At 55.0% G+C, this 136597-nt stretch overlaps 6 protein-coding genes and 2 non-coding genes across 43 annotated transcripts in view; 3 read left to right on the top strand and 5 right to left on the bottom strand.

Moving 5' to 3' along the window:
* The window catches only part of RFX1 (regulatory factor X1), a 48604-nt gene extending 1582 nt beyond the window's left edge, over positions 1-47022 (top strand). The window contains exons 1-23 of one of the 4 annotated variants that reach the window (XM_063599956.1): positions 1-2151; positions 9925-10124; positions 14312-14683; positions 24907-25016; positions 25232-25315; positions 26274-26381; positions 27835-27951; positions 28981-29076; positions 29450-29779; positions 30443-30537; positions 35404-35788; positions 38352-38533; positions 39646-39765; positions 39860-39975; positions 41789-41907; positions 42010-42119; positions 42764-42915; positions 42995-43092; positions 44534-44683; positions 44805-45013; positions 45276-45429; positions 45512-45557; positions 45687-47022. The exon at positions 1-2151 is cut by the window's left edge and continues 1582 nt beyond it. In XM_063599956.1, coding sequence (XP_063456026.1) covers positions 14365-14683; positions 24907-25016; positions 25232-25315; positions 26274-26381; positions 27835-27951; positions 28981-29076; positions 29450-29779; positions 30443-30537; positions 35404-35788; positions 38352-38533; positions 39646-39765; positions 39860-39975; positions 41789-41907; positions 42010-42119; positions 42764-42915; positions 42995-43092; positions 44534-44683; positions 44805-45013; positions 45276-45429; positions 45512-45557; positions 45687-45856 — 3270 coding nt within the window. In that variant the 5' untranslated portion in view covers positions 1-2151; positions 9925-10124; positions 14312-14364 and the 3' untranslated portion in view covers positions 45857-47022. Of the gene's footprint in view, positions 2152-9924; positions 10125-13461; positions 14684-24906; positions 25017-25231; positions 25316-26273; positions 26382-27834; positions 27952-28980; positions 29077-29449; positions 29780-30442; positions 30538-35403; positions 35789-38351; positions 38534-39645; positions 39766-39859; positions 39976-41788; positions 41908-42009; positions 42120-42763; positions 42916-42994; positions 43093-44533; positions 44684-44804; positions 45014-45275; positions 45430-45511; positions 45558-45686 lie in introns of those variants that run through there. The other 3 variants (XM_063599955.1, XM_055103904.2, XM_034945815.3) reach the window with 3 other exon arrangements.
* An 80-nt stretch (positions 47023-47102) lies between these two features.
* On the bottom strand, positions 47103-56111 carry DCAF15 (DDB1 and CUL4 associated factor 15). The gene is made up of 13 exons (XM_003814854.5): positions 55954-56111; positions 54143-54240; positions 53919-54054; positions 52562-52668; positions 52318-52457; positions 52057-52227; positions 49075-49509; positions 48881-48972; positions 48659-48787; positions 48485-48570; positions 48163-48267; positions 47973-48088; positions 47103-47613 (listed from the first exon to the last, which is right to left on the bottom strand). The coding sequence occupies exons 1-13, from the start codon at positions 56083-56085 to the stop codon at positions 47558-47560; spliced, it is 1803 nt and encodes a 600-aa protein (XP_003814902.2). The 5' UTR covers positions 56086-56111; the 3' UTR covers positions 47103-47557.
* A 13229-nt stretch (positions 56112-69340) lies between these two features.
* Positions 69341-77174, top strand: PODNL1 (podocan like 1). Of its 10 annotated transcripts, none has more exons than XM_008967704.5 (10): positions 69341-70451; positions 70624-70845; positions 71921-72014; positions 72338-72402; positions 72552-72661; positions 73951-74107; positions 74368-74483; positions 74906-75563; positions 76249-76397; positions 76474-77174. In XM_008967704.5, exons 1-10 carry the CDS (start codon positions 70428-70430, stop codon positions 76622-76624), a joined length of 1746 nt encoding a protein of 581 aa, XP_008965952.3. In that variant the 5' UTR covers positions 69341-70427; the 3' UTR covers positions 76625-77174. The 10 variants fall into 10 exon arrangements, with proteins under 10 accessions (XP_008965952.3, XP_063456023.1, XP_063456021.1 ...); XM_063599947.1 differs by having other exon boundaries at positions 69955-70451; positions 76483-77174; XM_063599951.1 differs by lacking the exon at positions 76249-76397 and having other exon boundaries at positions 69954-70451.
* Positions 77175-77484: 310 nt separating this feature from the next.
* CC2D1A (coiled-coil and C2 domain containing 1A) lies at positions 77485-102199 on the bottom strand. Of its 13 annotated transcripts, none has more exons than XM_034945819.3 (29): positions 101847-102199; positions 98335-98470; positions 95847-95962; positions 95692-95757; positions 94985-95119; positions 94650-94884; positions 90084-90208; positions 89702-89774; positions 89461-89532; positions 89236-89366; positions 89076-89148; positions 88338-88459; positions 87602-87713; positions 87348-87520; positions 84814-84936; positions 84663-84721; positions 84458-84574; positions 81740-81813; positions 81605-81663; positions 81458-81509; positions 81253-81352; positions 81065-81155; positions 80310-80447; positions 80152-80216; positions 78889-78952; positions 78671-78797; positions 78210-78286; positions 78075-78122; positions 77485-77989 (listed from the first exon to the last, which is right to left on the bottom strand). In XM_034945819.3, the coding sequence occupies exons 1-29, from the start codon at positions 101904-101906 to the stop codon at positions 77969-77971; spliced, it is 2844 nt and encodes a 947-aa protein (XP_034801710.3). In that variant the 5' UTR covers positions 101907-102199; the 3' UTR covers positions 77485-77968. The 13 variants fall into 13 exon arrangements, with proteins under 13 accessions (XP_034801710.3, XP_034801707.3, XP_034801709.3 ...); XM_034945816.3 differs by having other exon boundaries at positions 88326-88459; positions 101847-102154; XM_034945818.4 differs by having other exon boundaries at positions 80152-80213; positions 88326-88459; positions 101847-102154.
* Positions 101919-125975, top strand: BRME1 (break repair meiotic recombinase recruitment factor 1). 12 transcript variants are annotated; one of them, XM_055103899.1, is made up of 11 exons: positions 102257-102289; positions 102580-102633; positions 103428-103479; positions 112783-112957; positions 115110-115191; positions 115443-115547; positions 117869-118160; positions 118803-119143; positions 122270-122364; positions 124930-125022; positions 125378-125975. In XM_055103899.1, the coding sequence occupies exons 3-11, from the start codon at positions 103449-103451 to the stop codon at positions 125526-125528; spliced, it is 1365 nt and encodes a 454-aa protein (XP_054959874.1). In that variant the 5' UTR covers positions 102257-102289; positions 102580-102633; positions 103428-103448; the 3' UTR covers positions 125529-125975. The 12 variants fall into 12 exon arrangements, with proteins under 12 accessions (XP_054959869.2, XP_054959870.2, XP_008965948.4 ...); XM_055103894.2 differs by having other exon boundaries at positions 101919-102289; positions 102537-102633; positions 117869-119143; XM_055103896.2 differs by having other exon boundaries at positions 102237-102289; positions 117869-119143.
* A 1588-nt stretch (positions 125976-127563) lies between these two features.
* Positions 127564-134412, bottom strand: NANOS3 (nanos C2HC-type zinc finger 3). The gene is made up of 2 exons (XM_003814849.6): positions 130556-134412; positions 127564-127884 (listed from the first exon to the last, which is right to left on the bottom strand). Exons 1-2 carry the CDS (start codon positions 131088-131090, stop codon positions 127823-127825), a joined length of 597 nt encoding a protein of 198 aa, XP_003814897.1. The 5' UTR covers positions 131091-134412; the 3' UTR covers positions 127564-127822.
* Positions 133365-133428, bottom strand: MIR181D (microRNA mir-181d). The gene has a single exon (NR_163094.1). It is a non-coding gene; the product is annotated as a microRNA mir-181d (primary transcript).
* On the bottom strand, positions 133530-133639 carry MIR181C (microRNA mir-181c). The gene has a single exon (NR_106572.1). It is a non-coding gene; the product is annotated as a microRNA mir-181c (primary transcript).
* Positions 134413-136597: the final 2185 nt, after the last annotated feature.

Below are 136597 nucleotides of genomic sequence, written 5' to 3'. Positions count from 1 at the left end.
ATTTTTGTAGAGACGGGTGTCTTGCTTTGTTGCCAAGGCTGGTCTTGAACTCCTTGGCTCAAGCAATCCTCCTTGCTTGGCCTCCCAAAGTGCTGGGATTACAGGTGTGAGCCACCATAAATGAAGTCACCTTTCTTCACTTGTATAGCCCAGGGCCTTGCACCGAGGAAATATAATGTTGGTTGAATTAGGAAACAAACTTAGGTGGAGTCACTTTCTGAATGCCACACAGCAGGGCTAGCATTAGACTGTTTTCTTTTCCCCTTGCTGTTCTAGGGCCTACCTGGGATGAGAATGCAAAATTTAAGAGAAGGCCAAAGAGCTCAGTCATAAGATAATTGACATTTAAAACATAAAAAGTAGGCCGGGCGTGGTGGCTCACGCCTGTAACCCCAGCACTTTGGGAGGCCAAGGCGGGCGGATCACGAGGTCAGGAGATCGAGACCATCCTGGCTAACACTGTGAAACCCCGTCTCTACTAAATATACAAAAAATTAGCCGGGCGTGGTGGCGAGCACCTGTAGTCCCAGCTACTTGGGAGGCTGAGGCCGGAGAATGGCGTGAACCTGGGAGGCGGAGCTTGCAGTGAGCCGAGACTGCGCCACTGCACTCCAGCCTCAGCGACAGAGCGAGACTCCCGTCTCAAAAAATAATAATAATAAATTTATTTTAAACACAAGATCTGACCCTGAGCTTGCATAACGCATCTCACCTTAATCCCTGTGTTGGCGGATCCTGTCTTTATTTAAAATTGTGATGTTTTGTTCATCATAGATTTATTTTTTCCCATTAATTTGGATATTTAACAAATATTGAATTAGAAGATTATTTATCTTGATGACTGAATTTTTGCTCCCAAGATGTTCACCCTAGTCCGGGCCCTGTTTCTGTCTCTTCTCGTCCTGCAGCACCCGGACAGTCCCTTGAGGAAACTGAGGCACAGAGGAGCGTATGTGTGGGAGGTGTGTGTGTGTGGCGGGGGTTGTGGTGAGCTCTCCTGGGCGGACTGAGCTCCCTGGGCTGGGCCGGGAGCTGACCTTTGCTTATCCACCGCGGTTGAAGCCGCTAATGAAGTCCCCCGCCTTGCAGAGACCTTTCCCAAGGCGGCCGCACCGCCTGCGGGGCAGAGATAGCCGCGGTCACCCCGGCAGCGGTGACCTTTTCCGGCTGGAGGGGACCGGGAGGCGGGAGAGGGCGCGGCGGCCGCGCTGTCTGGCCGGCTTGGGCGGAGGATGTCACCCCAGCGGGTGGGAGCTGGGATCGAACCCCGCCGCGGCCTCCCGCTTCCACCCAACCCCGACGGGGCCATGGGCAGTGGGGAAGGGGGACGCGCGCCCAGTGACGTCATCGAATCCCGAGTCCGGCCTTCGCCGCTGTCGTCACAGAGGGGCTGCGCTGCGTCACTGCATTCCTCCCCTGACGTCAGCGCAAGAGGCCAGAAACTGGCCCACCGAGCGAGAGAGAAGTCTGGAGCGGAGTCTTCCTTTCTCGCCTTTTTAATTTGGTAAGACATGCAAAGTGTACGCAAGAGCGGACTACAACTCCCAATCGGCCTTGCGTGCCGAGCATGCGCACGGCCTCCAGCCAGAGAGCGCGGCAAACCTTTGGTAGATTGACGTCCCTTTAGTCGAACCAGGAGGCCGGTTTTACATCGGCAAACCAATCCCGTCCTACGAGTCCCACCCCTTTATTCTTAACCAGCTGCTTCCCTGCCGGAGTGACGGGCCCGGCTGCCTTTGAGGGTTCAGTTTCTTTTGATGGACATTCATACTGATAAATCAGATCGCCGGGAAGTCCAGAGGGTGTTGAAAAGCGTGCATCGGAACTAATAGTTTAGCGGCAAGGCCTGGCGCCGTCCAATCACTTCTCCGGCCGCCGCCAATCACCCCGGGCCCCGCCCCCCGCGCGTGACGTAACTAGGGTGGGTAGCAACAGTTGCCCCGGTGAGGGAAACGGAGGCGCCATAGCCACGGTAGTCGTGGCGACCAAGCAACCCGGCAACGCGAGTCAACAACAACAACCGCCCGGCCGACCCCCACCCCCACCCCCCAGGCCCGGCCCGGGGACCCCAGCACGTCCCGTCCCCTTCCCAACATCGATTCCGAGACCTCCGAAAAGCCTTTCCGCAGACAGAAGTGGGGAGAAGCGGAGGTAACCAGGGCGGCCCCGGGGTGGCTGGCCGGGCCGGGGTGGGCGGCGGGGCCGGGGCGGTGGGTGTCTCTGTAATCACAGTCCGGGGGGAAGGGGCGGGCGGTCAAAATGGCGGCGGCGACTGTCTGGACCGTGGGGGAGGGGGCCGGGGCCCGGCTGGAACGACACCACCCGCCCCCGTCCCCGCGGCCCGGCCCCCGCGAGGGGCGGGCGCTCGCAGGCCCGCGGCGAGTGGAGGTCGGCAGGCCGGGGCGGGGGGCTTTTATATGTCGGGAGCGCGAAGGGGCGGGCCTGGGGAGGCTGGGCCAATGGGAGCGAGGGAGGTACGAGGCGGGGCCAAGGTGGGTGGGCGGGACCAGGAGGGAAGGTATGGGCGGGGCCGGCTGGGTCTCCCCAACTTCCACCTCGGGAACCAGGGTGGGCAGCCAACACCCGGTCCGCCTTCCAGATCCTTAAGCGACTCCCTTCTTCCTTAAGAGCCTTGCAGTTGTCCCAGGACTCAGAACTTGGACAAGTGCCTGTCCATTTGAGGCCTCAGTTTTCCATCCTGTAAAATGGGGAGAATCATTGACATCGCCCTTTTCCTGCAGTACGGGGACTCCTCATTCCTTCCAGGAATTTCACTTACGGCTTATCTTTGAACCTTTTCCTCGTATCTACCGTTTCTGAATGTGGTTTGATAAAATAACTGTCAGCTAGTCCTGATTTCAACACTGCAGCCCACTCCTAAACCTGCCACCTTCTCTCTGGGAGGAAGCAAAGAGGAAGCAGAGTTTCATGGAGGAGCTAGGAGTCGATTTGGCTTTAGCGTGGAGGATCTGGTTTGCAGAAATCAAAGTCCATGGTAGGGAGGAGTGATCATGAGGGAATGCTTTAGAGGAACAGAAACCTGAGTGCTTTTCTCTGGGCTGCTGTTTGAGACCTGATGTTTCCTGGTTTGAGGTTGCGGGGGGTTGTTCCTGGAGATGGAACGTTTCTGGGTCCTGCCCATCGAGGTCTCCCCTACTGGGAATGGGAGAGCAAATGAAGCCTGAGGAAATTTCTTAGATTTTTTAAACCCGCTTCTCTTGGCCAGACACATGTTTTTGTGTCAAACGAGTGTCAACCGAGTCACATGTCACTGACAAGGTCCCAGCCTCTAGGGCCACGTGGGCAGGAGCGGTCAGAGGGAAGGGGAAGCTATCCATGTTTGTGAGAGGAGAATCTTTGCCACTGCTTTTTAGGGTGACAATATCCTGCCAGCTCGGGGAGGAATTTTTTTTTTAAGTAGCCAGCCAGGCCAAGTCTAGTTGGCTTATTCTCCGTCTTGCTTTTGAGCTTAGTGTCGGTGTGCAAACTGCAGCCATTTCCTTTTAAATCAGTCAATACATTCCAAGGAAAAGGATCATTTCAGGCTTTTTCCCAAGAGTTTGAGATTGGTCTGGTGGGGGTTGGCGGGTCCTAACTTCTCCAGGTACTTTTTCTAGGCCTGGCCCTTTTTAGAGGAGGCAGGGACTCTTTGAAAGTTAGGACAGGTGGAGATTAATTTTCAGTAAAACAAACAAGCTAGAAATGCCAAGTTGCTAGACGGATCATCAGCACTTTTTTTTTTGGAGACGGAGTCTCACTCTGTGGCCAGGCTGGAGTGCAGTGGCTTGATTTTGGCTCACTGCAGCCTCCGCCTCCCGGGTACAAGTGATTCTCCTGCCTCAGTCTCCTGAGTCGCTGGGACTACAGGCGCACGCCATCATGCCCGGCTGATTTTCGTATTTTTAGTAGAGACGGGGTTTCACCATGTTGGTCAGGATGGTCTTGATCTCTTGACCTCGAGATTTACCTGCCTCGGCCTCCCAAAATGCTGGGATTACAGGCGTGAGCCACCGCGCCCGGCTAGCCCTTCTTAAAAAAGCTAACTGAGCAGGCTGGGCGTGGTGGCTCACACCTGTAATCCCAGCACTTTGGGAGGCCGAGGTGGGCGGATCACCTGAGGTCAGGAGTTTGAGACTAGCCGGGCCAACATGGTGAAACCCTGTTTCTAAAAAAATTAGCCAGGCGTGGTGGCACATGCCTGTAATCCCAGCTACTCGGGAGGCTGAGACACAAGAATTGCTTGAGCCTGGGAGGCGGAGGTTGCAGTAAGCTGAGATCACAGGCCACTGCACTCCAGCCTGGGCAACAGAGTGAGACTTGTCTCAAAAAAAAAAAAAAAAAAAAAGCTAACTGAGCAGAAAGTGATATTACCAATTATCTGGTCATGTTGACTGCCTCAGTCACCAGTTACATTTACAGGTGAAGGGCCTGAGGAGTCATTTGACTAGGAAGAGAACACTAGGGTGATTTGAAGCTGACTTGAAACAGTCAGCTTTTCTAGCTGTGTGCTCTTAGGTGAGTTACTTAAGTTTTCTGGGCCTCAGTTTCCCTTCCTTTCATCTAGGGGCAGTAATCCTTGGTAATCCTTTCAATCTCATGTTTCTGTGCTATGGATCCCAGAAAATAATACCTGTTGAATATCAAATACATAGGAATTGCTGAAACTAACTAAATACAAAGTAATTGCTAATGTAGTTATGTTAGCCTCTGCTGTTACGGTGATTGTCACTTCCTGTTCAACCCTCGGAAATACACCGTTGGCTTTTATTTTTATCATTTTGAATCCAGTGAGAGCCCTCGTGGCTTTAAAGGTTGACTTGCTTCTCGCTTGCTGGGCTGTGTGGGTCGATGACAGGGATCCAGGAAGCTGGATACCAGGAATCCAGTTTGTAGTGGGAAAGTCACTCCCCTGGCTGCTGAATGGCTGTTCTCTGGCTTTAGGAGAGTCACTAGAAAGAAAAATCCTGGCCGGGCACAGTGGCTCAATTTGGGTGCTCACTCCCCCAGCACTTTGGGAGGCCAAGGTGGGTGGATCACTTGAGGTAAAGAGTTCGAGACCAGCCTGGCCAACACGGTGAAACCCTGTCTCTACTAAAAATACAAAAAGTAGCCAGGCGTGGTAGCACATGACTGTAGTAGTCCCAGCTATTTAGGAGGCTGAGGCAGAAGAATCCCGTGAACCGGGGAGATGGAAGTTGCAGTGAGCCAAGATCGTGCCACTGCACTCGAGCCTGGGTGACAGAGCAAGACTGTCTCAAAACACACACACAAAATGCTACTTGGGCTCAGGCCCAGACTCAGTCCCAAGCCTTCCAGGAGGCAGCTGGGTGAGCGGGGATATGGACATTGTGGGAACGGTGGGGAGCTTGGAATGGCGTCTCTGGAGCCGAGGTCCTCACCCTTCTCCTCTGTCATGTACCTGAGCATCTCGGGGAAGGGGATGGCCAGGTTGCCCCCCACAGAGATGCTGCCTTCAATAGCAGCTGTACAGGACGTGGTCTTCCTAGGCGAGAAAGACTTTCTCCCACCTGCTTCCCAGGCCTGTTCTGGACCAGAAGGCATTGCCTGGCTCTGTAGCACCAGCCGGCTTCTGGCAGGAGGAGCTTTCTCACACGGTCTCAGCAGTCGATAGACTGGAACCTGCCTTTGATGCTCACTAGCAGTGTGTTCTGGTGCATCATTTATGCTGCCTGGACAGTAAGAGTCAAAACCCCCACTATTTGCCTGTCAGTTTTCTTTTCTTTCTTTTTTTTTTTTTTTTGTTGAGACAGAGTCCTACTCTGTCCCCAGGATGGAGTGCAGTGGCGTGATCTCAGCTCACCACAACCTCCACCTCCCCAGTTCAAGCAATTCTCCTGCCTCAGCCTCCCAAGTAGCTGGGATTACAGATGCCTGCCACCATTCCTGGCTAATTTTTTTTTTTTTTTTGAGACAGAGTCTCACTCTGTCGTCCAGGCTGGAGTGCAGTGGCACGATCTTGGCTCACTGCAACATCCACCTCCCGGGTTCAAGCAATTCTCTTGCCTCAGCCATCCGAGTACCTGGGAATACAGATGCCCGCCACCATGACCGGCTCATTTTGGTTTTGTTTTGGTTTGGTTTATTTGAGACGGAGTTTCTCTCTTGTTGCCCAGGTTGGAATGCAATGGCGCAATCTTGGCTCACCACAACCTCCACCTCCCAGGTTCAAGAGATTCTCCTGCCTCAGCCTCCCGAGTAGCTGGGATTACAGGCACCCACCACCATGCCTGGCTAATTTTTGTATTTTTAGTAGAGACAGGGTTTCACCATGTTGGCCAGGCTGGTGTCAAACTCCTGACCTCAGGTGATGCACCCGCTTTGGCCTCCCAAAGTGCTGGAACTACAGGTGTGAGCCACTGCAGCAGCCTAATTTCTGTATTTTTAGTAGAGACAGGGTTTCACCATGTTGGCCAGGCTAGACTTGAAATTCTGACTTCAGGCAATCTGCCCGCCTCAGCCTCCCAAAATGTTGGGATTACAGGCGTGAGCCACTGCTCCCGGCCTTGCCTGTCAGTTTTCTAGGAGCTGAGACAGAGACCAGGCCCACCAGGTCTCTGCCTGTGGGGACCTTACCTTTCCAGTCATGGAGGGAAGAGGAACTAGGAGGAAGAAGATAAATCCAGCCAGACTCAGTGGCTTATGCTTGTAATCCCAGCACTTCGGGAGGCTGAGACATGAGGATCACTTAAGCCCAGGAGTTTGAGACCAGCCTGGGCAACATAGCAAGACCCCATCTCTTAAAAAGATTTAAAAATTAGCCAGGTGTTGTGGCACAGGCCTGCGTTCCCATATACTGTGGAGGCTGAGGCCAGAGGATCACTTGAGCCCAGGAATTCAAGGTTACAGTGGGCTGTGATTGTGCCACTGCACTCCAGCCTGGGCAACAGAGCGAAACCTTGTCTCTAAGAAACGAAAAAGAAAGAAAGAAAATAAACTCAACAGGGAAACACAGTGTCAGGAAGCAAATAAAATAGTGGTATGTGCTTGAGGGTACCTTCAGACCCAAGGAAGTGTGTATAAGCTGAGACCTGAATAAGGAGGAGAAGCCAGCCGTGAAGGTGGCGGTGGGGACAGCATGCCAGGTGGGAGGAAGAGGTGGGGCCAAGGCCATGAGAGGCAGGAATGGATCTGCAGCATTTTTTTGTTTTGTTTTGTTTTTTGTTTTTTTTTGTTTTTGCAGAGAGGCTCACTGCAACCTCTGCCTCCTGGGTTCAAGCAATTCTACCTCAGCCTCCCGAGTAGCTGGGATTACAGGCACACGCCATCACGCCCACCTAATTTTTAAAATTTTTTTGTCAAGATGGAGTCTCGGCTATGCTGCTAAGACTGGTCTCAAACTTCTGGCCTCAAGCAGTCTTCCTGCCCTGGGCTCTCAAAGTGCTGAGATTACAGGCGTGAGCCGCCATGCCTGTCCAGGATATATTTTAAAGAGACAGGGTCTTGTTCTGTTGCCCAGACTGGAGTGTGGCGGTGTGATCATAGCTCACTGAAGCCTGGAACTCCTGGGCTCAAGTGATTCTCCCACTCCCGCCTCCCGAGCAGCTGGGACTTCAGGTGTCGGGTACTATGCCTAGCTGATTTTTTCACTTTTTTATAGAGATAAGGCGTCACTTTGTTGCTTAGGCTGGTCTTGAACTCCTGGGCTCAAGTGATCCTCCAATCTTGGCCTCCCAAAGTGGTGGGATTATAGATGTGAGCACTGCGCCCAGTCATTAGGAGATGTGTGCGAGTATGTGTGTGTGTATGTGTATGTGTATGTGTGTGTTTGTATGCATGCAGTGGCACAATCTCAGCTCACTGCAACCTCTGCCCCACCAGACTCAAGCGATCCTCCTGCCTAAGCCTCCTGAGTAGCTGGGATTACAGCCACACACCACCACACCCAGCTAATTTTTGTATTTTTAGTAGAGACGGGGTTTCGCCATGTTGGCTAGACTGGCTTCAAACTCCTGACCTCAAATGATCCGCCCGCCTCAGCCTTCCAAAGTGCTGGGATCACAGGCATAAGCCACCACGCCCGGCCTCTAGGATATATTTTGGAGGAGTAATTGACAAATCTTCTAAATGAATTAGATATAGAGGATGAGAGAAACACACATCATCCCATTTAATTTTGCCATTCTTCTGCAAGTTCATTACTGAAGCCATTCTACAGATGAAGAGAGTGAGTTTTCTTTCTATATCTTTGGGAGGGCCTTGCTGAGGATGTAAACCATTTGATTAGAGAATCTGGCATCCAAAACAGGGGTCAGGCCAGTCGCGGCGGCTCATGCCTGTAATCCCAGCACTTTGGGAGGCCAAGGTGGGAGGATCACCTGAGGTCAGGAGTTCGAGACCAGCCTGGCTAACATGGTGAAACCCCATCTGTACTAAAAATACAAAAGCTAGCCAGGCATGGTGGCGGGCACCTGTAATCCCAGCTCCTCAGGAGGCTGAGACAGGAGAATCACTTGAACCCGGGAGGCAGAGGTTGCAGTGAGCAGAGACTGTGCCATTGCACTCCAGCCTGGGCAACAAAAGAGAAACTTTGCCTCAAAAAAAAAAAAAAAAAAAACCACGGGTCAACAAACTATGGCCTGCTGCCTGTTTTTGGCTGGTGAGCTAAGAATGATTTTTATATTTTTAAATTATTGGAAATATCAACACCGGAATTATATTTCATGATATGTGAAAATTACATGAAGTTCAAATCTCAGTGTCTAGAAATAAAGTTTTATTCGCACACAGCCTGCTCATTTGTTTACCTATTGTGCATGGCCACTTTCACATTACAGTGGCAGAGTTGAACAGCTGCTGCAGAGACTAGCCACAAAACTAATAACGTTTACTGCTTGGCCCTTACAGAACTTTGCCGAGCCCTCATTTAAAGTAATAGATTTAAACAGTCTCCATAAGCAGCTGCTGGCTTTGAAGATAGGTGCAGCCACTAGTGCTTTTCTTGGCAGATTCATTGCCAAGGAACAGTTTGTTAAGTAATTCCCTTGTTTTGTGTGCCAGGCTCCATAAAGAAAGGGTTCTCACGCTCAAATATATGGGCAATACCTCATGCTATGTATGTATATGTGATTTATTTCTCTCTAGGGAACAAACCTGTATAATTGCTTAATGTAGTCTCCTTAAAAGGTAGAAAAGGGCTCTTTGGTCAAATAATTGTAGGAAAAAGATTGACAATCACAGTGCTGAGAAGGCCTCCAATAGAGAAGTTGGTTTAGTTGTTCCTCGATCTCCCACCTCCTCCTTTTGAGCTCAGCCTTTTAGAAATTAATCATTGCCTCCTCTTCTTGCCCCTGAGTGGAAGGGATGAGGCCCATGGGCTTTGTGTCCCTAGGAGGAGAAAGAGCCAGTAAGTGAGGAGCTTTTAAAGCCCTTTCTTTGTGGGAGGGGCCACAAGGGGCCAGGTCTCTTAGGGCTGAGAAAGCCAAGGCCAGCATTTCTCAGAGTGCTATCAGGACTGTCTGCCTCAGAATCATCTAAGGGACCAGCTAAAACAGACTCTGGGGCCATTTCAGACTCACTGGGCAGTAGAGCTCAGGAATCTGCATGATGTTGCTGACGAAAGCTTAGGTTGGATTTCCTCTTGGTGTCCCCTCCCAAGAGCTTGAAGATCCTGTCTCCTTCCTCCTCTGTCCCAACCTGGCTTGGATATTTGTTGAATGAATAATAACACCTGCCACTTATCAGTGTTTATTGGGTGCTGAGCTGATCTCATTGGATTTTTTTTTTTTTCTTGAGACAGAGTCTTGCTCTGTCACCCAGTCACCCAGGCTGGATTGCAGTGGTGTGATCTCTGCTCACTGCACCCTCTGCCTCCTGGGTTCAAGTGATTCTTCTGCCTCAGCCTCCCGAATAGGTGGGGCTACAGGCACACGCCACCATACCTGGCCAATTTTTGTATTTTTATAGAGACGGGGTTTCGCCATGTTGGCCAGACTGGTCTCGAACTCCTGACCTCAGCTGATCCACCTGCCTAGGCCTCACAAAGTGCTGGAATTATAGGTGTGAGCCACCGTGCCCGGCCTGATCTCATTGGATCTTTGCAGCAATTTGATGAATTGGGTGTTCTTGTTATCCCCAGGTGACAGGCAACTGAGGCCCAGAAGAAGGTTGGTAATATGTTAATGAGTTAAGACATAGCGCCAGGGTTCATGTGGGTGAGGGTCTGACACCAGACAGATGAAGGGTCATCGGCTACAGTGACTTGAGTACCCGAGCTGGGCCAGATTTGGACCCGATGGTGTGAGGAACCTCCACCCCTCTAACGCTGGCAGAAAGGAGTTTGGGGAGGGCAGGGGCTGGAGGAGGATGGTCTTCGCCTTGTTCAAGGCAGGCAGCAGCCTTTTCCCTCTCACGGTGGGCAAGTTTCTCTGCTGCCCGAGTCCCTGGGCCTCGGAGCACTAAGGCTGGCCACCTGCTAGGTGGGAAGGCCCCAAACGGCTTCTCATCCTGCCTGCCTCCACTCCTACCAGAATGACCTCACCTGGCAGGGAGGGTGGCCCCAGGGCCCTGTCAGCTCTGTTCCCGCCAGCCAGGAGGGTCCTGGAGTCCCTCCCAAGCCTGCCGCAAGCCCAGAGGGCACACCCAAGAGGCAAGTGTAAGCTCCTGTTTCCTTCATCCTCAGCAGCACAAAGCTCTGGACGCTGGAAGGCAGGCAGGGCCAGAAGGTATTTTCATCTTTCCTGGAACTGCGTTAAAGGGCCCTGGGCAGTGAAGGAGCCAGAGCCATTTCCTGCGTGCTTACAGCATGCCAGGTGCCTGGCCACATGCTGCCCACAGGATCAGCTTGAACCCTCAGCAGCCCCGCCTGGTAGGGCAGCCGTCCTCCCATTTCACAGATGGAGCCGTAGGGGCTCTCCTCAAGTCACACAGCTAGGAGGTAGCCAAATTCAAATCATGGTGCATCCATCCCTGTCCAGGGCTCGTTTCTTACCTCCCTTGCCCCCCTGCTAACTCGGACACCTCTTGAGTTTGGCATCCAAGAGCAGAACCTGGATCCCGGGGGAGGGAGGCACAGGGAGGCGTGAAGGATGGGAACCAGCCTCCTCTGGGCTGCTTGGGCCGGCTTCCCCCTTGCCAGTTCTGCTGCCCTTAACTGCGGCCTTGGGCAGGGGGCGTAACCTTTGCAGGTGACGCTTGGGTCTCCCTGTTGGAAGAACCGGCAAGATGCCGTGTACTTACTTTAAGAAGCAAATGAAGGTTGGGCACGGTGGCTCACGCCTGTAATCCTAGCACTTTGGGAGGCCGAGGTGGGTGGATTACTTGAGGTCAGGAGTTCGAGACCTGCCCAACCAACATGGTGAAACGCTGTCTCCACTAAAAACACAAAAATTAGCTGGGTGTGGTAGTAGGCTCCTGTAGTTGCAGCTACTCGGGAGGCTGAGGCAGGAGAATCGCTTGAACCCGTGGGGGCAGAGGTTGCAGTGAGCCAAGATCGTGCCACTGCACTCCAGCCTGGATGACAGAGTGATACTCCATCTCAAAAAAAAAAAAAAAAAAAAAAAGCAAATGAGCCCTGTGCCTGGCATCCTGAGTAGGGTTGGGGACTGACAGAATGTATCTGGGGGTCAGAGAGACCTGGGTTCAATCCCCCCTCACCAGTTGCTCGAGGCTTTCAGCAGCCTACCCCTCAGCCTCACTCAGCTCATCTGTAAAATGGGCATGATGATGCCTCCCTCACACGACTGCCAGGAGGAGGTGACCTCAGTGGAGGGGTCTGGGGGCTCCTGGTCAACCAACAGCAGTTGTTTTTTACCTCCTCCTTCCTTTGAGGGTCACCCTGCGGCTGGAGGGCCATCTGGGCACATCGTGGCACATGGGTGCTGAGTGTTAGTGCAGAAGAGGCTCTGGTCCAGTTGCTAGCCAGGAGGCAGTACTGCCCGGAGTCATGGCCAGCTGCAGGCAGGGCTCTCAGACCCAAATGCCTTCTGGGGCCAGGCAGGAGCCACAAAAGCACGGATCTGGAGCCTTTCCTCTTAACCACTCGTGCCTCTGTCCCACTGTCCCTCAAATGCTTCGGACCTGGGATAGGGCTTATGAGTACAAGGGTCCCCAAACCATCTGCCGATCCCCTGCTACAGTGGGGCTGAGCCGGAGGGAGGCTATGCCCAGCCCAGCACCTGGGAGAGGAACACACCCTTTAACAGCCAGGCCTGCCCTGTTCTTTCCTTTTGTTTTGTTTTGCTCTGAGACAGGGTGTTGCTGTGTCACTGAGGCTGGAGTGCAGTGGAACAATCTCAGCTCACAGCTCTCTGCAACCTCTACCTCCTGGGTTCAAGCAATTCTCCCACCTCAGCCTCCTGAGTAGCTGGGATTACAGGTGCGCGCCACCACTCCCGTTTAATTTTTTTTTTTTTTTTTTTTTTTTTTTTTGAGACAGAGTGTCACTCTGTTGCCCAAGCTGGAATGCAGTGACAAGATCTCGGCTCATTGCAACCTCCGCCTCCCAGGTTCAAGTGATTCTCCTGCCTCATCCTCCTAAGTAGCTGGGATTACAGGCATGTGCCACCATGCCCAGCTGATTTTTGTACTTTTAGTAGAGACTGGGTTTCGCCATGTTGACCAGGCTGGTCTTGAATGCCTGACTTCAGGTGATCCAGCCACCCCGGTCTCCCAAAGTGTTGGGATTACAGGCGTGAGCCACCGCGCTTGGCCAAGGCCGGCCCTGTTCTGAAGTCAGCCGCAGCTGCCAGGTTCTCAGTGCAGCCTGGGCCTGCTCCCAGCCCTGTCACCCCTGGCCACAGAAGGGCACTGTCCCACTGATGAGCTTACATCTGGTGTCAAGACCCATAACTGCTCCCAGACAGAGGGCCCAAAAAGCCCCTGTGGCCCCATGCAGCTCACAGGGGCTTTTTGGACTCAAACACCTTCCCACTGGGAATGCTACTCAGCCGAGAATCCCAAGTCCAGATGGCAGGCACGTAGGGAACTGGCACGGGTCCCTGGGAGGCAGCTTTCCCCATGACTCTGCTTTCCGGCAATAAACTGACGAGTCAGGAGCATAGAACACCCAGAGTTCAAATGCAGCCCTGCCACCACTTCCCCGCTGTGTGGCCTGGGGCAAGCACCTTAACCTCTCTGAGCCTCAGCTCCCTATCTAGCAGACAGAACCCAAACCCAGACATGGTTGTTGGAAAGTTTAAAATGAAATAGGCCGGGCGTGGTGGCTCACACCTAGAATCCCAGCACTTTTTGGGAGGCTAAGGCAGGAGGATTGCTTGAGCCCAGGAGTTCAAGACCAGACTGGGCATGGTAATGAGACTCCCATCTCTGAAAAAAATGATTATATATATATATATATATATGTGTATATATATATATGTATATTTCAATATACATATACAATATATAAATATACATGTGTACATATATGTATACAGTGTGTGTGTGTATATACTATATATGTATATATATGTACATGTAGATTTCAATATATAAGTAAAAAAATACACACACACACACACACACACACATATATATTTAGACAGAGTCTTGGGTCGCCCAGGCTGGAGTACAGTGGTGCAATCTTGGCTTACTGCCACCTCCGCCTCCCAGGTTCAAGTGATTCTCCTGCCTCAGCCTCCTGAGTAGCTGGGACTACAGGGCATGCACCACCATGCCCAGCAAATTTTGTATTTTTAGTAGAGATGGGGTTTCACCATGTTGGCCAGGCTGGTCTGGAACTCCTGACCTCAAGTGATCCGCTCGCCTCGGCCTCCCAAAATGCTGGAATTGCAGGCATGAGCCACTGTGCCCGGCCTAATATACATTTTAAAAAGATGAACTAACATAGGGAAAGTGCCCAGCCCTGTGCCTGGCCTACAGGAGCCCTCAGGAAGTGCCCACTTGGGGTCCTCAGCTAAGGAGATGGAGGCAAGGGAGGGGCAGCCCCTGGTATTTGAGAGTGACCCAGTGAGAACCGTACCATTTTTCTCTGGGTGAGGGCACAGAGCAACCACACAGGCCCAAGTTCCCCCGCAGTGTGGGGAAATGCGATCCTATGTGGATGTGGGGGTCTCTGGGTACCAGGGACTGGGAAGGCAGGAGTCCTGGCTTGGGGTGAGTCGGGGTGCGGAGTGGGGCTCCAGCCCTGGTCTACAGCTGGTCCCCCTGCAGTGACGGGTTGGATATTTCTGGCCACCAGCCTGGGGATTTAATTAAGTTAGTGATGAACCCAAGCACATCTCCAGGGAACCCAGAGCTGTCCCTGCTTTCTCTGCCTGTGGATTAATTCCTGTTTTTCCTTCTTTTGTTTTGTTTTGTTTTTCTCTCCCCCCTCCCCGTCTTTCTTCCCAAGGAATTAAAAAAAAAAAAAAAGCCTTATTTATTATCATTTTCCCCACCATTGGCATGGCAACACAGGCGTATACTGAGCTACAGGCAGCCCCGCCACCATCCCAGCCGCCACAGGCCCCGCCACAAGCCCAGCCCCAGCCGCCACCGCCACCACCCCCAGCGGCACCCCAGCCCCCGCAGCCACCCACCGCTGCTGCCACCCCTCAGCCCCAATATGTCACCGAGCTGCAGAGCCCCCAGCCCCAGGCACAGCCACCGGGTGGCCAGAAGCAGTACGTGACGGAGCTCCCGGCTGTACCCGCACCCTCACAGCCAACCGGTGCACCCACCCCTTCGCCTGCACCCCAGCAGTACATCGTGGTCACTGTCTCTGGTAAGTGCTGCGCTCGTGTGTCCTGAAAACTCCTCTCAGAGTTGTTCAGATAGCCTAGCCCTTGGGTGTGAAGGCACAGGGCTGCCATGCCCCCCAAGGTTTCTGGATGGGACTTGGGGTATCACTAGGGCAGGGGTGCTTAAGCCATGCAAGGAGGCCTCTGTCCCCCCAAACTCCTTCCCACCAGAGCAGCTCTTAGAGCTTCTTTTTTTGGTTTTATTTTATTTTTTGAGACAGAGTCTCATTCTGTTGCCCAGGCTGGAGTGCAGTGGCACAATCACAGCTCACAGCAGCCTCAACCCTCCAGGCTCAAGCAATCCTTCCACCTCAACCTCCCAAGTGGCTGAGACCACAGGTGCCCACCACCATGCCTGGCTAATTTTTAAAATTTTTTGTAGCTATGGGATCTTCCCATGTTGCTCAGGCAGGTCTCAAACTCCTGGCCTCAAATGATCCTCCCACCTCGGTCTCCCGAGTTGCTGAGACCACAGGTGTGCAGCTGTGCCCAGCTAATTCTTTTGTTTTTTTTTGTATTTTTTGTAGAGATGAGGTCTCGCCATATTGCCTAGGCTGGTCTCAAACTCCTGGGCTCAAGCCATCCTCCTGCCATAGCCTCCCAAAGTGCTGGGAATACAGGCATGAGCCACCATGCTCAGCCTCTTAGAGTTGTTCTGATCTCTCTTTGCAAGTAAGATGTCACTGGAAGAAGGGTTTGGGCAGTGGCATCAAAGTTTGCATGCACCTGTGGGAGACAGAGGCCTGGCCTGGCTACACACCAGTCTTTTGGCCTCCCTGCTCTGGTTTCCTCATTTGTGATGGGATCATCATAGCTCCTCGCTCTCAGGGGACGCATGTGAGGGTCTCATAGCCAGGATGGCGTTGAGTGGTCACTTCAGGGAGGTCAGCTGGGGGTGGGGGCCTGGACATGTCACCTCCCCTTCCTAGAGCAGCCGCCCTGTTGTTTTGGGCAGGATCCAGGGACTGGCCCTTTTCTTTATTTTTGCTTTTCTTTCTCATGACATAAGCTAAGGCACGCAGGACCTGTGTTGAGAGCAGGCCATCTTGGACAGACCTGTTGCCCTCTGAGCATTTCCCACAGTAAACATAGTGACGATGTTTTGACTTGCTTAGGGTCTGCCTGAGGGCTGGGTCTCTGTCTCGACTGACTCAGTGCTCTGATGGGAATGGCAGCACAGCCTGGGCATTAGGCTAGATTCGTGTGTTTTTTTTGGTTTAGAGATGGGGTCTTGCTATGCTGTCCAGACTGACCTCGAACTCCTGGGCTCAAGTGATTCTCCTGCCTCAGCCTCGTAGGTAGCTGGGACTACAGGCGCCTGCCACTGTGCACAGCTAGTGTGTTTTTAATGTGCTCTGTGGTGGACGGAGGCCTCAGTGGGAGCCCGGATCAAAGCTGGCCCTGGTCCTTCTCAGAGTGGGAATGGAAGGGGTGAGACCATCAGGGCATCCTGAGGGGCTGTGGAAGGGGTGGGTCAAGATGGGATTGGGGACCATCAGGTCATAAAGAGTCATCAAAATATGTAGGAATTGGCCGGGTGTGGTGGCTCACACCTATAACCCCAGCACTTTGGGAGGCCGAGGCAGGTGGATCACTTGAGGTCAGGAGTTCGAGACCAGCCTCGCCAACATGGTGAGACCCCATCTATACTAAAAATATAAAAATTAGCTGGGCGTGGTGGCGCGAACCTGTAATGCCAGCTACTCAGGAGGCTGAGGCAGGAAAAATCACTTGAACCCGGGAGGCAGAGGTTGCAGTGAGCTGAGATCGTGCCACTGCACTCCAGCCTGGGTAACGGAGTGAGAATCCATCTCAAAAAAAAAGTAATGAAAAGTGTAGCAATTGGCCCCGTCGTGGAACAGAGCAGATGGGGCTGGGGCCCTGGGCAGTGTCCCAGAGGCTTCTGGCAGTGTCTGCATGGCAGGTCCAGGGTCTCTGGCAGAGGTTTGGGGTGGGAACATGCAGGGACTCAGGGCAGTGACTCTTTACTATATGGATGGAGTGGAGGTGTCTGCATGAGCGCCACACTTAGTGCCCCCCCGCCTGTGTAGACACAGCCCTGCCCTGGTTGAGGTCGGGCTGCAGACATGGGCAGGGTCTTCAGGCCACAAACCTCTGGTGGGTTCTCAGCACCCCTCAGAAATCCTGCAGCATTTCCTTAACAGTGAACTTCATGCTCCAAGAAACCCATTCTCCCTCTGCCCCACCTTCACCTCCATCACCTTTGTCTCATACTATGCTCCTGGTCCCTGACCCTGCAGGCAACCTTACTGGGGACAGAGTACCATCAGGCAGCCACAGGGACCCCTTCTCCTGCCCAGCTCCTGGGGTGCATCTGCACCCACCACCTCTGCCTTCTTGGATTAAGCAGCACCACCCATATCCAGAACACGCTCCTGCCATTGCTCCTTCTAGTTCCTTCTGCATCACTTAATCCCCCTCTTGCAGATCTTCCCATCCACCCATCAAGGTGGAACAGCACCCATTTTGTTTATTTTTTATGTACTTATTTATTTATTTATTTTTATTTTTATTTTTTTTTGAGACAGAGTCTCGCTCTGTCACCCAGGGTGGAGTGCAGTGGCGCGATCTCGGCTCACTGCAAGCTCCACCTCCTGGGTTCACGCCATTCTCCTGCCTCAGCCTCCCAAGTAGCTGGGACTACAGGCGCCCGCCACCACGCCCAGCTAATTTTTTGTATTTTTAGTAGAGACGGGGTTTCACCGTGTTAGCCAGGATGGTCTCGATCTCCTGACCTCGTGATCCACCCGCCTCGGCCTCCCAAAGTGCTGGGATTACAGGCGTGAGCCACCGCGCCTGGCCTGTATTTATTTTTTGAGACAGGGTCTTTCTCTGTCGCCCAGGCTGGAGTGCAATGGTGCAATCATGGCTCACTGTAACCTCCAACTCCTGGGCTCAGTGATACTCTCACAGCCTCCCAAGTAGCTGGGACTATAGGCATGTGCCACCACACCCAGCTAATTTTTTTTTTTTCTTTGAGACAAAGTCTCGCTCTGTCACCCATGCTGGAGTGCAGTGGCAGGATCTCGGCTCACTGCAAGCTCTGCCTTCGGGGTTCACGCCATTCTCCTGCCTCAGCCTCCCAAGTAGCTGGGACTACAGGTGCCCGCCACCACGCCCGGCTAATTTTTTGTATTTTTAGTAGAGACGGGGTTTCACCGTGTTAGCCAGGATGGTCTCGATCTCCTGACCTCGTGATCCACCCGCCTCGGCCTCCCAAAGTGCTGGGATTACAGGCGTGAGCCACCGCGCCCGGCCTAATCTTTTAATTTTTTTGTAGAGACAGAGTCTCACTATGTTGCCCAGGCTGGTCTTGAACTCCTGGCCTCAAACAATCCTCCCACTTCAGCCTCCCAAAGTGCTGGAATTACAAGTGTGAGCCACCGCGCCCGGCCAAGCCCCCGTTTTATCCAGGAACCTCCAGCTGCTGGCCCCCTTTTCCCCAAAGATCCCCTCTTGTGAGGCCTCCAGGAGCCCACACTGCCCTGGTCTCCGCCCACCCCCCGCAGCCCCTCCGTGGTCCTCTCTGCTGCTTCTCCCCATCTCCCTGACCTTGTCAGCAAAGGACGGGGAGCCCCAGACTCAGGCCTGGGAACCTCTCTTAGCTCCTGTAGTTCTCCCTTAACGATGGCCTCATCCTGTGTCCCAGCTCTCAATACCCACACTGAGCTCTCCAGCCTGGGCTGCAACCCTGAACCGCAGGACCCCACATCCAGCCCCTCCTGACTCATCCACTTGGTGTTGAATTTGATGCAGGCCAGTGCAGCCACATTGAATTCTGCATTTTTCCCTCTTCAGATCTCTCCTTCAAGGCTTTCTCATCCTCCCAGGCCCACGGTCAGTCTCGTTTCTGTCCTTCTCCTCCTTGAGTAAGACCTCTTGGCTCCACCTCCTAAACTCTTCAAGAACCCCCCCGCCTCTTCCACTTCTATGACCCCAATCCTGGTCGAGCCTCTGCCCTCACAGTCTGACCCCTCCCAGCAGCCAGAGGGAGCAGGTTCACAACTGTCCATTAGGTCCCGTCACATCCTAGCTCAACCCTGATGGCTCCAAGCCAGGTGGTTCCATGGACACTCTTTGAGAAACCCCAGCCTAGGCTTTCTCAGCTCTGGGAGGGCAGGCTCCTTCCCCTCCCCCGATACCTGACAAAAAAGGACTTTAAAAGCTACACACACAGACACACACTCTCTCTCTCTTTCTGTCTGTCTGTCTGTCTGTCTGTCTGTCTCTCTCTCTCTCTCTAAGTTGGGCATGGTGGCGGGCGCCGTAATCCCAGCTACTTGGGAGGCTGAGGCAGGAGAATCGCTTGAACCCAGGAGGTGGAGGTTGCAGTGAGCCAAGATTGCACCATTGCACTCCAGCCTGGGCAACAAGAGTGAAACTCCGTCTCAAAAAACAAAAAAACAAAAACAAAATGCAAAAACGCTCCACACACCCTGTGCCCCTACTAGCAAATGTCAAGCCCCTTCAACTCTGGCCTGCCAGCCTCCCAGCCTCGCCCACTTCCACCCATCCCCTCACATACCTGGTCCAGCCCCTCTTGCCTTCTTACAGCTCCACAAACCCGCCAGGCTCAGTCCTGCCTCCTGACCTTTGCACTCTCGGTACCCTCTGCCAGGAGCACTCCCTGCCCCAGACCCTCTGGGAGGTTGCCTCTTGTCTCCCTTAGGTCGCTGCTCAGACACTACCTTTCCAACTCCCACATCTCCCTGCCCCTACCCCCATTGCTCACTCTCTGTCTTCTTGTTTGTTTGTTTTTGAGACAAAGTCTCGCTGTGTCACCCAGGCCGGATGCAGTGGTGCGATCTCAGTTCACTGCAACCTCTGCCTCCTGGGTTCAAGCGATTCTCCTGCCTCAGCCTCCCGAGTAGCTGGGATTACAGGGGCGCACCACCACACCAGGCTAATTTTTGTATTTTTTGGTAGAGATGGCGTTTTGCCATGTTGGCCAGGCTGGTCTCAAACTTCTTACCTCAAGTAATCTGCCTGCCTCGGCCTCCCAAAGTGCTGGGATTATAGGTGTGAGCCACTGTGCCCCGCTGGTCTTCTTAACGCTTATCACTACTTGAAGTTACGATAATGGGATGGTGGGGGTGCCCACCTGCAGGCAGAGCTCTGTCAGTGCTGTCTCTGTGGAATGACTGAGGAGCACCAGCCTGACCCAGAACAGCCTAGAGGAGCACCTAGCACAGCCATCATGTCCCATCAGCTCCTGCATGGCTGACTGTTTGCAGGAGGCCTCGCATGTCACCAGTGGATGGCTCTGCTTGGCGCCCAGAGTGTCTGATGGGTCCTGATCCACGCCCTGGGTGTGGGTCTTACCTGCTTCAGGGTCCAGGCTCCCTAGAGCCAGGGTCTGGAGTGGGCACACAGCTCCAGGCTCCACCACTCCCCAAGTCCTTCCACTCTTGACCTTGGCTTCTCCAGCTCTTCCCGTACTCCCTCAGGGGGGCCCTGGTGCTTCAAAGTCAAGACCAAGTCCCCGCACTTTGGGAGGCTGAGGCAGACGGATCACCTGAGGTCAGGAGTTCTAGACCAGCCTGGCCAACATGATGAAACCCCATCTCTAATAAAAATACAAAAATCAGCCGGGCGTGTTGGCGTGTGCCTGTAGCACCAGCTACTGGGGAGGCTGGGGCAGTAGAATCGCTCGAACCTGGGAGGTGGAGGTTGCAGTGAGTCGAGATCGTGTCATTGCGCTCCAGCCTGAGCAACAGAGCAAGACTCTGTCTCAAAAAAAAAAAAAAAAAAAAAAAGAGCAAGAAGTCAAGAGCAAGTCAAGAGCAAGGCATGGTCTTTGGGTCAGACAGAGCTAGGCCGGACTCTAGCTGTGAGGTATGGGGAGGTGGCCTCTGTCTCCCCCATCTTGGTAGTGTTCCCAGGAGGGTACTCTGTACCCACGAGGGCAGGCTACAGCAACCCTGCTGTCCACAGAACTCTCTGGGGCTCATTTTGGTCAGGCGGTGGCTTAGTCGCCTTTCACAGTGGTCCCAGGGAATTTCATTTCCCTGCCACTCCACATTCTGGCAGGTGCCAGCCTATCCCCAGAAGGGTCACTGGGCAATGCTTCCTGGATTTGTTCTGAGGAAGAGGAGGTTGGCTTGTGCCCTGCCAGCTGTCCCTCCCCCACCCCTTGCAGTAACTCCCCAGCCTTCCTCCCTGACCCTCTGCCAGGTTAGCGTCCTTCCTCATCTAAGGGTGGCCGGGGCCACGTGAGCGCCGGGGAAGCGGGAGTAACTGACACCAGTGAAGGCTGCCACAAGGCACCTGGGACTTCTCCCAAGCCAGGAGCAATCGGAGCTGACCAGGGACCCAGGGAGGCGGCAGGGAAGAGGAAGGGAGGGGCCTGGACCCAGACTTGGAGCCTGGGGCTGGACGCCAGCCGACACCAAACCAGACACAGCTCACCCAGCCCCGGTCCCCGCCTGCCCTGCCTAAAGGTGACTTTGGAGGTGGTAGGAAGGAAGATCAAGTTTCCCTGGTCAGGAACAATACTAGATCCATAAATCCCTGTCCTCAGAGGCCATCAGACTCTCCCAGAACCCAAGGCGGAAGGAGAGTGCTGTGGGCTCTGGCAGCCACTCCTGGGAAGGTGAAACCGAGCCGGCCTGCAGGGAACAGGGGCCGCCCCGAAGGAGGGGCCGAGTCCAGCCCTTCTTCCCTGCTTCTCTCTCACTTGGAGTTCTAGGGGGGCCAAGAAGACTTGTGTCCAGACAGAGAAGTGGAAGGTGTTTGTCAGCATTCCCAAGCACAGATGGGGAAACTGAGGTTGGAGCAGACAAGGGATAGAGGACACTGGGGGCAGCAGGGGCCCCTCCAGGAGCCCCTGACTGACATCATCCCAGGGAGCCCAGGGGCAGGAGGCAGAGGGTCAGGTGGCCCCATCTGTCTATGGGGAAGGGGGCCAGGCCCCCAGGGTGGATGCCAGGAGCCCAGCCTCTCGGGCCTCCCCTGGGCTCCCCCAAGTAGCTCATTTAAAGTTTGAGTAGGTCTAGATGGGGAAGTCCGGGGCCCGGGGAGGAGGGGTGCCCACTTGTCAGAGTCATTCCACTGCTCAGAGATGTTAATGTGTCAGATTCAGAGACAGGAAATCGGCCGCCGTTTCCTGAGACAGTGGGGGCCTCCCTGGCCTCCTGCACATGCCCAGAGTGGCGATCTCCGGCAGATAGATGCAGACGCTCGCTCGCAGACTCAGTGCCACCCCCCACTTCCCCTCCTGGCTTCTCCTCCCTGAAACACAGCGAGGGCCAGACCCAGTGGTGGAGGGGCCCTGCCCCGGCCGCAGGCAGACAGGGATGGCTGCACAGGAAGCCCTCATCCGCATGAGTCACTCAGGCTCACCTGTTAGCCTCGTGGCGCATCCCCTGGCGCCCTCCTGGGCTGGCAGGCGGGGTCCCAGCCTTGAGGGCTACCCCAGAGGCAGAAGACGGGCAAGGCTACGTCCTGGAGACAGCCACCTGGTCCCAGCAGGTCCCCAGGCCTCCTCCTGCTGTAGGTCCTGCTCAGCGACCAGCCCCTAAGCCCTGGAGGAGGTGGGGGCCAGCCCCCCACTCCCTGCCCACCTTGAGCTTCCTGGGTGAGACACCATCCCTTAGGCTGGGCCTGAGTCCTTGGGCCCCACGGACCCAGGTGTGCAGGGCCGGTCACATGACTCGGGGCTGTCTCGGGTTTCTCCCAGGAGGGGCCCTCTCAGCAAGGGCCTCCTCCCTTATGGCCCAGGGCTGGGAAGCCTAAAGCAGATGCCAGGGAAGATTCCAGCAAAACACAGGGATTGGGGCCTGTGGAATTGGCTGCACAGGTAGCTGGTCAGGCAGGCATGGGATTGACCAAATGCCCCACAGCCCACATGCGGCTACGCGGAGGCCTCCCGAACACCTCCCACATCTGGCAACCCCTGCCCCCAACACACACTCCTGCGCTCTGCCCTTGACTTGGCCTTTGCATCTGCCCTGGATAGCCCTCCTGCCCTGTCCAGGCCCCTCTCCCTCCTGTGCCCTGCCTGGACAGCCGAGACCCAGTCTGGATGCTTCAGACTTTGAGGGGTCCCTGTAGACCCCCAGCTTACTTTCCTTCCTGTGCCCATATACCCAAGTTCACACATCACTGCCCTTGGGGCGCAGCCCAGGCAGAACCAGTGACTCCGGTTCCATATGTGGTATGAGGTTCGTGTGGGCCCAGAGGGGAACCTGTGTCATGGCCTGCACGGTGGATGGTGCATTTGACCTTGGACAGATCACTTCCTTGCTTCTGGTCTCTGTTGCCTTGTCTGAAAATGGGTAATAAAAGCTCTTACTGTCAGCCAGGTGCAGTGGCTCACGCCTGTAATCCCAGCACTTTGAGAGACCGAGGCGGGCGGATCACTTGAAGCCAGGAGTTCAAGAGCAGCCTGGCCAACATGGCAAAACCCCGTCTCTACTAAAACCACAAAAATTAGCTGGGCGTGGTGGCGGGTGCCTGCAGTCCTAGCTACTCAGTGGGCTGAGGCAGGAGAATCACTTGAACCGGGAGGCGGAGATTTCAGTGAGCCAAGATTGCGCCACTGCACTCCAGCCTGGGCAACTGTGAGACCCTGTCTCAAAAAAAAAAAAAAAAAAAAAAAATCCCAGAAAGCTCTTACTGTCAGCCAGGCACAGTGGCTCACGCCTGTAATTCCGGCACTTCGGGAGATGGAAGCAGGTGGATTGCTTGAGTCCAAGAGTTCGAGACCAGCCTGGGCAATATAGCAAGACCCCAGTCCCTACTAAAAATACAAAAATTAGCTGGACATGGTGGTGCATGCGTGTAGTCCCAGCTACTTGGGAGGCTGAGGCAGGATAATTGCTTGAACCCCAGGGGACAGAGGTTGCAGTGAGCCAAGATCGTGCTACTGCACTCCAGCCTGGGTGACAGAGCGAAACCCTGTCTCAAAAAAACAAAAAAGCTCTATCTCTGGCTGTCCAGAGTCTAACATAACACCTAGTGTGCCAGAGGCAACACTAGTGTCTGCAGTGATAACTCCTTGCCCGTGGCCCTTCAGTCCTGCCGGGGGTCGGATAAACCCCTCTAAATCCCCAAGAAAGGTGGGCCTGGGACCTTGGCTCCTTGATGGTGGAGGAAGGGCAGGTACATGTCCACCCCCAGCCCCACCTCGGCCTCTGGAGCTGCTGGGGGTATGCCAGGTCACATGGAGGGGATGGGATGGATGGTGTCCCAGCTGGGGTGAGGGTCTTCTAGCCAGCGCCTCTTGGGAACACTCGCCTCTACCCCCAGCACCCCTGCTAATCACTCAGCAAGATGTGCATGAAATTTGACCTGTGCCTGCCTGATAGCATCTCCGGGTACCAACCTCCCTCCTCACCCCGCAGCGCTGCCCCAGCCCCGCGAAGGCCCCGCTTTGCTGGGGAGGGGAGTGTTTTTCCAAGAGGGCAGGCAGGCTCTCTGCATCCACCGGGGGGATTAGCGCCCCAAGGTCGTGGGTATAAAGCCACCTGCACACCCTGCTGTTCTGTAGAGGCAGGCAAGGAGCAAAGAGGGCCAGGCAGGCCCCCCTGGACGGACGGACAGGGGGGGTGGTGGCGGGAGGGGTGGGGTAGGGGATGAGCACCATGTTCTATGATTGTCTCTTCTCAGCTGCCTATCAGCGTGAGTACCTGCCTCCCCCACTCCAAGCCCCTTGTGGTCCCCACCCCACTGAGGACAGAGGGGCAGGGAGGGAGGACTTGGCCACAGGCTAGCAAGACCTTCCAGGGACCACTCCTCCGAGCAGCTTCCACTCCCGGGAAGCCAGGGTCACCGCAGAGAAGGTGGCCCCAGCGCCTCGATCCTTCCAGCGCTGCCAGGACCCTGGAGTGGACAGTCAGTTCCCTGCCTGTCCACAAGTCCTGTCTGCTGGGAAGGGTCCAGCCTTCTGGGTTTTGAGCATCATAGCTCTTCAGTCACCCTATCTGGTCTGACTTCAGGATGAGGAAAGCTGATGAGGGCTGCTGCCAGGTATTAAGGATCCTGGGTCCTGCAAGCCTCAGCCCACTCTGCCACGTGGGCCCCTGATGGGTGCAGTCAGGGCTGGCCAGGGGGAAGCAGGACTCGTGGAGGGGCCTGACCTTGCTGGGGGTTGGCTTCAGGCTGCATCTTCCCCTCCAGGTGGGCTCAGGCTTAGGCTGGGGGCAGGGAAAGCAGGAAGAACTGACCTGGTGGCCCCTCCCCACAGAAGGTGCCATGCGGGCCAGCGAGACAGTGTCGGAGGCCAGCCCCGGCTCCACCGCCAGCCAGACCGGCGTTCCTACTCAGGTGGTTCAGCAGGTGCAGGGCACCCAGCAGGTAGGATGTGGCCCTCCCAGGGGGTGGGGGAGGGCCCGGGAGGGGGGCAGTGCAGGCTGCGTCCTCGGGGGCCTCACCTCCCCTCCCCGCTTCCTGCTGGAGCCATCTGCTCACCTGTTCTTATCAAGATGTGCACAGCAGCCACCCGCCACCCAACCGCGCCAGGCCTCCCTGGGGGAAGTGGCAGCTCAGCTCCTCCTGCCTTGTCTCCACAGCGGCTGCTGGTCCAGACGAGCGTGCAGGCCAAGCCAGGCCACGTGTCGCCCCTCCAGCTGACCAACATCCAAGTGCCCCAGCAGGTAATGCTGCTGCACCTGGCCACCACCCTGGAAGGCTCCCTCAGGGTGGAGGACCAACCCCCTGTGGCAAGCCTGGATCTGTCCTCACCAGGATGGAGGGAAGAGTCCCCATCCAGGGGCTGCCCTACCTCCTGGCTCTGGGCAGTCACCTCCCCAGGGTGAGACTACCCGGCAGGGGCCATCAGGGACAGAGGAGCTGCAGGAGCCATCTCAGCAGAAAGAACAAGATGTATAGTTGGGAAGGTGGTTTGCGGGTCCAACCCAGTGTCCCGAAGCAGAGAACCCAAGGCCAGGTTTAGAGTCAGGAGTCCACAGCCAGCACAGGGTGGTCTGTCCCCCAGAAGGCTGCGCATGAGGTGCCGCGCACACCCATTTCCAACTGATCAGCGCAGATCTGGACAAAGTACTGTTGGGTTTTACAATGGCTCGATCTCGGCTCACTGCAACCTCCGCCTCCCAGGTTCAAGTGATTCTCCTGCCTCAGCCTCCTGAGTAGCTGAGACTACAGGTGTGCGCCACCACACCTGGCTAATTTTTGTATTATTAGTAGAAACAAGATTTCACCATGTCGGCCAGGCTGGTCTCGAACTCCTGACCTCAGGTGATCTGCCCGCCTCAGTCTCCCAAAGTGCTGGGATTACAGGTGTGAGCCACCACACCCAGCCTAGTACTATTGGGTTTTAAGGATGACAGCACATTCCACATGGCCTGACAACAACTCCGGCTCTGCCGCTTCCTGGCTCTAGGACCTCAGATAAGTGCCTTTGCCGTCCTGAGCCTTGGTGTCACCCTCTGTGAAGTGGGGGCAGTAGCTGAGCTTCATCAGGGCTGTCAGGGCGATTCTGTGAGCTAACAGGCGTGAAGCACTTAGAATGTCGCCTGGCACTGCGCAGATGCTCGGTGCAACTGCACGGGCTGTCATCAGTGATCTGCCCTCCCTCTCCCTCCCTGGCCCCAGGCTCTTCCCACGCAGCGTCTGGTGGTGCAGAGCGCAGCCCCAGGCAGCAAAGGTGGCCAGGTCTCCCTGACGGTCCATGGTACCCAGCAGGTGCACTCGCCCCCAGAGGTAAGTGGTGGTCCTGTTGGCCGCCCTCCCCCCTGCTGTCTCCCCAGGTCAGCAATGTATCCCCATAGTATATTTGGGGCTCCCTGCCCCGCCCCCCAAGCCCACTTGCTCCTCCAAAGTCCTGCTTCCCTCTTCACTCCCAGTGCAACGCCCTTGTTGACCCCAGGTAGGGTGGCTTAGCTGCCCAATTCCTGGCCCTGCCAGCTCTGAGCTAAGCGGCCGTGGAGCTCTGCTCTGGGAGAAGGAGGTGATTTCCTGGGTTGAGATGGTCCTGGCAGCTCCAGCTCAGGGAACTGCATTCCGAGAAACAAAGTGGGTTCCTCTTCCCCCCGGAGGGTGGGACAGTCTCTTCCAGGAAGCCTCGGACCACAGGGTAGATTCTGGGGACCCACAATACCAATGAGGGTGTTGAAGACAGGCTGTGGATGCTGTCTGCATCAGGAGCTCGGGGTCAGATGGCTGGCCCAGCCACTTCCTCTCGTGGGACTCTAGGCAGGCCTCTGAGCCTTGTTTTGTTTTGTTTTTGAGACAGAATCTTGCTCTGTCCCTCAGGCTGGAGTGAAGTGGTGCGATCTCAGCTCACTGCAACCTCTGACTCCTGGGTTCAAGCGATTCTCCTGTCTCAGCCTCCCGAGTAGCTGGGGTTAGAGACATGCGCCACCACGCCCTGCTAATTTTTGTATTTTTAGTAGAGATGGGGTTTCACCATGTTGGCCAGGCTGGTCTTGAACTCCTGACCTCAGGTGATCTGCCCACCTCAGCCTTCCAAAGTGCTGGGATTACAGGCGTGAGCCACCATGCCCGGCCCCTTTGAGCCTTCTGAGCCCTGAGTTTTCTCTGTGTCAAACAACTGATGGTATCAACCACCCCTCAGCTTGCTGTGGGAATTACAGCCTGAGGCACAGTAGGGCTCAGAGCAGACACGGGGCTCTATGGCCAGCCTGCCTGGGCTCAGCCCTGTGCCTCATCACCTGCAGCCATGTGACCCAGGGCTTGTCCCTTCCCCTCTGCCCCTCCATTGGGAAGTGGGGGTGCCATGAGATTCCAGTGAGTACATTTAAAGCGCTCAGTGCAGTGTCTGGTGGGAGTCGGCCCAATATCACACCAGAGGCTGCTGTCGTCATTGCTATAACCTTTGAGGGTCAGCCCCAGGAGAGCTTCAGGGGTGCTGGCGGCACCACCCACCATCAGCCAACCTTGCTGGGGAGGGTTAAACCCCCATCGTTGCTGGGAGTTGACTGGGACTGTTGCAGGGAGTAGGCATTTGGATGCGTGGGACGCGGTCAGTTACCAGCCTCGGTGGTTGGGATAGGTCCCCACAGACTGCCGCCCGCCCCAGACAGCTCTCCTGAGAAGGGTGTGTGTGTGAGCCCACCTCAGAGAGGATGCGAGCCCACCCCAGAGAGGATGCAAGCCCACCCCAGCGGCACTCCTGTGTCTCCTTCCCTTACAGCAGTCGCCGGTGCAGGCCAACAGCTCTTCCAGCAAGACAGCCGGGGCCCCCACGGGCACAGTGCCACAGCAGCTGCAGGTCCACGGCGTCCAGCAGAGTGTCCCCGTCACCCAAGAGGTGCCAGGCCAAGGCGGGCAGCGGCTCGGTCCAGGGGTACCGGCCAGGCAGCCTCTGCAGCCCCCCACGGCTGTGCCTCTGGCCTATTAGAGCCCAGCCCATGTGGGTCCAGCCCCGGCCTGCCACCCTGGCCTTTGATAAGCATCTCTGCCTGTCTCCAGACTCAGCATCCTGGGGCTAGAGGATGGGGGAGCCGTGGGGAGGACGAAATTTGAACCTCCTGGAAGGAGACTGGGGCGTAGTGGGCCATGGGAACCGCTTGGAGAAGCCACCTGAGCCTCTTTGGGCCCATTTGCCTGAAGGAAGCCCCGAGGCCACATCCTGGCTCCTTCTGGGGAGGATTTCAGGGAGGGGACCCAGCCCCCAAATCCACACCCAGCCTCTGCAGGAGGCAGAGCCCTGAGCCGGCGCAGGTTAAGATGCTGGGACTGCGCACCATCTGGTTGTTACCACTGAAGTTGAGGGGGTTCCAAGCCCCTTGAAAAAACAGATGAAATCCATAGACCCTTCCCCAAGTGTAAACAGAAACCCTGTCCCAGAGGTTTCACAGATACTCCCCCGCCTGGCACTAGAGCCCCCCGAACCTCCAGACCTAGGTCCAGGCCCCAGCTCCTCCACTCAGCACCCTCCTCCGCCAGCCTCCGTCCCTGGCTCTGCGCCCCTAGGATAATCCCCGCATGCCCGCCACAGCACAGAACAGGGCAGACAGTTGACATTGGGGGGTGTGGGGACGAAAGATAACCCAAGGCCTTGCCTGCGGGTTCTTGGCACAGCTTCAGGGGCCCGTAGGGAGAGGGGGCGGAGAGCAGAGACCCCGAAGTTAGTCCCAGGTTCAACTCAGCCCTGCTGCTTCCTGGGAGCCTCACTTTATCAGTAATGGATCCAGCACCCTCCTTGCTTGGCTGGAGAATGGTGGCCTCTTGCTTATGGGTCTGCTGTGAGCTTTACAGAAGCTCACCTGTGCAGGGGCTGGGTAGGTTGACGGCCATCGTTGCCATGGTCATCTTATTGTTGCCTTTCCCCTCCCAGAGATCTGTGGTCCAGGCCACTCCACAAGCGCCCAAACCCGGCCCGGTGCAGCCGCTGACCGTGCAGGGCCTCCAGCCAGTCCACGTGGCTCAAGAGGTGTGTGTCTCCCCCTCCTACCCCACGGGCAAAGGGGCTGGTCCCGGGCTGGGGCTGGGGCTGGGGAGTGCAGGCCCCTGAGGCCGCAGGGAGGGAAATGCCTCTGTGAGCTGCAGACCCTGCCCTACATCCTTCCCCTTTCCCGGCCCCCTGGCAGCTCAGGGTCCAGGTTTTGCTAAGAGAGATCTGGATTCAAACCCCTCTTCTTTCTTGCGTGGCCCTGGGTCAGTTCTAACCCCTCTCCGAGACCCCGGGCGGCGGGGATCTTCCCTCGGGTGGCTGCGTGCGCTCTCAGCAACCCGGTGGGTGGAGGCCTGGAGCCCCGCCCGCGGCCGCCCCCGTTGACCCCCCAGTGTCTCTGTTTGTCCTCCAGAGCTCAGGCAGTCAGTTTCCCGCTAGGAAGGCAGAGCAGCGAGATCCCCGGCCCACGCCGCCGCCGGAGCCGCCGCCCCGGCCGCCCGCGTGCAGCGGCGAGGCCCCGCAGCTAGGCAGCCCCGAGCCGCCGCCGCCCCATTACGAGCCGGGCGCCGAGCAGTGGGTGGAGCTGGTGGGCGTGCTGCCCCCACACCTGCTCCTGCCGCAGCAGAAAGTGGTCTTCGAGCCACTGCCCCGGCTCCCGGCCCGAGCCAGCCCCGACCAGAGGGTCAGGATCCAGAGAATCCCCCAGGTGCTAGTGTTCGGCACGGCCGCCACGGCCCTCAAAGTAGGTGGCGGACGCACGGGCGGGGGGCAGCGGGCGGGCGGGGGCGGGGGCGCCCGGTCTGGGCCGCCCACCAGGCCCCGCAAGCCCTGTAGACCCCACCTCCGCCCGACGGGTCGGTCTAGGGACCCGCCTCTGACTCCCCACCCAAGCCCCGTCCAGGTCCCAGCTCAGTTCCTGCAGACAAGGGTGGGGGATGGAGGTGGGGGACTCAGGCCCCGCCCCTAAGGCCCTGTCAGTGATTCCAGGTTCTGTCCCACCAACCGGGGCCCCAGGCTCCGCCCCTCACATCCTGTGCCCGGTTTCCACGCCCCACCCCTGAGGCCCTTTCTGTAGCTCCATGGCTCCAGCGATAGCCTTGCCCCTGTGCCTGGGGTCCAACCTTCACGCCCACTACAGGACCCTGTCTCAGGTCCCCTCCACTGTCCGTCAGGCCCCACCCTTGCTGGCCCCAGCCGAAGCCGAGAGTCCTGGCTTCTCCTGACACAGCTCTTCCTGATTCCCAGCCCTGGCCTCCTCCAGGGTGTTTTGTTGAGAGTCCAGAAGCCACCCTTGGGTCCGGGAGCTGGGCGTCAGGGATAGCCTGGGTGGGCACCAGCCCTTTAGAGGGAGAACCGTAGGAGCTGGCCCACCCCTGACCCTCCACGTGCCCTTCCTCTGCCCCAGGTGCAGCAGCTCCAGCAGGTGCCCGTCCCACACGTGTACTCCAGCCAGGTGCAGTATGTGGAGGGCGGCGATGCCAGCTACACGGCCAGTGCCATGTAAGTGAAGGGAGAGGGGTGGGTGAGGGAGTCAGGTCTGCACTGGAGCCTCCCCAGTCTCCCAGGACACCAGTCCCCAGTCCCAGCCCCCAGCAGGCCATCCGGCCTTCAAGCCTCAGGTGACAGACACACAGGTGGGCACTCCCCAGGGGCAGCCACAGCCACGAAAAGTGGCGAAGCAGAGGGACCCTTGAAGGTTGAGAAAGGCACCCCGGCATAGCTTAGGGCTTGGGAGTCAAATGAGCCTGGTTTTTAACCAAAAAAAAAAAAAAAAAAAAAAAGGCCAGGCACAGTGGCTCACGCCTGTAATCCCAGCACTTTGGGAGGCCTAAGCGGGCAGATCACTTGAGGTCAGGAGTTCAAGACTAGCCTGGCCAACATGGTGAAACCCTGTCTCTACTAAAAATACAAAAGTTAGCCAGGAGTGGTGGCAGGCGCCTGTAATTCCAGCTACTCGGGAGGCTGAGGCAGAAGAATTGATTGAACCCAGGAGGCGGAGGTTGCAGTGAGCTGAGATCGTGCCACTGTACTCTAGCCTGGGCAATAGAGTGACACTCCATCTCAAAAAAAAAAATCATTTGACTCTCAACCCTGTCCCAGAGAGGATGCTGTGACCTGTTTCTTTGTTTCTTTCCAGAGATACTCTAAGAACAGAAACTCTAGCCCTCTATCCATTTTTTTCTTTTTTTTTTTTTTTTTTTTTTTTTGAGATGGAGTCTTGCTCTATCGCCAGGCTGGAGTGCAGTGGTGTGATCTCGGCTCACTGCAACCTCTGCCTCCTGTGTTCAAGTGATTCTCGTGCCTCAGCCTCCCGGGTAGCTGGGATTACAGGCACACACCACCACACCCAGCTAATTTTTGTGTTGTTAGTAGAGATGGGGTATCACCATGTTGGTCAGGCTGGTCTTCAATTCCTGACCTCGTGATCCACCCGCCTCAGCCTCCCAAAGTGCTGGGATTACAGGCATGAGCCACCGCACTGGACTCTTTTTTTCTGTTTTTTTTTGAGACAGGGTCTCACTCTGTCGCCCAGGCCAGAGAGCAGTGGCGCGATCAGGGCTCACTGCAGTTCACGGGCTCAAGCAATCCTCTTACCTCAGCCTCCCTAGTAGCTGGGACTACAGGTGTGCACCACCATGCTCAGCTAATTTTTGTATTTTTGTAGAGATGGGGTTTTGCCACGTTGCCCAGGCTCATCTCCTCGAACTCTTGGACTTAAATGATCCTCCCGTCTTGGCCTCCGAAAGTGCTGGGATTACAGGCATGAGCCACAGTGCCCAGCCTCTACCCGCTTTCTGTGGTCAGAAATAGACGCAGGACATTCCATCCATACCTTATTTCTTTCCTGGCTCTTCTCCCATGTGTCCTCGTGGGTCCTGGTCACCCTCTTAGCTGCTGTGTAATAACCCCTGTGCAGATGCAGCAGCCACGATGTCATCAGTCCCCACCCAGTGATGCATAGGGGACTTCTTCCCCTCCCTGGGTACAGCACTACCATTCCTGTGTATGGGCCGTGTCAGGCAGGGGCCACGTCCTGGCCCTGCTTCAGTCCCGGCTCGGGCTCCTCACCGGGGGTCCTCCATGCCACCTTCCCTCTCCCATCTCCACAGAAATTGCTGCAGTACTAGAGTTACTGTTGGTTTAGTTTCCAGAGGTTTCACTTGGTTTTCTTTGCATTTGCATGATTTCTTTTTTCATCCCTGCCACTTGTTCTTCTGAGGACAATGCTGGGATTGGTTAGCTCATGGATCGACTTAGTTCTAGGGTCATGATGCTCTGACCGGCCCCAGTGGGCCTGGTCCAGGCATCTAAATCGTGAGGCTTGGTCCCCGGCATCCGGCTACCTCACAGTTCCATTTGTTTCTTTCCAGTACTGCTAATCTTTTCACTGTGTGGTTGAGCCAAGCTGGCAGGGGCCAGACAGGGCATTGCAAAGAGGAACACGGTGTCCAAGGGTTCCTGCTGCCATCCCTGGTAGCGTCTCTCCTGTCTCTCCTTTGCTTCTGTCTGAATTCCTCTCTCAGTGATCATAGTGTGTGTGATTGCACCTAGTTCATCGTTGCTATCGGGTTTTTCTGCTACGAGAAGTTGTTGGGGGCCACTCCTGCTGTCAACTGCCCATCCCTTCTGTCTCTCCCTCTGAGTGAATTACTGCGAGTTCCCGACCCTTTGCCAGCCCTATCCCCACCCTGGCCAAAGCCATAGCCCCTGGGCCTCCATCCCTGGTCCTGTTCTGGGGGGCATCCAGAGCTGCACACATTCATTTATTCAGTCATTCAGCAACCATCTACCAAAGCAACGTTTTTGCAGCACACATTGCATGCTGGGTGTGCAGGAGTGAGCAGGCTGTGGCCCCCGCCTTGGAGAAGTGGGGGCTCTTGCTCAGGTCATGTGCTCTTGGTGTCACTTTGTGTGGTAGACATAGGGCAGGACAGAGAGTTCGAGAGCTGGACCTGATGTGTGACAAAGACCATGCTTCCATATCTCCTTCCACTGTCCCCCTCAACTCCCTCTCTTTGTTCACCCACAACCACTCGGGCCTGTGCGGCTCCCTCCCCTGCCACCTTCAGAGTCTGAGCCAGGCCACCTCTTGACTGACCGCACTGTCTTTCTGGATGTTTAATTTTTTTTTTTTTTTTGAGATAGAGTTTCCCTCTTGTTGCACAGCTGGAGTGCAATGGTGCAATCTCGGCTCACTGCAGCCTCCACCTTCAGGGTGGTTGTCCTGCGATTCTCTGCCTCAGCCTCCCGAGTAGTTGGGATTACAGGCGCCCACCACCACACCCGGCTAACTTTTTGTATTTTCAGTAGAGAGAGGGTTTCATCATGTTGGCCAGGCTGGTCTTGAACTCCTGACCTCAGGTGATCCACCCGCCTTGGCCTCCCAGAGTGCTAGGGTTACAGGTGTGAGCCACCGTGCCTGCCCCTGCCCCCCCCCCTTTTTTTTTTTTGAGGTGGAGTTTCACTCTGTCACCCAGGCTGGAGTGCAGTGGCATGATCTCAGCTCACTACAGCCTCCACCTCCCAGGTTCAAGTGATCCTCCTGCCTCAGCCTCTGAGTAGCTGGGACTACAGGCGCCTGCCACCATGCCTGGCTAATTTTTGTATTTCTAGTAGAGACGGTTTCACCATGTTGGCCAGGCTGGTCTTGAACTCCTGACCTCAAGTGATCCACCCGCCTCGTCCTCCCAAAGTGCTGGGATTACAGGCGTGATTACACTGCACCTGGCCTAATGCTATGTTTTTAATCACTAGTACATTGAAAGAGTTCAAAGATCAAAACTATGTCCAACGATGTTTAGTGAGATGGTGAGAGGTGCCCCCTGCCTGTCCCCCTCGACGGAGCCCTCCATGCCCACAGATGACAGACACGCATGCCACATGCAACGCATTCTTCCCTATTGTTCGGTCACACGGTCCCCACTCTTCTCTGCCTCTTATCTGCCCGGTGGTAGGTTCTGGAGCTTGTTCTTTCGGGGGACGACAAGCCTTGCCTCCTTCTCTTTCACCCCTGCATAGGATTCCATCATCTTTTATTTAACAGCCCCTTGAGGTTGAACCCCTGGTGGTTTTTATACTTGTGACGATTTGCAGCCTCAAGCCTGTGTCACCGGTGCCCATCCCGTCACGCGATATCTGAAGGAGAGAGGCTTCCCCAGCCTGGGATAGGTAGCTTGGCTCAGGGGAAACATATCTGCATTCCTGATGGTCTTCTCCAATCACAGCGTCGCCTTCTCTAGTCCCTTCCAATCACAGCATCGCCTTCTCTAGCCCCACCCCCTTCCTGCTTCACTCACTGCCTGATCACCTTCTGTTAATGATCTCTCATTTACCTTTGCACGTGGCTTCTTGCCTGTCTCCCCAACTAGACGGTCAGCTCCTCCAGGGGCCGGGGCTTTTCATTCTTGTCCATTGCTGTGTCCAAAGTGTGTGAAACAGTGCCTAGCACACAGTAGGCACTCAAAGTACTTGCCAATTTTATTTTTTTAATGAAGTGTGTAGCATTCCAAGTTCCCTAACCCTTCGGTATTTTTTTTTTTTTTTAATTAAAAAGACAGGGTCAGCCAGGTGTGGTGGCTCATGCCTGTAATCCCAGGACTGTGGGAGGCTGAGGTGGGCGGATCACTTGAGGTCAGAAGTTCGAGACCAGCCTGGCCAACATGGTGGAACACCAACTGTACTAAAAAAATACAAAAATTAACCCAGCGTGGTGGTGAGCCCTGTATTCCCAGCTCCTTGGGAGGCTGAGGCAGGAGGATAGCTTGAACCCAGGAGGCAGAGGTTGCAGTGAGCCAAGATCGTGCCACTGCACTCTAGCCTGGGTGACAGAGCGAGACTCTGTCTCAATAAGTAAATAAATAAATAAAATAACAAAAATAAAAAGCCAGAGTCTCACTGTCACCTAGGCTTTGCTGCAGTGGTAGTATGGTTATAGCTCACTACAGCCTTGAACTCCCGGACTCAAGGGATCTTCCTGCCTCAGCCTCCCAAGTAGCTGGGATTGCAGGTGTGCACCAGCACGCCTGGCTAATCTTCATATTTTTTGTAGAGATGGGTTTTCACTATGTGGCCCAGGCTAGTCTTGAACTCCTGGCCTTCAACGATCCTCCTGCCTCTGCTTCCCAAAGTGCTGGGATTACAGGCAGGAGCCACCATGCCCAGCTGATGATTATATGGAATACTGCCCATCAGGCACTCAGGATGGTACCCAGTCCATTGTAGATGAATGCTAGGATCTGCTCCTTGCTGCAGGGGAGCTGCTGCTTCCCCAGTCCCCTCCTAGGACCCCCCTTCCTGCACAGTCATGCCCCTCGGCCCCCCAGTTCTCATCCCCCTGACTCTCCCTTGGCTTTGCCTCTTTCCCAGCCGTTCCAGCACCTACTCCTATCCCGAGACGCCACTGTACACGCAGACGGCAAGCACCAGCTACTACGAGGCTGCAGGCACGGCCGCCCAGGTCAGCACCCCCGCCACCTCCCAGGCGGTGGCCAGCAGTGGCTCCATGCCCATGTACGTGTCCGGCAGCCAGGTCGTCGCCAGCTCCACCAGCACTGGGGCTGGGGCCAGCAACAGCAGCGGAGGTGGTGGCAGTGGTGGTGGCGGCGGCGGCGGGGGAGGCGGTGGCGGGGGTGGCAGTGGCAGCACCGGAGGCGGCGGCAGCGGAGCAGGCACCTACGTGATCCAAGGCGGCTACATGCTGGGCAGTGCCAGCCAGTCTTACTCTCACACCACCCGTGCCTCGCCAGCCACGGTAAGTGCCCCAACGCGGGCCCCAGAGGAGGCAGGCAGTGGTGGGTGGTGGGCACTAGAAGCCCAGTCCATGACGGTGGTTACCAACCACCGCTAGCAGGAGCCTGTGTGGCCCCCAATGAAGAGAACATATGCAGATGTCCTGGGATTGAATGCTGTGTGGCCTCAGATAAATTACTCAGCCTCTCTGGGCCTCAGCTGATATGCATGAAATTCTTAAAACAGTACTACAGAAGTGTTGTCTATTGTTGGCTGGGCGCTGTGGCTCACACCTGTAATCCCAGGACTTTGGGAGACTGAAGTGGGTGGATCACCTGAGGTCAGGAGTTCAAGACCAGCCCGACCAACATGGTGAAACTCCATCTCTACTAAAAATACAAAAATTAGCCGGGCATGGTGGTATGCACCTGTAATCCCAGCTACTCAGGAGGGTGAGGCATGAGACTTGCTTGAACCTGGGAGGTGGTTGCAGTGAGCGGAGACTGCGCCACCGCACTCAAGCCTGGGAGACACAGCAAGATTCTGTCTCAAAAAAAAAAAAAAGTGTTGTCTACTTTTTTTTTTTTTTTTTTTTTTTTTGAGACAGGGTTTTGTTCTGTCGTCCAGGCTGAAGCACAGTGCTGTAATCATAGCTCACTGCAGCCTCAAACTCCCAGGCTCAAGTGATCCTCCCAGTTTACCCTTGCAAGTAGCTGGGACTACAGGCATGCCCCACCATGTCCGGCTAATTTTTTTGTTTGTTTAAGACGGAGTCTTGCTCTGTCGCCAGGCTGAAGTGCAGTGGCATGATCTCGGCTCACTGCGACCTCCGCCTCCCGGGTTCAAGTGATTCTCCTGCCCCAGTCTCCCGAGTAGCTGGGACTATAGGGGTGCCACCACGCTCAGCTAATTTTTGTATTTTTAGTAGAGACGGGGTTTCACCATGTTGGCCAGGATGGTCTCGATCTCCTGACCTTGTGATCCATCCTCCTCGGCCTCCCAAAGTGCTGGGATTACAGACGTGAGCCACCACGCCTGGCGGATTTAAAAAAATTTTTTTTGTAGAGACAGGATCTCACTCTGTTGCCTAGGCTGGTCTCAAAATCCTGGCCTCAGGCGATCCTCCCAGCCATCTATTCTGATTAAAATTGATTATAGAGAATAGATAATGAGAGCAGAGAGAAGCCAGCACTGCCATGGGGAGCTTCCTGAACAGGGTTCTTCCACCATCGGGAAGGCTGGTGCTGGAACCTCCCTGTGCCTAGAAGTGGTTGTGTGATGTCCCTGGGGCAGCCCTGGATTCCAACCCCAACCGGGCCCTTCGACATTTGTGTGATTGTGGGGTGGGTCAGCGCTGGTGGTCCTGGTGGTCCCTCATGGTCCTGATGTAGCCTGGCTTCTAGTCTATTCTAGTCTTTTTTTTTCTTTTTTGGAGATGGAGTTTTGCTCTTGTCACCCAGACTGGAGTGCAGTGGCGCAATCTCAGTTCACTGTAACCTTCCCACCTCCCAGGTTCAAGCAATTTTTGTGCCTCAGCCTCTCGAGTAGCTGGGATGACAGGTGCCCACCACCACACCTGGCTAATTTTTGTATTTTTAGTAGAGACAGGGTTTCGCCATGTTGGCCAGGCTGGTCTTTAACTTCTGACTTCAGGTGATCCGCCCGCCTCTGCCTCCCAAAGTGCTGGGATTACAGGTGTGAGCCACCACTCCTGGCTTGGAAATTTGATTTTTTTCATTCTGCATAAATTCATATAATTTTTTTTTTTTTAGAAGGAATCTTGCTCTGTCGCACAGGTTGGAGTGCAGTGGTGCGATCTTGGCTCACTGCAGCCTCTGCCTCCCTGCAACCTCTGCCTCCCAAGTTCAAATGATTCTCCTGTCTCAGCCTCCCAAGCAGCTGGGACTACAGGCGCACACCACCACTCCCAGCTAATTTTTGTATTTTTAGTAGAGACGGGGTTTCACAATATTGACCAGGCTGGTCTCAGTCTCCTGATCTCATGATCCACCCACCTGCCTTGGCCTCCCAAAGTGCTGGGATTACAGGCATGAGCCACCACGTCCTGCTAATTTTTTTTTTTTTTTTTTTTTTTTTGAGACAAGGTCTCACTGTATCCAGGCTAGAGTATAGTGGCTCGACCATAGCCCACTGCAGCCTTGAACTTCTGAGCTGAAGGGATCCTCTTGCCTCAGCCTCCCAAATAGCTGGGACTGCAGGTGTGCACCACGACACTAGCTAATTTTTTTAAAAATTCGTTGGTAGAGACAGGGTCTCCCTATGTTGCCCAGGCTGGGCTCAAGTGATCCTCCTACCTTAGCCTCCCAAAGTGCTGGAACTAAAGGGGTGAGCCGTGCCCGGCCTTTAATGTATTTAGCTACACATGGCAACTGTATTGGACAGTGCAGTTCTAGAGAGTTCTGTGGGACGTAGTTCTTGGAGAGGATGGCAGTAGGATGTGCTAACTTATGTGGGCGTGGCTGTCAGGATCCCAGCTGGAAGTCGATGTGGGGCACTCAGCCCCAGCACTCAGAGATGACGGAAGCGCCTCTGACTGGTGCTCTCCCATCTCCCTCCCACCCCAGGTCCAGTGGCTCCTGGACAACTATGAGACGGCTGAGGGCGTGAGTCTGCCACGGAGCACCCTCTACTGCCACTACCTACTGCACTGCCAGGAGCAGAAGCTGGAGCCCGTCAATGCCGCCTCCTTCGGCAAGCTCATCCGCTCCGTCTTCATGGGCCTGCGAACCCGCCGTCTGGGCACCAGGTAGGGCCATCCGTCTACTCCGAGCAGTCCCTGGGGAATTGGTGGGCATGCCAAGGCCCACCCCCACTCCGAGTCATCTCAGGCAGTCCAGTCCAGCCCAGCCCCGCCGGCCTCTGCGAGGCTCCTCGACAGCCCCGCTCACTCCCACTCTAGGCCTTTGCACTGGCGGTGCCTTCCACCTCATGTGCTTCTCACCCCTCCTTACTTGCACGTCCCCTGACTGCCTCAACTAAAACTGCAGCCTCCCCCTCTCCCCTGCCCGACACCCACCAACCCTGCTTTATTTTTCTCTTTAGCATTCAGCACGCTCACACGTGCCGTTTTTTTTTTTTTTTTTTTTTTTTTTTGGAGACAGAGTCTCACTCTGTGGCCCAGGCTGGAGTGCAGTGACTCAATCTCGGCTCACTGCAACCTCTGCCTCACAGGTTCAAGCCATTCTCATGCCTCAGCCTCTTGAGTAGCTTGGGACTACAAGCATGTGCCACCACGCCCAGCTAATTTTTTAAAAATAATTTTAGTAGAGACAGGGTTTTGCTATGTTGGCCAGGCTGGTCTTGAACTCCTGTCCTCAAGTGATCCACCTGCCTTGGCCTCCCAAAGTGCTAGGATTATAGGCATGACCCCACCGTGCCCGGCCCACACGTGCCTTTTACATGACTTATTTCAGTTGTTCTGGTCCGTCTGCAGTGCTCGTACCTCGATGATGTGGGGTTGTACCTAGTCAGTGCTTCATCAGGGTCTGTGAGTCAGTAAATTCATGCGGGAAGGAACAAGAAGGCATCCCACGAACCCGCCCCTCTCTTCCTCTCCTTTGCAACCCCCATGGCTCACCTCCGCTCACGTCTTGGTTCCCATTCCCAGCTTCAGTGTCACCTCATTCAGCCATTCATCCATTCAGCCATTCATTTATGCATAATCTTGGGCAAACTGCTGGATCTCTCCTGACACCCACAGCCCCTGTGCCTCCTCAGTGCAGCACCCCCGTCTCTGCAGGGCAGGCGTCTCTCTATCCGTTCTCCTAACAGAGAGGAGACGGGTGTGCTGTGAGGCGCTCCATGGCCGGCCAGCCGGCAGACCCCCAGCCCAGCCCTTCCCCTCCACCTCCCTCCCAGGGGCAACTCCAAGTACCACTACTACGGCCTGCGCATCAAGGCCAGCTCACCCCTGCTGCGGCTGATGGAGGACCAGCAGCACATGGCCATGCGGGGCCAGCCCTTCTCGCAGAAGCAGAGGTAGGAAGGCAGGGCCGGACCCAGGGCAGGGCAGGCGGGGAAGGGCACACAGGCCGGCCCCCAGCAGCCGGCCCACCTGCCCATTCTACTCCAGGCTCAAGCCCATCCAGAAGATGGAAGGCATGACCAACGGCGTGGCGGTGGGGCAGCAGCCGAGCACGGGGCTGTCGGACATCAGCGCCCAGGTGCAGCAGTACCAGCAATTTTTGGGTGAGAGCTCCCTGGCCCGTGCTTCCCCAACCACCACCTCCCTGCCCCGTGCAGACGGTTCCCAAAGCTGGATGGCGGCAGGCAGCCCCTGAGCTAGGGAGGGCTTGGTGAGAGATGCCCGAGAACCAGCAGGGGGTGGGGGAGACATCACAGTCTCCGTCCACAGTGACAGTTCTGTCCCTAGAATCCTTCTTCAAGGTAGATTCTCATTTCTTTCAATGCAAAGCATTTCTCGGGGGTTCTGAGCTTCCCAGTGAATCCCCTTTATGCTACTTGAGATTTTCTTTATTTTTATATTTATTTGTTTATTTTTTTGAGATAGATTCTCTGTCATCCAGGCTGGAGTGCAGTGGCACCATCCTAGCTCACTGCAACCTCCGCCTCCTGGGTTCAAGTGATTCTCCTGCCTCAGCCCCCTGAGTAGCTGGAACTACAGGCATGTGCCACCACGCCTGGCTAATTTTAGTAACTTTAGGAGAGATGGGGTTTCACCATCTTGGCTAGGCTGGTCTCGAACTCCTGACCTGAAGTGATCCTCCCACCTTGGCCTCCCAAAGTTCTGGGATTACAGGCATGAGCCACCATGCCCGGCATACATGAGATTTCAAATCCCACCCAGTTGGACATAGTTACTTTTTGGAGATATGACGGCAGGTCCTCTTCCCTCGTGAGTCCTGTGAGGCCCACTCGCTTTCCCGTCCAGCCATCCTACAGCCATGGTGTCCACGGGGCTAGGACCACTCACTCGCCAAGAAGGCAGGTGTGTACCCAGTGTTTCTAAAAGTAAGGCCTGGTGCAGTGGTTCATGTCTGTAATCCCAGCACTTTGGGAGGCCGAGGCTGGAGGAATCACTTGAGGTCAAGAGTTCGAGACCAGCCTAGTCAACATGGTGAATCCCCATCTCTACTAAAAATACCAAAATTAGCCGGGTGTGGTGGCGGGTGCCTGTAATCCCAGCTACTCAGGAGGCTGAGGCAGGAGAATTGCTTGAACTCAGGAGGCGGAGGTTGCAGTGAGTCAAGATCATGCCATTGCACTGCAGCCTGGGCGACACAGTGAGTGAGACTCTGTCTCAGGAAAATAAAAAAGGCCGGGTGCAGTGGCTCACGTGTGTAATCCCAGCACGTTGGGAGGCCGAGGTGGGAGGAATTGCTTGAGTCCAGGAGTTGGAGACCAGCCTGGGCAACATAGCAAGACCCCATCTCTTAAAAAAAAAAAAGACAAAGTAAACAACAATCCATGAAAACAGGGCCAAAGGATACTAAGTAAACAAGCAAACCCTTGGAACCCACAGTCCAGCCACACATCCTTGATCCTGAGCACGTGGGAGCTCATTTCCCCACCTGCCCTGGAGGCCGGGACATCCCATTTGGAGGGTGGGGAACAATATTTCTGGCAGAGTCGAGGGGCATACCTAGGGCGACTGTCCATGGCTAGCCCCAACCTGGGGTGCTTAGGCTCAGGGCAGTGTCCTGTGGTCCTGACTGTGCCCTGGGGGCCTACCCATTCCCCGGCCAGGTGGGTGCTGTGTTGCAGCCAGGACTCAGAGGCCCACGTCCTGAGGGCTGGTGCAGTGCTGTCACTCAGCAGACAGGCAGGGCTGGCACAAGACCCTCCTGTCCTCTCTGCCAGAGGAGTGTGGGCCCTCACTCCTGGGCCCGTCCTGGGCCCGGGCCAGGCGCTCACCCCACCGAGCCGTGTCTCACCGGCACATGGGGGACCCCAGTCTGATGGGAAACGGACAAGTCAGTAGGACCCCAGGGTGGGCAGGCAAGGAGGATGAAGGGCCTCATGGTTCCCCCCGGCCCCCCAGATGCCTCTCGGAGCCTCCCTGACTTCACAGAGCTCGACCTCCAGGGCAAGGTGCTGCCTGAGGGCGTCGGGCCCGGGGACATCAAAGCCTTCCAGGTCCTGTACCGGGAACACTGTGAGGTAGGGTGGCCAGGTGGGCAGGCAAGTGGACGGGGACGCAGCCACGGGCATGGGAGGGCCATGCTGCCCCCCAGCCTCCCTGAGCATCCGCCTCTGCCACAGGCCATTGTCGACGTCATGGTGAACCTGCAGTTCACCCTGGTGGAGACGCTGTGGAAGACCTTCTGGAGGTACAACCTCAGCCAGCCCAGCGAGGCGCCACCGCTGGCCGTGTGAGTACTGCCCGGCGACTGTGGGAGGGAGAGGGGGGAGGAGGGCATGACCCGCAGGTGATTTTGATGCCCAGGGTTGGGGCACCTGCTTGTCCCCTGCAGTTTGTGGCGTACACATATCCTTGGCTGTGTGGAGTGTGTATAGCCACCCGACACTCAACAGTCGGGGGTGGAGTGCCTGACTAAGCCCAGGCATGGGGCAGGGCACCATCTTCTCCCTGGAGTGGCAGGTTCTGGAATCTGTTTGACCCCTGTATGGAGGGTAGGGCATAGGATCCCGTCCCACCCCTCGGGCCTGTGCCAACCAGACCCTGGGGATCTTTGGGAGGCAGGGGGTACTTACCTGGGGACGGGGGTACCTGTGCCCTTCTGATGCTGGGGGCAGGGCCACAGAGTGCCCCCAGTGACCCTGGGTTGGGGACACGGTATACCTGTGCCTTCTGGCACTGGAGGCAAGACCACAGAGTGCCCCACTGACCCTGGAGTGGGGGTAAGGGGGTACCTGTGCCTTCTGATGCTGGGGGTAGAACCACAGAGTACCCCAGTGACCCTGGGTCAGGGACAGGGGCTACCTGTTCCCTTCTGATGATGGGGGCAGGACCATAGAGTACCCCAGTGACCCGGGGTGGGGTGGGTGCCCGCAGACATGACGAGGCCGAGAAGCGACTGCCCAAAGCCATCCTGGTGCTCCTCTCCAAGTTCGAGCCTGTGCTCCAATGGACCAAGCACTGTGACAACGTGCTGTACCAGGGCCTGGTGGAAATCCTCATTCCCGACGTGCTGCGGCCCATCCCCAGTGAGTACTCGGCCTGCTTGGCATCCCCTGCCCCACATACACCCGCCCTGCCCTGACCGGCCCCTGCCACCGCCCACAGGTGCCTTGACCCAAGCGATCCGGAACTTTGCCAAGAGCCTGGAGAGCTGGCTCACCCACGCCATGGTCAACATCCCTGAGGAGATGCTGCGGGTGAAGGTGAGAGTGTGAGGGGGTCCCTTTCTCCTATCTCTGGGGCTTAGGCCTCCGTCTCCTCTGCTCCCCAGGGGCGGTAAAATTTGTCCCCATGCCTGTTCCAGGGATGATGCCTGTGGAGGAAGGGGAGACCTTCTCCGCCTCGGGGAGCACCCTGGGCATTGTCTTTATAAACCAGTGTCCTCAGGCACCCACTTCTGAAATGCAACGCCCTTTGTGGTGTTACTGTACTCAACACAGCATCTTTCAAAAATAAAAACCAACTGCAAATGTACAGTAGTTCCCTTTAGACAGCCTTGCTAGAAAGTGCTTCAGGTGTGCAGAAACAGATAAAACTTTTTAAGAAAGGCAACAACATCTATAAGGAAACATAATACTTGCCTTTTTCATCAAAAGATGCACATTCGCTGACTACTTAGATGTGAGGAATTTGATGGGATGTGGTTGGGAAAAACAAACAAACAAAAAAACCACCGCTGGGCACAGGGCAGGGACTGGGGCCTTTGGAGACAGTAGATGCCAGATCCAGGAGCAAACCCTTCAGAAGAAACAGCGAGACTCATGTATTCATGTATTCACACAACCTCCTTCTCAGTACACAGCAATGAACAAGATGGACAAAACCCCTGTCCTCTCCCAGAGCTGAGATTCCAGGGTACGAAAGAAAATGAGGCCAGGCGCAGTGGCTCATGCCTGTAATCCCAGCACTTTGGGAGGCGAGGCGGGCGGATCACTTGAGGTCAGGAGTTCAAGACCAGCCTGGCCAACATGGTGAAACCTTGTCTCTACTAAAAATACAAAAATTAGCCTGGCGTGGTGGTGTGCACCTATGATCCCAGCTACCCAGGAGGCTGAGGCACGAGAATCGCTTGAACCCACGAGGCGGAGGATGCAGTGAGCTGAGATCGCGCCACTGCACTCTAGCCTGGATAGAGCGAGATTCAGTGTCAAACAAAAAACAGAAAAAGAAAATGAAACATGTTTATCAAAGCAGCGTTTGCCCTTTCTGTGCAGTGCCCTCCATATTATCTATTGTGTTCTTTCGTTTAAAAAAAAAAAAAAAAGGCCTTTCCTGGCACGGTGGCTCACTCCCAACATTTTGGGAGGCAAAGGCAGGAGGATCACTTGAAGCCAGAAGTTCGAGACCAGTCTGGGCAACATGGCGAGACCCTGTCTCAATAGTTATTTTAAAAAATATAAATAAATTTCAAAGAATATTGTGCCCTGGTCAGAACACAATAAATTGAATTTTGGGGGGCGCTTGTGAGTGGACACCCAAAGTTTGAAGGTCCCGATCCTTCTGTGTCCCAACAAAAGTAGCGAGGCACATCCCTCCTTTTTTAGGAAAAAGGAAACAGGCTTAGGGAGGTTGCAGCGGGGTGGGGCCAGGGCTGGCGGGCTGGGGTTCCTCGGAAGCAGCAAGCCCCTCAATCCCTGCACGCAGGTGGCCGCGGCTGGCGCCTTCGCGCAGACACTGCGGCGCTACACGTCGCTCAACCACCTGGCGCAGGCGGCACGCGCTGTGCTGCAGAACACCGCACAGATCAACCAGATGCTGAGCGACCTCAACCGCGTGGACTTCGCCAACGTGCAGGTGAGCGCGGGGCGGGGCGGGGCGGGGCGGGGCGGGCGAATGAGGGGCAGCCTAACGGGGCGGGCCAGGCGGGGGTGACGGCGGCTGAGCCCCGGGCGCCCGCCCACCCTCTGTGCCCCAGGAGCAGGCCTCGTGGGTGTGCCGCTGCGAGGACCGCGTGGTGCAGCGGCTGGAGCAGGACTTCAAGGTGACGCTGCAGCAGCAGAACTCGCTGGAGCAGTGGGCGGCCTGGCTGGACGGCGTGGTGAGCCAGGTGCTCAAGCCCTACCAGGGCAGCGCCGGCTTCCCCAAGGCCGCCAAGCTCTTCCTCCTCAAGTGGTCCTTCTACAGGTGCGCGCGCGGCGGGATCGGGTCTGGGCGGCACCAGGGAAGGCCCCGCGTCCCTGGGGGTCTCAGGTGCTCTTCTACGACGACCCGAGCCTGCAGGCGGGGCGGGCAGGCTGGGGCCCTGGGCTCATGTGCCGGGAAGGCTGTGCGGGATCCAGCCTGAGTCACTGGGCTGGCGCGAGGCCCGGGCGCATCGCAGCGGGGAGGGGGAGAGGGGGTCGGGCCGGACGGGGCCCGACGGTCTCCTCTCCGTCTCCATCCCCAGCTCCATGGTGATCCGGGACCTGACCCTGCGCAGCGCCGCCAGCTTCGGTTCCTTCCACCTCATCCGGCTGCTCTACGACGAGTACATGTACTACCTGATCGAGCACCGCGTAGCCCAGGCCAAGGGCGAGACCCCCATCGCCGTCATGGGCGAGGTGCGCGAGGCGGGCCACTGGGGGCGCGGGCGGGGCGCCAGGCGGCGGGACCCTCACCCATTTTCTTCTCTTCTTCCTCCAGTTCGCCAATCTGGCCACCTCCCTGAACCCCCTGGACCCCGACAAAGGTAGGCGAGGCGTGTTCCCACCCAGGGCGCGGGTCCCGGGGGTGGCGGACAACGGAGGGGCTCGGGAGGAGGAGGAGCCCGGGAGCGTTGCCACCCCGCCCCGAGCCGGACTTGGTCCCTGTGTTCCAGACGAGGAGGAAGAAGAGGAGGAGGAGAGCGAGGACGAGCTGCCGCAGGACATCTCACTGGCGGCTGGCGGCGAGTCACCCGCGCTGGGCCCAGAGACCCTGGAGCCGCCGGCCAAGCTGGCGCGGACTGACGCGCGCGGCCTCTTCGTGCAGGCGCTGCCCTCCAGCTAAGCCCTTGGCCTCCCCGCCCCACCCGCCCCTGCCACCCCTCCACGCCAGGGTCCCTCAAAGCTTCTGTGGCTTCGTGGTCACTGCTCCAGCCTCAGCCAGGGCAGGGAGGGGGACTCCGAGACAGGGAAGGCCGGGGCCCTCCTCCCTTATGGGGCCGGCACAATCAGTGGGCTGGGCGGAGCCGCAGCTGCAAACTCTGACACAAAAGACGTGCCTTAAGGAACCCGCCGCGTGCCCAGGTGCCCCGCGGGGCATCCAGCTCGGCCCCTTGGCCGCCCCCCTCCCAGGCCGCAGCATCTTCTCCCCAGCCCCGTCCTCCCACCACCCCAGGGGGCAAGCAGGCAGGCCCCCTCCCGTGCGGAACTGTTAACTTATTCAGCTCGCTGGCTTTGCACAGCCTGTCCTGGGCCCAGCCCTGAGCCCCGGGCCGGCGCAGGTGGGCGTCACCTGGGGACTCCCCACTGTCAGCAGCAGCCCCAGGACACCCTACCCCCAGCAACCCCACTGCTTCCCCTTCTTGGTATTAAGTGCAATTAAAGCCGTGGGTGTCGCATCTTCTCCAGCGCTGGGCCCTCCCTTGCCCCCAAGCCCAAGAAGGGGGCACTGCCCGGCCCGGCTGTGAGGAGGGCGGCAGGGGGCACGGCCTCCAGCTTCCAAAGAGCAGCGAGCCGCGGAGCCGGGGAGTGCCCACAGACCCCAGCCCCCGCGCCCCTGCCCTCCGCCGCTGGTTTGTAATGGAACCTTTTCTGTGCCCCTATCTTCCCGGAGACCATGCTTCTCCTCCGTGCCGTGCGACCCCCACCCCATGACTATTGTGCGATTCGTGAGCGCCGCCCGAGCGGAGTTGGTAACTTGTTGGGTTTTTTTCCAACCATCATGGCCTTATCTGTTCCAGTTTTCTCAGTGTTTTCAGCCTGTGAGATAGATGTTTATGGCAAGAAAAAGGAAAAAAAAAATGGAAATCTGACCTATTGTATAAAAATCACTATTTTGTGTGCTCCGCGTGCTATAGCTTTTGGGGCGGCCCTGCCCAGTCCCCGTGCCCACGGGGCTCCCTCTCCCGGTGGTGAAAGTGTCCACACGTGTGGTAGTCTAGTGTGCCGAGCTGTTTTCTACCTTTTTGTAGTCTTTCTTAAAACAATAAATTCCGCTGTGATATTTGCCTACTGCTGACTCGCCGGGCCTTGGTGGGGGCCTTGGGGCGGGGGCTCAAGCTGGGCCCCAAGCTGCAGTGACAGGACCTCAATGAGGTTCAGAAATTAAAACATTTATTACATGAAGAAGAACGGAATGGGGATGGCCAGGTCGCCGGCCTGGGTGGGGAGGCTGGGGGCGGGCAGGGCAGGGGGAATGGGGTCCATTCGACCTCCCCGAGGGCAACGTCCACAGCTGTAGCCGAGAAAAGGGGCAAATGCACGAGGGGCCAGGCCCATGCCCAGCTCGGGGTGAAGGCGGGGCACTCAGGCTGGTGGGGCAGGGGGCACCCTCTCTCTGCCCCTTCCCAACTTAAATAGGCATAAATAAAAAGCGTCCAGACCCTCAGGCCAACAGAGGCTGCCCTGCCCAGCCCCGTTCCGCAGCCTAACACTAGTGGCGGTCATCAGTCGGTGGGCCAGCCGGCCAGGAAGAGGCCACCCCAGGGAGGCGGCCGGTCCCAGGCCACGGAGGTAGTTGGAGTCAGTGTCTGGGGCGGCCTGGCCCTCACAGCACGATCCACGTATATCGCTCGCTGTCCGCCAGAACCTTCAGGGAGCACCCTACAGGGACAGGTGGAGACAAAGCATAGAGCCCCTGCCTGCCTGGCCCTGCGGCCACACCCTCCACCTGACTTGCTTCTGGCCCAGAAGGTTCCAGAAGGCAGGGACCCTGCTGAGTTGCCCTCTGCCTCTAGCCTGCAGCTACCCAATAAATGTAGCGTGAATGAGTGACCAGCCAGGCCATGACTGGTGGGAGGCTCCCAGGCCCCACACTTTCAGGGCTGCTGAGCTGGGCCTGGCCTGGGCTGCCCTCTCCTCACCAGCCTTCCCACCCATTTCATCAGCGCTCAGGAATCAGCTCCTGGGTGAGGACAAGTGTTCCTGGTGACCCTGACCATCACGGGGTCACCGAGCCCCACCTTTGTGCAGCGCCTCATTGGTCATCCTGTTGACGTAGCGGCCGCTGCTCTCCGGCACCAGCCACTTCATGACCATGTCCACGCAGCTCTTGCGGTAGGAGCTCCAGACACTGCCGCTGCGGGGCCAGGGGGTGAGTGGCTCTCGTCGCCTTGGCCGCGCCCTGCCCCTGTCCCCCCAGCCCTGCCTCACCTGGTCTGCCCTTTGACCTCAGTCAGGTCGCCTACACTGACTGTCTCGAAGATCCCTGTGTTGAGGTCCCATGCCACCTTGAGGCTGGTGTGATAGGTCTTTGGTCTACAGTGGAGAGGAACATAGGACAAACGCTGGGACAGCCGGGCTCCTGAACCAGGCCCCAGGCTACCCTGAGGGCCTTTTGTCTTTGGAGCAGCTATGGAGGGGCCCAGCCAGGTTGTGGCACAGGGAGAGCCTTCTCACGTCCCCACACCCCCACCCTGAAGTGTCTGCCAGTGGCCCCCCTAGTGGACAGAGAGGGCAGGATCCCCGCGCTCACCGGAGCTGGCCCTCCTCAGTGGGGGACGGGAAGGCCAGGAGCAGCAGGCCAATGTTGATGAGGACCTGGTTGGTTTCTGGGCAGACCTGGGGGTGGGGGTGGACGATGCCAACTGTTGAGGGAGACCCCAGAGTACAGGAAGCCCTGGGCCCACCCTGCCCGCCCTGGGCCCACCTCCAGAATGACGATGTCATAGTCGCTGAAAGAACAGAACTGATGGCCCCAGGTAGCGTCGTGGCGGATGACCTCATTGATAACATATTCGAAGTCTAGTGTGAGCTGCTCCACTGTCAGGTACTGGCCCTGCGGGTGAGTGGGTAGGCGCAGGGGACGGTGCCAACTGCCCCCCGGCAGCTCCCCAGGACTGTCCTTGGCCCGCCCACTGCCCACACCCACCTGGACAGCAGTCCGCTCCCGCATGGGCCGCAGGTTGCGGCCACGAAGATCAGTCACCACGAAGGGCAGGGAGATCTTGTCGTCCTCAAACTCTGGGGAGGCAGGAAGTGGGGGTGGGGTGGAGGGAGGCCAGGGGCCCCGTCTGGGTTGGCCTCTCCATCCCAGGCCCTGCCACATGCCTGCCCCCCGCTCACCATCCTCCGGCTCCGTCCCCTCTCCGGACTCCAGCACATAGTACAGCTTGGTGTAGTTGACATAGCCAGGCTCGGAGGCAGGTGCCTCCGAGGCAGGGGGGCTGTCCCGGGGTGCCGTCTCTCCACACAGGGCTAGGGGCTCAGAGTGCGCACGGCAGCGGCTGCCAGAGGGTCCTGGGCACAGGGCAGGCCGGGCTTCCTCAGGGGCCCCGCCCTTGGCCTCTTTGGCCCGGCGGAAGATGTCAGCCACAAACTCCTTGGCTTTGGCAATGGCGGGCGAGGGCTCAGGAGACCCAGAAGAACGGGCTGGGGCCGCCTCAGGGCAGAAACTGGGGAGGGCAGGGGGCAGCTCTGGGCTCTGGGGCTCAGGGGGGCTGGCAGGCGCCAGGGGGCAGGTGCTGTGGTCATACAGGATTTGGCAGAAACTCCTGTCACCTAAGAAGAGATGGGGGTGGAGAAGTGTCAGTCTCAGGTGCTCCCAGCCTCACTCAGTGTCCCCAGGGGTTTTCAGAGACCCACCTTAAGGAGACACTTCTAGGAGACTTGGCTATGCTGAGATCAGTTTGAAACACCCAGAAGGGGAAAGACCTTTCTGCGCATGCACACCCCGCATTCATGCGTGCAGACGTTCATTCAAACCCCTTTCTTAAGCTGTCTACTGAGCGCCCCACACTGAGGACACAGGAGTGAACCAGACAGACAGAACCCTGCCCTGAGGGAGACGACACTCTACAGTGTAGAGTGTTCACTACAGTAGCATCCAGCCTCCTAACATCTGCCACTCTGTCGAGGGACATCTTGTGATTTTCACTGGCGTTTCTCTGATATGGAAGACCTAAGGCAAAGCCCTCGGTCCTTCCTGACACAAGCCAGACCGCTGCGGGCACACTTCATCGAATCAGGGCCTCTGTCTCTGCCTGCCTAGAGACGACTCCCCCAAGGAATGTGGGGAACACATGGAGAACCCCAACATATTCACTAAGCAACCCTGTGGCTGGGCCCCAACCCAGGTTTCCTCCGAGCCCCCTACAAGCAACCCCTAGAGAGGGGCCACATCCCCCAGAATGCAGCTCAGGGATAAACATGCCCAAGGTCACATCTGAGAAAAATCGAGTCCGGGCTCCCCTCCACCACCGTGACAGCCCTCCCACAACAGGGCGGGGAACAGAAGGTGACAATGGCCAAGGAAGAAAGCACCCCTCTGTGTCAGCAGCTCCCACTGATGACCACGCCCTTTCCCTGGGCTGGTACACAGCTGATCGTCCGCTGTGGTCGTTCCTAACAGGACCCACAGCCAAAAGGGCAGAGCTGCGTCAACCCTCGCAAGCTGGGGGGTTCATGGCCAAAAACCAAGTGGCCAAGCCTCAGCAAGAGACAGCGCCTCACCCTTCCTGGTATAGATTGGGGGTGAGGACAGAAGGCCCCAGATATGTCTGGGGACAGAGTGCCCTGGTCCCTGGCTTATTTGTGGGCTGCGTTATATACATTTAATCCTGCCCACTCCCCGACCGCCCCAGGGACAACCATTTCCATGAGGATTTAATGGACGTCTTTGCATCTGAGTTCTTGCAAAATTAAAACGTCTTTTTTTTTGGAGATGGAGTCTTGCTGTCTCCCAGGCTGGAGTACATTGGCACAATCTCGGCTCACTGCAACCTCCGCCTCCCGGGTTCAAGCAATTCTCCTCCCTCAGTCTCCTGAGTAGCTGGAATTATAAGCATGTGCCACCATGCCCAGCTAATTCTTATATTTTTACTAGAGATGGGATTTCACCGTGTTGGTGACACTGGTCTTGAACTCCCTGATCTCATGTGATCCGCCTGCCTCAGCCTCCCAAAGTGCTGGGATTACAGGCATGAGCCACTGTGCCTGGCCTAAATCGTCTTTTTAATTTATATTAAGTGGTTCCAGTTATAGATTCCTTGTGTTTCACCCACATGTGCACGCATCTGACACATGCTCCATGGATGCACACACAGGGGCCTTCATTGGTGTTCCACAGATGCCCCCAACCCCTCGCCACCTCCTAAGTCGCTCCCCAATCCCCAGGGAGGGTTCTTCAGGTGGCCCCCAACTCCCCCTCAGCAGTCTTGGACATACGGACCCAGTGAGACTCTGCCAGAGGGAGAGACCCAGGCACAGGGCAGCTGGGTCAGTCATAGTCACAATTCTGTTGCCAAATGGCCCCCGGGGCCCCCTCCCTCCTGTTGCTGCCAGCCGGTGGCATGATCCAGCCTCCTGACATTTGTCACTGTCAAGGGACATCTTGTGATTTTCACTGGCATCTTTCCGATATCAAACATATAAGGCCAAGTGCCTGCCCACTAACCACACCCTGAAATGTCACATTAGCGTTTCTCTTCTTAAGAGAAAGGGGCGCTACCCCGTCCAGCTAGCCAACTGTAGCTATTTCAGCTTAAAACAACTACAATTAAATCCATCACAGGCCAGACGCGGTGGCTCACGCCTGTCATCCCAACACTTTGGGAGGCCAAGGTGAGTGGATCACTTGAGGTCAGGAGTTTGAGACCAGCCTGATCAACATGGTGAAATCCCATCTCTACTAAAAACACAAAAATTAGCTGGGTATGATGGCACAGGCCTGTAGTCCCAGCTTCTCGGGAGGCTGAGGCAGGAGAATTGCTTGAGCCTGGGAGGTTGCAGTGAGCCAAGATCGCGCCATTGGACTCCAGTGGAAAAAAAAAAAAGTATCACAAGCTCAGTTCCTCAGTCACATGAGCCACATTCCAAGTGGCTGCTGGAGGCAGCCATGGTGGGACATCTCAGCCACTGGAAAGATCCCGTGGGCAGGGCTGTGGTGGGCGTGGCCACATTTGGACCACAGCATTCCCACGACCAGGCTGTGTGACTTGGGGAAGTAGCTCCCACCTCTCTACGCCTGGGGCCCCTTGTCTGTGTGGTGGGGTAGGGAGAGGACCCGCTTCACGCGTTGCCGGGTGGCCACGAGACCGCAGGGCCTACCTGCCGAGTGGACGGAGACAGCGCAGGCCACCAGGGAGTAGCTGGTGTTGAGCAGCACCACCTGGTCCTTCTTGAGCTGGAAGGCGGGCTGGAAGGTGGGGAAGGGGTAGACCACCTGGTACTTGGTGTGCAGCATGAAGCCATGCCGTAGGCACTGTGCATTCGGGTCTCCTGCAGCAACACACGCCACAGCAGCTCACTCTCGGCCCGGAGCAAGGGGGGGGAGGGGGGAAGAGGCCCTCGCCCCCTCGGCCCCCTCACCTGGGTGGGCCCGGCTGGCATCCTGGCAAGCAGCACAGCGGCCTGGCGGTGGCACGGCCACGGTGCTGACGTAGATGTCACGGTGGTTCTCGTCACTCATCATCATCATGTTCATGAGCATCCCGTTGGCCGAGCGGGTGCTGGGGGCCAGCATACCCTCAGCTGCCTGGTCGGCGCCTGGGGGGCCCCCACTGCACACCCCCTGCCCCAACCAGCCGAGGCTCCCCCAGGCGCCTGGTCTCACTTGAAGCCGAAGACGATGACCTTGGAGGCGTCGCTGGGCCACTCGCATACGGTCAGGTACAGGTCACTGTAGATCTCCTCGTCCTGGAATAGCCGAACCTGCCGGACCTGTGAGGCACGTTCAGGGGCAGCACCGGGTCAGGGAAACTGCGGAGGTCCCCTGAAGCTGTACGATGCAGTCCCTCATCAGGGCTGGGGCTGAGCGGGTAGGAGCACCCCAACAGCACCCGCCACACCCCTCCACCTTGCCTGAGGACAGCCGTGGAGGCTCCTTTCACCAGTCGGGGAGACCAGGCCAGGGTGGGATGCAGCCGATGGGAACAATGTCCCGGGGGAGACTGCGCCAGGCACTGGTTCCAAGCCCAGCCTACCCTGAAGCCCGTTCAGCTCTCTGAGTTCACATGTATGCTGAGGTAACAGCACACCTCCTGGGGGGGTTCCAGGAGTCAAGGGTCAAGGCTAAAGCCAGGGTGCCCTGGTCCTAATAAAGCTAACTGGCCTGAGCCGACATGTTCTACAGCTTCATAGGGTGTGTTGAACCAAATGGAATTGCTGCTATTTACCCATTTTGAACCATAAAAATGGTAATTTCTTTTTCTTTTTTGAGACAGAGTCTCGCTCTGTAGACTGGAGTGCAGTGGTTCGATCTCGGCTCACTGCAACCTCCACCTCGCAGGTTCTAAGCGATTCTCCTGCCTCAGCCTCCGGAATAGCTGGGATTACAGACATGTGCCACCATGCCCGGCTAATTTTGTATTTTTAGTAGAGATGGGGTTTCACCATGTTGGCCAGGCTGGTCTTGAACTCCTGACCTCAGGTGATCCACCCAGCTTGGGCTCCCAAAGTGCTGGGATTACAGGCGTGAGCCACTGCGGCCAGCCTTCGCTTTTTTTGTTTTGTTTTGTTTTGTTTTAGAGACAGGGTCTCACTCTGTTGCCCAGGCTGGAGTGCAATGGTGTGATCATGGCTCACTGCAGCCTCAAACTCTTGGGATCAGGTGATCCTCCTGCCTCAGCCTCCAGAGGAGCTGACTACAGGCACACGCCAATATGCCCAGCTATTTTTTTTTTATTTTTAGTAGAGACGGGGTTTTGCCATGTTGCCCAGCCTGGTCTTGAACTCCTCGGATCAAGTGATCCTCCCGCCTTGGCCTCCCAAAGTGCTGGGATTACAGGTGTGAGCTACCATGCCAGGCCCTGGTAATTTCATATGGTTGGATCTAACACATGGAATCTTGACGATGACCCCAGGAGTACATGATGATCATTTTACACCCAAGGAACCTGAGGCTCAGAGGGTGCTGTGACCTGCTGAACCACACCATCTGAAGGGCCAGCCTGGTGCTGAAGCCTCCCTACCAGCTTGAGCTTGCTGTGAACGTTGAACTCCCACCAGTACAGATGGTAGATGTAGAAGGAGAAGTCGTCATCCCCACTGCTGCTGGTGTAGGAGAGGACGTAGCGGCCGCATTTGGAAAAGCCCAGGAAGATGTGTCTGTGGGGGTGGAGGGGGCACAGCGGCCAGGTCAGGGCGAGCCCACCACTCCCGCCCACCTGCCCCCTTTGCCTGGGCCCAGCCTCACCCTGCATAGAGGAAGTCCTCATCCACAATGTTCTTGAGGGACACGCACACCCGGGGAGGCAGCTTCCGGAAGAGGCGAGGGGAGAGCTGTCCGCTGATCTGGGGAAGGGGTGGCCAGGGCACTTCAGGCACCATCTGCAGCCCCCAGCCCCCTCACCCACGGCAGAGAGGCAGAGCGGCTCTCACCGGGTCCAGACCGGCCCAGCCCACCATAATGGTCAAAAGAGGCCAAGCTCTGGAAGGTGGGAACAACTGAGGCAGATGGGGACAGTAAAGCCAGATGGACCGCGCTTGAGCCTTCATCTCCACCAGGGACCCAGGCCACCTTCCCAGTTCCATACCTCTTCAGCCTCAGGTCCCTCTTGACTGAGCCCAGCGTCACCGCCCCCAAGAAAGTTCCCCAATCACCCTGTCCCACGCTGGGCCACCTGCTTCCCTCCCTGAAGGCTGTCCCTAAGCTGTGGGTATTTATCCTACTAAGGAGGCTGGGACAGAGTCCTGACCTGCACCCATCTGTTCCCAACCCACCCGCCTTCAAACAAGGGGGCTCCTCCTCCCCGGGGCAGCTCTGGCCTCTGCTGGGGGCCAGTCGAGGCAGATAGAAGGGTGAGCCTAACCAATGACCCAACGCCCCCTTCCCAATTAACTACCGCCTTCCAACGGAATCCAAGGGAATCCCTCATCCCCAAAACTTCACCGCGGAAGGATCTGCGGGGACTGACAGGCAGAAGCCAGGCACAGGGATATCCGAACAGCCTCAGTCTTGCTACCCAGGCTGACTGGGGAGACACAACTCTGCCTTCAAGACATTCCAATCTGATGGGAAGAGTCCTGTCTGGGAAGCTCCCTGTCTGATGGGAGACAGCCCTGTCCACATGGAGGTCTCAGTCTGACGGAGGAAACAGCCCGGCCAGCCAGGCCCAGGCCGACAGGGGAGACACAGTCCCTGCCCAAGGAGCTTCCAAGCTAAGGGCGGAACCACAGCCAAGCCCAGGGAGCTCCCAGGCTAAGGGCGGAGACTGTCCCAGCCCAGGGAGCTCCCAGTCAAAAGGGGGAGACACAGCACTGCCCTTACAAAGCTACCAGCCTCACGGAAAAGGCGCAGTCCCTGTCCACAGAGACACAGCCTTGCCCCAGTTACTGCCCACCTGCAAGAGATCCACATTTCTGCCCTCCAGAGCTCCCAAACTGATGGGGGAGAGAGACATCATCCCCCAGCTCTGGGAGTTTCCAGTCTGATGGAGGAGACAGAGCCTGCTTAGGTAACTCTCACTCTGCGGGGGAAGACTCAGCCCTATCCAGGGAGCTCCCACACTTTCAATGGGGAGGCCCACCCAGGTACTGGAACTCCCAGCTCATGTGTGGTCGGGGCTCGGGCAGGGAGAGGAACATCAGGCGGAGGAAGCCCAAAGCCAGCGGCAGGGGCTCTGCAAAGGGGGCGGGAAGGTTCCATTATGAAGCAACCATGGGAGCAGAGCTTTGAAAAGCCTGGATCGCCCCCTTCCTCCTGATTCTCCCTACGGCCTCTGGGGTCGCCTCCCTCCGAGCCCCCTCCCTGGGGCCCCGCCCCCAACCCCCTCCATCCCAGCCCCTTTGCCGGTCACCCGACACAACCACCTGCATCCAGGCCCCCGACTGAGCCCCCTCCATCCAAGCCATCTCCCCCGGGCCCCGCCCAGGCCCTGCATCCGAGCCCCCTCCCCTGGGGCCCCGCCCCCAACCCCTCACCCCGCGAACGCCCTCCTCCCTCCGCCTCCCTCGTCCCTACTCCCCACCCTCCGGCGCGCTCCCCACTCCGGCTCCAGGCCTCACCTTGACCCGCTCCAGCTGCTTGAGGACGTGCTCCCGCCGCCGCCCTGCTGCCCGCTTCCCGCCGGCTCCCCCGGGGCCGCCGCCGCCGCTCCCAGCCCCGCTGTTCCGCTCCGATTTCGAGCTGGGCGCCATTTTCACCCCCTCCCTCCACTTCCGGAGCAACCGGCCCCTTCGCCCCACCCCTGCAGCCTCCTCATTGGTCCTTTTTCGGGACAGCGGCCCGCCGGTTGGGCGAAAGCCCGCACTCGCGCTATGTCTGTCCATCAAAGCCATCTCGACTCTTGATTGGTAGCGACAGTAACAGCCCCCGCGGCCGGTTGCCGTATTCCCGCCCCGCCTTAAGGACGTACCACTCGGAGGTCCCGTTTGTTCGCCCAGCCCAGATAACTTTGATCTGATAGGTGAATATCTCTGTCTGTCTCAACGGCGTCACGCCCCCCGTGGCTGGCGGGTTTCCATGGAGACCACAGGCGGTCCAGGCCCTTGGGCGGGGCGACGGGAGCCTGTGGTCCACCAAGGCTCGAGAATCCTCAGCCCCGGGCCGCCCGCGCCCGGTCCAGGTGGGCAAAGGCCTGACGAGAGCATACTTGGGCGGCAGAGCCAGGCCGAGGAAAGAGATTTACAAAAAAGGAAAAAACGATGGGATTCGATGAAAGCTTGTTTCCGATGGGCGGGTTGGTGGGATGATGGTGGTGATAATGATAGCATCAATCATGGATCGCTCCACATGTGACACGGTTCTGAGCTTAAACAGTTCGATGTGGCAGGGCCCTGTTGTGCCAATTATGCAGATCATGGCAATAAAAATAATTGTTGAAGGTCCGCTCCGTGCATCATATTCATATACATTACCTCATTTATTTTATTTTTTTAGACAGAGTCTCACTTTGTCACCCAGGCTGGAGTGCAGTGGCGTGATCACGGTTCACTGCAGCCTCGACCCCGGGCTCAGATGATCCTCTCACCTCAGCCTCTCATGTAGCTAGGACTACAGGCGTGCGCCACCACGCCCGCCTAATTTTTTGTATTTTTAGTAGAGACGAGGTTTCACTATGTTGGCCAGGCTGGTTGCGAACTCCTGACCTCAGGTGATCCGCCCGCCTAGGCCTCCCAAAGTGCTGGAATTACGGGCATAAGCCACCGCGCCCGGCCTAATTTTTTGTATTTTTTGTGGGGACGGAGTTTCACCAAGTTGTCCAGGCTGGTCTCCAACACCTGGGCTCAAGTGATCCTCCCACCTCTGCTTCCCAAAGTGTTGGGAGGACAGGTGTGAGCCCCCACCCCTGGCCAGCCCATTCAATCCTCTGAACAATCTAGAAGATAGGTTTTTTTAATTATCTTCATTAAAAAAATTTTTTTTGTAGAGATGGGGTCTCACTATGTTGCCCAGGCTGCTCGAAAACTCCTGACCTCAAGGGATCATCCCATCTTGGCCTCCCAAAGTGCTGGGATTACAGGCATAAACCACTGTGCCCAGCTGATTTCAAGGGTTTTAGGAGTTATGTACTAGAAAACCTAAGACCAAAATATGGTTTTTTAAAATATATTACAACACAATATCACAACATATCTTTTTTTTTTTTTTTTTTGAGATGGAGTTTTGCTCTTGTTGCCCAGGCTGGAGTGCAATGGCACAATCTCAACTCACTGCACCCTTCACCTCCCGGGTTCAAGCAAACGATTCTCCTGCCTCAGCCTCCCAAGTAGCTGGGATTACAGGCATGTGCCACCATGCCCGGCTAATCTTTGTATTTTTAGTAGAGACAGGGTTTCACTATGTTGGCCAGGCTGGTCTCAAACTCCTGACCTCAAGTGATCCACCCACCTCACCCTCCCAAAGTGCTGGGATTACAGGCGTGAGCCACTGCGCCCAGCCATCACAATGTATCTTTAGCCAAAGGTTCCTCTGCTTCTTGCATACCCTACGTCCATGGAGAGCAAAGCTGTCTCCAAGACAGTGGGGACACCTGGCAGCTACTGCCTTAACCAAGTGATCAAAATCAACATCACCAATGATAAGTCATACTGACATCACGGACCCCAGCTATGTGATAGGGAGGACATTTGTAACTGTCTGATATTATCCCCAAACCTAGAACCTCAATCTAACCATTAGACAACATCAGACATTTATCCCAGATTGAAGAAGGTTCTCAAAATACATGACCAGGCCAGGTGCGGTGGCTCATGCCTGTAAGCCCAGCACTTTGGGAAGCAGAGGAGGGAGGATCACTTGAACCCAGGAGGTCAAGACCAGCCTGGGCAACATGGCGAAACCCTCATCTCTACAAAACATCAAAGAAATTCACTGACTCTACTGGCACACGCCTATAGTTTCAGCCACTCGGGAGGCTGAGGCAGAAAGATTACTTGAGCCCAGGAGGTCAAGGCTGCAGGGAGCTATGATGGTGCCACTGCACTCCAGCCTGGGAGACAGAGCGAGACCTTGTCTCAAATAAAAAACAAAACAAGGCCAGGCATGGTGGATCACGACTGTAATCCCAGCACTTTGGGAGGCTGAGGTGGGCAGATCACAAGGTCATGAGACTGAGACCATCCTGGCTAACACAGTGAAACCCCGTCTCTACTAAAAATACAGAAAATTAGCCGGGCCTGTAATCTCAGGTGGCACACGCCTGTAGTCCAGCTTCTCGGGAGGCTGAGGCAGGAGAATCACTTGAACCTGGGAGGTGGAGGTTTCAGTGAGTCGAGATCACGCCACTGCACTGCAGCCTGGGTGACAGAGCAAGACTCTCAAAAAAAAAAAAAATTAAAAAATTTAGCGGAGTGTGGTGGCGTGAACCTACAGTCCCAGCTACGTAAGAGGCTGAGGTGGGAGGATCACCCGAGCCCTGGAGGCTACAGTGAGCGGAGATTGAGCCGCTGCGCTCCAGCCTGGGTGACAGAGTGAGATCCTGTCTCAAAACAAAACCCAAAACCCAAAAAACATTAGAGGAAATTGAGTGAAGGGAATAAAAGAACTCTCTGTACCTTCTTTGCAGATCTGAAAATGTCTAATTTCAGGCTGGGCACAGTGGCTCACACCTGTAATCCCAGCATTTTGGGAGGCTGAGACAGGAAGATGGCTTGAGAAGAATTTGACCAGCCTCGGCAACTGTTAAGACCTCGTCTCTACAATGAAAAAACATTTTTGTTTTCATTAGTCTGGTGTGTGGTAGCATGTCTGTAGTCCTATGTACGTGGGAGGCTGAGTCGGGAGGATCCCTTGTGCCCAGGAGTTTGAAATTACAGTGAGCTGTGTTGGCGTCACTACATTCCAGCCTGGGTGACAGAGCAAGACCCTGTCTTTAATAATAATAATAAAATTACAAATAACAAAAATAAAATAATGTTGTTTCAAAATTCAAAGGGGCCAGGCACGGTGGCTCACATCTGTAATCCCAACACTTGGGGAGGCCAAGGCGGGCGGATCACTTGAGGACAGGGGTTCAAGACAAGCCTGGTCAACATGGTGAAATGCTGTCTCTACTAAAAATACAAAAATTAGCTGGGCTTGATGGTGGGCTCCTATAATCCCAGCTACTCAGGAGGCTGAGGCATGAGAATCGCTTGAACCCGGGAGGCAGAGGTTTCAGTGACACAGAGCGTGACTCTGTGTCAATAAATAAACACATAAATAAACTCTAAGTTTTTAAAAGAGCATGGGGGAGGATTTTATTTTTTTTTTCTGAGACAGAGTTTCACTCTGTCACCCAGGCTGGAGGGCTGTGGCACCATCTCGGCTCACTGCAACCTCCGCCTCCCAGGTTCAAGTGATTCTCCTGCCTCAGCCTCCCAAGTAGCTGGGACTACAGGCGCCTGCCACCATGCCTGGCTTTTTTTTTTTTTTTTTTTTTGTAGAGGCAGGGTTTCACCATGTTAGCCAGGATGGTCAGGATGGTCTTGATCTCCTGACCTCGTGATCCTCCCACCTTGGCTTCCCAAAGAGCTGGGATTACAGTCGTGAGCCACCGCACCCGGCCAGGAGGATGTTATTATGACTGCTATGTGCAGAATGGTCTTGGGGGATGAGGATGGGGGCAGGAATAGTCTTGGGGGAGCCAGGAGGGTAGGTGATGATGACTTAGATTAATCTACTAGCATTGAAAATGGAGAATACGGCCGGGCATGGTGGCTCACGCCTGTAATCCCAGTACTTTGGGAGGCTGAGGCGGGTGGATCACGAGGTCAGGAGATTGAGACCATCCTGGCTAAACATGGTGAAACCCCGTCTCTACTAAAAATAAAAAAAATAAAAAAAATAAATTAGCCGGGCGTGGTGGCGGGCGCGGTGGCGGGCGCCTGTAGTCCCTCCCAGCTACTCAGGAGGCTGACGCAGGAGAATGGTGTGAACCCGGGAGGCGGAGCTTGCAGTGAGCCGAGATTGCGCCACTGCACTCCAACCTGGGCGACTGATCAAGACTCCGTCTCAAAAAAAAAAAAAAAAAGAAAAGAAAAGAAAATGGAGAATACTGGCCATGGTGGCTCATGCCTGTAATCTCAGTGCTTTGGAAGACCAAGGCAGGAGATGGCTTGAGTGGGAGGATTGCTTAAAGTCTCCCTTGATCGCCGGAGACCAACCTGGGCAACACAGTGAGATCCCATCTCTATAAAAATTTTAGAAATTAGCGTGAAGGCCTGAGCCTGTACTCCCAGCTACTTGGGAGGCTGAGGTGAGAGGATCGCTTGAGCCCAGGAGTTCAAGGCTGCAAGTGAGCCGTGATCGCACCACTGCACTTCAGCCTGGGCAACAGAATGAGACGCTGTAATAATAATAAAAATAAAGAAAGAAAATGGAGAAAAGTGGCCATAGTCAGAGCCGATGGGGTCATTTTCAAGGACAAGATATTGGGATAGGGGCAAGGAGAGAGGAGTTAATGATGACTTTAGCATCTGAGTGGAATATTTAGCAAAATGTTAGTGCCATTTTTTGATATGAGGAAGACTAGGGAGAAGTCAGTTTGGCCCAAGTCAGTTGAATACGTACATGGGACAAACAGACTGTTTTTCCTTCTATATCACATCACTCTCAATCCTTTGCTTCTGACACCAGATGATGGGGCAGCTTCTCCCAAATCAAGTAATTCCCCAATTCTTGGTGGACACCAACATGATGTCCTGCAATTTACCTCAATTCTTTTTTTTTTCTTTTTTCTTTTTTTTTTGAGGTGGAGTTTTGCTCTTGTCACCCAGGCTGGAGTGCAATGGTGCGATCTCAGCTCACTGCAACCTCCGTCTCCCGGGTTCAAGTGATTCTACTGCGTCAGCCTCCCAAATAGCTGGCATTACAGGCGTGCACCACCAGGCCCAGCTAATTTTTGTATTTTCAGTAGAGACCGGGTTTCGCCATGTTGGCCAGGCTGGTCTTGAGCTCCTGGCCTCAGGTGATCCACCTGCCTTGGCCTCCTAAAGTGCTGGGATTACAGGCATGAGCCACCATGGCCAGCCTTTTTTTTTTTTTCTGAGATGGAGTCTTGCTCTTTCACCCAGGCTGGAGTGCAGTGGTGCAATCTTGGCTCACTGAAACCTCCGCCTACAACAATTATTATAAAGGTGTTTTTATGGTGTTTTTTTTTTGTTTTTTTTTTGTTGTTTTTTTTTGTTTTTGAGACAGGCTGGAGTGCAGTGGTGTGATCATAGCTCACTGTAGCCTCCACCTCCCAGCCTCACGCAATTCTCCCACCTCAGCCTCCCGAGTAGCTGGGACTACAAGTGCGTACCACCACGGCCAGCTAATTTTTGTATTTTTAGTAGAGAAGGGGTTTCACCATGTTAGGCAGGATGGTCTTGATCTCCTGACCTCGTGATCCGCCCACCTCGGCCTCCCAAAGTGCTGGAATTACAGGTGTGAGCCACTGCACCTAGCCAAGACTTCCCATATTTCTGATCGTTCGTCACTTGGACTCTCCCTTAATACGTATATGTATTTGTTTACAAATAACCCAACTATACAGGTGCATTTAGACCACTCTTTCTAGCCTGTGAATTAAATCATACCTGGAAAAGGGCCATAAAATAGGATGGGGCAGGTAAATAGAACTAGAAATTATGATTCATTTCCCACACCCAACTTTGGAGACCAGTGGCTTTGAACACAGAAAGCCTTGGGCTCAATTTTCCTTATGGTCCTAACTCCTCATTGCTTCCTTTTTACAGCTCATCCCACTTTCATGCAGTAGTGATAGAAACTCAATTGTTTTTTTTTCCAAGACAGAGTTTTGCTCTGTCACCCAGGCTGGAGTGTAATGGCTCGATCTCGGCTCACTGAAACCTCTGCCTCCCAGGTTCAAGCAATTCTCCTGCCTCAGCCTCCCAAGTAAGCTGGGATTACGGGTACCCACCACCACGTCCGGCTAATTTTTGTATTTTTAGTAGAGACGGGTTTCATCATGTTGGCCAGGCTGGTCTCAAACTCCTTACCTCGTGATCCGCCCACCTCGGCCTCCCAAAGTGCTAGGATTACAGGCATGAGCCACTGTACCCAGCCAAGAAACTCCATTTTTATCTGAACATGTGGCTTCCCAGCAGAAAGATGGTGTTTCTCAGCCTCCCTTGAAGTTAGCAGTGTGTATCCACCATTTCCTTTCTTTTCTTTTTTGGAAACAGGGTCTTGCTCTGTTGCCCAAGTTGGAGTGCAGTGGCACTCCACCCAGGCTCAAGCAATCTTCCCACTTCAGCCTCCCAAGGAGCTGGAACTACAGGCATGCACCACTGTGCCCAGCTAATTAAAAAATTTTTTGTTTTTTTTTTAAATGGAGTCTCGCTCTGTCACCCAGGCTGGAGTTCAGTGGTGTGATCTTGGCTTACTGCAACCTCTGCCTCCCAGGTTCAAGCGATTCTCCTGCCTCTACAACGCCAGGTGCAGTGGCTCACGCCTGTAATCCCAACACTTTGGGAGGCTGAGGCGGGTGGATCACAAGGTGAGGAGTTCAAGACCAGCTTGGCCAAGATGGTGAAACCGTGTCTCTACTAAAAATACAAAAATTAGCTGGGCGCGGTGGCAGGCACCTGTAATTCCAACTACTCAGGAGGCTGAGGTAGGAGAATCACTTGAACTCGGGGGATAGAGGTTGCAGTGAGCCAAGATCATGCCACTGCACTCCAGCCTGGGCAGCAGAGTGAGACTCCATTTCAAAAAAAAAAATTGTAGAGACAGGGTCTCACTTTGTTTCTCAGGCTGGTCTTAAACTCCCGGGCTCATGCAATCCTTCCACCTCCACCTCCCAAAGTGCTGGGATTACAACCGTGAGCCACCTTGCCCAACCTAATTTTCTGAATTTTTTTTTTTTAAAGATGAGGGTCTCACTATGTTGCCCAGGCTGGTTTTGAACTCTTGTCCTCAAGTGTTCCTCCTGCCTCAGTCTCCTGAGTAGCTAGGATTACAGGTGTGAGCCACTGCACCCTGCTCAACTTTTTTGCTATTTAATTCAACAGATGTACAGGGCACATTGGTGCATGCCCATGGCCCCAACTATTCAGGAGTATTGCTTGAGCCTGGGAGTTGGAGTTCAGACTGGGAAACATAGCGAGCTCCTGTCTCTTAAAAAACAAAATAAAACAGGCCGGGTGTGGTGGCTCATGCCTGTAACCTCAGCCCTTTGGGAGGCCAAGGTGGGTGGATCACCTGAGATCAGGAGTTCAAGACCAGCCTGACCAATATGGTAAAATCCTGTCTGTAATAAAAATACAAAAATTAGCCAAGCATGGTGGTGTACGCCTGTAGTCTTAGCTACTGGGAAGACTGAGACAGAAGAATTGCTTGAACCCAGGAGGCAGAGGTCGCAGTGAGCCGAGATCATGCCACTGCACTCCAACCTGGGTGACAGAGTGAGACTCCCTCTCAAAAAAACCCCAAAACAAACAAAAAAAACCCCAAACAGGCCAGGAGTAGTGGCTCACATCTGTAATCCAGTACTTTGGAAGGCCAAGGCAGGCGGATCATTGAGGTCAGGAGTTTGAAACCAGCCTGGCCAACTTGGCAAAACCTGTCTCTATTAAAAATACAAAAATTAGCCAGGCATCATGGCCTGCGCCTGTAGTCCCAGCTACTCGGGAGGCTGAGACACGAGAATCGCTTGAACCCAGGGATCGGAGGCTGCAGTAAGCAAAGATCCCGCCACTGCACTCCAGCCTGGGCAACAGAGAGACTGTCTCAAAATAAACAAATAGGGCCAGGTGTGGTGGCTCACGCCTGTAATCCCAGCAATTTGGGAGGCCAAGGCAGGCAGATCACGAGGTCAGGAGATCAAGACCATCCTGGCTAACACGGTGAAACCCTGTCTCTACTAAAAATACAAAAAAATTTAGCCAGGCATGGTGGCGGGCGCCTGTAGTCCCAGCTACCCGGGAGGCTGAGGCAGGAGAAGGTGTGAACCCGGGAGGCGGAGCTTGCAGTGAGCCGCCGAGATTGCGCCACTGCACTCCAGCCTGGGTGACAGAGCGAGACTCTGTCAAAAAAAATTAATTAATTAATTAATTTAATAAATAAAACAAAACAAAAACAGATGTACAAGGATATCCAGTGGCAAGCCTCTCTTTGCCCCCAGCCACAAGCATTCGGGTCTCCCCCCAGAGCTAGCCAATATGTATGTTTTAATATATGGAAATGATCTACATTGTTAGCATCATTCTGCAATTTTTTTTCCCACAAGATTATCTCTACCCAGGTTAATCCATGTCGTGGTTTGAATGGTGTCCCTCAAATAGATAGGTAGATGTCCTGTCTCCCCGATGCCGTGAATGTGACCTGATTTGGAAAACAGGTCTTTGCGATGTAATTCAGTTGAGGATCTTGAGATGAGATTATCCCAGATTAACTGAGTGGACCCTAAACCCAAAGACCAGTGTCTTTATAAAAGACAGGAGAGGAGAGGCCGGGCGCGGTGGCTCACGCCTGTAATCCCAGCACTTTGGGAGGCCGAGGCAGGTGGATCATGAGGTCAGGAGATCGAAACCATCCTGGCTAACGTGATGAAACACCGTCTCTACTAAAAACACAAAAAAATTAGCCGGGCGTGGTGGCATGCACCTGTAGTCCCAGCTAATTGGGAGGCTGAGGCAGGAGAATGGCGTGAACCCAGGAGGCAGAGCTTGCAGTGAACCAGGATCACACCACTGCACTCCAGCCTGGGCAACAGAGCGAGACTCCATCTCAAAAATAAATAAATAAATAAAGACAGGAGAGGAGAAACAGACTCAGTGAAGAAGGTCATGTGGAAACTGAGGCAGAGATTAGGGTGATGCAGCCACAAGCCAGGAAACACCAACAATTGCCTAGAACCACTTCCAGTCTCCAGAACTGTGAATACATTCCTTTCTTTTCTTTCTTTCTTTTTTCTTTTCTTTTTTTTTTTTTTTTTGGAGTTTCACTCTCGCTGCCCAGGCTGGAGTGCAATGGCGCGATCTCAGCTCACCACAACTTCTGCCTCCCAGGTTCAAGTGATTCTTCTGCCTCAGCCTCCTGAGTAGCTGGGATTACAGGCATGTGCCACCATGCCTGGCTAATTTTGTATTTTTAGTAGAGACGGGGTTTCTCCATCTTTGTCAGGCTGGTCTCAAACTCCCGACCTCAGGTGATCCGCCTGCCTCAGCCTCCCAAAGTGCTGGGATTACGGCATGAGACACCGTGCCTGGCCCTTTCTGTCTTTTTTTAGAGAGAGTCTTGCTCTGTCACCCAGGCTGGAGTGCAGTGGTGTGATCGCGGCTCACTGCAACCTGTGCCTCCTGAGCTCAAGCGATTCTCCTGCCTCAGCCTCCTGAGTAGCTGGGATTACAGGCGTGCACCACCATACACAGCTAATTTTTTTTTGTTGTTTTTTTGTATTTTTTAGTAGACATGGGGTTTCACCATGTTGGCCAGGCTGGTCTCAAACTCCCAACTTCATATGATCTGCCCGCCTCCGCCTCCCAAAGTGCTGGGATTACAGGTGTGAGCCACAGGGGCGCACAGCCAATCCTATGTGCATTCTGTAAATATTTACTAAATACTGATTATACCAGGCTCCGTGCTGGACACTGGGGCCACATTGATGGACCATACTCCATTGTTATCCCTGCAGAGGCCCCTGCTGGGTAATGCAGAACTGGGCAGGACCAGGCAGGACTGGACAGGACAGTGTGGCAGAAGGGGAGTTTGTTGCAGGAAGATAAGGCCAGTGGGTTATTTACAGGAACAATGGTTAGGTTCCTAGCCAATCAGCACATTCCATCCCTCTGGCCCCAGGGATTGGCTCTGGATGGACATGTGACCAAATTTAGGCCAATGAGATTTAAGTCTGAGGCTTTCTACTAAAGCCAGGGAAGAATGCTTATTGGTTCTAGGAATGTCTTAGCACCACATGCAGAAGCCTGCAGGTAGAGTTCAGAGTTCAAGAGAGAATTCATCTAGAAGATATCACTGGAGCCCCTGGATCCAGCTGTGCCTGAAGGATACAGGTTTTCTGTTCATGAGCCAGTAAATGCCCTTGTTTGTATTAGCTAGTTCAGTTTGGGTTCTCCTTCCTTTGCAATGGAAAGAGGCTTGCCCGGAACTCAAACATCTTGGTTCTTATTGCTGCTTCCCTGGGGGCTAGGACTGCTACAGTAGTCCTGTCTCCCTAGGGTTAGCCCCATTACACTGCTGAAGAGACTGAGGAACTTCCACCCAATGTCCAAGCTAATGGCTATCCATCCCATGGGGAGTACTTGAGATAGGACCTGTTGTTCTCTTCTGGCCTAAACTAAGACCCATCTCCTGTCTCACCCCATGAAGAGAGACCCTCAGGAGGTCACACAGCCCTAGGAAACATGAACAGATAACCACCTCTCTTGGCCCATGTTTCTTAACTTTTTTTTTCTTTGAGATGGAGTCTTGCACTGTCGCCCAGGCTGGAGTGCAGTGATGCAATCTCAGCTCACTGCAACCTCCACCTCCCAGGTTCAAGAAATTCTCCTGCCTCAGCCTCCCAAGTAGCTGGGATTATAGGTGCCTGCCACCATGCCTGGCTAATTTTTTTGTATTTTTAGTAGAGACGGGGTTTCACCTTGTTGGCCAGGATGGTCTCGAACTCCTGACCTTAGGTGATCTGCCCACCTCAGCCTCCCAAAGTGCTGGAATTACAGGCGTGGGCCACTGCGCCCAGCCACTGTTTCTTGATCACTTCCTCCCTCCCCTGTATCACTGCCTGCCTTCTCTGGAATAAATGCACTCAATCCTTGTCTCAAGCTCTGCTTCTGGGAGACTCCAACTCAGGGCCTTGGCCACTCCCAAGCTGAGCAGACGCTATACTTTTTTTTTTTTTTTTTTTTTTTTGAGACGGAGTCTCACTGTTACCCAGCCTGGAGTGCAGTGGTGTGATCTCGGCTCACTGCAGCCTCCAGCTCTCAGGTTCAAGCAATTCTCCTGCATTAGCCTCCTGAGTAGCTGGAATTACAGGCACACACCACCGTGCCCAGGAAATTTTTGTATTTTTAGTAGAGACTGGGTTTCACCATGTTAGCCAGGTTGGTTTCGAACTCCTGACCTCAGGTGATCCACCTGCCTTGGCCTCCCAAAGTGCTGGGATTACAGGTGTGAGCCACCGTGCTTGGCCGACACTATACTTATATTTTTATTTATTTATTCATTTTTGAGACAGGGTCTCACTCTGTCATCCAGGCTGGTGTGCAGTAGCATGAACACGGCTCACTGCAGCTTCAACCTCCTGGGTTCATGTGATCCTCCCACTTCATCCTCCCTGGTAGCTGGGACTACAGGCAAGCACCACCATGCCCCGCTAAGTTTTGTTTTGTTTTGTTTTGTTTGAGACAGAGTCTCACACCGTAGCCCAGGCTGGAGTGCAGTAGCACAATCTCCGCTCACTGCAACCTCTGCCTCCCAAGTTCAAGCCATTTTCCTGCCTCAGCCTCCGAAGTAGCTGGGATTGCAGGCACGTGCCACCACACCCAGCTAATTTTTGTATTTTTTAGTAGAGACAGGGTTTCGCCATGTTGGCCAGGCTGGTCTTGAACTCCTGACCTCAGCTGATCTGCCCGCCTCGGCCTCCCAAAGTGCTGGGATTACAGGTGTGAGCTACCGCGCCTGGCCCCCGCTAAGTTTTTTTTTTTTTTTTTTTTGAGACGGAGTCTTGCTCTGTCACCCAGGCTGGAGTACAGTGGCGTGATCTCGGCTCACTGCAACCTCCGCCTCCCTGGTTCTAGTGATTCTCCTGCCTCAGGCTCCTGAGTAGCTGGGACTACAGGCGCGCACCACCACGCCCAGCTAATTTTTTGTATTTTTAGTAGAGATGGGGTTTCACAGTGTTAGCCAGGATGGTCTCGATCTCTTGACCTTGTGATCCACCTGCCTCGGCCTCCCAAAGTGCTGGGATTACAGGTGTGTGCCACCATGCCTGGCCCCCCACAAAGTTTTTAAAAAATTTTTTTAGAGACGGGGGTCTCACCATTATTGCCCAGGCTGGTCTCAAACTCCTGGGCTTAGAGCCATCCTCCTGCCTCAGCCTCCAAAAGTGTTGGGATTACAGGCATGAACCACCACACCCAGCCACCATTCTTAAAATGTTCTACCCACTGCCTCGTTCTGCTTCAAGACAGCTCTTTGAGGGAGGGGGTTTGTCATCCCCCCCACTTTTTTTTTATTTAATAACAGGGTTTTACTCTGTTGCCCAGAGTGGCGTGCAGTGGCACATAGCTCATTGTAACCTCAAACTTGAGCCCAGGGGCTCAAGTGTTCCTCCTGCCTTGGCCTCCTGAGTACCTGGGACTGTGGGTGTGCACCACCATACCAGGTTAATTGTTGTTGTTGTTATTATTATTATTATTATTATTATTGAAACAGAGTTTTGCTCTGTTGCCCAGGCTGGAGTGCAGTGATGTGATCTCCACCTCCCAGGTTCAAGCGATTCTCGTGCCTCAGCCTCTGGAGTAGCCAGGATTACAGGCACGTGCCATCATGCCCAGCTGATTTTTGTATTTTTAGTAGAGACAGGATTTCACCATGTTGGGCTGGCTGCTCTGGAACTCCTGACCTCAGGTGATCCGCCTGCCTAAGCCTCCCAAAGTGCTGGCATTACAGGTGTGAGCCACGGAGCCCAGCCCAGGCTAATTTTTTTAAAATTTATTTTTAGAGACAGGGTCTCACTATATTGCCCAGTCTGGTCTCAAATTCCTGGCCTCAAGAGATCCTTCTAGCCAGATGTGGTGGCTCATGCCTGTAATCCGAGCACTTTGGGAGGCCAAGGTGGGCAAATCACCTGAGGTCAGGAGTTCGAGACCAGCCTGGCCAACTTGGCGAAACCCTGTCTGTACTAAAAATACAAAAATTAGCTGGGCATGGTGGGAAGCGCCTGTAATCCCAGCTACTTGGGAGGCTGAGGCAGGAGAATCACTTGAACCCCGGAGGTGGAGGTTGCAGTGAGCCGAGATCACGCCACTGCCCTCCAGCCTAGGCGACAGAGTGACAGAGTGAGACTCCGTCTCAAAAAACAAAAGAGAGATCCTCCTGTCTCAGCTTCCCAAAGCACTGGGATTACAGGTATAAACCCCAGCACCCAGCCTGTCAATCCCATTTTATGTGTGGGAAAGCTGAGGTCTGGGCAGGAGAAGGACCTGTCTGAAGCCGCCCTGTTGGTAAGTCGTGGGTCTGGGAGAATTGACCTCATGTGGAGACCAGCTTGTCACCCCCATCCACGGGTGCCAAAGCCCTGGGATATGCCAGGCACTGTTCTGAATGCACACTTCATATAATCCTTACAACACTGTGGGGGAGTGTGGGGTGGTGAGCCAACCATTACCCCAGAAAGGGAAACCAAGGCCCTGAGAGGTGGCACAGCCCAGGTTCAAACCCAGGCAGGCTGGCACCAAGCTCACACTCTTAACCACCAGGCTGATGCCTGGATATATGTAATTTCCTTCCAGGCGGCTGTGGCCATTTGCGGGGGGAGGAGGGGGCGGGTGTCTGGAGCAAGACCAGCCAGCAGAGGGGAGGTGGGTGCCGGGCAGCAGACCTGGTCAGGAGCTCCCAGGCTGGCATCTGGGCTGCCAGGCTAAGCTCAGGCCTCCCTAATCCCTCGCTGCTGCCCGCCCCTGCTTCTCGGAACTCTCCTGTGCCCCAAAGCTCCCCCCATCCCTCCATCCCCACCCCTACTCCTGCGGTCGTCCCAAATACCAGACAGGACGAATCTCAGCTTTTCCCCAAACATTCCTTGTTCTTGTGGCCCGGCCCAGGCTGGCTGAGGTTACGAAAGCAGAGATGGGGTGGTTGTTGGGGGGGACCAAGGGGACGGGCTGGCCTGTCCTCACCACCCCATCCGGCCGCCTGCCCGTCCTCCCCAGGGCGGGGAAGGGGGTGGGCCAGCTCCCCCAAAGCCCCGGGAGAACAGGCTGTTGTGGGGGGTGGCATGGGTCTGGAGATGGGGGGCGGTGGTGGCCACAGCAGAGGCTCCAGGAGGTGACCGCCTGGTTTCCATTAGGAAGTCCTGGTCAGCAGCTTGGGCGAGATGGCAGAGTCAGGGCTGGCCATGGTAAGGTGGGGCATGGGAGGGTCTGAGGGTGGGGCCTGCTTGCCCCCCACCCCCGCTCTGCCAACTGGCCACTGCTTCCCCACCAAGACCCTCCCCGAGGAGGGGATGCTCCAGTCACCATGGCGACCCTGCGCCCAGCCTGGAGACACGCTGACCCTCCCTCCCCCCGCAGTGGCCGAGCCTGCTGCTGCTCCTGCTGTTGCCGGGCCCCCTGCCCATCGCCGGCACGGAAGACGCTGCCTTCCCCCACCTGGGGGAGAGCTCGCAGCCCCTGCTCCGGGCCTGTCCCCTGCGCTGCTCCTGCCCCCGAGTCGACACTGTAGACTGTGATGGCTTGGACCTTCGAGTGTTCCCGGACAACATCACCAGAGCCGCTCAGCACCTCTCCCTGCAGGTGGGGCCCAGGGAGGGGAGTGGGGGCACGCAGGGCTGAGACCCAGTGGTGAGGGGAGCTGGAGGGGTGCCCCGGAGCTGAGGAGCGTGGTGGGGTATAGGAACACACTTGCAGGAGGGCGGCGCGGAGCAGGCTGTGATGGAGCTTTGCCTTGGCAGATTGGCTCTGCATGCCCAAGATGAGAGGGGTGAGCATGGAAGTTGTCGGGGACTGAGGATTAGTGGTGTTAGGGTCAACATCTTGGTGGTTATAATGTTGTTTGGAGTTAGTGTGATGGGGAGTTTGGGGTTATGGGGATGTTGTGGCGTGTGGGGTTGATGGTGGGGGTGATGGCACATTTGGGGTCGATTGTGGGGGTGATGGCGCATTTGGGGTCGATTGTGGGGGTGATGGCGCATTGTGGTCGATTGTGGGGGTGATGGCGCATTTGGGGTCGATTGCGGGGGTGTTGTGGCATGTGGGGTTGATTGCGGGGGTGATGGCACATTTGGGGTCGATTGTGGGGGTGTTGTGGCATGTGGGGTTGATTGCGGGGGTGATGGCACATTTGGGGTTGATTGTGGGGGCGTTGGGGGATTTGGGGTCGATTGTGGGGGTGATGGTGCATTTGGGGGTGATTGTGGGGGTGATGGCACATTTGGGGTTGATTGTGGGGGTGTTGGGGGATTTGGGGTCGATTGTGGGGGTGATGGTGCATTTGGGGGTGATTGTGGGGGTGATGGCACATTTGGGGTTGATTGTGGGGGTGTTGAGGGATTTGGGGTCGTTTGTGGGGGTGATGGCGCATTTGGGGTCGGTTGTGGGGGTGATGGCACATTTGGGTTGATTGTGGGGGTGTTGGGGGAATTGGGGTCGATTGTGGGGGTGATGGCACATTTGGGGTTGATTGTAGGGGTTTGGGGTTTGACATCTTGGCAGTTATAAGACTGGGTCAGAGTGATGGGGTGTTTGGGATTAACTGTGGGGGTGATGATGGTATGGGGCTGGTTTGGGCTGATGGGAAGTTGAGAATCAGTGCTTGGGGTCACTTGGTCACGGGGTCACGGGTGTGAACACCCCAACTCTCACCCTGCAGAACAACCAGCTCCAGGAACTCCCCTACAATGAGCTGTCCCGCCTCAGTGGCCTGCGAACCCTCAACCTCCACAACAACCTTATCTCCTCCGAAGGTGAGGGGGCAGAGGGAGGCGGCCTCTCTGGGGCTGTAGGACCGACCGAGGTCTCAGCTGCCATCCCCCTCCCCCGCCCCATCTGCGGGCAGCTCTGTGGCAGTTCCCAGAACTGCCCTTTGCTGAGCGGGATGGAAACTCAGGGGCTGGGGTGGGGGTTGGGGGCTGTGGCTTTTGAGTAGGGATGGGGAGGAGGGGATCTAAGGGCCTGGGGAGCCTCTGCCAGTTCCCTGGCCGAGAGTCCTGGGGCAGCTGGGAGCCCAGACTCCCCCTCCACCCAAGACAGGCCTGGGGTCCCTTCACTGCCCCCCCCACTCTCCCAGGCCTGCCTGACGAGGCCTTCGAGTCCCTCACCCAGCTGCAGCACCTCTGCGTGGCTCACAACAAGGTGAGCCCCCAGCCCCACCCGCAGGCCGAGCCCAGTGAGGGTGCAGCTTCAGTCACTCAGCCCAGGGTGTGGAGGGGACAGCTCTGCTGGGGAAGTGGTGGGGCCAAGGCGCACCAGGACCAGTGCGGCTGTGGGCTGTGTCCCCACAGCTCTCAGTGGCCCCTCAGTTTCTGCCCCGGTCCCTCCGTGTCGCGGATCTGGCTGCCAACCAAGTGATGGAGATCTTCCCCCTCACCTTTGGGGAGAAGCCGGCACTCAGGTAGACCCTGGCCCAGCCCAGGCCCCCTGGCCTCAGATACGTCTGTGTCATGCCCCGGTTCTAGGAGCAATGAGGGAGTTAAGACCTTGCCCTTGGCTGGGCGCAGTGGCTCGCTCCTGTAATCCTAGCACTTTGGGAGGCCAAGGTGGGAGGATCATCTGGGGTCAGGAGTTCGAGACCAGCCTGGCCAACATGACGAAACCCTGTCTCTACTTAAAATACAAAAATTAGGTGGGGGTGGTGGTGTGCGCCTGTAATCCCCGTCACTCAGGAGGCTGAGGCAGGAGACTTGCTTGAACCCAGGAGGTGGAGTTTGCAGTGAGACGAAATCGTGCCACTGCACTCAAGCCTGGGCGACAGAGTGAGACTCTGTCTCAAAATTAAAAACAAAAACAGAAACAAAATGCCTTGCCCTGGAGGGCTTAACCGGGGACAGATCCCTAGCCTTGGGGAGTGGGAAGAGGGCATAGTTCTACTCTGGGAGGAGAGTGAGGGGGGAGACAGGGCCCTGTATGCTGTGTCAGAACTCCAGACTGAGGTGGAGACAGTATGTGCAGGGACACACACACACACACACACACACTTACACAGACTCACATACACACCTGCACACACAACCACATGAACACATGCTCATGCACACACAATCACATGCACACACACAGACTCACATACACACCTGCACACACTTCCAACCACATGCACACAGGCACACACTCATGCATGCACACGCAATCACATGCACACACAAGCACACACTCATGCACACACATGCACACATGTACACAATGCTCACACTCTTGCACACGATCACATGCACACATGCACATACATGCATACACACAGTTGCACACTCTGATGCACACACAATCACATGCACACTTATGCACAGGCATGCACACATGCACACCCACACTTACAATCACATGCACACAATCACACATGCACACTTATGCACAGGCACATAGCACACACTTGCATATACATACACACATGCACGCCCACACACTCTTACAATCACATACACACGTGCACACACACTCCACATATGCACTCATTACACTTACACATGCACACTGCTCACACATCTATTCATACAACACACATGCACACTCACCTGCACACCTACGCACAGTCACATGCACACATACACAATTACATTCCCACACAGACTCCACACATGCACACACACACACACACTGAAGGCGACCCCTGAGCAGGGTGTGGTGCGGGAGTGGGGTGGTGGGAGGCGAGGGGCAGGCTGGTGGCCGGAGCCTGGCTCTCCTCAGGTCCGTGTACCTCCACAACAACCAGCTGAGCAACGCTGGCCTGCCCCCCGACGCCTTCCGCGGCTCCGAGGCCATCGCCACCCTCAGCCTCTCCAACAACCGGCTCAGCTACCTGCCGCCCAACCTGCCGCCCTCACTCGAGCGGCTCCACCTGCAGGTAGCCCTGCTGTAGGTCCCACCCCAGGCCAGACTCTCTTCACCTCTTTCCAGGGGGACCCCTCCAGTTCCTAGCTTTCCATTCTTCTCAATTGCCCCTCAGAATGCCAGTGGTCAGAGTTATCCTTCTTTGAATCACTTTATTGGAAATCACTTTGAGCTCAAGGCAAGCTCCTCGTCACTCCCTTACTCAAAAGCCGTCTGTGGCTTCCCGCAGCCCTCATCCCAGACTCAGGTCTCATTCTCTTCTCCCTTCTCCAGAACAATCTCATCTCCAAGGTGCCCCGAGGAGCCCTGAGCCGCCAGACTCAACTCCGCGAGCTCTACCTCCAGCACAACCAGCTGACGGACAGTGGCCTGGATGCCACCACCTTCAGGTACAGGCTGGTTGGGGGGCAGCAGGGGCTGAGAATTTACAGTCGGGGGTCCCAACCTTCAGTCCCCCTTCCCTGACTGGCTTCTAAGCCACGGCCTCATTTACTGAGTGCCTGCTGCTCACTGGGCTCGGCAGAGCACTGGGTAGGTGTCCCTGTTCCCCACAGCCCTGCACTGACATTGTAAGTCTCACATGCCTTTCCATCTCGGCTCTACCCTGGTCACCCCCATAGCTAACTCTCAGGCTGGAATCTGCCCTGGGCACCCCAAGTTTACCTCCCACCCAGCTCTCTCAACGCATCACTCCCAAGTCGAAATCTCCAGCTTAAATCTGTCTCAGGACCACTCCCCAGCCTCCCCGCCAAAATCTGTCAGGCACCCCACTCCAAGCGCCCCACCTAACACCGACCCTCTCTCCTTCCAGCAAGCTGCATAGCCTTGAATACCTGGATCTCTCCCACAACCAGCTGACCACAGTGCCCGCCGGCCTGCCCCGGACCCTGGCTATCCTGCACCTGGGCCGCAACCGCATCCGGCAGGTGGAGGCGGCTCGGCTGCACGGGGCGCGTGGTCTGCGCTATTTGTTGCTGCAGCACAACCAGCTGGGGAGCTCAGGGCTGCCCGCCGGGGCTCTGCGGCCGCTGCGGGGCCTGCACACGCTGCACCTCTATGGCAATGGGCTGGATCGCGTGCCTCCAGCCCTGCCCCGCCGCCTGCGTGCCCTGGTGCTGCCCCACAACCACGTGGCCGCGCTGGGTGCCCGTGACCTGGTCGCCACACCGGGCCTGACGGAGCTTAACCTGGCCTATAACCGCCTGGCCAGCGCCCGCGTGCACCACCGGGCCTTCCGCCGGTTGCGTGCCCTGCGCAGCCTCGACCTGGCAGGGAATCAGCTAACCCGGCTGCCCATGGGCCTGCCCACTGGCCTGCGCACCCTGCAGCTGCAACGCAACCAGCTGCGGATGCTCGAGCCCGAGCCTCTGGCTGGCCTGGACCAACTGCGGGAGCTCAGCCTGGCGCACAACCGGCTCCGGGTCGGCGACATCGGGCCAGGCACCTGGCACGAGCTCCAGGCCCTCCAGGTCAGGCACAGGCTGGTTAGCCACACTGTCCCCAGGGCCCCTCCATCCCCCTGCCTGCCCTGCCACGTCCCAAACATTCTAGTTAGCTGGTAAAGCAATCAGAACAAGAAAATGATAAGAGTGGGTTAGAAGGTGATGAGGAGGCTGGGTGAGGTGGCTCATGCCTGTAATCCCAGCACTTTGGGAAGCCAAGGCAGGAGAATCGCTTTAGGCTATGGGTTTGAGACCAGCCTGGCAACATAGCAAGACTCTATCTCTACCAAAAAAACATAGCCAAGCGTGGTGGCACATGCCTGTAGTCCCAGCTATTCAGGAGGCTGAGGCAGGAGGATCGCTTGAGCCCAGAAGTTTGAGGCTGCAATGAGCCGTGATCGGGCCACTGCCCTCCAGACTGGGCAACAGAGCAAGACCCTGTCTCTTGAAAAAAAAAGTGATGAAAGAGGTATGGTGCGATTCAATGACTGACTCATTTAATCAAGTGGGGACCTGTCTGTCTGTGCCTTCCTGGGAAGGGCCTTAGTTTACCTCTGCAGAGGGGAGGAATTTGGCAATCATGGGGGGTGGGGGGCAGAAGGGCCAGGCTGGTATGAAGGGGGCAGGGGACTCTCAGAGAGGTTGGGGGCTGGCTGAGCTGAGTGGCCCAGGCCTGGGGCTGCCACGATGCCATCTATAACCCCCTGCCCAGATGCTGGACCTCAGCCACAATGAGCTGTCCTTTGTGCCCCCGGACCTGCCTGAGGCCCTAGAGGAGCTGCACCTCGAGGGCAACCGCATCGGCCACGTGGGCCCCGAGGCCTTCCTCAGCACACCCCACCTGCGTGCCCTCTTCCTCAGGTGCCCCGAGGGTGACCGGAGGGGTGGAGGTGGGCAGGGGAGGGCCTGGGAGGGTCATGACCGCCTCTCTGTGCAGGGCCAACAGGCTTCACATGACGAGCATCGCGGCTGAGGCCTTCCTGGGGCTCCCAAACCTGCGTGTGGTGGACACGGCAGGGAATCCGGAGCAGGTCCTGATCTGGCTGCCTCCCACCACCCCACGTGGGCCACGGGCAGGGGGCCCCTGATCCTAGAGAGGCCCAGCAGAGCAGCCCAGACTCCGGGGACTCCGCTGGGCCGTGGACTGAGGAGACAACGCCCACCAGGGGCCCTTGGTCTGGCTCTCCTGGGCCTCCAGGCCTGGGCCTGCTCTGCCTGCCACTGGCCGAGACACGGAGGCACACAGCTGGCATACTCCAGGCTCACAGACCACGCTGGCCTGGCGGGACACACCCTACCCCAAACTCCCAACACAGATGGAGGCAGCAACAATAAAGCCAAACCCTTCCAGCACTCAGCACGGACCAGGCACCCTTCGGGGGCTCTGTCCACGGACTCCTCCCCACAACCAGTCCAGCTGGGGAAACTGAGGCTCTGGGATGCTAAGTGGGTCAGGACTGAATTTTGAGGTCTTGAGGCACACACTGGGGTCACCAAACAGCACCCTGTGCGACCCAGCCACGTGTGATTGCAGGGACGCCCAAGGCCACCCACTGAAAAAACACTGGGTGACAGATATAGGGACCCTCACATGTATCCCCCCCCACAGCAAGCATGGGAATGAAATGCATTCTTCAAGCTGGGTGTGTGGTGGTGCCCTTCTGTAATCCGTTACTCAGGAGGCTGAGGCAGGAGATCATGTGAGCCCAGGAGTCGGAGGCTGCAATGAGCTGATTGTGCCACTGCGCTCCAGCCTGGGTGACGGAGGGAAACCCGGTCTCTAAAAAAAAAAAAAAAAAGCACCTTTCACAAGCACACTGTCCCTCCCCAAAACTGCTCCCCTAACAGGCGCCTCCCCATCCACTTCCAGGGGAACCAGGGGGTGGGTGGGAAGATCTAGCCTGGCCACCGAGGGTCTGAGCAAGAAACAGACAGGACAGAGCTGGGCTGAGTGTGGCCCTGGCTATTTTATTCCATGTGCTGGCCCTGGGGACCCAGCTGGGCCAGGTCGACGCCCCTGGGGAGACAGTGGGGCTCGGCCAGCCTCAGTGGCTTCTTTGGGGTGCAGGAGGGCTTTGGGGTTAAGGCTGGGGAGGAACAGGAAGTAAAGTGCTTGCAGGGGCCCTCGGGGCTTGGTCCCAGCCACCCTCCCTGCTCCGGGGCGGGCCAGAGGCCGGACACCCCTGGGCTGTGCAAACAGGACTCTCCAGGGCCCAGCCAGGCCTGGATGAGGGGCACATACTGGCTGGCAGGCATGGTTCCCAACACCCGCAGCCACGGAGGCTCTGGCTGGGCTGGGGGCCTGGATGAGGGGTGAGTCCAGAACCGATTGTCCGCTGATTGTCTGCTTGTCTGGTCCGTGGCTGTGTTGGCTCTTCCCGGTGTCAGGGCCTGCTGCCTGCTTTCTGGGGGCTGCCCGCCCCATGGGCTCCTCACCTGCGGAGCCGCTGCAGCTGGGGGAGAGGAGGCCACTGGGGTCATGGAGGTGGGCTACGACCACAGTGATCCCCCAACCACCCCATCTCCTAAGCTGCTTACCTCACTCTCTACCAGATTCCGCCTATAGAGCGCCTCCTTTGCAGCATCCTGTGGGGGATGGGCATTCAGCAGGTAGTCCCTGCAGGCCCCACCCTGCCCGCTGCCCAGTGCCCACCCGGCCCGCGACCAGCTCACCCTGCTGCCATCGTTGCCCAGGCGCCGGGCAGCCTCCGTGTAGAACTGCAGCTGCCGCTCCAGCTGGGCTGCGTATTCTGAGAATGGATGGTGGGGGGATGGGGGCTTAGGGTGGGGCCTCACTGCCCACAACCCTCCTGGACTGTGCCCATCCCCAAGCCCGTCCCCCGCCAGGTGCCCATCCCCAAGCCCGTCCCCCTCCAGGTGCCCATCCCCGAGCCCCTCCCCCTCCAGGTGCCCATCCCTGAGCCCGTCCCCCTCCAGGTGCCCATCCCCGATCCCCTCCCCCTCCAGGTGCCATCCCCGAGCCCCTCCCCCTCCAGGTGCCCATCCCCGAGCCCCTCCCTCTCCAGATGCCCATCCCTGAGCCCCTCCCCCACCAGATATGCATCCCTGAGCCCCTCCCCCCATGCCTATCCTGGAGCTCCTCCCCCACCAGATGCCCATCTCCAAACCCCTACCCCGTCGGATGCCCACACCCCCCTGCTCCAGCTGTGCCCTCTGCCACTGGCTGCGTTGCATGATGTCCTGGTACTGCTGGGCCACTTCTGGGGGCACCGGCCGCCGCGCCTGCCTGAGGGCCAGGATCTAGAGGATACAGAGGGTCCTGTGAAGATCCTGCCTGGGCCTGCAGACTCCCCAGTCCTGCCCCATGTAGCCCGGCAGGATGGATACCCACCTTCCGCTCCAGACGCTCTTGGTCAAACGCCAGCACACTGAGGCTATGCAGGGGCCGGGCTGATCTAAGGGGTGGAGGAAGGATAAGGGACTGCAGAGATTCCCCCCGCCCAACCCTGTTAATTCAAAAGACACACTGGGCCGGGCACAGTGGCTCACGCCTGTAATCCCTGCACTTTGGGAGGTGGAGGTGAGTGGATCATGAGGTCAGGAGTTCGAGACCAGCCTGGCCAATATGGTGAAACCCCGTCTCTACTAAAAATAGAAAAAAAATTAGCTGGGCATGGTGGTGTGCTCCTGTAGTCCCAGCTACTTGGGAGGCTGAGGCAGAAGAATTGCTTGAACCTGGGAGCTGGAGGTTGCAATGAGCCAAGATCACACCACTACACTCCAACCTGGGTGACAGAGCAAGATTCTGTCTCAAAAAAAAAAAAAAAGAAAAAAGGCCGAGCATGGTAGCTCATGCCTGTAATCCCAGCACTTTGGGAGGCCGAGGCAGGCAGATCACCTGAGGTCGGGAGTTCGAGACCAGCCTGGCCAACATGGAGAAACCCCATCTCTACTAAAAATAGAAAAATTAGCTGGGCGTGGTGGCGCATGCCTGTAATCCCAGCTACTCAGGAGGCTGAGGCAGGAGAATCGCTTGAACCCCAGAGGCGGAGGTTGCTGTGAGCTGAGATTGCGCCATTGCACTCTAGCCTGGGCGACAGAGCTAGACTCTGTCTCAAAAAAAAAAAAAAAAAAAAAAGACACATTGGGCACTGGGGGTATGGTGGGAGACAGCCGAGACCCACCCGGTGTTGCTGATCCCAAAACCTAGTGGGGATGATGGCTGCACACCCAGGAAACTATGATGCCTAGTGGTCAGGGAGGGCTTCCTGGAGGAGGTAACAGCCAAGTTGGGATCCAAAGAAGGAATCAGAGGTGGGCAGAGGAACAAAGAACACCCCTACCCTAGGTAGGGGTGTTCAGGGCACTGGAACCCACAGAAGTCCAGAGGCCAGTGAAAACTATTCATGGACATGAACCACAGGAGGGAGTGGGGAGAGAGAAGCCTGGATATGTTGACAACGGTCAGATCACAAAAGGTTTTAAAGACCAAACCAAGGAGTTTAAACTGGATTCTCTGGGAAAAGGGGTGCCAAGAAAGGTTTTGCAGCAGGAGAGGGACATGGTCCAATTTGTGCCTGGTGGGAAACTGTCCAGGTGGGGCTGAGAGGGGAATTGGGTGTTTTCTCCAGCATGCCCTGGCCCAGATACCTACCTGTTCCCTGACTCCCTTGCAGGGGCAGGCACAGGAGGGGCCTTCCCTTTGGGCCCAGCAACCTGCTTCAGAGGAGAGAACCAGTCCTGTGAGTCCTGGGCCCCTGAACCAAGCTTCCCTCCCTGGGGTTGCTGATGGGTGGGGGTGGGGGGTCTCACTGTGGGCACAGCTGCCGGCACAGGGTCAATGACCAGCCACCTCTCCGTCGTCGTCTCCAACTGCTGGGCTGTCAGTGGCTCCCGAATCCGGACCATTACCTCCAGTCGCCCCCCTGTGGGCCGGCGACCATCCAGGACCTGGGTGGGGGTAAGGAGAAACTGTTGGTGGGAAGCAGGAAGTGACTAGAGGCCCAGGGCCAGGACAAGGGAGAACAAGACTGGTTTCTTTTTTTTTTCCTGAGACAGAGTCTCGCTCTGTTGTCCAGGCTGGCGTGCAGTGGTGCGATCTGGGCTCACTGCAAGCTCCGCCTCCCGGGTTTACTTATGCCATTCTCCTGCCTCAGCTTCCCGAGTAGCTGGGACTACAGGCACCCACCACCATGCCTGGCTAATTTTTTTGTATTTTAGTAGAAACAGGGTTTCACCATGTTAGCCAGGATGGTCTCGATCTCCTGACCTCGTGATCTGCCCGCCTCAGCCTCCCAAAGTGCTGGGATTACAGGCATGAGCCACCATGCCTGGCCAAGAGTGGTTTCTAAAATATGAGCCCATGGTATGGCTGAGATACCAGTTGATCATAATGGAGTGGGGTACTGCAAGTATTTAGGGCTGGGCAGTAGGGAGGTCTGAGGCTCTGAGGGGAGGGGCTGGGTCAACAGACAGGCTCATAGAGGGCTCAAGGCAGGAAGTGTTTTAATAATGTTAACGAGTAGCATGGCCATACCGGAGCATGCGGATGAATGTCCACCTCTCACCTCAAGGATCTCCCGGACCTCACATGCTGTCTCCAGTGCATCCAGCTTCAGCTGGGCTGTCCCCAGCACCCGGTCAGTCTTGAACAGCCCCCTGTGTGCATGTGTGTGTAGTGGGGACAGGATGGTTGGTTCAGAGGAGCTCCCCTCCCCTGGAGCCCACCCAGTGGCCATGGCTCTCTCTAGCTCACCCCTTGTGAACCACTTCGAACTTGATGCCCTTGGTCTGGATGGCCCTTCGGAAGCCACGGTGGCTGCGGTTGATGCAGAGTTTGAACTGCTCCTTGAACTCTGCAGGAGGAAGGAGGGAGAGGAAGTTGGGTGGGGTCAGGCCATGGTCTTATGTCCCTTTTGCTGCAAGGGAGTAGGGGTAGGGTGCTTCCAGGCGAGGCTCACCAGGGGAGTCTGTGTTCTTGATCACACTGGTCTTGTCTTTCTGAGCTTCTTCCTATGACCAGAGAGGAGGCAGGAAATCTAGGAGGCCTGGGACCTGGCTTTGGCCCACTGAGGCTGCAGCCCTCCCCTCCTCAGCTCCCCACATACCACGTTGGGATAGGGGAAGTCAAACCGAACAAAGACATCCAGATCGCCAGGGGACAGTCCTGTGGGCAAACAACGGTCAGAGCTGGGCAGAGAGGGGGTCCCCATGACCCTGACCCCTGCCTACAGCCCCCTCACCTGGGGGTGTGGGCAAGTTGATGCCCTTCACGATGAAGAGGAGCATGTCGTTGCTGCTGAGGTCAGGGAAGATCCTTCCAGGTGGGCAGGTGGGCAGGCAGGTGGGCAGGGAAACAGAGGCACCTCAGTCCCACTGCCCGCCTGCCTTCTCTTCCCCCAGTGGGGGCAGGGAACAAACCCCACCCTGGCCTTCGGGGGTGTCTCAGCTCCTGGGCTCATTTTAGAATCAGACAGACTAGAGTTCTCTGTTCAGGTTGGCAATGGATCACTTTCGAGTCTTTTCTTCAGTCTGTGTATATTTATTTGGTACCTACTGTGTGCTAGGTACCCTAGCTGCTGGGTGATATTCCCTTCACTTAATAGTTGTTGAGTCCTACTAAGCATCAGCCAGTGCCCTAGCTGCTGGGAGATCTTTCCTTCATTTCCCAATGTTTCTTGAGCACCTACTATGTGCCAGCCAGTACCCCAGCTGCTGGGGGACCTTCTTTTCACTTAATATATATGTGTGTGTGTGTGTGTATATATATATACGTATATATATATATACGTATATATATATACGTATATATATATATATATGTATATATATATATATATATTTTTTTTTTTTTAGACAGAGTCTTGCTCTGTCGCCCAGGCTGGAGTACAATGGTACGACCTCAGCCCACTGCAACCTCCACCTCCCAGATTCAAGAGATTCTTCTGCCTCAGCCTCCTGAGTAGCTGGGATTACAGCTGCCCGCCACCACTGCTGGATAATTTTTATATTTTTAGTAGAGATGGGTTTTCACCATGTTGGCCAGGCTGGTCTCGAACTCCCGACCTCAAATGATCCGCCTGCCTTGGCCTCCCAGCCTGGCCTCACTTAATATTTTTTGAGTCCTATTAAAGCACCAGCTAGTGTCCTAGTTGCTGAGGGACCTTCTATTCATTTCACAATATTTCTTTTTTTTTTGAGACAGTCTCACTCTGTCGCCCAGGCTGGAGTGCAGCGCGATCTCTGCTCACTGCAAGCTCTGCCTCCCGGCTTCATGCCATTCTCCTGCCTCAGCCTCCTAAGAAGCTGGGACTATGGGCGCCTACCACCACGCCCGGATAATTTTGTGTATTTTTAGTAGAGACGGGATTTCACCGTGTTAGCCAGAATGGTCTCGATCTCCTGACCTCGTGATCCACCCACCTCAGCCTCCCAAAGTGCTGGGATTACAGGCGTGAGCCAGCACGCCTGGCCTCATTTCACAATATTTCTTGAGCACCTACTATGTGCCAGTCAGTACCCTAGCTGCTGGGGATCTAGAAGTAAATACCCATACCCTGTGCTCAATCTAGCTGAGTGGACAGATGAGCATAAGTACATAAATAGAAAAACAATAAAAAACTCAGCAGAGAGGGGAGAGTGGAGTGTGCTCAGAAGAGACTGCTTGGATAGATAGGGAGGGCCTCTTAGAGGGAAGGTGACATCATAGGTGACTCTAGATGTCAAGAGGGAGCTGCCACATGGAGACCTGAGGAAGAGGGTGAAGGCGGAAGAAATAGCTGATGCAGAGGCTTGGGGTAGGAACACACTTGGTTTGTAGGAGGGACCAAAAAGAGTCCCGTGTGGCCAAAGCTGAGTGAAGCGGGGACAGGAGGCAGAGAAGAGGTGACAGGGAGCCAGGCTGTGTGGAGATGGGGGAGCCAGGGTAAGGGGTGGGGGTTATCCCAAGGGCAGCTGGGAACCACCGGAGGGCCAGTGGCTGCACCTAACCTCATTTAGAAAGTGGAGAAAACGGGCCGGATGCAGTGGCTCACTCCTGTAACCCCAGCACTTTGGGAGGCCAAGGCAGGCGGATCATTTAAGGAGACCAGCCTGGCCAACTGAATGAAACCCTGTCTCTACTAAAAATACAAAAATTAGCTGGGCATGGTGGTGGGCACCTGTAGTCCCAGCTATTTGGGAGGCTGAGGCAGGAGAATTGCTTGAACCTGGGAGGCAGAGGTTGAAGTGAGCTGAGATTGCGCCACTGTACTCCAGCCTGGGTGACAAAGTGAGACTGTCTCAGAAAAAAAATTTTAAAAAAGGCCGGGAGCGGTGGCTCACGCCTGTAATCCCAGCACTTTGGGAGGCCGAGGTGGGCGGATCACGAGGTCAAGAGATCGAGACCATCCTGGCTAACACGGTGAAATCCCGTCTCTACTAAAAATACAAAAAATTAGCCAGGCGTGGTGGTGGGCGGCTGTAGTCCCAGCTTCTCGGGAGGCTGACGCAGGAGAATGGCATGAATCCAGGAGGTGGAGCTTGCAGTGAGCAGAGATCACGCCCCTGCACTCCAGCCTGGGCAACAGAGTGAGACTCTGTCTCAAAATAAAAATAAAAATAAAGTGGAGAAAACAATCCCCGCTCCTCTGGGCATGGGAAGACTTGATAGTACCAAGACTAACACCCACCAAAGCCGTAACTCATCTCTGGTCCCCCGTGGACTCACCCAGGCCCTGGGACAAGATACACCTTTGCACTCTCTAGATCTTTCCCAAATGTGTCACTGTGACTGCACCCTCACCATCCTTCACTTGTATCTCATGCCTGCCCCAGAGCCTTTGCATGCCCTGTGCTCTTCCACCTATCCAAACTTTCCTCCAGATGTAAACCTTGTGCCAGCTTCTGGAGAGCACAACCCCCCCCAGCGCCACCAAAGGGCCACTGGGGCCACATGGTGGGGCGTAGATCAGGAGCCTTACTTGATGACGCTGAAGGTCCTTTGCTCAAAGCGGGCGGTGGGCGTGGGGAGACCCCAGGCGAAGGCTTGCTTCAGAATGTCCATGCTCCGCTTACAGTCCTCTGCCAACTTTTCAAACCTGCCGGTGGGAGGGCCCTGCTCATGTCCCTGGCCCTGGGGATGGGTGGCTGGGGGTGCGAGTGTCTGGCACAGGTAAGGGCACTTACTTGGTGGTTTCAGTGATGTTGCCCAGCTGAGTGAATTGGTTTGAGTGGTTCAGGCACATCTGGGGAAACAGAAGGCAGTGAGTCGAGGGAAGGGAAGAGAGGGGAAGGAGGGTCACGCCCCTGGGGGACGGGCTGGGGGCCTCCCCCTCACCTCATGCTGCTGCCGTATGAGCTTGGTGAGTTCACCATAGCGCCGGGCGGCCTCCTGAGACAGACCCGGGCCGGGCCGCTGGACCAGGGCAAAGTCGTCCTTGTTGACAGGGGCGGGCGGCACCTGGGGAGGACGAGGCTGGTGGCGGGGGTAAGGGGGAGAAGCAGGCCCACCTAGGGCTCTGCAGAAATGTCGTTCTTCCTTGACAAGGGGCATTCCCTGACCACGGCTCTGTCACCCTTCTCTGGTCTTTTTTTTTTTTTTGAGATGGAGTCTCGCTCTGTTGCCCAGGCTGGAGTGCAATGGCGGGATCTCGGCTCACTGCAACCTCCGCCTCCCGGGTTCAAGTGATTCTCCTGCCTCAGCCTCCTGAGTAGCTGGAATTACAGGCGCCTGCCACCACACCTGGCTAATTTTTGTATTTTTAGTAGAGACAGGGTTTCACCATGTTGGCCAGACTGGTCTCGAACTCCTGACCTCAAGTGATCTGCTGGCCTTGGCCTCCTTAATTGCTGGGATTACAGGCATGAAAGACCATGCCCGCCCTCTGTTCTTTCTTCTTGATTCTTCCATTGTCCCACTTAACAAGGGCATCCTTCAGTCACCCCAAAAATCATGTATGGTGCCGGGTGCAGTGGCTCATGTCTATAATCCCAGAACTTTGGGAGGCCGAGGTGGGTGGATTGCTTGAGCTCAAGAGTTTGAGAAATCACGTATGGAGCCCCTACTGTGCACTAGGCTCTGCTCTGGGGCTGGGGACACAAGGATGAAGAAGAGAGAACAAAATCCCTGCCCTCGTGGGGCTGACATTCTCTTGGGGGAGATGGGCAATAATCAGAAGAAATAAGTAAATCATATGAGAGAGTAGAAGGTGATACATGCCACAGGGAGAGGCAGAGTTGGGAGGAGGAGCAGAGGGATCTGGGTGACAGGGATGGATTTTAGACAGGTCAGGGTAGGCATCCTGGAGATGCTGATGTCTGAGCAGAGACCTAATGAGGGGAGAAAGTGAACCACACAGGTGTCTGTGGGAAAAGCATTCAGGCAGCGGGAACTGCATGTGCAAAGGCCCTGAGGTTGCAGAGTGCCTGGTGTTTGAGGCTACCAGACAGCAAGGGGAAGAGTGAGCGAGGGGGTGGGTGAAAGAGAAGGGGCAGGCCGGGCACAGTGGCTCATGCCTGTAATCCCAGCACTTTGGGAGGTCGAGGCAGGTGGATCGCCTGAGGTCAGGAGTTCAAGCCCAGCCTGGCCAACATAGTGAAACCCCATCTCTACTAAAAATATAAAAATTAGCCGGGCATGGTGGCGTGTGCCTGTAGTTCCAGCTACTCGGGAGACTAAGGCAGGAGAATCACTTGAGCCTGGGAGGTAGAGGTTGCAGTGAGCTGAGATCGTGCCACTGCATTCCAGCCTGGATGACAGGGCGAGACTCCGTCTCAAAACAAAACAAAACAAAACCAAAACAAGAAAGAGACCAGGCAAGGGAGGTGATGGGGCAGATGGTGCAGGCTTCATGGGCCATGATAAGGTGCTGTATTTATTTGTGTGTTTCTTGTGGTCTCTCAATTAGAACATCCACTCCATGACAGTGAGTCTCACTGTGTTTCCCAGGCTGGTTTTGAGCTCCTGGCCTCAAGCGATCCTCCCACCTCAGCCTCCCAAGTAGCTGGAATTACAGGTGTGACCCACCATGTCCAGAGAGAGTGTGGATTTTTGCCTTTTTTGCTTAAGGCCATGCTCCAGTGCCCAGCAAAGACTACATGTCCCAGGCTCCTCTGAGGCTAAATGTAGCCATGTGACTGTTTGGGCCAATGGGAGGCAAGCAAAAGTGATGTCACTTCCTTAAACTGGGTGGCCTTTGCTGGGCGCCCAGTTAAAGCTCCTCAAATGTTTCCTATTATGAGTACTATTCTATCACATGAGGAATCCTGGCTGTCTTTCTTTGAGGCGGGGGTGGCCATCCCCACTTCTCTGAGAAAAATGATGCTCAGAGAAAAAGGAATGGTCCTGTCTGAAGTGGCAGAATCTAAGTGTCTCCCCAAACCTGATCCCCTCCCCTTCCCTAGTAATGGAGCTCAGGCTGGTCACACAGTGCACCAACAAGAGACTACATGTCCCAGCCTCCTCTGTGGCTAAATGTGGCCATGTTACTTAGTTCTGGCCAATGGGAGGCAAGCAATAGTGATGTCACTTCCTTTAAAAGGGACTACTAGCTCTGCCTCTTTCTCTAATCCTTCTGACAGAATCCACTTGGATCATGTGGACAAGGACAACCCCCTCGGGTGCAGCAAAGCAATAAGGTGGAAGAAACTCAGGCCCTGGAGGACCTCCCATTTGCAGAGCCCAGACTGCCCTAGGTGGTACATGCAAGAAACATAATAAATGTCTGTCTCCTTTCAGCCACTGTCTTGGGAGGACCTATTTGCTACAGCAGCTGGACCCTGACTAATACACTTCTAGTTCACGTGGCTGCTAAGGGGCAGGAGCCTGACAAGTGGGTGCCTGGGCAGTTCCCGCAAGCTCAGAAGGTTCACCTTGGTGATGTCCACAGGCAGCCCATTGCGCGAGGCCTCCAGCATAGGCTCCAGTCCCTTGGCCTGGCGCAGGTGCATCTTGGCACCCTCCACATCGTTTTTCTGCTTGGCTCGCAGTGCGGCCTGCAGGAGCTGCTTCTTGCGGCCCTCTAGGAAGGCCAGCTGCTGCTGGGCTGTGGGCATAGGAGCTGCTGTGGGTGCTGCCCAGGCCACAGCCAGGCAACAGGCAGCTGGGGCGGGGAGGGGGAACTTACCTCTGGTGGATGTGGCTTTGGGGGGCGCTTTGGCTGCTGGGGCTGATCCCGACTGGGGAGCTCTTGAGGGTGGGGCTTTGGGCTGGGCTGTGGGGGCCACAGGGCTGTTCTGCTGTAGAGGAAGAGAGAGGATGTTAGAGATTTCATAGCGCCTGTGATGAGTCCAGTTCCCAAGGATCAGGGTCTGATGCTGACAACAGTGATCATTTAGTGGGCTCCCAGGACTTTGCTACCCCCCTGCCTCACTCAAAGCCCCTGGCCCCAAACACCCTTTTTTTTTTTTTTTTTTTTTTTTTCTGAGACAGAGTCTCACTGTATCGTCCAGGCTGGAGTGCAGTAGCACGATCTTGGCTCACTGCAACCTCTGCCTCCCGGTTCAAGGAATTCTCACCAAACACTTTTTTTTTTTTTTTTTAATTGTCTTGGAGATGAGGTCTTGCTCTGTCACCCAGACTGGAGTACAGTGGCATGACCATGGCTCACTGCAGCCTTGAACTCCTTAGTTCAGACAATCCTCCCACCTCAGTCTCCCAAGTAGCAGGGACTACAGGTGAGTCCCACCATGCCTGGCTAATTTTTAAAAATTTTTTTGTAGAGATGGGGGTCTCACTATGTGGCCCAGGATGGTCTCAAACTCCTGGCTTCAAGCGATCCTCCCATCTTGGATTCCCAAAGTGCTGGGACTACAGGTGTGAACCACTACGCCCGGCCCCAACCCTCAAACCTTCTTAGGCACCTCATCCTCTTCATCCTCTGGGCCTTCTTCCTGGTTGGCCAGCTTCATGGCAGTCTCCAGGACGCCTACCAGACTCTGCTGGGTGGGCTTGGTGGCCTCCAGGCCCTGGATTGGTGGGAAGCCTGGGTGGCCAGTCGAGGCCTGGTTATTGTGTGTCAGGATGGAGACCAACTCACACCATTATGGTGGAGATGCAGATTCCTCTCCCACCTACAGAGTCTTGGGCCTTTATTTTTTTTTTAATTTATTATTATTATTTTTTTGAGACAGGATCTCGCTCTGTTGCCCAGGCTGGAGTACAGTGGCATGATCTGGAGTGGGACTGCAGGTGTGCACCACCACACCAGGCTAATTTTTAAATTTCTTGTAGCCACGGGGTCTTGCCACGTTGCCCAAGCTGGTCTTGAACTCCTGGCCTCAAGTGATTTTCCCACCTCAGCCTCCCAAAGTGCTGGGATTACAGACATGACCACCTCGTCCAGCCGGTTTGCCAATTTCTACGGTGCAGACACATCATGTCCAATGTCAAGCTCTCACTGATTAACAAGTTTACAAAACCCTTGAATATGTTGTATTCAGCTCCCTGAGCCTGTGCTATGGGGAGTAATAGCATCTGCCAAGGCTCAGAGGCTGGAGGAACAGGAGCTTGGGGCACAGCCTGCCAGCGGCGGGCCTGCCAGGGGCGGGACCTCTGGGGGCGGGGCCTACTGGGGCGAGGCCTACAGGGGCAAGGCCTACCTGGGGGCACGGGCAATTCAGCGACATCCACCGCTCGGCCAGCCTTGTGGGCTCGGATGGCATCTTGGTATTGCTGCAAGGACCACAGGTATTAGGGCTGCCTGTGGGAGGGCTCCCGGGCTGCCCACTCGCCCCACCTCCCCCAGAACCCCCGGGGCACCTTGACGATGCGCTCGTGCATTCGAGCTTTCCGCTGGTCCCCCTTGCTCTTGGCCTGGGCTGCGGCCACCTGGTACCGCTCCATCCGCTGCTCCAGCGCCTCCAGCAGGGTCCTCGGGGGTGGGGGCACCTCTGGGCCGGACAGGGGGACAAGGTTAAGAGTCAACGGATGGGTAGACAGTCTGGCTCCAGCCTGCCCTCAACCCCAGAGGGTCCCAGAACCTACCTGGTGTGGAGGGCGCCATAGCGGGGGTCGGAGGCTGCGACGGTGGTGACGGTGGGTCTGGGGGCACCTGGTCTGGGGACAGAGAGGTCCAGGCCAATGAGGGGCTTGTTAGCTGCACCCCCCACAAGCTGGTCTGGCCTGAGGGTGGTCTCTGGGCCTGACCAACAGGGGTGGCAGCATCAAGGAGAACTTAGTGTATGCCTGAAACCATCCCAGAGAGTGGGCATGGCAGGGTCCTCACCGGGTGGAGGGGGCAGGCAGGAGAGGTCCACGGGTTCACCCCGGCTCAGGGCCTCCAAGACAGCATCAAAGCTCTGGGAGAAGGAAGAGGAGATTAGAAGAAGAGGTGCAGTTGGGGGCTGGGACCCCGTGGGGAGCCTCCGGGCCCTTCCATGCCACCGAGGACTTCTAGCTCCCTCCCTTCCATTTGTGCCATCTTGCTTAATCCTCTTCCAACGCACGTGCCCATTTCACAGAGGGGGTAAACTGAGGCTCCAAGACTTACAGCAAACTATTGCTAGGGAGTGACCAGGCTAGGATGCAAATTTGGGTGCTTTGCCACCAGGCCACGTGGGAAGCATCCTGCCCCATCCCTCCAGTCCTGTCCGTCAGGCTGGACGCACCTTAGCCACGCGGAAGTGTCTAGCGGCAGCAGTGGTATCTCCCTGCTGCTTGGCGTGGAGGGCAGCCAGCTTGTAGTCGCGCTGGCGGCTCTGCAACTGGGCCAGAGGGCCAGGGCTGCAGGGACCTGGAAGGGAGAACAACATACAGGAAGCCTCCAGGGCCTGGGCCAAGTTCACCGTGTAAACCATTTGTTATTTATTTATTTAATTTTTTTTTCTTTTTCAGACAGAGCCTCACTCTGTTGCCCATGCTGGGGTACAGTGGCGCAATCTCAGCTCACTGCAACTTCCGCCTCCTGGGTTCAAGTGATTCTCCTGCCTCAGCCTCCTGAGTAGCTGGGATTACAGGCACATGCCCGGCTAATTTTTATGTTTTTAGTAGAGACAGGGTTTCGCCGTGTTGGCCAGGCTGGTCTCAAAGTCCTGACCTCAGGTGATCCGCCCACCTTGGACTCCCAAAGTGCTGGGATTATAGGTGTGAACCACCGCGCCTGGCTTTAATGTATTTTTTGAGACTGGGTCTTGCTCTGTTGCCCAGACTGGAGTGCAGTGGCACAATCTTGGCTCACTGCAACCTCCGCCTCCCAATTTCTGGCTAATTTTTGTATTCTTAGTAGAGACGGGGTTTCACCATGTTGGCCAGGCTGGTCTCAAACTCCTGACCTCAAGTGATCTGCTCACCTTGGCCTCCCAAAGTAGGATTACAGGTGTGAGTTACCGTGCCTGGCCATATTTAATGTATTTTTTTTTAAAGAGATAGAGTCTTGCTCTGCTGCTCACTGTAGCCTCAGACACCGGGCTTAGGCGATCCTCCCATCTCAGCTTCCTGAGTAGCTGGGGCTACAGAGCATGCACCTGCATGCCCGGCTGGTTTTTTAATTTTTTTTGTAGAGATGGGGTCTTACTATGTTGTCCAGGCTAGTCTCAAACTCCTGGGCTCAAGCGATCCTCCCACCTCAGCTTCCCAAAGTGCAGAGATTACAGGCATGTGCCACCATGCCCGACTCACTTTTTAAATATATCCTGGGACTCACTTTAAGCAGTTGGGAATTTTGAGTCTTCTCTTATTTCCATCCACGTCCCCCACAGAAATTTATGCTAACATGATATAGCTGTGTGTTTGAAAGCCTTTTTTGCCTACCCTATTGTATATTTATACAACCAAAATATATTTATGCAGTGTGTTTGCAAAGTTAGGAAACCCAGTATTCAGTGCTTTTTAAACAGTGTGTTAGTTACAGTTTCAAATAATATGCTCAGTATGTTTTCTGGGGAAGTACCTCAAAGTTTAAAGCTATAAGTGCAATTCTTAGTATAAAATAACACAGTACAATAAAGACACCACCCAGTGTCTACAAAATCTGGAAACACCCAGAAAATGGCACGCAGTATCTTTTTTTCAGACTAACAACTGGACCCATCACTTTAAACTTAGGCTTACTTCCCTGAAAATATGTTTGAAGGTAGAAGTGACACACCTTTGACATTGTATTGGTTTTATTTCCTGTGATTATAAATCTTTCATTGTTAAAAACAATGTTTTTCCGGGTTGAATTATTGTTATAATTATTACTAGCATGTAATTGAGCAAAACGTAAATACATCAAGCTTATTTTATTTTATTTTTTTGGAGACAGGGTCTCATTCTGTCACCCAGGCTGGAGTGCAGTGGTGCAATCACAGCTCACTTCAGCCTCAACCTTCCAGGCTCAAGTGATTCTCCCACCTCAGCCTCCCAAGTAGCTGGGACTACAGGCATGCACCACCATGGCTGGCTAATTTTTAATTTTTTATAGAGACACAGTTTCCCTATGTTGCCCAGACAGATCTCGAACTCCAGGGTTCAAGCGATCCTCCCACCTTGGCCTCCCAGAGTGCTGGAATTATAGGTGTGAGCCACCACACCCGGCTGAGCTTTTTGGGTTGGTTTGTTTGTTGAGACAGAGTCTTGCTCTGTCGCCCAGACTGGAGTGCAGTGGTGTGATCGTGGCTCACTGCAACCCCTGCCTTCTGGGTTCAAGTGATTCTCTTGCCTCATCCACCCGAGTGGCTGGGACTACCAGCATGCACCACCACGCCCAGCTAATTTTTGTATTTTTAGTAGAGATGAGGTCTCACCATGTTGGCCAGGGCTGGTCTTAAACTCCTGGCCTAAAGTGATCCGCCCACTTTGGTGTCCCAAAGTGCTGGGATTACAGGTGTGAACCACCACGTCCAGCCCCTGCTGAGCTATTTGATAGTTTTGGTGCACCAAGAGCAAAATTCTACCAGAAATGTACCTCTTGCTGACATAATTGGAGCTGGGTCCAATCCCTAACAATCAACTCGTTTCTCCCATTCAATCCTCTTCTGTTTTTTCTTTTTTTAGAGATAAGATCTTGCTCTGTTGCCCAGACTTGGAGTGGCACGATCACGGCTCACTGCAGCCTTGAACTCCTGGACTCAAGCGAACCTCCCACCTCAGCTTCTCGAGGAGCTGGGACTAAAGGCATGCACTACCACACCCGGCTAATTTCTTAATTTTTATGTAGAGATGGGTTCTTGCTATGTTGCCTAGACTGCTCTTGAACTCCTGGCCTCCCAAAGTGCTGGGATTACAGGCATGAGCCACTACATCTGCACTTTTTTTCTTTTTTAAAGTGTTGAGGCCAGGGGTGGTGGCTCACGCCTGTAATCCCAGCATTTTGGGAGGCGGAGCAGGCAGATCACCTGAGGTCAGGAGTTCGAGACCAGCCTGGGCAGCAACATAGTGAAACCCCATCTCTACTAAAAATACAAAAATTAGCTGGGTTTGGTGGTGGGCGCTTGTAATCCCAGCTATTCGAGAGGCTGAGGCAGGTGAATCACTTGAACCTGGGAGGCGGAGGTTGCAGTGAGCTGAGATCGCGCCATCGCACTCCAGCCTGGAAACAAGAGCGAGACTCCGTCTCAAAAAAATTAAAGTATTGAGAAACCTACTTCACATTAACAAACAGATTGGAAGACACAGAATTTTGTTACTGTGATGTCTTTGTATTTGAACTCCTGACAAGTTTTATGCCAAACTTCCATTGTGAAAAATTTTTGGTCGTTTCAGTTGACAATTTCAGGTGACAATTCCAGTAATCCTTGAACTTTGCCAAAAACAATGGCTTGGAAACTAGCTTGGTTGCAGAAGGATTTAGTGACCCAGTGTTTGCTTTCTCAAACCCATGCCAGTATTTTGAGTTGTCTCTTTGCTTCCTGCCAGGGAAGTGTTTGGACCTGGGGCAAAGCCCCGTGTTCATATCACAAAGAGAGGGAGGGAGGCCTTCCTTTCCTAGGGGGAGGTTAGGAAGAAAAACCTCTTAGAAGATATGTTCTAGCTTGGGCGACATGGCACCTCTACAAAAAGTACAAAAATTAGCTGGGCATGGGGCACGGTGGCATATGCCTGTAATCCCAGCTACTCAGGAGGCTGAGGCGGGAGGATTGCTTGAGCCTGGGAGGCAGGTTGCAGTGAACTGGGATCATGCTACTGCACTCCAGCCTGGGCAATAGAGTGAGACTCTGTTTCAAAAAAAAAAAAAAAAAAAAAAAAGGGCGATGAGGCCTGGCGTGGTGGCTCATGCTTGTAATCCTAACACTTTGGGAGGCCGAGGCAGGCGGATCACGAGGTCAGGAGATCGAGACCATCCTGGCTAACACAGTGAAACCCCGTCTCTACTAAAAATACAAAAAATTAGCCAGGTGTGGTGGCATGCACCTGTAATGCCAGCTACTCAGGAGGCTGAGGCAGGAGAATTGCTTGAACCCAGGAGGCAAAGGTTGCAGTGAGCCGAGATCGCACCACTGCACTCCAGCCTGGGTGACAGAGCGAGACTCCGACTCAAAAAAAAAAAAAAAAAAAAAATTAGCCAAGTGTGTGGTGCATGCCTGTAGTCCCAGCTACTGGTGAAGGTGAGGGAAGATCCCTTGAGCCCAGGCAGTTGAGGCTACAGTGAGCTATGATCACGTCACTGCACTCCAGCCTGGGTGGAGTAAGACCCTGTCTCAAAGAATTAAAAAAGGCCGGGCACAGTGGCTCATGCCTGTAATCCCAGCAAATTGGGAGGCCAAAGTGGGTGGATCACCTGAGGTCAGGAATTCGAGACCAGCCTGGCCAACAAGGTGAAACCCCATCTCTACTAAAAATACAAAATTAGCCAGGTGTGGCATATGCCTATAATCCCAGCTACTTGGGAGGCTGAGGCAGGAGAATCGCTTGAACTTGGGAGGTGGAAGTTGTAATGAGCTGAGATCGTGCCATTGCGCTCCAGCCTGGGCAACAAGAACGAAACTCCATCTCAAAAAAGAGAACTAAAATAATTTTTAATGGCAAATGTGATCTATATTTTATCATAATATCATAATAACAACAAAAAAAACTCTCTGGGTATCCATGTCCTGCTTGGGAGGTATTCATGAACTCCAGGGGCTTGAAGACCCCAGGACTCAGGGTGTTGAAAATATCTCACAATCAATGCACAGCCTGCACCCCCTTAGAGCAGCATCCTGCCAGATGGCCCACTCGGATCCCATATCAGCCCGGCCCTGCCCATCACCTACCTGGGGGCATCTGGGGTTTAGCCAAGCCTGGAGATGAGGCTGGGGCGGTGGGAGAAGGTCCCTCCAGGGTGACCCTGGGCTCTGGGGCTGACGCGATTCCAGGGGCCGGCTGGGTGGGTGCAGGGCTGTAGGTAGGCGTGGACGCTGGGCCTTTTCCTATGGCCACTGGCGGCGGGATGTCCGCTTCGTCAATGGCATTGCCCTTCCGGACGGAGGCGAGCAGGTTTTCCAGTGTCTAAGATAAGGCATGAGTATTGGTTTGGGAGAAGCCAAGAGCTTGGTGCAGGGCATCAGGGTTGGGGGGGGTCCCTGTACCCTGCCCTCTGCCCACTTACTTTAAGCCCCCGATCGTAGCGCCGCATCTTGGCGCTGTCTCCAGCTTGTCTGGCGCTTTCAATTGCTGTGCGATAGAGCGCCAGCCTCTCCTGCAAGGTGGTCTCCAGCCCTGGATGAGGGGCCTCAGGCTTCGGCTATGGGAGGGCAGGGGCACAGTGTGGGTGGTGACCCCACTTGGGATGCCCCTGTTAGCCCCTTCTGCAGTAACAGTCAGCCCTATGTCATCCCTGGACCCGCCTCCCCTGCCCCAGTGAGGCAGAAATCATGGTCCCCATTTCCCAGTGGAGGGAATGGGGTTTCAGAAGCATCATGTCACCCGCCTGATATGGGTCACATGGCTGTTAAGGACAAGGGTGGGCCAGGCACGGTGGCTTACGCCTGTAATCCCAGCACTTTGGGAGGTCAAGGCAGGTGGATCACTTGAGGTCAGGACCAGCCTGGCCAACACAGAAACACCATCTCTACCAAAAAATACAAAAATTAGCCAGGCGTGGTGGCACACACCTGTAATCCCAGCTACTGGGGAGGCTGAGGTGGGAGGATCGCTTGAACCTGGGAGGCAGAGGTTGTAGTGAGCTGAGATGGCACCACTGCATTCCAGCCTGGGTGACACAGCAAGACTCCATCTCATAAAAAAGGCTAGCCCCTGAACCCCAGGCTGTCCGTTGGGTTGTGGTTCAAGGGAGTGGGGTCATCCAAACTGTACCTGGGCCACAGGAGGTGGGGTCTCTGAAGGCTTCTGCTCCTCTCCAAGGACCTCATTTAGCTCCGCCTGCAGGGACACACAGCCAGGGCAGGACATAAGGGCCTGCTGGATGGGGGCAACCAGATAAGAGCCCCCACCCCGCCCTCAGTGCTCACCAGCAGGTCATCATCAGCCTCCAAGTCGTCCTCATCCGTCCCCTCCTCCTCATCCTCATCCGGGTCTCTCATGCACAGGCTGGCCATCTTCTCAATGGCCTCCATCGGCAAGGGACCTGGCAGTAGGGGGACGCCCCAGGTGGACCAGGGTCGTACACCAAGAGCCCCCGTTTCCCATCCTGGACATGCTAGGTGATCCCACTTCTCGCTGACTTCCCCATTTCATCTCTTCCTTATTCAGCCTCAGGTCTGGGGCCCGGCTACCTGAATTCAAAACCCAGCTCTGCAGACCGGGCACAGTGACTCACGCCTATAATCCCAGCACTTTGGGAGGCCAAGGCAGAAGGATCACTTGAAGTCAGGCGTTCGAGACCAGCCTGGCCAACATGGTGAAACCCTGTCTCTACTAAAAATACAAAAATTAGGCCAGGCGCAGTGGCTTACGCCTGTAATCCCAGCACTTTGGGAGGCCGAGGCGGGTGGATCACAAGGTCAGGAGATCGAGACCATCCTGGCTAACACGGTGAAACCCCGTCTCTACTACAAATACAAAAAATTAGCCAGGCATGGTGGCGGGCGCCTGTGGTCCCAGCTACTCGGGAGCCTGAGGCAGGAGAATGGCGTGAACCTAGGAGGCGGAGCTTGCGGTGAGCCAAGATCGCGCCACTGTACTCCAGCCTGGGCGACAGAGCGAGACTCCGTCTCAAAAAAAAAAAAAAAAAAAAAATTAGCTGGGCATGGTGGCATGTAATCCCAGCTGCTAAAGAGGCTGAGGCAGGAGAATCACTTAAGCCCAGGAGGCAGAGGTCGCAGTGAGCTGAGATCGCGCCACTGCACTGCAGCCTGGGCAACAGAGCAAGGGTTTGTCTCCAAAAAAAAAAAAAAAAAAAAAAAAAAACCACACACACAACAACAACAAAAAAAACCCCAGCTCTGCAACTTTCTCTCTGTGAGACCTTCGGCAAGTGATGTCACCTCTCTGAGCCTCAGTTTCTCCCTCTGTGACACGGGGATGACAACAGTTCCTCCTTCATAGATAGGTTGGAGCAGAGAAGGTCAGTGAAGCTCTTAGAATAGCATATTGCCAATATCTTGTTATTAGTTATGTTACATTCTATAAAGCTGCTTTGAAGACTAAATTAATGACTATAAGACTGTTGCTCCTAGGGGAAATTTAAGCTTAGGTTCCTGTGAATCTCCACTCATAACCTTTTTTGGAGACAGGATCTTGCTCTGTCACCCAGGCTGGAGTGCAGTGGCCCAATCAGAGCTCACTGCAGCCTCAAACTCTTGGCCTCAAGTGATCTTCCTGCCTCAGCCTCCCGAGTAGCTGGGATTACAGGCATGCACCACCACACCCAGCTCTGGTCACAAAATTTTAATCAACTGAACAATACACAACCTTGCTCTATGTGTGTTTCTGTTTGAAGACACCTTCCTGAATAGATATCGTTCATTCATTAACTTTGAATTCACAGCCAACAGCACAGTAGTTCATGCCTGAATGAAGCTTCTCTCTTTTTTGTTTTTTGGAAACAGGATCTTGCTCTGTTGCCCAGGCTGGAGTGCAGTGGCACAATCTCTGCCCACTGCAACTGCTGCCTCCTGGATTCAAGCGATTCTCATGCCTCAGCCTCCCAAGTAGCTGGGATTACAGGTGTTCGCCACCAAGCTTGGCTAATTTTTGTATTTTTAGTAAAGATGGGGTTTCACCATGTTGGCCAGGCTGGTCTCGAACTCCTGGCCCCAAGTGATCTGTCCACCTTGGCCTCCCAGAGTTCTGGGATTACATGCATGAGCCAATGTGCCTGGCTGACATGAGCTTATTGTGTGTGAGGGGGCCCTGGGTGAAATACTTACGGACTCCAGATTAACTCCTATAACATGGTTATTATTCCAGTTTTACAGATGGTGAAACTGAGGCCAAAGCACATGATGTGACTCATCAAGTCACATAACCAGTAAGTGGCAGAGCTCGGATTCCAACTCTCAGTCTCGGTCCAGACTTGATCTTTTTTTTTTTTTTTTTTTTTTTTTGAGACGGAGTCTTGCTCTGTCGCCCAGGCTGTAGTGCAGTGGTGCGATCTCGGCTCACTGCAAGCTCCGCCTCCCTGGTTCACGCCATTCTTCTGCCTCAGCCTCCTGAGTAGCTGGGACTACAGGCGCCTGCCATCACGCCCGGCTAATTTTTTTTTTTTTTTTTTGTATTTTTAGTAGAGACGGAGTTTCACCGTGTTAGCCGGGATGGTCTCAATCTCCTGACCTCATGATCTGCCTGCCTCGGCCTCCCAAAGTGCTGGGATTACAGGCGTGAGCCACCGTGCCCGGCCTCAGAGTTGATCTTGACTCTCTTACCCAGATCATCGGCTCCAGGAGAACAGGGGTCTTCTCTGTCTTCTTTCCCCTACCTACCCAGTGCCACCAGTTCTGCGCCTGAACCACTTGCAGGAGATCAGAAAATGTTCTGAGGGTGTGTTAACCATCTCACCTTTGCCTTTGAGCTTCTCCAGGGCTGGGGGCTGGCCCCCGACCAAAGCCAAGAACTCAGCCTCCAGTTCTTCATCGTTAGCTCCGTCCTCAGGGATCATCAGGCCATCTGGGGAGAGGTCAACCAGCAGGCCCAGCTAGGGGGACAGCAAGGGTTCAGTCAGACCTTTGGTTCACCACATGGCTAGAGGCAGCCATGATGGCCAGAGAGTCCCCTTGGGAGGAAGGAAACAAGGTCTCCCAGGGAAAGCCATTTCCCTGGGGAGTGCCAGGAGGCTGGAACAAGCCCAGAACAGGTGTTCCAAGATAGGCCAGGCCCTCTGGCACAGTTCAACCTGGGGCAAAGGGCAAGAGACCCAGCTCTTTTATCTGAATCCACACTTATGATGTGCTGCTGGGCCAAGTTCAGTGGGAAAAGCAGGCCCCTGGCTGGGCGCAGTGGCTCACGCCTGTCATCCCAGCACTTTGGGAGGCCAAGGCAAGAGGATGGCTTGTGTCTGGGAGTTCCAGACCAGCCTGGGCAATACAGTGAGACCCCCATCTCTACAAAAAAAAAAAAAAAGTTTTTTGTTTTTTGTTTTTTTTTGACACAGAGTCTCGCTCTGTCACCCAGGCTGGAGTGCAGTGGTGCAGTCTCAGCTCACTGCAACCTCCGCCTCCGGGGTTCATGCCATTCTCCTGCCTCAACATCCCGAGTAGCTGGGACTACAGGCGCCCGCCACCACGCCCGGCTAATTTTTTTTTTGTATTTTTAGCAGAGACGGGGTTTCACCTTGTTAGCCAGGATGGTCTCGATCTCCTGACCTCATGATCTGCCCGCCTCGGCCTTCCAAAGTGCTGGGATTACAGGAAAAAAAACTTTTTAAAATTAGCTGGGAGTTGTGCTGTGTGCCTGTGGTCCCAGCTACTCGGGAGGCTGAGGCAGGAGGATCACTTGAGCCTGGGGAGATCAAGGCTGCAGTGAGCCATGACTGTGCTACGGCACTCCGCCTGGGCAACAGAGTAAAGCCCTGTTGAAAGGAAAGAAAGAAAGAAAGAGAGATGGAGCGGGGGAGGGAGAGAGGGAGGGAGGAAGGAGGGAAGGAAGGAAAAAAAGAAGGAAGGGAGGGAGGGAGGGAAGGAGGGAAGGAAGCAGGCTCCACACTTTGCCCAAAGCAAAGCTACTCTGTACACTTGGGCTTTTCTTTCCAGCATCCTCAGCAGAGGGGGTCTGTGTGGGAAGGTTGGGCTTCAAGAGCATGATGGCTGCATGCGGTGGCTCACGACTGTAATCCCAGCAATTTGGGAGGCCAAGGCAGGCAGGTCACCTGAGGTCAGGAGTTCGAGACCAGCCTAGCCAACATGGTGAAACCCCGTCTCTACTAAAAGTACAAAAATTAGCTGGGCGTGCTGGCGGTGTCTGCAATCCCAGCTACTCGGGAGGCTGAGGCAGGAGAATTGCTTGAACCTGGGAGGTGGAGGTTGCAGTGAGCTGAGATTGCACCACTGAACTCCAGCCTGGGCAACAGAGCAAGACTCTGTCTCCAAAAAAAAAAAGAAGAGCAATTAGAAGCCCTGACGACAGGGCCAGGTGCAGTGGCTCACGCTTGTAATCCCAGCACTTTGGGAGACCAAGGTGGGGGGATCACTTGAGGTCAGCAGTTCGAGACTAGCCTGGTCAACATGGTGAAACCCCATCACTACTAAAAATACAAAAATTAGGCCGGGCACGGTGGCTCACGCCTATAACCCCAGCACTTTGGGAGGCCGAGGCAGGCGGGTCACCTGAGATGGGGAGTTCGAGACAGACCAGCCTGACCAACAGGGAGAAACCCCGTCTCTACTAAAAAATACAAAATTAACCAGGCATGGTGGCGCATGCCTGTAATCCCAGCTACTCGGGAGGCTGAGGCAGGAGAATCGCTTGAACCCGGGAAGCGGAGGTTGCAGTGGGCCGAGATTGCGCCACTGCACTCCAGCCTGGGGCGAGAGAGCAAGACTCTGTCTCAAAAACAAACAAACAAAAAAAGAAGCCCTAACCACAATGCAGGTTTGCCATGCAGACCCGTCTTCCTATCTTGGCTAATGACCAATCATGATGTGATAACATCGTGTTTAACCATATGAAATTGCCTTTCCTGTAGGTAAAAAATGGCCAAATATTGGCAATTATGTATGGTTCCACCAACTAGTAATAATGATAATAGTAACATTTATTGAGTGCTATGTTCTAGCACTTTCCATAAACTATCTCAATGACTCTTTACAACTGTCCTGTAATGTAGGGTCTCTTGGAGGTCTCCATTTTTTATTTTTTATTTATTTATTTATTTTCAGAAGGAATTTATTTATTTATTTTGAGAAGGAGCCTTGCTCTGTCACCCAGTCTGGAATGCAGTGGCGCGATCTCAGCTCACTGCAACCTCCGCCTCTCGGTTCAAGCGATTCTCCCACCTCAGCCTCCTTAGTAGCTGGGATTACAGGTGCCCGCCACCATGCCCAGCTAATTTTTGTATTTTTAGTAGAGATGGGGTTTTGCCATGGCCTCCCAAAGTGCTGGGATTACAGGTGTGAGACACCGCCCCGGGCTTCCATTTTTAATTTTTTATCTTTATTTTAGAGAAGGAGTCTTGTTCTGTCACCGAGGCTGGAGCAGAAGTAGCACAATCATAGCTCACTGCGGTCTTGAACTCCTGGGCTCAAGCAATCCTCCCTTCTTAGCCTCCCAAGTAGTAGTACTACAGGCACATGCCACCATGCCCAGTTAGTCTTTTTATTTTTTGTCGAGACGGGGGTCTTGCTTTTGCCCAGGCTGGTCTCAAACTCTGGCCTCAAATGACTCTCCCACCTCTGCCTCCGCCTCCATCTCCTGAAGTGCTGGGATTATAGAGATCTCCATTTTACAGATGAGAAAGCTGAGGCTCAGAGCTGTAAAGTCAAGTGTCCGATGTACAGAGGCCAGGAGGGAACTTCAGGTCAGCCAGACTCTAATATCTGAACACCAAGCTATGTCCTGGGCTCCTTCCATCAAAACTGAGAAAAATCAAACTATCTGGTGCCTGGGGCAGAGAAGTCGGGAGAGTGAGAAGGGGTCCAGCCACAGTGCCATAAGCTTATGGCTGCAGCCCTGGATTTGTGCTTAGCTCTGGCCAAGCTGTTAATCCCTATGACCTTGGGCAGATGTCTTCACGTCTCTGAGTCTCAAAGTCCTCATCTGTACAATGGAATAAAAAGAGTCTGACATGGCCCGACTGATGCAAGGGTTTGATGTGTCAAGTCCGAGGACTGCCCCTCCTCGACTGGAGCAGCTGTGGCAACAGGTGGCCCCGAACCCGGGGCAGGGCCCCAGGAGCTGGGGAGCCAAGGCCAGTAGGCCACACTTGGGTGGGGTTGGAGCCTCACCTGGGGGGAGGCGGGGACCGGGGCTTACCTGGGGGGCGGAGATCGGGCTTCCCTGCGGGGTGGAGCCCTTCCCTGAGCGAGTGACGGGGGTGGGGAGGGATCCCCAGGTCGGGCCGTGGGGCGCAGACTCACCTGGCGGGCGGCCGCGGCGCCTCTGCCCGGGGGTCCCGGGGGTCCTTTCCTCTTGTGCATCTTCAAGGCTGGATGCCCGGACCACCTGCCCCCAAGCCCGGCCTTGCCCTGCCTCCTTCCCCGGGCTCTGTCGCCGCGCACTCGCCCTTCCTGAGTCCTGCACTCCTCGTCGGCGCCCCGCGGCCGTCGATCCCGAGCCCTCGCTTCCCTGCTTGGCCGTCCCACTTCCGCCTCGGGCCTCGGGCGCCGCCGCACCGGAGCGCGGCCACTGGGCTCGCCGGGTCTGCCGAGCCGAAACTACAACTCCCGGCAGGTAGTGCGTGGGCGCGCATGCGCCTGGCGGGGGCGGTGCTGACTGTCGCGGGCTGCGAGGGCGGTGTTTGCGTCGCTCATGCGCGGGGCGGGACCTCGCGGGGCGCGGGAAAGAGGCAGAGCGCGCGCAGGTGTGAGGGGCGGCGACATCTGTGGGGTTCAAAGCGTCCGTCAGTCACCGACGGGCTCTGGCTTCACGTGGGCTCTCGGCCTGTGGAGTCCTCACTTTTCGGTGGTCGGCGTAGTGTCAGTGTGGGGCTTGTCACCGGGAGCGGGGTCTACAGCGCCCACCCTCAGGCCTTTCCATCTTTCACCTCCCGACTCGAGGCCTCCAGCGTTCTGTGAGGGCCAATTTGGCCATTTATTTTTTCCAAAAAGAGTAACGCGGATAATTCAAGCGACTTATTCCCAACTGATCCAGGCAGAGCTCGTTTGTGATAAGGACAGAGGGTCCTCAACGACTTCTGTGGCCCAGGTCCGTTCTGGTTTGCCTCGACCCCAAGGCTGGGAGAAACCGGCCTATGGCAGCTCTTTCCCCTCCAAGGACCCAGCTGTCCCCTTTAAAGTGGCACGATCTTGGCTCACTGCAACCTCTGCCTCCTGGCCTTGTACCACAGCCTCCTGAGTAGCTGGGATTACGGGTGTGTGCCACCGCACCTGGCTAATTTTTTTTTTTTTTTTTTTTTTGAGACGGAGTCTCGCTCTGTCGCCCAGGCTGGAGTGCAGTAGAGCGATCTCGGCTCACTGCAACCTCTGCCTCATGGGTTCAAGGAATTCTACTGTCTCAGCCTCCCGAGTAGCTGGGATTACAGGTGTGCGCCACGATGCCCAGGCTAATTTTTGTGTTTTTAATAGAGAGGGGGTTTCACCATATTGGCCAGGCTGGTCTCCAGAGGCCCCTGGAGAGTCCTCAAGTGTCCTTGGAAGGGCCCCCAGATACCCCAGTCTGGAGGGAGGGGCTTCACACAGGCTGTTTCATCCTAGGGACCAGAGTCTGGGTCCCCGGGGCTATCTATAAGGACCCCCCAGGGCCCATTTGTCTTTCAGGTCCTGGGCATAAGATCTTCAGTTCGGAGGAGGTTTGAATTCCTACCTGGCCATGGCCCAAAGTGGCTGTGACTCTGTGTCCCAGTGGGAGCCATCTGACCCCTGGGGCAGCCAAATAGGCTGAGGTGGAGGTGGGGGTAACCTCTGCTCTCAGCCAAAGCCACTGGATATAAACAGAGACAGAGACTGCTTATAATGATGAGAGATTTTGCTTGTTTTCAGATTTCTCAAGGGGAAGATAAAATGACTAAGAGGAAGAAGCTGCGGACCTCAGGTACGTTCATTCAAATGGACACTTGTTGATTTCTGCTTCTGCTTGTGGGAAGAATGTGGGCTTGTTTATTGCAGATCTGGCTAACACGACTGCCCTAACCTCCTTAAAAGGAAGCAAGGATTGGCCGGGTGCAGTGGCTCACACCTGTAATCTCAGCACTTTGGGAGGCCGAGGTGGGCAGATCACAAGGTCAGGAGTTCAAGACCAGCCTGACCAACATGGTGAAACCCCATATCTACTAAAAATACAAAAATTAGCCAGGTGTTGTGGCACATGCCTGTAGTCCCACCTACTCGGGAGACTGAGGCAGGAGAATCGTTTGAACCTGGGAGTCTGATGTTGCAGTGAGCCAAGATGGTGCCACTGCACTCTAGCCTGGGCAACAGAGCAAGACTCTGTCTCAAAAAAAAGAAGAAGACAAAAAGGATTTAATTCATGCTGGTAAGAAAAATAGAAGGCCGGGTGTGGTGGCTCACGCCTGTAATCCTAGCACTTTGGGAGGCCGAGGTGGGCGGATCGCTTGAGTCCAGGAGTTCAAGACCAGCCTGGGCAACATAGCGAGATCCTGTCTCTACAATGTAAAGTAAGGAAATTAGATGGGCGTGGTGGCAGGCACCTGTAGTCCCAGCTACTCAGGAGGTTGAGGCAGGAAGATTGCTTGAACTGGGAGGTGGAGGTTGCAGTGAATCCAGATCGTACCACTGCACTCCATCCTGACTGATAGATTGAGACCCTGTCTCAAAAAAAAAAAGAAAGAAAGAAAAATAGAAATAACGGAGAGGGCATACAGGAAAAGTAAAAGTGAAAGTTTTCTGGAGCTTCTGCAAGCCTCTGGTGGGGTCCCACAGCTTAGAGGAGGCCTCCCCGGGCTTCAGGGCAGCGGGACAGCCTCCCTGCGGAACCAGTCCCAGAGATGACCCCTGGAATAATGCTTGATGTACTACAAGGCCACCCGGTATGTGGCTGAGTGTTTTACTCTGGGGCCCAAAACCTGGGTTCATCCCAGTTCTGCTCACTGTGTGGTGGTGGATGATTTCCTCTGTGCCACAGTTTCCCCTTTTGTAAATTGGGGATAATAAAAGCCACTACCCTTTCCTTTAGAGCAGTGTTTCTCAACTAGGTGAGAGGAAGGGATTTTGACCTCCAGAGACAGCTGGCAATGTTTGGAGACTTTATTTTTTTTTTTTTCGGAGACCAAGTCTGACTCTGTCGTCCAGGCTGGAGTGCAGTAGCAAGATCTTGGCTCACTGCAGCCTCCACCTCCTGGGTTCAAGCGATTCTGCAGCCTCAGCCTCCTAAGTAGCTGGGACTACAGATGTGCACCACCACGCCCACCTAATTTTTGTATTTTTAGTAGGGATAGAGTTTCACAATGTTGGCCAGGCTGGTCTCAAACTCCTGACCTCAGGTGATCTGCCTGCCTCAGCCTCCCAAAGTGCTGGGATTACAGGTGTGAGCCACGGCGCCCGGCCTAGAAACTTTTTTTGGTTTTCATAACTGGAGAAATTATACTGACATCTAGTGGGTGGAGGCCAGGGATGCTGCTCAAATATCCTACCATGCATAGGATGCCCCCCAGCCACAGAGAATGATCCAGCCCCAAATGTCCTCCAAGGTGAAGAATCCTGCCCTTAGAGCTCACATGTGGATTAGTATCTGTAAAGCACCCAGAACTGACCTAAGGTAGTACACAAATGTACACTGCTGTTAACAATTCTTCTTCCAGACTTTTAAGAAAACTTTTATTTTGAAGTAATCTGGGACTTAAAGAAAAGTTGCAAAAATAATTCAGAGAGTTCTAGCTACCCTTCTCCAAGCTTTCCCTAATGTTGACATCTAGCATAGCCATAGGACAGTGATCAACTGTAGAACAGCATGAAAAACAGGACAGGACTCTAACCTCGGTACACTGCTTCTAGACTTTTTTTTTTTTTTTTTTGAGACGGAGTTTCGCTCTTGTTGCCCAGGCTGGAGTGCAGTGGCGCGATCTCGGATTACTGCAACCTCCACCTCCCAAGTTCAGGCGATTCTCCTGCCTCAGCCTCCCAAGTAGCTGGGATTACAGGCACCCGCCACCATGCTGAGCTAATTTTTGTATTTTTTTAGTAGAGTCAGGGTTTGGTCAGGCTGGTCTTGAACTTCCAACCTCAGGTGATCTGCCCGTCTTGGTGTCCCAAAGTGCTGGGATACAGGAGTGGGCCACCGCGCCCAGCCCAGACTTTTTTGTTTTTGTTTTTGAGACAGAGTCTTGATCTTGTTGCCCAGGCTGGCGCGATCTCGGCTCACCGCAACCTCTGCCTCCCAGATTCAAGCAATTCTCCTGCCTCAGCCTCCCAAGTAACTGAGATTACAGGCATATGCCACCATGCCCAGCTAATTTTTTTGTATTTTTAGTAGAGATGGGGTTTCTCCATGTTGGTCAGGCTGGTCTCGAACTCCCAACCTCAGGTGATCCGCCCATCTCGGCCTCCCAAAGTGCTGGGATTACAGGCATGAGCCAGCGCGCCCGGCTCAGACTTTTTTTTAAGATGGTGTCTCACTCTGTTGCCCAGACTGGAGTGCAGTGGCACGATCTTGACTCACTGCAGCCTCCGCCTCCTGGTTTCAAGCGATTCTCTTGCATCAGCCTCCTGAGTAGCTGGGATTACAGGTGTCTGCCACCACGCTCAGATAATTTTTGTATTTGTAGTAGAGATGGGGTTTCACCATGTTGCCCAGGCTGATCTTGAACTCCTGGCCTCACATGATCTGCCCGCCTCAGCCAAAGTGCTGGGATTACTGGAGTGAGCCACCATACCCAGCTTTTTTTTTTTTCTTTTTTTTGAGACAGAGTCTTGCTTTGTCGCCCAGGCTGGAGAGCAGTGGCACAATCATAGCTTGCTGCAGCCTCAACCTCCCCAGGCTCAGGTGATCTTCCCACCTCAGCCTCCGGAATAGCTGGGACTACAGGTGTGTGCCACCATGCCTGGCTAATTTTTGTATTTTTTGGAAGAGACGAGGCCTCACTATGTTACCCAGGCTGGTCTTGAACTTCTGGGCTCCAGCAGTCCACCTGCCTTGGCCTCCCAATGTGCTCAGAATTACAGGCATGAGCCACCATGCCTGGTCAGACTTTTTCTGTATATATACAGATACAGTGTTGAGCTTTTTTCTTTTTTTTTTTTTTTTGGAGACAGTCTCACTCTGTCACCCAGGCTGGAGTGCAGTGGCACGATTTTGGTTCACTGTAACCTCTGCCTCCTGGGTTCAAGTGATGCTCATGCCTCAGCCTCCTGAGTAGCTGGGATTACAGGTGCCTGCCACCATGCCTGGCAAATTTTTGCATTTTTAGTAGAGACGGGGTTTCACCATGTTGGCTAGGCTGCTCTCTAACTCCTGACTTCAAGTTATCCGCCTGCCTCAGCCTCCCCAAGATTACAGGCATGAGCCACCGTGCCTGGCCCAGATAAAATGTTTTTATTGGAAAATCGAATCATCACACTTACTGATCTGCAACCTCCATTTTTCACTTTGCGGTAGATCATGACCATGTTTACTTGTCAACATACCTATACAATTTCATCATTTGAGAAGAAAAACACCCCAAAATAGCCAGGCTTGGTGGTACGCACCTGTACTCCAGGCTACTTGGGAGGCCGAGGTGAAAGGATTGCCTGAGACCAGGAGTTCATGACCAGCCTGAGCAACATAATGTTACCCAGTCTCTAAAAAAAAAAAAAAATTTTAATTAACCGGTGTGGTGGCGCCTACCTGTAGTCCTGGCTACTTAGGAGATTGAGGCAGGAGGATGGCTTGAGCTGAGGAGTTCCAGGCTGCAGTGAGCTATGATTGCGCCTGCGCTCCAGCCTGGGCCACAGAACAAAACCCTGTCTCTTAGAAAAAAAGAAAGATTGTTGGGCACGATGGCTCATGCCTGTAATCTGAGCACTTTGGGAGGCCGAGGCAGGTGGATGGATCATTTGAGGTCAGGGTTGGAGACCAACCTGGTCAACATGGTGAAACCCCATCTGTACTAAAAGCACAAAAATTAGCCGGGCATGGTGGCATGTGTCTGTAATCCCAGCTACTTGGGAGGCTGAGACACGAGACTCGCTTGAGCCCAGGAGAGCTGAGATTGCACCACTGCACTCCAGCCTGGGCGACAGAGTGAGACTCTGTCTAAAAAAAAAAAAGGAACAAACCAAGTCAGAAAGACAAACTCCCAATATGATGTAGTAGAGTTCCATTTGCCTATCATTTTCTAAAGTAAGTTAAATTTCTTCAAAATTTTGAAATGACTTTTTAATTTAGTGGCTGATGAATTTAGGGAATGGTGTGCATGTTTTTTCCCCCAAGATATGGGACAGGAGAGGAAATGATCAGCAGATTGAACATGTTTTGTGCAGAGATGAGCAACAGGCTGCTTGGAGGCATCAGAATTTCTCTGACCTTGGAGGGGGAAGCTGGGGACAGCCAGGCCCACCCACAGCAGGTCACTTGGGGCCTCTGTTGGCGGTAGACTCCCCAGCTCAGTGGACCTCTGGGCTGGCCCTGGACAACCCTTTCTGTGTGTGCTGGAAGGGTGGAGAGAGAGGAAGAAAATTCTGGCAGGTGGTGAAAGAGGCCTTTTCCCTCCCAATGTCTTTAGTCTTTGGTGTCGAACACAAGGTTCTGCCTTATTTTTTCTTAAATTAGTCCCATGTGGACAGATCACAGGAAGGAAAGAGAAGACTCTTCAATGCCATTGATATTTTTTTGCTTTTTATTCGGTACAAATGGCCATTCAGTCAGCCAAGTGAGCAAGTGTTTGAGAATCTCAAGAAACCAAATAAACAAAGCAGCTATATTTTGTCTTTTCTGGCAGACCACAAGGTCGTGTTTCTTTTGAGACAGAGTCTTGCTCTGTCACCCAGGCTGGAGTGCAGTGGTGCAGTCTTGGCTTACTGCAACCTCTGCCGCCTGGGTTCAAGTGATTCTCCTGCCTCAGCCTCCTGATTAGCTGGGACTACAGGTGCCCACCACCACACCTGGCTAATTTTTTGTATTTGTAGTAGAGACAGGGTTTCACCATGTTGGCCATGCTGGTCTTGAACTCCTGACCTCAAGCAATCTGCCCACCTCACCCTCTCAAAGTGGTGAGATTACAGGCATGAGCCACTGCACCCGGACGGTTAGGAATGTGTTTCTATAAGCAATGTCCATTGGAGCTTTACTTGTGGTGGTACATCCTTTGAGGTGGGCACCTGATGGGGCAGGGCAGGGCGAAGGGGAGATCAAAGGGTGCATTGCACTCAGTTCCTGCCCTGGAGATCCTCCAGCTGTAGTCAGAGGACAAAGGAAAATGCTTCTCTCAGCGAGAGCTAAGCAAATACACAGCAGTGGGATAAAGTTCTAAACGGGCACTCCCGAACTGTAACTGACAGAATTACAAGCAATTGGCCGTGCGCCATGGCTCACACCTGCATTCCCAGCACTTTGGGAGGCCAAGGCAGGCAGATCACTTGAGATCAGGAGTTCAAAACCAGTGTGGCCAACATGGTGAAAACTCGTCTCTACTGAAAATACAAAAAAATTAACCAGGCATGGTGGCTTGCACCTGTAGTCGCAGCCAATCAGGAGGCTGAGGCAGGAGAATTGCTTGAACCCAGGAGGCAGAGGTTACAGTGAGCTGAGATCATGCCACTGTACTCTAGCCTGGGTGACAGAGCGAGAGTCCATCTCAAAAGAAGAAGAAGAAGAAGAATTAGAAGCAATTACAGGAAGATCGCTGTGGTTTAGTGGAGGGCAAACAGCTGAATGAGGACTGATGCAGACCCTAGCAATTGGCGTCGAGGAAAGAGAGACTCATTCAGTAGGTTTACTTCACGATGTGTAAGTGTGTAATGTAGAGCTGAGGTTGGAAAAAGTCCATCTGGGGTTTGGATAGTGTTATTCTTTTTTTTTTGAGATGGAGTTTCACTATTGTTGCCCAGGCTGGAGTGCAATGACGCGATATCGGCTCACCGCAACCTCCGCCTCCCGGGTTCAAGCGATTCTCCTGCCTCAGCCTCCTAAGTAGCTGAGATTACAGGCATGAGCCACCATGCCCGGCTAATTTTGTATTTTTAGTAGAGACAGGGTTTCTCCATGTTGGTCAGGCTGGTCTTAAACTCCCGACCTCAGGTGATCCGCCCGCCTCAGCCTCCCAAAGTGCTGGGATTACAGGCATGAACCACTGCGCCTGGTCCTGGATAGTGTTATTCTTTAGTGTTTTTTTTAGAGATAGGATCTAGCTCTGTTGCTGAGGCCAGAGTGCAGTGGCACAATCACGGCTTGCTGCAGCTTCAACCTCCAGGGCTCAAGCAATCCTCCTGCCTCAGCCTCCCGAGTAGCTGAGACTACAGGTGCGTGCCACCACCCTCAGCTAATTTTTAAATGTTTTATAGAGGTGGGATCTCACTGTGTTACCCAAGTGAGATCCTGGACTCAAGTGATCCTACCCCCTCAGCCTCCTGAGTAGCTGGGACTGCAGGTGTGCACCACCACACCTGGCTGTTGGTTTGTCTTTTTGTTCTGCCTGCCTTGGCAGAAATCTGCTACATAGTAGGCATTCAGTAAATGCTCAAGTATTCTTAAGTGTGCTGGTTCTGGAGTTGGACGGGGTGCCAGCCTTGGTTCCTGGGCCTCTGTGTGCCTTAACGTTTTCACCTCTCTGGGAACTTGGGGCCCTTGGGTGTCAATTCTCGCATCTTTCCTTTCCTTTTAATTTAATTTAATTATTTTTTTTTTGAGATGGAATCTCACTCCCTTGCCCAGGCTGGAGTGCAGTGGCGCCATCTTGGCTCATTGCAACCTCAGCCCCCCGGATTCAAGCGATTCTCCTGCCTCAGCCTCCCAAGTAGCTGGGATTACAGGTGCCCACCACCATGCCCAGCTAACTTTTGCATTTTTAGTAGAGATGGGGTTTTGCCATATTGCCCTTTTATTTATTTATTTTAATTTAAATGTTTAATTTAAATGTTTTTTTGAGACAGGCTCTAGTTCTGTTGCCCAGGCTGGAGTGCAGTGGCACAGTCTGGACTCACTGCAATCTCTTCCTCTGGGCTCAAGTCATCCTCCCCCTTCAGCCTCCCAAGTACGTGGGACTGCAGGCATGCACCACCATGTTTGGCTAATTTTCGTACTTTTTATACAGGGTTTCGCCATGTTGCCCAGGCTGGTCTTGAACTGCTGAGCTTAAGCAATCCACCTGCCTCGGCCTCCCAAAGTCCTGGGATTACAGGCTGGCATCTTTCCTTGCTGGTGGCAAAGGCCAATATTTTAATCATGGACAAAGATAATATTGAATTGCTCAAGGTTACTTCTGTAAGGCAGGCATAACAGCAGCACCCTGCCTTGAGCTTTTATCTTAACACACACAAGTTCTTAGGACAGCATCTGGTGTGGAACTCACTAGAGTCAACCCTTATCATTTGTTCACTGAATACATGATTAGGTTGGGGCCAGGTTTGGGGAAGTCTTACAAGCCAGCCACTATTGAAAGTTTTGATGTGGCTGGGCATGGTGGCTCATGTCTGTAATCCCAGCACTTTGGGAGGCCGAGGCGGGCGGATCATGAGGTCAAGAGATCGAGACCATCCTGGCCAACATGGTGAAACCCCGTCTCTACTAAAAATACAAAAATTAGCTGGGCGTGGTGGTGCGTGCCTGTGGTCCCAGCTACTCAGGAGGCTGAGGCAGGAGAATCACTTGAACCCGGGAGGCAGAGGTTGCGGTGAGCAGAGATCGTGCCATTGCACTCCAGCCTGGTGACAGAGCGAGACTCTGTCTCAAAAAAAAAAAAAAAAAGTTTCGACGTAAGGGAGTTTTCTTAATTCAAAAGATAGATTCTGGCGAGGCAAAGTGGTTCATGCCTGTAATTCCAGCACTTCGGGAGGCCGAGACAAGAGGATCACTTGAGCGCCAGAGTTCACGACCAGCCTGGGCAACATATGAGACCCTGTCTCAACAAAACAAAACCAAAGAAAACTTAGCCAGGCATGGTGGCACACGCCTTTTGTCCCAGCTACTTGAGTGGCCTGAGGTGGGAGGATGGCTTGAGCCTATGAGGTCAAGACTGCAGTGATCCACAGTTGCACCACCTCACTCTAGCCTGGGAGACAAAGCCAGACCCTGTCTCAAAAAAAGAAAAAAAATATATATAGTATATATAATACATAAATACATATATATAAATACGTATGTATAAATACATATGTATGTATAAATACGTATGTATAAATATATATATTTACATATTTGGCTGAGGCTGAATCCTGAGGTGGCGTGGCCTGGCTTTAGATCACATGGAACAACCTGGCAATATAATGGGATATATAATATATATAGTATATATTTAATAAATATATAATATAATATATAAATATGTAATATAATACAAGGATATAATTTTTATAATATATTAATATATCATAAATATATAACTTAAATAATATATTTTATAATTATAAATATGTAATATGTAAATACATTATAATTATATATTTTATATGTATGTGTATATTAAATATGAATATGTATGTATTTTATATATGATATATAATATATATTAATTTTTTTTTTGAGACAGAGTCTCGCTCTGTCAACCAGGCTGGAGTGCAGTAGGGCAATCTCAGCTCACTGCAACTTCCGCCTCCCAGGTTCAAGCGATTCTCCTGCCTCAGCCTCCCAAGTAGCTGGGACTATAGGTGGGTGCCACCATGCCCGGCTAATTTTTGTATTTTCAGTAGAGACGGGGTTTTGCCATGTTGGCCAGGCTGGTCTTGAACTCCTGACCTTAGGTGATCCACCCGCCTCGGCCTCCCAAAGTGCTGGGATTATAGGCGTGAGCCACTGCGCTATATATACAAAGATGTCAATAAGCATCTTTAGCCTCTTAAATGCCGGAAGAAGACACGTCACAATTGCTTTCAGTGATGGGGAAGTTAGTGCAGAAATGCAAGGGGCCAGGACGTGGCCAAAGCATCACCTCTTCAGCACCCGGTGGCTGTGAGTCCCAGTTTTCCCGGGATGGCTATTTTGCAGATGTCTCAGCACATTAGAATGGTACATAATTTAGTCTTGTCTGCCCTTGGTGGTGTGCATTTATCCAGTCATGGATAATTTATTTATTGAGCACCAACAGTGTACAAGATGCTCTTACAGGCACTTGGGACCCTGCAGAGAGTGAAATGGATTCGGCCCCTTCTCGCGTGCAGCCTGGTTGTAGTGGGGGAGACCTGAGTTGTCAGCCATGAGCAGTGGCTGTATCCCCCACCCCTTCATCTTCCTCTGTCTCTAAAACAGGAGAGGGACTCTGTCCTCCAAAACCCCTAAAGAACCCAAGGCTAGGAGACTTCGATGGGGACCCCCAGAGTTCCATGTTGGGCTGTTTACATCACCCTGAGGAGCCAGAGGGCAAATTGGGACCTGTTCCCTCTACACAGCAGCACGGGGAGGAACCAGGAAAGGCCGTCTCCAGGTAGGTGGCTCTGAACATTCCGGCAGGTCTCCCCACTGACAGTCCACATAGCACAGCAGCTCAGCAGACAGCAATGCTTTGGGAAAGAGACCCACAACCTATCCAGTGCTGTGACCCACTCCCTCCCAGAGCTCAGGGCCCTCGGATCTCGCTTCTCCTAGCTTTCCTCGCTGGTAAGAAGGGTTGATGTTTTAGCCAGGCATGGTGGCTAATGCCTGTAATCCCAACACTTTGGGAGGCCGAGGGGGGAAGATCACTTGAGGTCACGAGTTTGAGACAAGCCTGGCCAACACTGCAAAACCCTGTCTCTACTAAAAATACAAAAATTAGCTGGGTGTGGTGGCGCACCTGTAATCCCAGATACTCAGGAGGCTAAGGCAGGGGAATCGACTGAACCCAGGAGGCAGAGGTTGCAGTAAGCTGAGATCATGCCACTACGCTCCAGCCTGGGCAACAGCGAGACTCCATCTAAAGAAAGAAAAAAAAGTTTTAACTGTGGGCAAAGATAACATTGCATTTTTCAGGGTTACAGAACTCATATTCTGTCTGCTGGTCAAACCCATCCTTCTTCCACATTCCTCCTCTTCCTTAATCAAGAAGGGAACAAAGGAATTGTTGTTATGTGAGCTAACGACCAATAAAAAAAGAAAAGCAATCAGGGCTGAGTGCAGTGGCTCATGCCTGTAATCCCAGCACACTGGGAGGCTGAGGCAAGAGGATCGCTTGAGCCCAGGAGTTCAAGAGGAGCCTGTGTAACATAACAGGGATGACCCCATATCTACAAGAAATAAAATAATTAGCCAAAACAAAACGATATACATATCCTTATTTATTTATTTATTTATTTGAGACAGGGTCTTTCGCTGTCACCCAGGCTGGAGTGCAGTGGCGCAATCTCGGCTCACTGCAACCTCCACCTCCCGGGTTCAAGCGATTCTCCTGCCTCAGCCTCCTGAGTAGCTGGGATGAAAGGCGCCCGCCACCATACCCAACTAATTTTTGTATTTTTAGTAGAGACGGGGTTTCACCATGTTGGCCAGGCTGGTCTCGAACTCCTGACTTAAGGTGATCCGCCCGCCTCGGCCTCCCAAAGTGCTGGGATTACAGGCGTGAGCCACCACGCCTGGCCCTTATTTATTTAAATATAACCCTAAGTTTCACTAGTTTTTAAAGACACTATGTTTCTTGCATCCACAATTTCCTTTCCCTAGAATGTGCCGTGTCAGGGCTGGAGTGTCCGTCCAAATGAGAATATCCCTATTCCCAGTTCAGAAGGCAATTCCTGGGATTATAAATGTAACAAAGTCACCTGTTAAGGCAGTGTATTCTCCAGGTGGGACTCTGCACCCTCCTTGACAGTTAAATGTTCTCAAGTCACTGCTTCTCCATCCCCATCCCACTCTTTCAAAGCAGGTTTTCCAGGGCCTTCCATCTAGCAGACATTTTTTTTTTTTTGAGATAGAGTCTTGCTCTGTCACCCAGGCTGGAGTGCAGTGGCGTGATCATAGCTCATTGCAGCCTGAACTCCCCTGGCTCAGATGATCCTGACATTTCAGCCTCTCAAGTAGCTGGGACCACAGGCACACATCACCACGTCCAGCTAATTTTTAAATTTTTTGTAGAAAAGGGGTCTTACTATGTTGCTCAGGCTGGTCTCAAACTCCTGGGCATCCACCCACCTCAGCTTCCCACAGTGCTGGGATTAAAGGGATGAGCCACCACGCCCAGCCTAGGAGACTCTTAGCACTGGTTTCCTGTTGGATTTTGTTTTGCGTTTGTCTCGATAGGTGAGTGACAACCTAGGAGGATTTCAGATCCCCCTCGTTTGTTTGTTTGTTTTTGACACAGAACCTTGTTCTCTCACCTAGGCTGGAATGCAGTAGCACAATCTTGGCTCACTGCAAACACCATCTCCTGAGTTCAAGCCATTCTGCCTCAGCCTCCCAAGTAGCTGGGATTACAGGCGTGCGCCACCACATCCAGCTAATTTTTGTATTTTTAGTAGAGATACGGTTTCACCATGTTCCCCAGGTTGGTCTCGAACTCCTGGCCTCGGTGATCTGCCCGCCTCAGCCGCCCAAAGTGCTGGAATTACAGGTGTGAGCCACCGCACCCGGGCAGATCTCCTTCAGTTTTATCTTTTCCTACATAGCTCCCCTGATGAGGAAACAGGATCTCCCTGCCGGCTCCTCCGTCAACCAGAAAAGGAGCCAGCTCCCCTTCCTCCTTCCCAGGTGAGCTCGTCCTGTGGCCTCGTGGATATAGAAGCACCACTGCCTCCCTTAAAGTTCCGGCTCTCTGTCTCCCTTCTTTGTCACCAATTGCTCACTCATGGTCTACAGGGGCTGGAGGGAATGTGCCCAGAGGGCAAGGGTGGAGTTCTCTCAAGGCTATAAGAAAGGAGCAGGTTTGGGGTTGCTTTTTTCCTGAGACCTCATTCCTCTCTTATCTTTATTGCTGCTTTGTTCTTGTATCCGGTTTACAGGACTCATTCGGGAGGTTTGTTCCCCAGTTTGCAAAATCCAGGAAGACAGTGACAAGAAAAGAAGAGATGAAGGATGAGGACCGTGGGAGTGGGGCCTTTAGCCTGGTAAGGCTCTAAAATCAGCCAGGCTGAGCCCAGCGCAGGTGCAGCCTCCTGGCCCAGCCTCGGCAGCCCCATTTAACCCTGGAGTTCTTTGGCAATGGTGAGGCCTGCACCTCTCCACCCGCCGTTTTCAGTACATTGCGCTATGGATGTGTGTTGAGTTTGCAACAATTCTTTATTTTATTTTTTTTCTTTTTTTTGAGACAGAGTTTCACTCTTGTCACCCAGGCTGGAGTACGATGGTGCCATCTTGGCACACTGCAACCTCTGCCCCACTGGGTTCAAGCAATTCTCCCGCCTCAGCCTCCCAAGTAGCTGGGATAACAGACGCCTGCCCACCGCGCCCAGCTAATTTTTGTATTTTTAGTAGAGACGGGGTTTCACCATGTTGGCCAGCCTGGTCTTGAACTCCTGACCTCAGGTGATCTGCCCGCCTCAGCCACCCAAAGTGCTGGGATTACAGGCATGAGCCACCGCGCACGGCCTTAGCACAATTTTTAAAAAAACACAAAATGGTACAGAGTGAAGTTCCGGTGTTCTCTGTTTTAGCTTCACCAAGTGGTAACACCATGCATAACTATAGTCCATCACCAAAACTAGGCAATTGGCCAGGTGCAGTGGCTCATGCCTACGATCCCAACACTTTGGGAGACTTCCCTTGACCAGCCTGAGCAACATGGCAAGACTCTGTCTCTACAATAATTTTTTTTTTTTTTGAGATGGAGTCTTGCTTATCGCCCAGGCTGGAGTGCAGTGGTGTGATCTCAGCTCACTGCAGCCTCCACCTCCTGGGTTCAAGTGATTCTTCTGCCTCAGCCTCCCCAGTAGCTGGGACTACAGGTGCACACCACCACACCTGGCTTATTTTTGTATTTTTATTAGAATAGGGGTTTCACCCTGTTGGCCAGGCTGGTCTCGAACTCCCAACTTCAAATGATCCGCCTGCCTCGGCCTCTCAAAGTGCTGAGATTACAGGCATGAGCCACTGCGTCCAGGCTACAATAATTGTTTTAAAACTTGGCCAGGTGCAGTGGCTCCCACCTGTAATCCCAGCACTTTGGGAGGCCGAGGCAGGAGGATCACTTGAGCCCAGGCATTCAAGACCAGCCTGGGCAACATGGCACAACGCCATCTCTACCAAAAAAACCACAAAATTTAGCCAGTTGTGGTGTGTACCTGTAGTCCCAGCTACTTAGGAGGCTGAGGTGGGAGGGTCATCTGAATCTAGGAAGGTCAAAACTACAGTGAGCCGTGATCACACCACTGCACTCCAGCCTGGACGAAAGAGTGAGACCCTGTCTCAAAATTATGAAAAATAAATAATAAAAATAATAATAGCCGCTGGGCGCAGTGGCTCATGCCTTTAATCCCAGCACTTTGGGAGGCCGAGACGGGCAGATCACCTGAGGTCTGTAGTTTGAGACCAGCCTGGTCAACATGGAGAAACTCTGTCTCTACTAAGTATACAAAATTAGCCGGGCATGGTGGTGCGAGCCTGTAATCCCAGCTACTCGGGAGGCTGAGGCAGGAGAATTGCGTGAACCCGGGAGGTGGGGGTTGCGGTGAGCCAAGATCGCACCATTGCACTCCAGCCTGGGCAACAAGAGTGAAACTCTGTCTAAAAATAATAATAATAATAATAATAATAATAAACAGGAAATTGACATTGGTGTGGTCTGAATGCCACCTTGATTTTCATATCCCTGATCTGATTGAGTACCTGGTGCTGGTGGAGAGAAGAGCTTGGTGGAAGGAGAGGTTTCTGTGCTTCCAGATCCCCCTCCAGTTGCCGGCCCTGGTACTGATGCCTATTTCCATGCATGATGGCCGGTGCCAATATCTGAGTCTTTGAACAGGGTGGTGACAACTATTAGATTGGTGCAAAAGTAAGTGCAGTTTTTGCCACTAATTTTTTTGTGTGTATGAGACAGAGTCTTACTCTGTCGTCCAGGCTGGAGTGCAGTCCTATCTCGGCTCACTGCAACCTCCACCTCCCGGGTTCAAAGAATTCTCCTGCCTCAGCCTCCTGAGTAGTTGGGACTACAGTCAACTGCCACCACGCCTGGCTAATTTTTATATTTGTTTAGTAGAGGTGGGGTTTCACCATTTTGGCCAGGCTGATCTTGAACTCCTGACCTCAAGTGATCCGCCCACCTCAGCCTCCCAAAGTGCTGGGATTACAGGCATGAGCCATCACGCCTGGCCAATTTTTGCCATTAAAAGTAATGACAAAACCCGCAATTACTTTAAACCAACCTAATAGAAAACTCTTCGGAGAACTTGGTTATCAAAGGCCCCGGGGCTGAGTCTTTTTCTGTCCACAGGAAACAATCGCAGAGTCCAGCGCCCAGAGTCCAGGATGCCAGCTGCTAGTGGAGACCCTGGGGGTCCCCCTCCAGGAGGCCACGGAGCTGGGGGACCCAACGCAGGCAGACAGTGCCCGCCCTGAGCAGAGCAGCCAGAGCCCTGTGCAGGCGGTGCCCGGCAGTGGGGATTCTCAGCCTGATGACCCTCCAGACAGGGGGACGGGGTTGTCCGCCTCACAGAGGGCCAGCCAAGACCACCTGTCAGAACAAGGGGCCGATGACAGCAAGCCTGAGACAGACAGGGTTCCAGGTGATGGTGGCCAAAAGGAACACCTACCAAGCATTGATTCTGAAGGGGAGAAGCCAGACAGAGGAGCCCCCCAGGAGGGAGGGGCCCAAAGGACAGCAGGGGCTGGCCTGCCTGGAGGGCCCCAGGAGGAGGGAGACGGTGTCCCCTGTACCCCAGCATCAGCTCCTACCTCAGGCCCTGCTCCAGGACTGGGCCCTGCCTCTTGGTGCCTGGAACCCGGGTCTGTGGCCCAGGGCTCCCCTGACCCCCAGCAGACCCCCAGCAGGATGGGTAGGGAAGGGGAAGGGATTCATAGCAGCCTGGGATGCTCCTCCCTCGGGATGGTTGTCATCGCAGACCTGAGCACAGACCCCACTGAGCTGGAAGAGAGGGCTCTGGAGGTGGCTGGGCCCGATGGGCAGGCCAGTGCCATATCACCTGCCTCTCCCAGGAGGAAGGCTGCTGATGGAGGCCACAGGAGGGCCTTGCCAGGCTGCACCTCGCTCATTGGGGAAACCACAGGAGAAAGTGGGGAGGCAGGGCAGGATGGCAAGCCCCCCGGCGATGTCCTAGTGGGCCCTACAGCCTCCCTGGCTCTGGCACCCGGGAGCGGAGAGTCCATGATGGGTGCTGGAGATTCTGGTCATGCATCCCCGGACACAGGTCCATGTGTCAATCAGAAGCAGGAGCCAGGTCCTGCTCAAGAGGAAGCCGAGTTAGGTGGCCAGAACCTCGAACGAGACCTCGAGGGGCTCCGTGTGTCCCCGCAAGCCTCTGTTGTGCTGGAACACAGAGAAATAGCAGACGACCCTCTCCAGGAGCCCGGGGCTCAGCAGGGCATTCCAGACACCACCTCAGAGCTGGCAGGGCAGCGAGACCACTTGCCTCATTCTGCAGACCAGGGCACCTGGGCAGACTCTTTAGCTGTGGAACTCGACTTCCTGCTGGACAGCCAGATACAGGATGCCCTGGACGCCTCTGACTTCGAAGCCCCACCTGAGCAGGTGAGAGCTGCCCTGAGTGACAGACATACCTGCCCAGGGCGGGCACCCAACCTCCACAAGCCCCCTCCTCACTCGGTGCAGCGGCGGAGTGGGAGCTGGGGCTCAGGGCTTACCATTTACACAGTCAACGACTATAGGAGTCCGAGTTGCAGCTCTACTGGGTGTGGAGTCGGTGGTTTTCCAGAAAGTGTAGACCTGCCTTTCGGAGGTTGTCGACATATCTAGGGATGGTGACACACAGCTGCTTTCTCAGCCGGGCCCCCCACATTGAACTGGAGTCCCCAGGAGTGCCAGCCCCTGGCAGCTTCTGCTTCAGTGCCTGACCCTGGCTGTGGGGTCCCAGGGGATGTATTGAGGCGGCTAGACACAGATGGAGAGAAGCTGGGCCTGGGGATGGCTTTATACCTGGGCCTGGGGAGGGGGCTTCACTCCCAAGCTGCAAAAGAGCCTTTGCCCATCTCCTTAGGGTCCTCTGGGGGTCCTGATATGATTCTTTTCCAAACATACATAAGTCATTTTGTTTTTCTGCCAGAACGTGTAAGGGCTTTGCCTCCTTCAGGGATCTGCCCGCCCCACCGGCTGCCCGGATGTGGCCTCCTCTGGCTCCAGAGCCGGTGCCAGCCGTTGGCGTTCATTCTCCTGTCTGGGCAGATGGCAGCCTTGCTTCAGCCCTGCCCCCCAGGGAAAGAGCGACCTCCCTAGCCGTTGGCACACCTGAGCCTGGGCTGAGGGCATCACAGTCACGCCCAGGGAGGTAGGCAGTTCTCTGTCCACACACTGGGTGTGGCAGTGAAGACTCTGGAGGAGTTCGTGCGCCTGCTAGAGGTGAGGCAGGTGGGAGGGGAGGAGGCCAGGCTGGCACCCAGGTCATGCCCCAGCCGCCGCGTCCTGGAACGCAGAGTCCAATTTGCTTTTCAAATGTCAGCCTCTGTTTCTTTGGCTGTCCCTGTGTTGAGATGTTAAAAAAAAAAAAAAAATTCATGGCCAGGCACAGTGGCTCCCACCTGTAATCTCAGCACTTTGGGAGACCGAGGCAGGAGAGCAGGACCAGCCTGGCCAACATGGTGAAGCCCCGTCTCTACCAAAATACAAAAATTAGCTGGGCATGGTGGCATGTGCCTCTAATCCCAGCTACTCCGGAGGCTGAGGCAGAAGAATCACTTGAACCCGGGAGACTGAGGTTGCAGTGAGCCAAGATCGCGCCACTGCACTCCAGCCTGGGCAAGAGAGCAAGACTCTCTCAAGAAAAGAAAAAATTAGCCAGGCATGGGGATGCATGGCTGCAGTCCCAGCTACTTGGGAGGCTGAGGCAGGAGAATCACTTGAGCCCAGGAGGTTGAGGTTGCAGTGAGCCGAGATTACACCACTGCACTCCAGCCTGGGTGCCGAACACCCTGTCTCAAAAAAAAAAAAAGTGAGTCACAGTGCGGTTCAGTGGTAGAGGCTGAACACAAGCATGTGGGAAAGGCAGGAGTTCTGGTGCTGGGCACAGCTGAAATTTTATGAGAGCTTCATGCCTTGCAAAATGCAAATCCCTCGCTTGAGAGAAGAGCCGCCTCCATTGCCTCCAGTCTGTGGTCTCGTGAGTGGTGGCTTGGAGAGAAGGCTGGGAAATGGTTAAGGTGTTTGGGGCCAGGTGTGCCTAGGTGGCATCCAGCAGGTGAAGCCCCTAGCCCTCCTAAACGGGCTGCCAAACTGCAAGCTTGGAAAAAGACCCTGAAATCCAGACTTGGGGGGATCCAGACAGACAGCCAGGCTGGTCAAACCCAACCAGCATTAGCAGCCTTTCCCCAGCCAGGGGAGGAGGCACCGCCCTGACAGCACTGCCAGGGCCTGGGCGTGTTTGGTTTTGACACGAGGCGTTCCCCGGCAAGTTGAGGCGACCCAGGCAAGGAACACATTCCCGTGGGAAGGTTCCGGGTGGCTCCCGGCAGGAAGGCCGAGGCCCATGTCTCCCAACATGGGCAGGGACACGGGGAACAGCAAAGATGGATCGAGAGGGCCGTCTCAGCACCTCCTCCTGACCTCACTGTGGCCACACACTGTGCTAGAGGAGGGGACTCAGAGGTGACACAGCAGAGACAGAGCTTTCAAACCTCAAACCAAGGTCTCGTCATGGGAGGGTTTGGTGTTACTTTCTCATAGATCCTTTGCACTCACTCTTGGACTGATGGAGCTTCTGCAATCTGCATATGGAGTCATTTAATTTAAATTTTAGAGACAGGGCCTTGCTCTGTCGCCCAGGCTGGAGTGCAGTGGCACAATCACAGCTCACTGCAGCCTCAACCTCCCGAGCTCAAGCAGTTGATCCTCCTGCCTCAGCCTCCCAAGTAGCTAGGACCACAGGTGCGTGCCACAATGCCCAGCTAATTTTTTTTTTTTTTTGTACAGACAGGGTCTCGCCGTGTTGCCCAGGCTGGTCTGGAACTCTTGGCCTCAAACAATCCTCCCACCTCAGCCTTCCAAAGTGCTGGGATTACAGGTGTCCCCAGCCTGGCTCATTGCCTCTTTTCTGAGGGACATCATAGGTCACCACTGTAACGGAGCTTGACATTTTCCATGGAAATTAAACCACCATTGACGCTTAGAAGCTTAAGCGCCTTGGAGTTACCAGGCTTTCCCCTGTATTCACTGGGAGTTTTCCCCTCGTGTTATATTTGCAAACTCCTTTCCTAACAGGATGTCTGTGGCTCATTCAGCCAAGGTAGATGACTCTACTTCACCGCAGTTGCCCCCGCTTTGTGTTTTCTCTGTACCCGTAAAGACAGTGAGGGGCATGCAGGAGACTGCAGTGGTGTCAGGGCCAGAGATCATGGCACAGTGGTGCCCCCACTGCCCAGATCAGCCTGTGGGAGGCCCGGGCCTAGGAGCGGACACCAGGGTTGGCTGTGGCCTTTCTCTTTCCAAGGGGAAAGGACGGGCGCAGCCCAGGCTGGTAGCCTCGGGTCTACCTATCGTGGATTTCTTCCCCGTTACCGCTCTTCCTCTGCAGGAGTCCCAGCCAGCCCCGATGTGACCTGCTGTGGCCGCGGTGAAGCCAAAGGCATCAGCGTGACTTCTGGTTCCCCTGTGCAGAGCTTGCCCGACCCGGGCCTCGACCACTCACACCTTGTGCTCTCTTTCCAGCTCTTTCCTTCGGGGAACAGGCCGGGCCCTTGCTGGCCGGGCCCCAGCTCACGTGCCATTGGAGACCCTGTTGCAGTGGCCAAGGCCCAGCCGAGGTAGGTGTGGTGTGGGTGAGAAGTGGCTCCAGGACCCTCACAAATTTTACCAAGGAGGGTGACAGATGGAGGAGACAGACCCCAGTTCTCCCTCCCTGGGCCTCGACTTCCTCAGTCCAGCAGGGGAGCTGAGCCCTGTCTTTCAAACTGTATACATTCCCCTGCTCCCCGAAAGCAGAGAATGGGCGACAGTGACCAATGATCGACACCCAACCCAGCATCTCCCCACCCAGAAGCTCCCCAGGAGCCCTGGGACAGTGCCTCCGGCTCTGTGGGCTGTTTCTCTCTGGGAAGAGGGGCCAAAGCTTCCTCCTGAGTCCCTGGGAAGGGGAGGGGACCCAGACAGGGCTCAGAACTGTTGGCTGAGACCATCTTGGAGCCGTTCCTAGCTCTGGCACCAGGCGGGCACCCGAGTGAATCTAACCTGCCCTCACCTCCTCCCCTCCCCACTTGGCTCTTGCCCTAGGCGAACCACCTCCTCCCTCCCGCAGGCCACCAGTGAGCCGTCCTCCAGCCTGCTGTGTGTGAGGAGGGCACCCTCTCTCCTGCACCATGCCCGGGGTCTCCGCAGCCTGTCCCCTCCTCCCGTGCCCTCCCACAGCCCTCCTCGAAGCCAGCGCTGGGTGGCTGCCCTCTCTGTTACCTGGCACTTGAACCTGCCTCTCTGCAGAGGCGGCAGCTTATCAATTATTTATGGCCAAGTTTCTGTTTCTGTCTGGCAGGGGTGGAGGAGGGTTTGGGACTCAGCCCTTGGCTGTGTGTGGCCCCCACACCCTCCTCCTCCTTCTCCTCCCCTAGCAGAGGGCAGCTCTGTCCCTGCCTCCTGCCCTCACTCCCTGTGACTTGTACCTGCTGTGCCACTGGCCACCTCCCTTAGCCACACACACAACCTGCACGTGGACCAGAGGCAGTTCATCAGAGCGGCCCGCTGTGGTTTGAGTGAAGAGCCGGGAGGGTTCACATCTGAATCTCCGACAGCGTCCCAGGGCCAATGCAGCTCCCCTCCCCACCGCCCTGGATGTCTGGAAGCTCCCAGAGGGCCCCGGGTCTGGTTTGGTGGCTTGAGGCTGAATGACACACACAAGAGGCTAAGACCCAGGGGCTGCCAGACACCTCAGGGTGACCAAGGCAGGAGCAGCAGGACAGCAGTTTCCATAGTGATAGCCCCGGAGGTGCTGCGAAGCCTGGGACATGGGCGGGTTTAGGGTGGGTGGCCCCCACTTACCCGCCTGGCCACCTGTACTGCCCGTGTCTGAGAGCGGCACCTGTTCTGTGGGGTGGGGGAGGTGTTCTGTGGCTCCTTGGCTCTTCCGTGATTTTTTTTTTTTTTTGAGACACAGTCTTACTCCCATCACCCAGGCTGGAGTGCAGTGGTGCAACCTCAGCTCACTGCAGCCTCGATCTCCCAGGCTCGCATGATTCTCCCACTTCAGCCCCCTAAGTAGCTGGGACTACAGGTACCCGCCACCACACCCGGCTAATTTTGTATATATTTTTTATAGATGGGATTTTGCCGTGTTGCCCAGGCTGGTCTCAAACTCCTGGATTCAAGTAATCCACCTGCCTCAGCCTCACAAAGTGGTGGGATTACAGGCATGAGCCATCGTGCCTGGCGGGATATTTTTTAGATAGAGTCTTGCTTTGTTGCCCAGGCTGGTGTGCAGGATCATAGCTTACTGTAGCCTCCATCTCCCAGGCTCAACTGATCCTCCCACTTCATCCTCCTGAGTAGCTGGGACTACAGGCGCGCACCACTATGCCTGGCTAATTTTGTATTATTTGTAGAGATGGGGGTCTCACTACATTGCCGAGGCTGGTCTTGAATTCCTGGGTTCAAGCCATCCTCCCACCTTGACCTCCCAAACCTTCCAAGGATATGAATGCCATCTGGGCCGGCTTTTCTAGCACTGCCCTGGGTGCTGGGGAGGCAGTGTGGGACAAAACACAGAGTTGAATGCTACTGGGGGATTCGGGGTGTGGGGACATGAGAGACAGCAGATTAGATAGTCAGATGGCAGAGTGTTGGGGAAAAAAAGGCAGCGGAGAAGGGGTTAAAATGTAAGGAGGAATCAGGGAAGCCACCACCCACCACCAGGAGGAGACATTTGGGAAAGAACATTCCAGAATCCTGAGAGGTGCTCAAGGAATGGCCAGGAGTCTAGTGTGGCTAGAGCAGAGGGGAGGGGAGAAGCGGGGGATGAGGGGAGGGCACGGGGCAGGCAGGTGGTGCACAGCTGCGGGAGGAGAGGGCTTGCCTCTGAGCTAGGTTTCCAAGTTCACAGCCCCCAGTGCCTGTGGGGGACAAGCCACAGGGGCAGGAGCTAGGAAGGCGGTGGCAGCAGCGTCCTGAGAGGGCAGGGCAGGTAGGGGAGAAGCGGTTGGGTTCTGGGCCTGCTGGGCAGTAGAGCCAGCTGGGTTGGCCATCAGGGTTCTGTCGTGAACAGAGGAGGACAGGCTGGACACCTGGAAAAGATGGCGCGAGGCCCTGCAGAAGCCCCTCCCACTGGAGAGCTCTGGTAGTCCAGTGAGGTCGGGCCACTCTCAATTTCCTTCCCTGCTGGCCAGGACCTTCGTGGGGATCCAGGCCTCTGAGGCCTCCAGGATGGAGGATGCCACCAACGTCGTGCGTGGCCTCATCGTTGAGCTCTCCAACCTGAAGTACGGGGTGGGCTTGGACTCACGGCACAGGGGCTGTGGGAGGCCAGTGGGGACTCAGAGGAGCAGGGAGGGACTGAAGTGTGGAGCCCCTAGGTGGGCAGCGAGGGTCAGGCACCTCACTGCTGCTGGGTCCTCACCGTGGCCCCCCTCCCCCGTCCTTTGCAGAACACAGGCTCTGAAGAAAGGCTGGAACAGGCCCAGCCTGTGCTGCAACAGGCCCTTTCTGGTTATGTGCACGTGTGTGAGCCGTGTGTGTGCACCTGAGTCATTGGTGACCATGTGGCTGTGAGGCGCGGCCCCCTCTGTCACCTGGTGACCACTGAGCCCCACATGCATGCCTGTGTTTCCCCCACAGCCGGCTGATCATGGGCACCCATCGGGACCTGGAAGCTTTCAAGCGCCTTAACTACCGGAAGACAAAGCCGGGAGGCAAAGCCCCCCTGCCTTACCCTTCCAAGGGGCCTGGGAATATCCCTCGAGGGGACCCACCCTGGAGGGAGTTGTAGGCCACTTTGAGGTCTGTGTTTCCTTTGCCACCCAGCCCCCATGTCTGCAGACCTCCTCCAAGATGCTCCAGGGGGTCCTAGTGGACCCTACAAACCTCCCTTCAGTTGCCCGGAAGTTGGTCTTCCATGGACAACACAAAGGAGGCCATGAGGTCCTGGCCTCACCTGGCCAGGGTCAAGGTCATTTGCCACCCTTGGCTTCAGGGAGGGAAACTGTGTCTCCCATAGCCCCAGTGACTTCAAGCGGGCCTGGGCTCCAGGAAGCTGGCCACCTCCGAGCAGGGCCCATCCTGTCCGGATTTGCAAATTTTAGGGTCCTGAGCCAAGTATGGATGGTTCAGAATTTGTTTCTTTCCTGGAGGAGAAGAGAGCTCCCTTTGTTTTCTTTCTCCCCATTTCCATTTTATTTCTTCTGGGAAGACCCATAATAAATGATTCTGTAGAGGCCCCGTGACCTGCTGTTTGGGGCTGAGGCTTCAGTTCCTTCACCTTCCACCCACAAACCTCTCTACCCACTTCCTCCTCCTCGCCCTCTACGAGTTTTATGCCTCAGCTTCCCTGGGAAAGCAAGAGGGGGGCGAATCTCCAGGGGTGGGTGACTGTGTGCCCACATCTGTGTGCAGGCTCTTGAGCATACACGCGGGTCGAAGCCTAAGAGACGCCCTGGGCGATCATCCAGCTGCAGGGTGAGTCCTGCGCTCAGGTGGCTTGGCCCATCCTCCAGGACAAGCTGCCTGTGCGCCCCAGACAGGAAGGAGGCCATCCCAGGAGGTTATGGATGCAAACATGGCTGAAGTTGTGGCATTTCTCATCCCACGCAAGCCTCTCGAGCCAGATGACAGTCCTGTTAGCAACCACAGGGGCTGCTGTCATCCCCAGTTTACAGAAAACAATGCCTCTGTGAAATCTGTCACTGAAAGACTGACTGGACCTTCGACATCATGAAGCACTCTGTGACTCCTGCACCCCAGCTCCCATGGCTCAGGCGTGGTCCTCCTCCCACCCTGCAGCCTTACACCCTGGAGACCTGATGCAGGAGGGGAGGAAAGAGCAGGGCGGTTTCACACCCAGGTGAGCCGCCTGTCCACCAGGACATGCCCTGGTGTAAGCCCAGTTCCCCGGGTCTCCAGCCCCAGCGGCTCTGCCCTAGGAAACTGTAACTCCATTCCCAGACCCTGGGAGCTGCTGGGATCCTTCTGTTTTCTTTCTCCTCCTCCCCACTTCCCCCTCCACGACCCAGCTGTCTGCAAGAGCCCACCCCCATCCCCAGGGCCTCCGGTTCCAATTTAAGTCGGAAAGCCAAGGGCAGAGGGGACAGCAAAGAGCCCGATTCCTGCTCCCCGCTGCCAGACCACAGGCCTCAGGGCTGGTTTGTGGGACGGGGGCGGGGTAGGAATGTGGACTGCACAGTGGGCGCACTGGCTTCCTGAGCACTGCCACCTGTTGCCCCAACAGGACAAGATCTGGAGGTGGAGGAGGCAGGCAGGGGTGTGGGGATTCCCCCACATGCATTTCCCCCCCGCCCTGCCAGAACAGCCCCATCCTTCTGCTCCTGCCCAAGCCCACCCAGGACGTGGTCCCATTCCCTGCCCCCTAAATGTCCCTCCCTTGCTCTAAACTGCCTGGCTTGTCACTGGGGCATCCATGGTGACATAAACATTCACCTTCCTTAGTGATGAGGATGTCGGGGTGGGGGGGGGCTCTGTCTAGTTGTGTGTCAATTTCTTCCTCAAATGAAGCCCCCACCTCCAGTACGGAGCTGGGGGTGGGAAGGGAGGAGTCCACCCATCTTGCATGTCAGTGCAGGGGGTGGCTGAAACACCAAATGTCCACAGAAAGGGTCTCATGATGTCGATCTGGCTTTGAAGTGCCATGAACCCCCCCCCAGCTACCCCAAGGCACCCACTTGTGTTTCTCTGCACAAAGCAGCTCACCCCAGCACCCCAGGGTGCCGAAACTCAAAGAAGGAGAAGGGGAGATCTAGGTACAGGACTCCCAGCAAGGTTCACACTACACCTTGTCCCAAGACCAGGCCTTGTCTGTTGTTGATCCATTCATAAGCATTTATTGAGGGCTGACTGGATGCCCAGTACTAGGGAGACGGCAGATGGCACAAAGGGTGGGGTCCCCAAGGACAGGGCGATTTCAGCTCTTCCCTTGCCAACCCCGGGTCATCCCCAGGGCTCAATCCCAGGCTGGGGGGAGGGTCTGGGAGTGGGGGCAGTCGTCATAGGGTGGGTCTTCCTGGAAATCCAGCCGAGCCCGGGTGCCCTTACCCAGGTGTAGGCAGCCTCCTAGGTGGACATGGAGGGAGAGCAGGAGGGCGAAGGCTCAGACTTCCCGGCACCTCTGAAACCTAGTGGAGGGGGAGGGAGAGAAATGCTTAATCACAGGCGACGATGACTCAACGCTCCCCAAGTTGCCCACGGATTCGGCCTCCGCGCCTGCTGGACCTCTGGCGCCACCCAGGGGCTGCTCCGGAGACAGCGACCCCGTGACGTCTCTGGCTCCGCCGGGCGGCCCCGCTGGGACCCAGAGCCCGAGACAAAGCACAGGAGTTCCGATTCTGCGACTGTGGTGCCCTCTCGTGGCCGCCGTGCTCTGGGGTCCCCGGATCTGTTACTCCCAAAAGTTGTTCATCAGAAAGGCTGGCCGCAGGACACCATCTTCCCTATGTCCTTTTGGCCTCCAGCGTCTCCCAGTGAGACAGCATCAAACCTCACAGGAAACACTATCTTCTCCTGGAGGCAGTCTTTCATGCTTTCTTTTTTTTGTGAGACGGAGTCTCTGTCGCCCAGGCTGGAGTGCAGTGACGTGACCTCAGCTCACTGCGACCTCCGCCTCCCAGGTTCTAGCGATTCTCCTGTCTCAGCCCCCCGAGTAGCAGGGATTACAGGCGCATGCCACCATGCCCAGTTAATTTTTTGTATTTTTAGTAGAGACGGGGTTTCACCATGTTGGCCAGGCTGGTCTTGAATTCCTGACCTCAGGTGATCTACCTGCCTCAGCTTCCCCAAGTACTGGGATTACAGGCATGAGCCACCATGCCCAGTGCTTTTTTTTTTTTTTAAGACGAGGTCTTGCTGTGTTGCCCAGGCTGCAGTGCAGTGGCACCATCTCAGCTCACTGCAGCCTCTGTCCCCTGGACCCAAGCGATCCTCCCTGGTCAGCCTCCCAAGTAGCTGGCACTACAGGCACACACTACCATGCCCTGCTAATTTTTTGTAGACACTGGGTTTCACCATGTTGCCCTGGCTGGTCTCAAACTCTTGGGCTCAAGCGATCCTCCTGCCTTGGCCTCCCAAAGTATTGGGATTACAGGTGTAAGCCATCACACCTGACCCTTTCATGACTTTAAGAAATGTTCACTGCAAAGCTGCCTGAGAGTAGTTGGGAAGGGTCGTCCTCTCCCAGTCACTATCCTCCAGGAGCTCACAGTCTGCTGGGGGAGGCAGTGCCCAAACACACCTAGTTAGACTGGCCCCTCCTCTGTTAGCTGACTTCCTCAAAGGCAATTTAAGTTGCTAGAACGAGTTTCTCTTTTAAAACCTCACTGGGGGCCAGGCATGGTGGCTCAAGCCTGTAATCTCAGCACTTCGGGAGGCTAAGGTGGGTGGATCTCGAGGTCAGGAGTTCAAGACTCAGCCTGGCCAAGATGGTGAAATCCCGTCTGTACTAAAAATACAAAAATTAGCCGTGCGCGGTGGTGGGTGCCTGTAATCCCAGCTACTCGGGAGGCTGAGGTAAGAGAATCGCTTGAACCCGGGAGACAGGTTGCAGTGAGCCAAGATCGCGCCACTGCACTCTAGCCTGGGTGACAGAGCAAGACTCCATCTCAGAAAAATAATCAAATAAAAGAAAGAAAGAAAGAAAACCTCACTGGGGCCAGGCGTGGTGGCTCACGCCTATAATCCTAGCATTTTGGGATGCCTAGGCAGGAGGATCACCTAAGCCGTGTTTGAGACCGGCCTGGGAAACATAGTAAGACCCTGTTTCTACGGGAGGAAAAAAAACACACCAGGTATGGTGGTGCACACCTGTAATTCCAGCTACTCGGGAGGCTGAGGCAGGAGAATCGCTTAAACCCAGGAGGCAGAGGTTGCAGTGAGCCAAGATCGCACCACTGAACTCCATCCAGCCTGGGTGATAGAGCGAGACTCTATCTCAAAAAAAAAAATTAAAAAAAAAAGGAAGAAAAATAAATTAATAAATAAATAAAATAAAAGTCTTCTTTCTGCATCTATAATAACCCTACGGGCCGGATGTGGTGGCTGATGCCTGTAATCCCAGCACTTTGGGAGGCTGAGGAGGGTGGATCACGAGGTTGGGAGTTCGAGAGCAGCCTGGCCAACATGGTGAAACCCCATCTCTACTAAAAATACAAAAATTAGCTGGCCATGGTGGCAGGCGCCTGTAATCTCAGCTTCTCAGGAGGCTGAGGCAGAAGAATCGCTTGAACCCGGAAGGCAGAGGTTGCAGTGAGCCAAGATCATGCCACTGCACTCCAGCCTGGGTGACAGAAAGAGACTCTGTCTCAAGATAAATAAATAAATACATACATAAACTGGCTCGGTGCGGTGCTCACGCCTGTAATCTCAGCAGTTTGGGAGGCCGAGGTGGGCGGATCACGAGATCAGGAGTTTTGAGACCAGCCTGGCCAACATGGTGAAACCCCATCTCTACTAAAAATACAAAATTTAGCCGGGCATGGTGGCAATTAGCCGGGTGTGGTGGCGCGCGCCTATAATCCCAGCTACCCAGGAAGCTGGGGCAGGAGAATCGCTTGAATCCAGGAGGTGGAGGTTGCAGTGAGCCGAGATGGCGCCACTGCACTCCAGCCTGAGCAACAGAAAGAGACCTGTCTCAAGATAAATAAATAAATACGTAAATAAAATCAACTGCTGTTCTAAGCTCTCTCTAAGGTCTTCCCCTAACCCTTGGAGGTGGGTACTGGGGCTAATCTTACTTCACAGGGGGGCTCAGCCCCTACCCTCGGACAGGTCCCCCCCAGCCACCTGTGCAGGCACCTGCTCCTCCTCCTCCTCCTCGGCGGTGGCCTGTGTCCTGTGTCTTCGCCTTGTCAGGCCGGACCAGCTTCTTGCCTGCCGAGTTTCGGGTGGTGTGGCTGTAGACGGAGGTGTAGCCCTGGCCAGTAAGTGGGCAGAAGCGTCGGGTGTGGGCGCGCTCACGCGTGGCGCCGCACTGGGGACACACGTAGTCCCGCAGGATGGGACACAGGACCCTGCCAGCCTCGTCCTTCAGCACGTGGGACTGGTAGATGGCCCGGGACTCGCCGTTGTGTTTGCAGAAAGAGCACAGGCGTTCGGGAGCTGGCGAGGACTCCAGGCTGCGCTTCTGATCCTTGGGTCCCGGCACTGGCACCGACTCCGGCACTGGCATCGGCTCCAGGGCTGACACCGGCTCCGGCGCTGACACCGGCTCCAGCATTGGCTCTGGCTCTGGCTGGGGGCTCAGCCTGGTTTCAGGACCCTCTTTCCCACTCAGAGCCCTAACCAGGTGTGCCAAACCCAGGTAATCTGTCCACAGGTCAAAGGTCCCCATAGCTGGGCAGCATGTGCCAGGCGGAAGGAGTCACAGAGACAAGTAACCCTGCCTGGCTTAAGCTCCCTCCTTCTGACCCCTCTCTGCTGCCCCTTCCTTCCCCTCTCTGGAGCCTGGGAGTCTGTGCTGGCCGACCCTCCTTTTACCTCCAAGGGGGTGTGAAGAGGGAGGAGCAGGCTGTGGGAGGTTCCTTATTGTCACAGGGGGGCCTGGTGCCCCACTAATACTCCTCCTAAAGGGCTGTATGGCCTCTGGCTGTGCCGGCGGACTACAGGACACAGGGTGTGTGGGGGGGCATCCTGCGATGTGCACCACACCCCCACGTACACACCTCCAGGGAATTGGGGGGCTACCCTGCCTCCCCTCCTTGTAGGAGTCCTTAGCCCTCCAGCCCCACTGGAGGATGGGGAGAATGGGTTGGAAACCCCACCCCCAAAGACTAGCAGTTACCAGTAACTTAAAGAAGTTAACTTAGTAACTTCTTTATAACTTTTTCTTCCTTCCCCTGGGCGGGGGAGTGGCCAGGTGCCCCTGGGCTCTTTGTGTGTGTGTGTATCCAGGGGGGAGGTTGCTGATGCTCCAGCTGTCTCTGAAAGGAGTGTGGTAGTCCCAGGCTCATGGGCTGGTTGCGGGGGTAGGGGGGAAGGATCATGCCCCCCGGCCCCCAGCTCTGGTCTCCCTCCAAGAGTTTTCACATCGGTTGTCTTAGTGGAACCCCCATTGAATGGATGAGCAAACTGAGGTGTGAAGCCACCTGCCCATCCAGTTATTTATAAAGACATGCACCAGGCCAGGGAGTGGTGGCTCATGCCTGTAATCCCAACAGTTTGGGAGGCCAAGACAGGCGGATCACCTGAGGTCAAGAGTTCGAGACCAGCCTGGCTAACATGGTGAAACCCTGTCTCTACTAAAAATACACACACACACACAAAATTAGCTGGGCATGGTGGCGGGTGCCTGTGATCCCAGCTACTCAGGAGGCTGAGGCAGAAGAATTGCTTGAACCCAGGAGGCAGAGGTTGCGGTGAGCCAAGATCAAGCCACTGCACTCCAGCCTGGGAAACAGAGTAAGACTCTGTCTCAAAACAACAAAACAACAACAACAACAACAAAAAGCACCACATCTGCCTCCTTCTTCTAGTTACTGGGGCCCCCTGAGGCTAGGTGCTGGGGAGGGAGCCCTTTCCTGGCGGGGGCTGCAGAGGGGTGAGAAAGAACCCTCTGGAGTTGGGAGGTGGGGGATACCAAGTTGGGCTGTTAGGAGGGGACCCCTAGTACCTACAGGTCTTCAATGTCCTCCCCCAGATGAGATCTGAGCTCAGTCCCAGGAGGGTAGGGTATGCTCAGGACTTGGACACAGGAGAGACGCTGTGCCGCTTACACAGCTCATCCACCCATCCATTCATTTAAGAAACTTTTATTGGCCAGGCACTGTGGCTCATTTTGAGAGGCCGAGGAGGATTGCTTGAACCTAGGAGTTGGAGACCAGCCTGGGCAACGTTTTGAGACCCTGTTCCTACAAAAACACTTTTTCGAAATAAGCTGGGTGTGGTGGCGCGTGCCCGTGGTTCCGGCTACTGGGGAGGCTGAGGCGGGAGGATCAACGCTTGACTCCAGTTATTAGAGGCTGCAGTGAGCTAAGGTCACACCATTGCACTCCAGCCTGGGTGACAAGAGCGAGATCCTGTCTCTAATTTAAAAAAACTATGGAGCACTCCACGGAGCAGAACTTACCACCCACATTTCAGAAAGGGGTTTTAGGCCAGGCAAAGTGGCTAATGCCTGTAATCCCAGCACTTTGGGAGGCCGAGGTGGGAGGATTACTTGAGGTCAGGAGTTTGAGACCAGCCTGGCCAACACAGTGAAATCTCGTCTCTACTAAAAATACAAAAATTAGCCCACCGTGGTGGCAGATGCCTGTAATCCCAGCTACTTGGGAGGCTGAGGCCAGAGAATCACTCAAACCCTGGAGGCAGAGGTTGCAGTGAGCTGAGATTGGGCCACTGCACTCCAGCCTAGGCAACAGAGTGAGACTCTGTCTTAAAAACAAAAAGTAGGGGGGGATTTTAGCTGCCCTGCCCCAGCCTGTTTACCCCCAACCCTCTAATATTTAATCCCAAATCCAGCCAGAGTCCATCCAGATTCCAGACACCAGCTCTCCTCTCCAAAGAGGAGTGGTTGGGGTCAGGGCAAAAAACAGGCTGAGTGACTGTGGCGGTGGGGGGTCCTGTCCCCAGTCCCCATTCCCCTTAAGCCGTGTCTGGCCCAGCCACAGTGACATTCATCCCCCGGTGGGTCTGGCCTCGGTCCTCACAACCCACCGACAACAATGAATGTTGATTGTGACCTCGGCTGTGGCCTAGGGGAGGGGACGTGCCCAGGCTGGATTGGGGGCTCCCCAGGCCCCCCTAGATCTGGAAGGTCAGAGTCACCGGCAGGAGGATGGCAATTCCAGGCCTCAGGGTCCACTCAACGGTCGATGGTTTGCCTGAGCTGCCCAAACTCACCGACAGGTTGAATGTTCCCCCAAACCCTTGGCAAATTTTCCGGGACCTGGAGTCGGGGGTGGGGTAGGTGGCAGGGAACCAGAGAGCATGAAGAGGGAGAGGAGGAGAGAGTAAGGAACCCCTTTTCTCTCATGAAATAAACAAACGCTTTTCAGGTGCTGTTTGCACCTAGATCTGGGAAAAACACAAGGCAAATATAAATGATAGTAAATAAAATGTAGCCTTTGCTATGGGGATGGAGATGTAGCAGTGCAGGGGAGTGCTGGCCTCAAGCCCGCTCCTTAAGTAATTCACAAAGTGATCCTGGAGGTGCAGATTACCCCCCTTTGTCAACTGGGGAGACTGAGGCCAAAGGCCACTGCTAGTCCGAGGTGGAGGAGGCATTCCAAGTGTTCCCGGGAAGTCTGGCAACGGAGGATCCTGGCCCCGAGGGCATTGATGCAACGTGGAGATAAACAAGCCATTTTAATACAATGTAATACGTTCTGGGAGCTTCACTGAGTTCCGGGCACGATGGTTTAGGAATCACAACAGCGTGAGTGGAGCGCTTGGGGGTGGGGGGTCGTCAGGTCTCTGCACTTTACAAGTGCACTGGGGCCCCACTAGACAGGGAAGAGGCAGGAGGTTCAGAGAGGGCGTCGCTCGCCCCGCGTGGGCGGTCACACAGCATCTGAACTCGGGCACTTCCGGAGGGAGTCCGCGCAGCCACGTGGGGGCTGCCCCTTGGGCCTCAAAACCGGCTGCGGCGCCCCCTCTCCATTTCCTCATCCCTCAAATGACCCCCAGTCCCTTCCTCCAGTGATCGCACAGAGTTCGGCGACCACCCCCCCGCCCCGGGTGCCCCCAGGCCTACAGGTACGCACCCCTATCTCCCACCCCCCGCAAGCCAAGCAGTGACGACCAGGGATGGGCGAGCGCGCCTTCGCCCCTGACCTGGGTCTGCGGACGGCCTAGCCGGGTGCTGCGGCTCAGGCCTGTAATTCAGTATTTTGGGAGGCTGAGGCGGGAGGATCTTTTGAGCCCAGGAGATGGAGACCAGCCTGAGCAACATAGCGAGATACCTGTCCCTACAAAAAAATTAGCTGGGTGTGGTGTAGTGAGCCTGTAGTCTTAGCTACTTAGGAGGCTGAGATGGGAGGATCGCTTGGACCCCAAGAGTTCGAGGCTCGAGGCTGCAGTGAGCCGTGATCGCGCCACTGTATTCCAGCCTGGGTGACAGGACGAGACCCCGTCGTCGCAAAAAAATAAGTAATGTCCTGGCCCCTGGCATTTCACCGAGGGGAATACTGAGGCCCAAAATAACCGCCTGGCATAACCCCAAGGTAGATGAGGGACCCCCAAGTGTGCCGAGCAGCGTGAACCACCCCCCCCACCACACCCCTCACGGTGGTGGCGACGGGACCCGGCCCAGCCCCCGAGGACGCGCCCCCGAGAGCCCCGCCCCCGAGAGCCCCACCCACAGTCTGGAGCCACCAGCCAAGGCCCCAGCCCAGGCCCTGCCCCTTAGAGCCCCGTCGCTTTTGACCTGTTCCCCAGAACACACTCCCTCTAAAACCCGCCCATATAGACTCCCACGGAGCCCACCGCCAAGCCCCTAAGCCAGTCCTCAAAGAGCCCAGCTCCCTTAGGGCCCGCCCCCTTAGAGCCCTCCACAAAAGCCTGCTCTATAGACGCCCCGGGACTGCGTCCTGCCCCCACGAAGCCCAGCCCCCCACTAAGGTCCGCCCCGACCGGGCACGCCCCCAAACCGAACTTCGTAGGGCCCCTCAAGCCCGATCCCGGCTAACTCGCCCTCCCGAAGCCCCCCTCCCGCCTCCCGGCACCTTCTAGAGCCCTTTCCCCAGAGCCCGCCCTCTCACCCGCCCCGGGTCGGGGTCACGTTCCCACCCCTCTGTCTGGAGCTGGAGTGGGGCGCCCTCTCTCGCAGCTCATCCGCCACGTCCGGCAGATCCTCCCATTCAGGCTGTGGAGTGGGGGGGCCTGATCGGCTTCTCTTTATCCGCCACCTCCACCCCAGGTGTCCAGGCCCTTCCGAGGGAGGTGGCCGGTCCCCTGCCTTGTAGATCATCATTCTAAGGAGGAGAACGCCTAGGACTTGGGAAGGAGAGTGAGTTGGGAGCACAGGTGTTAATAATTACATTACTGATGATAACGCTACATTCATCACGCGGTGAGCAGGATATACCCATTTTGTGGACTGGGAAGGTAAGTGGCTCTGTTAGTCCAGAACTCTCAAGGTTCCTCAAAAGCTTGGTTCTTGTCTGTAGTCCCAGCTAGTTGGGAGGCAGGAGGATGGCTGGAGCCCAGAAGTTGAGACTAGCCTGGAAAACACAGTGAGACCCCCATCTCTCTCTCTCTCTCTCTTTTTTTTTTTTTTTTTTTGAGATGGAGTCTTGCTCTGTCACCCAGGCTGGAGTGCAGTGGCGCGATCTCTGCCCACTGCAATTTCCACCTCCTGAGTTCAAGCAGTTCTTCTGCCTCAGCCTCCTGAGTAGCTGGGACTACAGGCACCTGCCACTATGGCCAGCTAATTTTTGTATTTTGAGTAGAGACAGGGTTTCACTATGTTGGCCAGGTTGGTCTCCAACTCCTGGGCCTCCCAAAGTGCTGGGATTACAGGCATGAACCACGGCACCCAGCAGTGGTTCTTTAAAACCCCGTTTCTTTAAAAATGAAAAATCTTTATTCTCTCTCTTTTTTGTTGCTGTTGTTGTTTTGTTTTGTTTTGTTTTGAGACGGGGTCTCGCTCTGTTGCCCAGGCTGGAGTGCAGTGGCGCAATCACAGCTCACTGCAGCCTCGACCTCCCAGCCTCAACCAATCCTCCCACCTTAGCTTCCCAAGTAGCTGGGATCACAGGTGCCTGGCCTGGCTAACTTAAAACAAAAACAAACAAATTAAAAAAAGTTTTGTAGAGATGAGATCTCACTATGTTGCCCAGGCTGGTCGCGAACTCCTGGGCCTCCCAAAGTTCTGGGATTACAGGCATGAGCCACCTCGTC

Source organism: Pan paniscus, chromosome 20 (genome assembly GCF_029289425.2).
Source record: "Pan paniscus chromosome 20, NHGRI_mPanPan1-v2.0_pri, whole genome shotgun sequence".
NCBI lineage: Eukaryota > Metazoa > Chordata > Mammalia > Primates > Hominidae > Pan > Pan paniscus.
The sequence above is the reverse complement of the archived record's forward strand: the minus strand, read 5'-3'. Positions and strand labels throughout refer to the sequence as shown.

Excerpts from the sequence above, each read along its gene's own strand:
- DCAF15 (XM_003814854.5), bottom strand. The coding sequence starts at position 56,085 with ATGGCGCCCAGCTCGAAATCGGAGCGGAACAGCGGGGCTGGGAGCGGC. Across the intron at positions 54,241-55,953 it reads AGCAGCTGGAGCGGGTCAAG|ATCAGCGGACAGCTCTCCCC; the intron begins GTGAGGCCTGGA and ends CCCCTTCCCCAG. Across the intron at positions 48,571-48,658 it reads ATGACATCGTCATTCTGGAG|GTCTGCCCAGAAACCAACCA; the intron begins GTGGGCCCAGGG and ends CCCCACCCCCAG.
- PODNL1 (XM_008967704.5), top strand. The coding sequence starts at position 70,428 with ATGGCAGAGTCAGGGCTGGCCATG. Across the intron at positions 74,108-74,367 it reads TCGAGCGGCTCCACCTGCAG|AACAATCTCATCTCCAAGGT; the intron begins GTAGCCCTGCTG and ends TCCCTTCTCCAG. Across the intron at positions 74,484-74,905 it reads CTGGATGCCACCACCTTCAG|CAAGCTGCATAGCCTTGAAT; the intron begins GTACAGGCTGGT and ends CTCTCCTTCCAG.
- CC2D1A (XM_034945816.3), bottom strand. The coding sequence starts at position 101,906 with ATGCACAAGAGGAAAGGACCCCCGGGACCCCCGGGCAGAGGCGCCGCG. Across the intron at positions 90,209-94,649 it reads TAAACCCCAGATGCCCCCAG|GTCCCTGCAGCCCTGGCCCT; the intron begins GTAGGTGATGGG and ends TCTCCCTTCCAG. Across the intron at positions 88,460-89,075 it reads TGAATTGCCCGTGCCCCCAG|GCTTCCCACCAATCCAGGGC; the intron begins GTAGGCCTTGCC and ends CTGGCCACCCAG.
- BRME1 (XM_055103894.2), top strand. The coding sequence starts at position 101,919 with ATGCCCGGACCACCTGCCCCCAAGCCCGGCCTTGCCCTGCCTCCTTCC. Across the intron at positions 112,958-115,109 it reads CCAGGAAAGGCCGTCTCCAG|CTCCCCTGATGAGGAAACAG; the intron begins GTAGGTGGCTCT and ends TTTCCTACATAG. Across the intron at positions 125,023-125,377 it reads GTTGAGCTCTCCAACCTGAA|CCGGCTGATCATGGGCACCC; the intron begins GTACGGGGTGGG and ends TTTCCCCCACAG.
- NANOS3 (XM_003814849.6), bottom strand. The coding sequence starts at position 131,090 with ATGGGGACCTTTGACCTGTGGACAGATTACCTGGGTTTGGCACACCTG. Across the intron at positions 127,885-130,555 it reads AGGAGGAGGAGGAGGAGCAG|GTTTCAGAGGTGCCGGGAAG; the intron begins GTGCCTGCACAG and ends CCCCTCCACTAG.